Raw genomic sequence first — 127105 nt, 5'->3', positions numbered from 1 at the left:
AAACTTGCCCTGATTTTTTTGTTTTATAGCCAAGAGGAAGAGACATGTATACCTCTTCATCTAGATCCCTATGTAAAAAAACATTATTTACATCTAGTTTATGNAAATACCAATGTTTGGAAGNTGCTAAAGNAAGAACCAATCTTACTGTTGTGAGTTTGACAACAGGTGAAAAAGTCTCAAAGTAATAATCTAAGCCTTGTTGTTATGTGTAGCCTTTGGCTACTAACCTTGCCTTGTATCGTTTAGTACTCCCATCAGCATGCCTCTTTATTTTGTATACCCATTTACATATGATAGGTTGTTTTCCATAAGGTAGATCAGTCAAAACCCAAGTCAAATGGGTTTGAATATTAAGTTTTAGAATTGTGTGTAAATTAGTTTTAGAATTGTGTGTAAAACATCTTTAGCAAGTATCCTCAATTAGTTGGATAACTGTTTACCCATACATAAAAAGAATAATATTAGGGTTAAGTATGTTTTTGATCCCTTAACTTTTAGTGAAAATTGAAATTAGTCTATCTTCGAAACTTTGGACCAATATAGTCCTCAATCTTTAGTACAATGTAGATTTAGAAAAATTTAGTTAAAATGACTAAATTCATACATTTCTAAAATTAGGGAACTGAATTAGACCAATGTTTTGAAAATCGACTAATTCTAGTTTTCACTAAAAATTAAGGGACTAAAAACATATTTAATCCATAATATTATAATACATAAAAAAAATGTTTTAAATGTACATTCTATCTTATACCCAAACAAAAATTAATATTTGTAAACTTTAGAACATTTTATATTTTAATTTTTGTGGCATGTAGCATTATTTATTTCATGATTTTTAGGTCATGGAGAGGATGACACTTCCCTTACTATACTTAAAAAAATTATATCATAACTTTCCATTAGATTTTTACTTAGTAAGGAGTAATTAACTAACCAAATTCCTTCTTGAAATTTTCATTAAACATTGTATAAATTTAAAAAATAATAAAAGTATTTCAATTTAAATTAATGAAATTGTAAAAATATAAATACAATAATTAAAATGTTTATAAATATAATATTTTTTTTATCAATAACTACTAAAATTTAAAAACTTATAAAAATATCTTTTATAAAGATTACTATTTCCTAAATGTCATCCATATTATAATTATAATAATTACTTCAATAATCGTATTTATGATTAAAAATAAATTTTAAAATTATATAAATATGAAACTGAATATTGACTTTATTATAAATTTTATTTTTATACATTTAATTTGTATTTCATATGAACAAAGAAAAAAGTTAAAAATGTCTTATTTTAAAAGAAAATTTCCAAGTTCTTACGTGAGATTAAGCTACAAAATAATTGTAACTTTTTTCTTCCATAACAAAAACTTAATTACAGTTCCCAAAATGTTTTGAAAAAATAATATCTTACTTATGGTTAAAATGATATCAAAACACAATTAACACAAAAACAAATATATAATTTGTGCTTGTGTTCTTTAAGTAACACACATCATTACAAAAACAGAAGTTAAAAAATTATATAAATCACAAAAAACACCAAAAATTAACAAAATATTTTGTTTAGTTACTCTGAAACACTAAACAATTTCTCCAGCCAAAAATATCACTGCAAACAACATATTGTACTATATAATAAGGATAAAATTTTATAAGCCAAAAGATACCTACTAAACCATCTTGATCATATTACAAAATGTTAAGATATAAAGTTATTCATCTAAGTTAACAGGATAATGCTTCAACGTCCTCTAGCAACATAAGCAACTAAGGCAGCAGCAAAAATTGTAGTGGCAGAGGATAACACAGTCCAGATGTTCTTACTTTTGTGAGCATCCACCACAGACTTGTTCAATGAAACCACTTTCTGCTTCATTTCATCCAGCATCTCCTCTTTGCTTTCAAATGCCTTCTTTATTTTTTCCACTTCTTCAACAGCTATTTCTTCCATTTCTTCAACATTCTTACCATTTCGGATCACCTCCTCTTCAATATCCTTCTGTTGAGACACAAGTGTAGCCGTATGTTTCAACAGTGCAAGGGCCTTGTTCCAATTTTTGCACCAAACATCAATCTTAGCGCTCAAATCCTCAACTTCCTTTCTGGCTTCCAAAAGCTTACTCTGTAATGCCTCATTTTCCTTTCTCAAAACACTCATATTACCCTCCAGCTTCTTTCCATTCTCACTCAGCTTATCTCTATCACTTCTCATTTGTCCCAAATCAGCGTCTCTCTTCACAACAGTTTCCTGCAATTTTGCAGTTAGCAGCTCCAACTTCTCCACTTTCTTCTTCTCCTCCTCAAACTCTTTCTTCATGTTTTTCTTCTCAACTTCCACCTCTTCCACAGTACTTTTATAATTGTCAACTTCTGAAAGCAACTGAGAGTTTTCCTCTTCAAACTTCCTGTAAGACTGCTCCAATTCTTTGATTTTTACTCTCAGATCAACAATTTCACTTTCTAGATTAACCTTCACCTCCTCTGTTTCACCTTTGACTCTAATAGCTTCATCAATCTCATGCTGCTTATCCCCCAACTCATTGATAGCCACATTCAAACTCTTACGAACTCCAGCATTCTCCTCCGTCAACGTCTCAACAACCTTTTCTATCTTTTTCTTCTCCTTGATCAAGGAACTGATCTCCCTCGTCATCTCCTCCACCTTCTGCGTCGCAAGACCAAGTTTATCGTCCGCATTGTCAAGCCTGACACGCATGCACTCCTCTTGCATCTTCCAAGAGTCGTTGACTCGTATCAACTCCTCTTCAAGATCACCTATTTTCTGCTTCTGATTTTTGCTTATCTTCACAAACTCATCCTTCCCTATTCTCAACGCTTCAATCTCTTCCTTCAACGTTTCAACAGCATCAAACGATTCTCGAGAGCTCTTCAGCGCCGAATCTCGCTCCATTTTCAACTCCGAGATGTCTCTCTGTTTCTGCAACAACAGATTTTCACCTTCCAACCTAAGCTTCTCCGCTTCTTCTCGAAGCTTCCCCTCCCTCTTCACAAACTCATCCTTCCCTCTTCTCAACGCTTCAATCTCTTCCTTCAACGTTTCAACAGCCTCAAACGATTCTCGAGAGCTCTTCAGCGCCGAATCTCGCTCCATTTTCAACTCCGAGACGTCTCTCTGTTTCTGCAACAAAACATTTTCACCTTCCAACCTAAGCTTCTCCACTTCTTCTCGAAGCTTCCCCTCCCTCTTTAAACTCTCCTCAACCAGCTTCGTCTCGTTCTGGAACCGCAAATCGAGGCTTTTCCGTTCACGTTGGAGACGTTCAACCTCGCGATCCTTCTCTCCAAGGAGTGTGTCGAATAAGAGATTCATCCCCTTGACGTGGCTGTCCACGACAACCGAAGTGACTACCTTTTCTATGTGGAAGGCAGCGAGCATGTCGTTGTTGGAGACGGCAGAGTGGTGTAACTCCGACTGGAGGGAGTCAATCTGTTGGCGGCGCTCGGCGGTCTCCTTAAGAAGTTTGGCATTGAGGTTTCTGAGGCTCTGAATCTGTTGAAGATAGGAATCATCGGTTAGGGTAGGCATTGACATGGTTTGTGTTTCGTTTTGGGAGTGTTTGGATTCTTGAGAATTGGCAGAATGAGAGATTTTCTTTTTCGCCATATTGAGAGGTAGTAGAAGAAAAGGGGTTATCTAGGGTTTTTGTCTCGTTATCTTCTTACGGCAGAGGATGTGGTGTTAGGAAGGATATATATAGTGTGGTTTGAAACAATACCAGAGGTAGAGGGATAGGTCTCTGTTTGTCTGTTCGCTTTTCGAATTCAAATTTTGGGCCCAAACGCTTCTATCTCTTCGCTCCCCACACTTTTCTTTTAACAAAAAATTCAATCTATTATAAAAATAATAACTAATTTCTTTATTTGTATAAACAAAATATTGTAATGTAAAAAATCTTATATTATTTTTTTTTAAATACATGTCATTGAGAAGCAAACCTACTCCGTATTAATTAGCAACTAATCAAAGTTTTGGGATCGTAAACATTCATCGATTATTAATGTTAGGATAAATTTGAACTCTTAAAACCATTATATTAGATAAAGAAATTATTGTATTCATTGAATTTATATTAAAGATCTTTGAATATCATATAGAAAGGTCTTGATTGAGTCATGCTATATTTTAGAAATAAATATTACTCTTTCCATTTTTTAATCAATAAACATGATTAGCTTTAACACAATATTTATAATATTTGTAGTTTATCATTTTTATTTTTATATATACTACGGTGTATGTAAACTTATTAAAAGTAAGTGAATAGTAGATATATAAATAATAAAAGAGTAATTCATGAAAATTTTCAAAAGTTTAACGGTTAATAAATAAATAGAACTATATATAAGGTTTTAAAATATATTTAAAATCTCACTTATTGCAATAAATTTTTTTAATAATCAAACTTCTTTATATTGAGCTGGTCAACAGAAGAGTCTATGAGTTTCCAACTATCACCTTTAACAAATATTATTATTTCTCTTCCAACTTCTGAGTTATATATCTAAACTAATTTAGAATTTGGTTTATCTTAATCTGAATTTTAAACAATATACACATGTTTTTTTGCATACTTTAATTAATAAGAAATAAGAATAAAAATAATTGAGGTATAATAAGAAATATCAGAAAATTACTGACTAATACCAACGTAAGCACGTGGATAAGCACGTACTTTCAAGACACTTTTCACCATGTTTATCTATTGAATTGTTGTTATTATAAAAACCTTAATGTGATAAATAAAATAATTTTTTTTCTTGCAACGAACAATGTAATATTAATGGAGATAGTTGATACAAAATTATTAATCATCTAAAAATATGGAAAAATGGACTTTATATCAAAATTATAAAATTATGATTACTCCCTGTATTCATTTTTATTCATCTTGTAAGATTATTTGACATGAACTATAAAATACTATAATTATTTGTTTCTAATAAAACTGTAACATCCTGAATTTCTCTTTTATTTTTCTTTTTCCTTCTTTTAACAAATATCTTCTCTTTTTTTAAGGTTTTTTTATATCTGGTTTATTTTAAATCATACTTGATTGTAGATTGGGGTTTAAGGATCAATTTTAATTAATCAGATTTTTAAATTGATTAACTTCCTATTTACTTAGAGAGATTATTTGTTATTTATTTATTTATTTTATAATTTGTCATTAATTTTGGTGAAGAGTTGAAAAAATAGATTATCTTATCTTGTATAAACTCGTATTTAAATTTAATTTTCTCTATATTTTGCTTTAGTCCCTAGATTTTGAGTAAGTTTGTGTCTGAATTAGTATTCTTTTTACGATAAATAAAGAAACTATTTATGTTTTTAATAAATATTGAAATAAATGATATGGATGTAAAGGTGACTTGGTGACAAAGTTTTGGTTTCTATATGTTTTGTTTAAATTGATTATTTTAGTTTCGGGTTAATAAATGCTTATTTTAGAATATATATTTTTGAATTGAGTATTCTCATGTTGAGAATTCATTTGGTGAACTGTTATTTTACATTAATTAAGGGTATTGTGAACTAAAAATATAATGTTAATGTTGAATTGAGATGAGTGAAAGATATTGTTTGAGTAAATTTTGAATTGTTTGAAAACTATATATATATATATATATATTTGGTAAAGTGGATTTGAATAAACATTTGAAATATGTTTGCATTAGTGCATTAGTGCATGAGTTTAGTTTTCTTATATTTTCACTCAAATGAAAATAGAATAGAACACAAATCCAAAAACCTTAGTCTATTTTCACTTTGAGTTAGAATAGAGTTTAAAATCAACCTTGTTTTAAATCCAATTTTTGCTTTAGTGAAAAAAATCATCACTTAAGTAAGTTTATTTTTTCCTAAGTTAATTTTTTTTTCTCTGTTTATCTTTTTCTTTTTTCTTTTCATTGGTTTTTTTAATAAATAAAAAATAATATTAATTTGTTTGTTTAAGTTAATCATGTGGTATATGGAATTGATTATTGAGAATAATGAAACTTCTATGAATTTGTAGTTAAATATTTATGATAATATGTGAATTGTTTATTGATTTATGTATTAAGTATTGAAAATGATATCAATTTGTAGTTAAATAAATCTTCTTATTCTTAATAATCCAGTTATACAATATAAGATATTAAGTAATGACAAAATGAAGTATGATTATTGATTGTAATGAACCTACCATAATTGATTATTCTTGGGTTCACTTGTAAATTCAAGGATTATATTAGATATTAATATGTCCATATTTAATCTTCCAAAATGTATCATAGAATATTTTAATTGATAAATATCTTTGAGAATATATCCATGTGTGTGTGACCTATATTATTGGTTTAAGATGTTATTTGAATGAGATTGAATTGTTTTTATTTGTTAATTAAATGTCTCTTTTTATATATAATTTCTTATGATAAAAAATTTGTTTTAATAACTTATCCACTGTGACTTGCAATGATTTTATTATATACACGAGGAAGTATTAAAACAATCTTAATGAGAATAAATAATTTATTTTGGCTTATTTCTTTTAAATATTTTAATTTATGTATATTTGTTTTAGCTTTATAGGATGTATTTTTAAATATTATATATTTTATATAGATCCTCAACTAAATCATTTTAAATGTTTTGTTACATCTTATGTTGTGTGATGAGAATGAAAAATGGGAAGCAATTAGTCTCTTTATTCGAGGACAAAGAAACCTTCTAAAGAGAGAGAAAGGTTGAGTAAACTGTCCAAAACAGAATTTACAATTCATATATATAACCATCCCTTCTAACAATAATTCCTAATGAGAGATTCTAGAATTTGCTGACTCATTACTCCTAATGAATAAAATCATACTTATGACTCTTAATGTTAATTGCTTAAATGGGTTCTACAACAATACCCTACCCATGAAATTCAACCTTGTCCTCAAGGTTGTACAAGGATTTCAGCTCATCCCAAAATTTCCAAAAGGTGTGATCAACCGCAACTAGGGAAAGACCGACATGTGGCTTTAGACGGGAGCCCCAATGCCCAACAAGGCATTCAAATGAAACTGGGTAGGATCCGTGGTAATGGGTACTGCAAGATCTGGTGGTTTGGGTTCGATCATTGAAGCATGCAAAGGATAATCGCTCGAGTCATCATCCTCCTTAGCAACCAACAACATGTAGCGTGATGGACAACGATGGTTACGAGAAAATTTTTGGTCGCAATTGAAACACAAGCCACGCTCACGTCGATCAACCATTTCTGTCTCTATTAATTGTTTAAAGCGTGTGTGCAGAGGAGAAGCAGGTAGGAGAGGCGATAACTGTTGCGGAAGAATTAGAGGAACCAGAGGTGGAGTGGATGAAAGGGTCACCGGCGACAACAGTCTCTGAAGATCACTATACGGCTGAACTAAACGGGTCAGATCAAAGAACTTTTCCTCATGAAGACAAGCTAACCCAGAGGCTTGAGAAAGCGTTTGAAGCTGTTGTGAAAGCACCTCACAGCAGATTTCGAGTTTTAAATTAGAAATAAAACAACTCAAAAGAAATTGTGATTGCAACCCAACAATCCGATTAGCAAGAGTCTCGAACTCACTCAGATAAACAGCAACGAAGGAGGTTTGAGTTAACTTGAAAAGCTTACCTCGAGGATCATCGAGAGCGGTGGATGCGAAACGGGTCTCTAAAGCTTGCAGTAATTGTGGCCATGAATGAATTTGTCCATTGCGGTACATCGACTGAAACCACGCCAGAGCAGGACCGTCGAGGTAGAATGACACGACGGTTAAGGCAATGGGTTAATGTGTCTTTTAACTTTATATAGTGCTCTACTTTCTCATTTCTATCCAATGTGGGACTTAGACTCATACTTGCATTCCCAACAATCTCCCCCTCAAGGGTGAGTCCCTTCCACATTGGTACACTCCCCCTCCAGCGGAAGCATTCCCATCCAACCACAACCACGAGTAGCCCTTCGTACCGTCGTTCATCTTAACGGGACACGCTTACCTGGAACCCTTTGCCAGGAAGACTTTCGATATAAGGATCATTATACTCGTCTGAGCCGGTCACCAAGACTAACCATCGGCTCTGATACCACTGTTGATCTATCAAGGAGGAGGTTCACCGGGGAGATACAAACACCAATGAGATATGAGCCCAACCATATAAGGAATTAACACCACTCTCTACCCAAAACCTTAAGACAATGGGTTAATGTGTCTTTTAACTTTATATAGTGCTATACTTTCTCATTTCTATCCAATGTGGGACTTAGACTCACACTTGCATTCCCAACATGGGGAACATCCAGCTTGAGAAAATGTCGATGGGTAGTAGGTGAAGACAATGGGAGAGGAGAAGGAGGTGGAGAAGGGGGATGGTTTTCCAAGGCTGGGAGGCAGAGATTTAGGTCATCCATCTTGACGATGACAAGAGACATGTTATGGAGCATCTCATCCATTTTTTTTGACTGGGTCTTGCGAACGGATTCCGCCATGGTGGGAAGGAACGAGAGCACCAAATGATGAGAATGCAAAGAGTCTCTGTATTCGAGGACAGAGAAATCTCTTAAAGAGAGAGAAAGGCTGAGAAAATACTTTTTACTCACTGTCCAAAACAGAATTTATAATTCATATATATAACCATCCCTTCTAACAATAATTCCTAATGGGAGGTTCTAGAATTTGCTGACTCATTACTCCTAATGAATAAAAGCATACTTATAACTCTTAATGCTAATTGCTTGAATGGGTTCTACAACATTGTGACAAAAATAGTTGTGTAATTTATTATTTCTAACTGATGAAACGCACTAATAGTTAAGATTTAAATCTAACTCAATCTTACAAAATCGACTTATAAATAAAGTTTACACTTATTTATATATTATAAATTAGCGTTATTTATAGTCACATGAAATTTTTAACACGAATAAATTACTTAAAGATTAAAATACATGTTAATAATATAACTGACAAAATAACAAATAATGTGATATTAAACTTGACATAGGTAAGTAGAAACCCAAAAAGACGAAAACTAAATTTTTCTGAAGAAACTAAGAAATTACAACTGAATTTCATTAAAAGAGATGCTAATATAACACTGAGAACTGTTTATGAATAGGTTTTGTTAAAATGATTACTTAAGTGAATAGAATAACTTAAGTCAGAATGAGTTTGTGTTACTTTTACTCTAAATATTAAGGAACTAACACGAGCTAATATAATTAACAATTTAGCGTAAATAAATCAATATTCATAAATAAAAATGATTTTACAATTTACTTATAATTGCATTATGATACAACTTTTTAACTATCATATTATCCACTCTTACTGTTTTAGATACATGCATGCACACCTTATAGAAGATTGGGATATGAAGAAAAAATAAAACATAGAGAAAATTATTAAAATATAAACTTTATACCTACCTTAATCTTACAAAAATCAATTTATAAAATAAAATTTACATTTATTTATCTATTTTAAATTTTAAATTGATCTATAATTAACGTAGGACTTCTAATAATAACTTCAAAGACAATGAACCACCTGGAAACTAATAGTTAAAATAACTTTGCAAATAAGACAAAAACTTGTGATACCAATGTTTTGGATCTTTCCCATAACACCATTTTAATCTTTACAGATTCCTTACCAGAAGAACACTGCCAACTTCTGAACTACTATTATTTTCTTAAACTACAAAATTGAACTCGTTGATATGCTGTGGAAATGTGACTAAATACATGGAATAGTTCCATATCGTTTAGATAAGTGTGTGGCATAAAAAAAGTTTGATATTTATTAACAAATATGGTCTTCGGTGACTTAGGAGAAAAAAAAATGGCAAGCTACTCTGTCATTAGTGATTATTACAGCTATCTTAGCTTGGTTTTGGATCTTGTCTGTAAATGACGTGCTGACCAGGAGACATCTCACGTATCTGAAACAAGTTGACCTTCTAAGATACACCAATGTATTCAATGTACCTCATTTCAGACCAAACAACATTGAATAGTCCTAACTACAAATTTTCCTCCTCGCAACACATCAACACCAACCACCACCTTCCATTATTTTTTTCATTCCTTCTAAACAACCTCCGATAATGGAAAACACTGCAAAACTATTCCAACACTCAGTATCATTGTATTTAAAATATTCTTGATTCATTCTCATTGTTACTCTCAAATTACTCTAGGATTTCTCAGTTCTGCTTCTAAATTGGCATTTTTCATTGCTGACAAATTTGTGACTGTGGAAAAACATGCTTGCTATGTATAGATTCTAAAGGCAGGTGCATGGCCAGTGCTACTGGAACTTAAATGAATGTAGTTTTGCTATCTGTGTTTGAGGATTCAACGTTATGAGAACTTGTTTGCCCCTGCATTAGGATGTGCATATTATAGATGACATTTCGTTGGCAAAAATTTTGGACTAAATATAGGTCAACTCTTTTCAAATGATAAATTTCAAGACCATGATCCACTTGACAAAATCATACACAAAGTGAAAAATACAACATAGAAGTGGGTCTGTTTCGTTTGCAGATTAGACATGGTTGTTCTGAGTGTTATTTCCAAATTCCAATTGCAGCAAAACATCTCTGCCTGTGTCACACTACCCACAAACCTATCCACCAGCAGCCAAAATCTGTTGCTCCATCTACAATCACACAAGTCCAAAGATAAAAAATATAAATTTTAACTCTTCTCAGGATTTTATAGAAAGCACTATATGCCCTTACCCTGAGGAGAGTTTCAAGCTTGCTTTTCACCAAGGAGTACTCATGTGTCACTTGTTGCAAGTTTTTAAGACACCTGAACACCAAGATTTTAGTTCGTATTAGCATATGAAGATTTTAACACACACCGTATTAGTGAAGTGTATTTTGATATGGAAACCTTACCCTTCAACGTTTTGTTCCTCACAAGAGTTTCGGAAGGAAATGCAGACTCTGTGAACTCTCTGTGCTCCAATGCTGCATTTTTTAATAACTTAATCAAATTTAAGATACTTGTATAAACACCAACTAGTGAGATAAGACAAATGGAAGTGTATGATCCAGAAAAGACTGAGGGTCATAGGGTCATGCCACTATGCTACATGTTATTGGCAAAAACAAAACAACTGAGACTAAAAATGTTGTATTTCTAGTGACAGAAGGTGGATACAACTTCGACCAACTTAAGAAAACAAAGACAACATTACCAACATAGTTTGTTTTGAGGAAAATTGTACCTGGAGCTGCTACCCTTCAACTGGTGAACATGAGCATCCAACTTTTTAAAATCAATGCTAGGTTGGCCTCTGTTTGAGCCAAATGAATCAACATTATTGAAGAGTGGAGTTAGGAAAGAGGTTCCCAAAGAGACATGATTCCTTGGTCAAAAGATGTATAATAAAACAGGATATTTCAGTGCACTTACAGTGTTTTTGAGAGCTCGTTAAGAAGCCTCTCAGCGTCTTCAAAAAAGAGAGTGACCACTTCAACCACAAAATCTGGGTTACTTTCATCTTGAAGTTGCTGAAGCTGGTTAAATTGTTCATCTAAAAAACCCTTTTTGAAGAAAACCAGAAATAAAGAATTGAGAGATAACAAAGTAAACCAGAAATCAGATAACCCAATAAACATAACTCGTGAACCTTTCTTTTCATGGTATTTCAGTGTAATGTAAAGTGGCAATTGCATAGCATATACTGAGTTACCTCATGAAATAGAGAAGCAGTGTAATCAACGAGTTGCTTCTGCAGCTGAACTAGACCGTCCATTGTTAGTCTCAAGCTCTAACCACTCACTCAATATTTTAGGTACTCATTTCTTCTGCTGCCTAGTTTATATATATATATATATATATATATATATATATATATATATATATATATATATATATATATAGTGTGGTTTTTATTTTATACATGAGATGAGACAAGTATCATGTGTGTTTTATATAATAATAATATGCATATATTTTTAATGTGGTAACAGTTTTCAAAGGCAGTCACTTATAGTATTCCTGTTCATTGCTTCCCCCATGAACCTATCATTTATGGCCACCTTGACCTATAATAGTTTAAATTAAAAAGGATGAAGAGATCTAATCTAAAACTTACGCCACGTACCATCATGTTTCTTTCTTTTTCATTCGGTAATTATTGCTCCCTCTTTTTATTTTTTTAGCAGATTGGTAGATGTTACCTCCATCTTTATCTCTTCTTGCTGCATTATTATTATTTTCTCAAAAGCAAGGTTATCATTTTGAATTCCACCCCTTAACCCGAGGTGCTGACTTTGCTTATATTGAGATGATGCCATTTTTTTCTTTTCAAAGTCAAGACACCAACTTTCTTCTGACTTCACACTTACCTGTAAATTCTTGCTAAACTAAGCTTAAATTGGTAGTTTTTGAACTGCAAAAGCAATAAAACCAACCTAACCTAGCCTAACTTCCGGATCATTATATACCCAAAGAGGTATCATTTAATAAACTACTAAAAACGAACCAAACACAGCCCATAAGCTTTATTCTATGTTGGGTATATCATAAAAAGCAAAAATAGTATGATATATACATATACACAAACCATAACGTATTACTGCTTTTATTCACTACCAGAAAGAAAGAACTGCTTTGCAACACAAGCTTGGTGTCATGAAGAGATATTTTTAATGAAGTTTGTCTTTTCGAAAGGTGTTGTAGGTAACAACATATGAAGTTATGTGTCAGTTTAAGATTAATTTGGTATGGTATAGGATTGGAGTTGTGGCTATTTCACAGCACATCTTATGTTGTTATCTTCAGAGAGTCTAATCTATCGCTGTCCCTTCCAAGACTGTGAAGCATGGTAATAAGTGTGTGAAATCGCATAGAATAGAGATTCATTATTATGACATATCAAAAGTTGCTGCTGCTGCTGCTCTCCTATTTGTTGTACTTTCTCTTGTTGTCGATGTTTCATTGGTGATCCTTCTCATGAACAACCGCTATTAATTATTTCCAAAAGCGACAATTTACCATAGAATATGGCATCTCTGCCCCCACACTCTACATTTTTTTCTCTCAGATTATTTTTTAGTCATCACAGCTGTACTTATTACAAAATGTTAAAATATTATTTTATAAGCTTATATGATGTTTAGATTCAATTACACTTAAAATTTACTTTTTACATAATATTGAAGTTATTATTAAAATTTATTTTAATAAAATTTTTGTTTATTAAATATATTATTTTATTTGCTATTAGATTATTCATTTTATACATATGAAATATACAAATCTCAGCATAAAGAATATATCATGAAAGTTCCTTAATTAAATATAAGATAACTTTAAAATATATAATTCATAACTTAATTTTGTAAGATTAAGTTAAAAATTTAAAGGGTATTTTTTATATTTATTTTAACAGTCTCATTGTTTTTATCTTGCAAAAGTGATTTTAGTTTATGGAAGAGGTTTAAAAGTTGAATAGATTTTATTCAAAGAGATAAAGATGAGTTAAATAGTTTTGATAAAAAATATTTATTTTGACATGGATTGTTTTGTTTGGGGGAAAAATCATGGATATGACTCAAAGAGGTGGAGATTTATCTACAATTATGGTACATGAGAGCGAAAATTTTATAGCAAATATTAATATTCATGTAATATCTAATAGACAATAATATTATATGCCTAATGTATTTTGTTGGAAAAGTTATATTTTTATTATAATAGTTTCACATGATAACAATTTACCATCATAAAATATTATATCTATACATATTTCTTACTTTTCATGTATGTGACATGACACTCGAAATTTCATTTATCCGCCTATTCGGCTTAACATATTTGCATCTCCAAATACTCAATCGAATATTAAAATACTCAAAATTAATTATATTTTTGAAAACACTTTTGTTATAAAATAACTTAGATAAATCGATATACTGATTAATTACTTTTTAAAAAATTCCAACACGTAATTACATATGTTATGATATGGAGCTGATAAATTTATAAATAACATAACATACTCACTTTTTATCATTCAATGTATTATCGTATATAGTACTTTATAATATTTATAATTTTTAATGAATTGAGTGTAGCATTCAAAGGTTCTCTTACGCTTAAGTCAGTACACAGTCCAAGTTTAAACAATAATAAGTGTGCAGTAAATGTTAGAAGTGGGTTTTAGGTCTAACTCAATCCCACAAAACCGGCTTGTAAGGTGAGGTCTGCACCCCACTTATATATTATAAATTGGCCTTATCTTTAGTCGATGTGGGACTTCCAACACACCCCCCTCACGTCGAGGTATATACATCTCGAGCGTGAGACAAGATATTAATGGGTGGTCCGATAACGGCCCAATAGCAGGTGGAACAATATGCCATGGGTTTTGTGGGGTTGAATTAGGCCTAAAACCCACTTCTAACATTAAATACCTCGTATCTTTGACCTCTATTTATAATTTTTACCATAAACTTACGATTAATGGAATCTTAATCACAACCTTATACTGGTCCAATAATCTAATCACATCTTTCCTTAATTCTGTCCTAATCCGAAAATGATGGCTAACCGTCCTCAGCAAGATATTAAGTTATGTCCTTTTTAAGACATGTCCTATGTTATCCGGTCGATTGAGTACATACTACATTCATTTTTGTAAGAAGAATTTGTTTTTGTATATGAGATAAGTTTAGAAAGAGGAGTAAATATAGAGTTCATTTCGTAAACCCCAAATCACCTTTTTCTATTTTTGGTGTAAAGAGTATACACCAATAGAGATACCTAAACTAATAACTTACAAACATTAGTTTATGATATGTTTGGCCGATCAACCAAAGAAATAAAGTTAGGCCAGTCTCATCAATATTTTCTCACACTTTTCCTTTTACTTTTTAGCAAGTGAATATATTTTTATTGAAATGATTTTAGGATGGTTATAATAACAGGCAACAGAGAAAGAGAAGAAAGAGAAGAGGCACGCCTTTGTTCCTGAAAAAAAAATAAAAATTAAGAAAACATCAAATAAATGTATTTTTATTCTAAACGAAAAAGGTGTCGGCGAGTGGTGGATAGAAAATCACCAACTATAGACTGTTGCCATAATACATTATCGGAAATTATTCTCAATTTCACTTTATACATCACATTCCATTCTTTAATTAAGTGTTTCTCATGGTGTTTTTATTTTATTTTATTTTAATCTAAATACTCGAATTATTTAGTTATCAAAACAAATAGTCGAGTTTGATATCACAAATTATGTTTTATTGTCTGACAAATAAGTTAACACAAGGAATTAAAGTAAACTTTAACTAAAAATCTCATTACATTTAAGTTTTTAATTATTTTTTATAAAGTGTTTAACTTTTGTTATTTTTATTCCATGTAAAACTTGACTCATATTTATATTATTTTCAATAATTTTCATCTCTAATTTTTTATACTTGCTTTTGGTTTTATTGGTTATATTTAGTTATAATCTAAGTTTATGTAAAAAATGTTAGGTTTTATAGAAGAGAAATTAACATCACTGTCAACTTAAAACTTTAAGACGATAGGTTAATTGTTGTTTACTTTCTTACTTCTACTTAGGATAGAACTTAGATTCACATTTGGACCATCTTTCCTTCAACGGTGAGTTCTTTCCAAATTAGTACACTTCTCCTCTGGCAGAAACATTCTCAACTACGAGTACGTCTTCGTATCATCTATCTTAGTGAAACACGCTTATCTAGAACTTTTGCTAGAAAGACTTTCGATATAGAAACTGTACTCGTCTGAGTCTGTCACTAAGACGAACCTAACTTTAATACCATATGTGGGTTTATCAAGAGAGGGGATTCACTAAGAAGGTATAATACCAATGAAATGTAAGTCCAACCATACAAGGAATCGACACCACTCTTAACCAAAAATGTGTATAGTGAGTGGAAGCATAGAAAGGTTGATTACAGAGATGAGCAGGAAGTGGGGGGACACAAAGCAGCATATGCAGGTTGTAGCTTAGCTTAGCTTAGGTTGCTGATTTTATCTTCCACGATGAAATAGTCGATCGTTGGTTTGGTGTCATATCAGAAACTGTGTATATGGTAGTGAATAATTGGAGCTACAAAACTGAGATGTGAAGGGACCACCTTCTCTGTCTCTGAGCTTTTCGTATCCAATATTATTTCCTACATTTCATGCACTTCCCATCACTGCAACCCCCATAGAGTACAAACATGTAGGAATTTTAGGTATCCAAAGCCACCCATTCATTAAATAAAATGCTCAAAAAGTAAAATGACCAAGTTCAGAAATTCTAAATGCATTTTAAGTTCTTTAAGTAATGGATTTCTTTGCATTTTTTTCTTGAATGACTTGCATTTAAGTAATGGAAGCTGTTACTCATTTTGTCTGTTTTTCATAAAACATGGCATGAGTTATTCATATACATAGTGTTTTTTTTTTTTTTTTACCTTTTAACTGTGTTTTGGTTGATCTTAGAATGGAGGTTGAATAATTTGTTGAACACTGTCTCTGACAAACCATTTGATGCAGAAATATGTGTGGCTGGGATGCTGGATTCTTCACTTCTTCGGTCCCTCAAAGGCTTATCCATTCGTATTCATACCAACAACACCTCACACATTCTTACACCTATTATAATGGTGTTTTGAAAAGATGAAAATCAGTACAAGCACAGAATAGTTACATTTTTTTAGTAATTTCACCAAGACAGAAATGTATTATTGAACAGTATTTTCATAGAAAATGTTATGGTTCTAGAGTGAGAATTTGGAGAAAAAATGCTCTGGTTTTTAAAAGAAAGATATATGATAGGTGGTTCTTATTGATGGGTTCCACATTGTACGAGATTAACTTTCAGTTAGGATCTATTAAAGAAAAAAATTCCTATCCAAAACCAATAAAATTTGAATTCAATTTCTATTCAGATTAATTTTATTTAAAAATCTTAAGATAATAAATTTATGTTTTTTCATTTTGATATGATATTCAACATTATCATTTCTACACAAGATGAAACTTAAATTCATATTTCAATTTTCAACTGTTATTATAATATTCTTTTACTTTTTGAAAATATAAAGGAGGTTTATTATCGTTTAAGGATTCTGATTGCTGAGTAAACTTTAGTTAGTTGCATATAATATTTTGTTATAATTAATTGGAAGGTTGCAAAAGTTAAGAATGATTCTTACTATTAATTAAGTTTAGTAATAGAGGTTATTAATTATGTTTTGGTAATAGTTAGTTAGTAATTGATTTGATAGTAGATATGGTTGAAGGGTCAAGAAATGGCTTATAAATAGTTCATATACCATTCAAAGTATTTCACAACAACTTATAATATTAGAGTATATTTATTTAGAAAGACTTGTTGTCAACAAATTAATATTAGAGCTTGAGAGTCTTAGTGTTTGAGTATTTAAGAAAGAGTCACAGAGCTAAAGAGTACTTGAGAGCTAAAAAGTTTTAAGTGAGATGGTTAACCTTGGAAATAGTATGTTTATGTCCAAGTTAACAATTAACCGATCAAAGTGTGAGAATCTAGAAAAGTGTATTTTAGGAGTGATAGTGTTTTAAAATATCAAAACTGTATTATTTTAGTGATAAAGTGCTTTTTTATATAAATAGAAAACTCATAAAAGAGTCTCATTACTTAAAAATATTATATCTCTCTATAAACTATTCTTTAAGGACTATCTCCATTCTAAGTTTTCTCATAATATGTTCATACTTTTAAAGATTATAGACCCTATGATTTCTCCTTGTGGCGAGCTTGTCAAGATCAATTGATCAATTTCTTCTTTGGGGTAATTTAGTTTTCAATCCCTTTGTCATTGTCTTCTATGTTTCTGGTGGTTGCATGCGGGGTTTTTTTGCTCGCATGTTTCCTTGTATTGTGTTTCTTGAATATCTACTGAACAATGTCTTTATTGGCATAATCGAATAATTTTTTAGGTTGTGTTTAGGTGAAGAAAGAGGTCCCTTGCAAGTTACGAGACGTTTGACTTTGTGAGTTTTTGAGCAACTTTATCAAGATAAGGAAAGCTAGTCTTTAATTCTTTTGGAATGTTCTTGCTAAATTGATGAATACATGTTGGTGATTGCTTTCATGTTGGAAATGAACTTTATCTGTTTTGATGAATTGGATTCATGACGAGCATGATTGATTTGATTTGTATGGTTTGAATGTTTGATTTATGAATTTTGTCTTATTTGTGCTTGGGTTTGTATGACTAAGAGAACATAAAACCTGAGTAATTGAGCAAATTGGTACGAGTTTTCATTTTTAAAATTGTTTTGAATCAATACACTGAGAAAATAGTATCATTGGGTGTCACATACTTGCGAATGTTTTGACACTGAGCGGTAGCAGGACACCATTGGGTGCCATCTTTGCACCACAAGTATGGAGTAATTTAGTTTCAAGACGTTGAGTGCCAGAATGTGCCACTAAACACAACTTTTTGCTAGAAGAATGGCGTTGAGCGCCACTTTTTATGAAAGGTTTGGCTTTAAGTGCCATCTATGAGTTTGTTGGATCTGTTTTCTTCTTTGGCTGTTTGAGATAGATTTAAAATAGACTTTTATGATTATTTTGATGTTTGATTAAAGTGATAATATGGTTATGAACATGTATTATGATGATGTTGAAAGACTTTTAAGGAGAAATTCTTTGTGGTGATGATCTTAGTGTATAATTAACATATGATATGTCAATAAGGAGATATCTTGAACTCTAATAATCATTCATACTTAAATAAAATAAAATGAATTATGTGGTGAGAGTCGCAGGAGATCCTAGACACTAGACTATTTGGTCATAAGCACGAAGAGGACTAACTTTGTGAGTAATAGGATGATAACCCCTTTGTCTATAACTCTGCATAACATAAATACTACTACAAGTGCATGTCTACATTGAATCCTAATGTCAAAGACATGTATTTGGATAAGTGAGTCCGATGTCAATTGTTAGTGAATATACATGATTTATTGTATTTTATGCATGGTTAGTTTATAATTAATGTAATTTAGGATAATTGTTTTTCACATTAACTTACCTCGTTATTCTTTTGTGTTTATGGTGTTTTGTTTGTTTCTTTTGCGATGATCACTGTACAGTGTGAGGAGATGAGAAATTAGATAATAATATTCTTCTAGTAAAAGACAAAGATGATGATGCTGAGTAGTTTTATAGTTTCCCCATAAATTACTTTAAATAGAAATTCTTTCTTTTTCAAAAAATAAAAAAATAAACTCATATGATCCATAATTAATTTGTATATAATTTATTATTATAGCTATTATTTTAAATAATTATATTAATATTATATATATTTCTAGCTATTTTTTTTTGGTTTATCAATTTTATAATATTTATTTAATAATTTTATATTATTAAATGAGATGATAAGAATAAAGAACAAGTGTGAAATTGTTTCCCCTTTTAGAAAATCTGATCAAGATAAGATAATAAGTTAAAAATACCAAACTTTCAAGACTTGAAAATCTCATAAATTTTAATTATCGTTAACTTTGAAGCTTGTAAAATACATAAGAAATGACCATTTATTTATAGCCGAAAAATTGTTCAATAAATATTAAAATAAAGCAAAAAATAAAATAAAAGACGTATACTTTCTCTTTACATAAGATAAGGATGAAGGATATTTCAATTTTCTTCCTAATGAGGTGATTAGGTTGGAAAACTTAAATAACCACTTAGTCATGTAATGCATCTTACTCTTTTCATATTTCAATTTATGTCATCTTTTGTTGTTTCTACATTATTTGTAATAAGTGTATGAAATCTTTAAATGTTATATGAAGAGAAAGATAATACTAAAAATTAATTAATATTTTTTAACTTTTAAAAACAGTAAAGATAATATTTATAAAATAGAAATTAAATAACGTCTATATTTTTTATAGAGTGATTACTTTTTGATGAAAATCACATGTTATAAAGAAAAGACTAAATATTATACCATGTACGTCACCACTGTGCTTGCGTATGCTCTTTATTATAAAGAGAAGAATATAACAGTATATGGCGTTATGCTGAAGTGATACTTTTCAAGATGAAGAAACTATTTTGCAATGGACAAATGAATCTCTTGAATTAAGCAAAGACTGTGACGAAAAATATAAATAACCCAGCACAAACGAAACATAAGAGAGCAGGGTAAAACAATCAAACTATCTGCCCTCTCTCCCCCTTTTCTCTTTGGCCAGTTCGCTTTGCCTCCAAAGCAATGAACTATGAAGAAAAAAATATAATACACACGCACAGAACCCACCCAGAACCCACACAAATAATTTGTAGTTCTGAATTTCAATTACATCATTTACATGAAATTAGAAGGTGAGAAGAATCATTGGACTGGGAAGGAATATTGAAAGGGAAAAACAACAAATTCCTTGAATCAATGGTCAGTGCATTTAGGTTGTTGCAAGGAAATCACCTGCATTTGTCAATTAATTTCTCCTTTACAGGACCAATTTACAGTAGTTCAGAGGGAGGCAAGCATAAGATTAGTGATCGTCAACCTGTAACACAAACATTTTGTAGTTTTAAGAAAAATAAAAACCAAACCAAGAAGATGACTAAAGCATTCTCAATATCTAGTTTTCTTTTTATACACATCTTTTAAGTGCCACAAACACTACGTGCACAAACTGAGCAGCTATCGATAAGCTGAATATCATTGAAATCAAAATTAGCCTGCTTCAGATTCATACCTTCTTCAGAGAAGTCAAATACATCGCCAAGCATGTCATCATTATCACCATCTTCATCAGATTTTTCCCTGCCACAGGGACTGCTACAATCCACTTCTGTTATGACTTCTGTTGATTCATGACAATCAACTGATGCTTTACAATAACCTTCTTGAAAAAATTGATCGAAGTCTGGTGAGTCACGTATTGACTCCTCACAAATAACATTCATATTCAATTCACAGCCACTAGAACTTGAATTGAAACTGTCATTGGCTTTATCATGATTTGATGATTTAACCTTTGCAGTTATAGCATTGTCAAAACTTGAGGCACCTGTTGAAACATAACTTGCGTCAACAGTTTAGACTTTTCTGGCTTAAATGAGGTGATGCCAACTTAGCCACCTCTCTGTTCTTGAAATTAATCTTACTATTAGACAAGTTATTTGAAGAAAAAACTCTTGACAAGTCAGACAACTATTTAGTTCACTAAAAAATATAACAGAAGATTTCACGTTGTACTGTTTCTCTTACCAACAAACGTCTTGACAGCTTGACCAGGTACCGTCAATTTTGAATTGAAAATTGCAGCTTCTTCTGACAACTTCTCCTCATTTCCATGGGAATCAGACGAAGAGCTAGAGCACCGTCCCATAATAATACCTCTGGCAAAAATTGTGGATTTAGTTAGCATATGCATGGACGGTTGCACAGATGTTTGCAAATTTCAGACAAAAGTAAAATAAAGATGAAGAAACACTCTAAAATTAAATCCAAACAAATGTTGTAAAACAGTATTCCCTAAAACATCACTATAGAAAAATTCATATATAAACTATTTAAAAACAAAAGGAAAATGAATAGGAAAATTAACACAAATAGCAGCATGTACAAATATGAGATTTCAAACTCCCATGACTTTAAAACATCTCCACATAGAACTTTAAAATAAAAATAAGAAAAGTGATAGGTACCCATTAGGTTTATTAGTTGGTTAAATAAATAAGGTATGCGGCCAGAAAATAAGAGGGGAGGGAAGAGAGATCATCCTGTCATTTGTAAGAGCGTCAGGAGATGCAGACCACGGAGGTTCTGTAAGTCAGACAGTTTTCTTTATGTAATTCTGATTACGTTCTATCAAATAGTACGCGATCTCTGATCTTTGACTTTTGTCGGAATTGTTCATGAAAATGATGTCAATATTTGATGGGAGGGAAGCTTATTGGTGGTGGTACTGAAACTAGATCTGTAGCTTAGAACCATTGGAGCAAGTGAGGAGAAAATATTATGGCATGCTGCATTTGCATTGAAAGGATAAGCTGTACAATGGCTGTGTTTCTCAGCCAAGAAAATAATCAAGAACAACAAAAGAAGAAGAATTGAAGAAAGAAAAAGAGGCGGGGGTGAAGGGGAACACACTACCACAGCAAAAACCGCTTCAGTCATCGTAAAGAGTAAGTTACGCACGCTGATCAACGAATTTACACTGCAAGAACCGCTGCAGATTTTTTTATTAGAGGTAGACGAACCTTTGAATTGCAAGTACAAAAAGAGTGGCATATGAAACAGGGGTGGAAGGTCCAGATTGGAATTACAGAATCTGGGTCAATCTTTTGACTTATGAGCCAGGTCCAAAACACTAAAAAAAGGGTGGGTTTTAAAGAAGTGTTGCATTTGACTCTTCGGCTAGCAATGAGCCCAGTCCGGCTGGTAGAAGGACAAAAGCATGCTGTTGCACAGACCTATAACCCATGTTCATACTTTTGGGTACCATCACAAAGAGGAACCCATTCATTCAATCTTTCAGGGCCTATATCACCATCTGAGTTTGCTGTTAATGATGCAAAAAGAGGATTTTGGTTATGTTTAATGCAATGAGGCCCTGGTGGACTTTCAATTTTTTGCCACTACATTTTGTTCACCTTGAGGACAAGGTGGAACTTTAGAGGAGTATTGATTGAGGTTGGTAAGCTGGATGGATTGGATCAATTTTATTTTGGATTATAATAATCAGATAAAAGATTCATTAATGTAATTTAGACCATTAAAAATCTTGTTCATTTCTTAAAAATCAAATCCAATTCATTAATTAATTTTTTCATGGATGGATATTCCATCCATAAAATTAATATATTTTTATACAATTTTAAAAAATATTGTAAAACGAATTCAATAAATATATTTGAGAGCTTTTAAAAAAGTAAATTTGAGAAAGATATAATTATGAACAAATATTGGTTGGATTAATTTGTATTCAATTATTGATGAGGATCCATTGGATTTTGAAATAAAAAAAATGGATGAATCTGATCCAGTCCATTTTTTACATTTTTTAATGGATGGATTTACTTGTGGATGGATAATGGAGAAATAAATTATTTCCTCACCCCTAGCAATGATAGATACCCAGTAGCCAGTTAGCTTAGTTGGTTAACTAAATAAGGCATGTAGCCTATGAATAAGAGGGGGAGGGGGGAGAGAGATCATATTGTCATTAGTAAGAGGGTAATGGGTGAAGTAGATCCTAAAAGTTCTGAAAGTAAGACAGTTTTCTTGTTTAATTCTGATTCAGTATCTATCACAAAGCTCAGCAACAAAGAAGGAAAATGAAAGCAGAAACTCAGCAAGAAACTGCAAGCATGAAGGAAATGCATAGCAGCAGAGAGCAAAGCCAGGCGCTAATTGTAACTACAATTTAATCTTTGACAACTCATAGGAGACTAAAATATATTCATTAGTGCAGAAAATCTGAGAGCCTGATTTAAATTGAATGCATCTAGAATGGAACTTTTCTAAGTGGCAAATCTCCGTAAGACATAGTACCGAGTGGACCAACTACAATACGGCAGATAAGTAATTTTACCTGTCACCCCAAGTAGACTGAATTCTGTGGAAATGATCGAAGATGGGCAACAGATCTTTCTGTTTTATTTCAATCTCATTAGCTTGAATACTCTCTATTTCAATTTCCCCCCTAGTAATAAGCTCATACAAATCTGGCACTCCAGCAGCTTTCAAAGGACTCATCACAAAGAGAGAGACCTAAAAAATTGAGCAAGAAATAGTTTGTATGAAAGAAAAAATAATGTTGTGTTCAGCACAGAAATCAAATGATTACCTCGGACTCCTGCCAAATTGGTATCCGCCCAGAGCTTATATGTACCTCTGCATTTGAGAAATGACATTGTTTATTAAGTTTTATAGAATTATTGCTCCCGATTCTATTAACCTCATAATCTGAATTATCCAAAATCATTTCTTCAGCTTCCAGTCCACCGACAGTATTCCCCAATACACACACTTCTTTTTCTGGCCAATCATATCTCCTACAGACATCCCACCACTGAACAGGTTCAACCTTCACACGCAAATCTTCTTCTTGTATCTGTGCTAATGGAACTAGGGCTGTTCTTGAAGTAGTTTCACTTGAATCTGCCACCAATGGTGGTAGTAGTTTATATTGAATTAAATGACCAGAAGGGGTATAAACTAACAAGTGCTCCATAGCCTGAATTTTTGAGTATGCATTCTGTGAAACATGAGGAATGGAACTGTGAAAGACAGCAGAAACAGCACCAGATGGAATTGGAACTTTCCCTGCTGCAGAAGATGCCGCACTACTAACTGTATTGAGCCATCCGGCATTACTATTCTTTATTCTACTAACCACTGAAAGAACAACAGGAGGTGGGGGTGTCAGGCTCAATTGTTGCTGATTTACTGTGAAATGTGGAGTGAACCACCATGGTAGAGGAAAAACTGGCAAAAGAGCAGGCCCATCTGTGTCTTGATCGTGCATCTTAAGAACTGTCTCACCACCAAAAGGAGCAAGAACAAAAATATGACAAGTTCCCTTGGAGGAAATGATGGCAACCCAGTGACTGTTATGGCTAAAGCAAATATCTTGTATTACCTGTATAATTTGCACAATTAAGTAAAGCCCTTCTCAAGCAAATAAACATAAGGATTTACTTTTGATATTCTGCTATTTACACTCTCATCCAAACATATACTGCCAAATTAGTGAAGAATTTTGTACCTAAAAAATGTAACTCTTTCAATAATGTGTCAACACATCATTAGATGATAGTATAAAAAGCTTTATACTAACAGTTTATCAAATTTGGGCCCTAAACACAAAAGGCATTAAAGAAACAGTGAGAATATAAGCATACAGCAGATGTCATGCCACGGTGGAGCTTGTAAAGGTGCACATGTGAACAGCTCCAATCACTGCTTTGAGAACCTGGTCCACTTTTTGAGCAGGATGGCATAATTCGAAATATATTAATGTTGTTGCCATGAATTGAGGCTGTAACCAAAAGTGTCCCACTTGGGTCAAAACATAATGCAGATATTGGACTAGTATGAGCCCTAAATTGTGCCACAATAGCTCTAGAAACAAAGTCCTTGACAACAACCTGCAATGGATGAGAAATACTAGTCAACAAGTATATAGAATGGTTACTTTCCTGTTTCAGCTGACATAAAACAATGATTAAAAGAAGGGCGAAAAATGACAAAAGACTACCGCAAAATACTCAGGGCTATTAACTACCTTATAAAATTCTTCTTCTATGGCTAAGCTGAACCAATAGATGATCTCATGCAAATTGTAATACAGATGCCAATATTACTTTAAGAAAGAAAATATCTAGTCAGGGTCCAGAACGTTGCAAAATAAAATCACACTATAACGTGTTAAGTTGTCAGCAAATAGATTACTCACCATCCCGGCTGTATCTGTTTCTGTAGAATTTGATGCAAATCGACTAACTTTCCAACTTGAGCTTGACGATACAGGAGAGCTAGATCCATCAGGTATTAGATCTTGATAATATTTAGACAATGTTTTGTATCCCATATCACTAAGATTGATCAGCCCTGCCGCCAAATGCTTGCTAGATTCCATGGCATATCGAGCTACCAGGTTTCCACTGCTGGGTGATGTCGATGGGCTGCCAGCAGGAGGAGTAAGACTCTGAGGACTCAGGCGACCAGTGTTTGACAACAATGGGCTGTTTGAGGCATAAGCTAACCACCGAGGACCTACAGCCATAGGACCGTAGCCAACATTAACCCCAATCATTCCTTGTCCTCCCAACTGAGGTACGGGGTAAGTGAGAACACTGAATTTATTCTCAAGTGTAAGAGCGTCAAAACAATATATCTGCGAGCAACGTATAAATGAAGGAAACAAATTAGGCAGATTTTACCTATGGCAATAGCAAACTAGGTTGCTGTATTACGATGAAATTATAAATAGTATACATAATTGATCCATTAGGTGACAGGATAATCTATAATTAACCTGCAGAAGTTACAGTATGTCCAAGGAAATTGATAAGACCTGCCCATAATCTACCAATACAATAATATACTAAACTTCCTCAACAAAGTAACATGTATTTTTTCAGAACTAACAATGAAAGTGCTACAAACAAATTGAAAGTACTTAAGTCAAAAACCATACTTGCGTAGCTAGACCAACCGCCACCAGTCGAGGACTGCACCTAACCATGTATACAGTTGAACGAAATCTCAGAGCGTGAACGTAGGTATGGGACCTTAATGAGTAAAACCGAACTGCTGTAGCTGAGCTAACAATATTTTCCGCTTGAGCTTCGTTATGGCCATCTCTTACATTTAGCATTTTACCGGGGATCTTTGATTTATCACATGCAACAACCAACAGTAAAGGGTGGGATGCTCCAAATCCTTCACAACCTTCTGATTTTGCAGGAACAGGCTGCATCTGTAAAAAGGAAACTGGATCATCACGTCTAGACACAAGTTCCCTGACACTAGAGGCATCTTCCACGTCAAGAACTTGAAAGCCATTGGAATAACCAAGTAAGAGGACATGCTTGAAAGAAGACGGACTTAGTTCTAGCCTGTCAAAGCAAGCCCAAAGCACCTGTTCCACAAATAAAGAGGTAAATATTGCTGACTCCATCCATAAGTAATAAGTTTACAGCCGGAGAGCAATTGCGAAGTTCGCCACATGGCAGTGTTGATCAAACTACAATTCCATTACTACAATTGGGATCCGTAAATTACTCGACAGTGCCAGAACACAGCGAATGCTTATAATAATTAGCACATACATAATTCCTATTCTATATCCCAGTTTTACCCTATCCGCAATTACAAGGCCCGTTAGAAGTTGTTTAACTACTCCATTACCATCGAACAAACCAGTCTCAAATTAATCATGTTCAGCAATCATGAAAAAAAAAAAAACATCTCTTCAATTTTTTTGGAGTTAGAGAAATCGCTATTGTTAATCAGAATATTCAATGCCTCTTCGTACAAAAACAAAGGACAAAAAGAAAAGAAAAATACTGGAAATGGAATTGCATAGAGATAGCCATGTCGATTACGCTCTTAGCTTCATTCAATAATCCAGAATAAATGTAACACCAATGTTATAGACCAAACACATGAAATAGCAATAAACAGTTCATTCCTGAGATTGGAGACAGTGTCTCAACCAAAAAAGAGCATCTCTATAAAGACAACCCAGCATAGGCAAGTTTTTGCCGCACTAAATTTTCCTCAATGAACAAAGTTCAAAACGCAAGCATGTTTGACTTGTCAGTTTTCAACAGCATTCACAAATCGCAATTTCAGAAGACAACGCCAACTGACAAGTTTCGAAGAGTAGCACTCACGCAAAAATGCTACCTGGTCTCTACGGTCGTGTCCTTCGCCGGATAAGGAGGCAGCGACGGAGGCGCCGGCGGAACGTACGCCGGAGGACGCCGTCTTAATGCAAGACGATATAAACTTGAAGGAAGAAGGAACGAATCCATTGCTGCTCTTGCTGCCACCGTTGTCCTTGGTCTGATTCTTCATAATAAGGAGATAAACTATTTTCTACGGGCCACCGGTAAGTCACCGGGAATTCCGTCGACGAGAGTCGCGGAACGCAGGCGATCGAATATAGCATAAATTGAGAGGCGTCGGGATTCGCCGTGCGCGGCGGCGGAGAACTCCGGCGATACGTGTTAGTTGGTGGTTGAGGAAATTTGACCTTAACGAAGACGGTTCCTCTTCTCTCTCTCTCTCTCTCTCTCTCTCTCTCCCGTTTCGAGTTTAGACTCAGCGCTACTCCGCTTCTGCTTGGTGCTAATCTCAACTCTTATTTCACTATTGCCACTTCGCTCCCACGACATTTTCCAAAATCCCCCTTACGTCCCTTTCTTATGCTTTCAAACTTCAACTTCGCTCCAAATTACCATCCACCCCTGCGTCTCTTTTTTTCAACTCATAATAACAGTTATAAAATATTATTTATTATTATTATTATATTTATTTATTTATATTTACATTTATTTTGCCGAGGCAAATGAAGGGGTTTGGTTGGTGGATGGGAAGGACGGTTTGGTTGGTAATTGAATGCTTGGAAGCAAATTATTGGTGGATGAGTGTGAGGGGCAAATCGGACATTACCTTGCTGAACTCGTGTGTTTCGTGCGTGTAGTATTTTGATAGTATAAGATTGGGGGCGTTATCGAGTTACGAGCAAGTTTAGGGGAGAATTCCAATACGCAAGTATGTAGGGGTGCCTTGAGGAATTAAAATAGAATTATATAATATTCTTATGAAAAGAAAATTATATTTTTTGGTAGTTTTTTTGTGTAATTTTTATAAATGTATAATTTGTCGTAAAAAATAGAGTCCACACGGCATGTTGATTACCAAAGGGACAAGCGTGGGAATATCTTAAACTAGATGCGAACCTAATTAAATTAAATTTTATTTTCCTTCCAACATCAACTTGTTTACCAAGAAAGTGACAATAATAATTGAGTCGTAATTATAGGTAGAGTTAGAGTGGATGTAAATCCACCTCCGCAATTTTATTTCTTTAACCACTTTTATTTAGGGTTATGTGTAGAATTATAAATATGAACAACTCAACTTTTACACAAGTATTAATTTAAATCTTAACATTTATTATATAAAGATACACAAATAAGTGTAACAATTTATATTAGATATTGTATTAAAATACATACATGATATCTCTTAAATCAAAACTCAAAAATTTCTATCAGAATTAATTACTTGAACAATAATATATTAAAATTAGTCATTTTTTTCATTATTCATCATTTGAATAAATTTTTTGTTTAATAAGAAATACAAATATTAACATCTCATAACCAGGGCGGATCTTGTTAAAGGCTATATGATACAATGATCCTAAAAATTTTGTTAAATTAGATAAATTTTTAATTTGTTTTATAAAATATGTTATTTAATGTTAATAAATAATAAAACATACAATTAAGTATAATAAAAATAAAAAATTCATTAAGACATTTTCCTTTTTTTTCTCTATTTTTTTCTTGATTTATTTATTTCTTTTTTCATCTTTCACTCTTTCACATTTCTTTTCTGCAAAAAAATATTAAAAACATATTTATTATTTTTATTTTCATTTATAAAATGTCGTGTTTCATTTAGAAGAAAACAACACTGTCCCTTAATATTAAAATTTTGATTTCTTAATATTTTACTCATAAGTATACAAAGTATTCTGTATAGTAATTTTTTTTAATATAAAAAAATTATTATATTTTTTTATAATTCTATTTTAATTATGACTAGTTAAAGTTTTTATTAATAATTGAATCTCTTAATATTTAATTATATTATGATAGTTTATTTTTTAGTTTTTAAATTTTTCTTAAATAGGTATTCTTATAAGAGTTAAATTAAATAATAAATTCATTCTTTAAAAGTAAAAAGGAAGCGAACATAAAAATAATATATTTATTTATTTTTATCTACATAATGCTATTGATTTAATTTGGTTTAATAATTTCACGGTTTTAGAAGTTGCATATTTGTTTTTTTAATTTTTTGTTGTTGTATTATTATTTTTGAAAAATTGAAATAATCACGTGATACCTTTAACGGTGTTATTATAGATACTAACAACAAAGACTTGATTATCTTAATTTTTCAAAATAAAGAGTTAATTAAAATAAAATAATAATTAAGAATTCGATTTCAAAAAAAAAAAATGGACTTATGGAATTATTAAACTATATAAATTGTTCTTAAATACTCTCAAACTTAATGACCTTCTCCAAATAGCTATGAACTGAAATTACTCATTTTTCAATCTTATAAATAGTCTTTTTTAAAACCTTTGTAATATCTTGGTTTGGAATGTGCAACGAACATGTACCATTTCCCTCAAAGAAGTGAAAGCAACATTGAAACTCAAGTTAACACTTAAATACTGAACATCATCGTCATTTGACTCATTTGAGAACTTAGTGAGTAAATCATGTACAAAATGAGGAAAATTTAAAAAACATATAAAGTGAAATTGGTTAGGAAGAAAATTTTTAAAACAAGTAAATTATTTATAGACATTTGCAATGTTAACGGAAATGGTATGCTTCATTATGCAACCTTCATCCGTCTTAGATGCAACATCCTATGACACATGCAATTAAGTATCAAATTTTTTAAGAAAATGATACGTGAAAATAAATCATTACAAAGCATTACCAAGGAGTTTAAGTAATATAAGAATATAAAAAGACATAAGTCATATAGGAAGTTCTAACACATTCATATGAATTGAATATATTATTTCTTTGTCTTGTAATATCTATAATAAGAAAGGAGACATATGCACCGCAACCTTAATACCCTTTTAACTATGTACCAATTTTCCTTCTTTGGGATGATTTCATCACTAATGTAACAAAGGATACAACAGCCGTTGTTTTAAGGTTATGACAGTGATTCCAGAACTAAGATATATTCAGGTAAGGTAAAAAGACAAAATTTTTTGCTTCGATTAAAAATCTAAAACAAAAAAGATTACGATTTTGTTTCGGTTAAAAAAAATTGAAACAATAAACAAAAAATAAATGGGGTCTTTTGTCTTGGTTAAATCCTGAACTGAGACATTAAATCCTTTTCTACCTCGATTGGATTTAGAACTGAAACAATAGATCATTTTCTGCTTCGGTTGCATCCAGTACAGATGGACTCTTTTTTGTCTCAATTTTTATCACAACCATTGTCTAAAGTCTAATTTAAAAGAAAAATAAAAAACAACAATTATGTTTCTTCAACATTCCATATCACATATAAGTAGCATATATAATAATGAGTAATCTTTCGATTTTTTAGAAAGTGTCATTTTTTATTTTTCAATTTTTTTTTTCAAACTATGCAAATATATTTAAAATAGTTAAACTTTTGAATTTTGAGATGAAATTTTTTGTTAGGAGTTTTCATGATTTTTTAGTTCTTCTAACAAATTTTCAAGACATTTCGAGTTCGTTTTATCATACTTTCAATTTTACATATATCTGTATTTGATGCATATGGTGTACGAAGAAAAAACAATCAAATGAAAAGAAACGAAACTAAAGTTCAATTGTTTATAGAACGGAAGTCATAAACCTCTTTTAGATTTTTTTTTTTTTTAACCGAAGTATATATATGTATGTGATAATTACAAAAATGTTATTGCATCATGTTATGCTCTAATTACAACGAAACTTATGCCAAATACACAAATTAATATCCCTCTTTTTTACTGGTGGATGCACCGCAACCTTAATACCCTTACAACTATGTATCAATTTTCTTTCTTTGGAATGATTTCGTTGAAGAATGAATTAGCTTCTTATCTTTGAAAGAGATTGTCACGATGATTTTTTTCTATAACAAAATATTATATCATCTAGATAGAATAAATATACAAGATAATTGACACATCATTTAGTTAACGATGAAAATATACTCAATTCAAAAGTCTTAAAAATTTAGAAAACTCAATAAATCATAGAATTTTAATAAATATTCAATTGAAAGTTCTCAAATTTATTAAAAACTTAAAAATAATTAAGTTTTTAAATAATTATATATTTATATTTAATAAATATTCTTTAACATATATTTTTAATATGGTTAATACGCCATTATTAATGTTAAAAAAGAAAAAAATTGAATTTGAATTTAAGTTCTAAACTTATATTTAATCATTTTGATGTTACCTTAAAGGGACTGGATTACACTAAAGAAGTTTACCTCGAGAATTTTATACATCTATGAAGTCCTAGAAACTAACAATATCTTTAGTTCTCGAGACTCAATGCAATTTCTTGATGCCGCTTGAGATCTCTTAGAAATTTTGTTGAGTTGTATTCTTGCACATCCAAGAGCTCTTCTGAGTACGTTCTTTCCAAAAGCTTCCTTCCACTTGCTCGTGTAGATTTTATAACGCGTTGTTCCCCTCTTAATAGCGTCACAATCTGCATATCCATAAAAACTATATGATCAATTCTCCTTGTCCATTTCTTAATTTTCACACTGGTAAGGAAAATGATATTTTGACACTAATTTTTGACATCATTTTGACACTGCACACGTGTCAAAATGTGGTTGGACAATTTCAAATTGAAAAAAGTTGAGGTAAAGGTATATTTGGAAGAGAAAAACCAAATTTTTTTTTTTAATTTGAAATTGTCAAATCACATTTTGACACGTGTACAGTATCAAAATAGTGTTAAAAAATAAGATTAAAATATCATTTTTCCACTAATAAATCAAAGTGGTACTACTTGCCTGTCTCATTCTGGGACGTAAGATAGGACTCTGTTCAATACATAGCGATGCAGTTACAATTACACAACCCAACTGCCCTTTATCATAATCATCACCGAGTGAAGGATCAATAAGCTCCTTCGTCTGATTGCCAGAAATCAAAGGTTTTGCCTATATCACAACAAAGGATAACACGTTAAGGTCTTCCTCCTGTATGCATGCAGCTATACAATAAATAATTCAACAATGATATTTTGACAACTCTTTTTTAATAATTTTTTGACAATAGAACACATGTCATCATTTTATTGGTCTGTTTGAATTTATATTTAAAAAAATATTTAAAACAGACCAATCATAGACAATCACGTATGCATTGTCAAAAAAAGTTTAATTCAGTCAATAATACAGTGCTTTTATGAAAATATTTACCCATAGCACAATATTTTGCTGCAAATAATTCACCGCTGGGCGGCCGGTTATGATCTCCAAAAGCAGGACCCCAAATGAATAAACATCAGTTTTTTCATCTACTATTCCGTGCATGAAATATTCAGGAGCAAAATAACTGTCAAGTGATTAATCAGGGAAATTTATTAAATCATCATCAGAGCCTAAACTCTGATCACTTTTTTTTCACTGCTTCTTTTCATTTTCTCTTTCATTTTTCATAAAACTAAAAGCTATTTTGCTTTCAGCATTTTACAAAGCTTTAAAAACCATCGGTAACTTTTTTTATTTACATACCCAAATGTGCCTTCAAATTTTGATACATTATAGTGAGTCCACTGTTCAGGTAACCACTTTGCAAGCCCAAAATCACATATCTAGAAAACAATTAAATTATCAAGGAAGTGATATATCAAAAACAAACATATGCAACCTTAAAACTCTTGTTGATCAAGTTTAATAGTATAACATAAAATGTAACAAGTCATGAAAGATAACATTTAACAAACAGGACATGAAAACTCTGTTAAAATACTATCTTTGGCAAAATTTGAAAGAGAAAAAGATAATAAGGATAATTAGAAAACAATATCTTGCTGCTTATTTAGTGATAATACAACAAAGGAGACATGTTCATGAACAATAGAATATAAACTTAGTTTTTTTATGAGAGGATGCAAATTTACCACCTATATTACCGTAATAAGCCAATTTAAAAAAAAAATACAAAAAAAAATAACTCGTGCAACTCTTACAGGTTTTAAAAATATTATTAAGTTGTACATTTCCTAAATGACTTCAGCTTTGATATACATGAAAAGTTGAAGTCCTACACCCTCTAAACGATTTCTAATGTGTTTTAATTAATTGATTACAAGAATTGATAATCAAGTTAAAGTTATTTATATAAATAACTTCAAAGTTAAAGTCATATGAAAATAAATAATTTCAACTTTTTCAAATATGACACATTTAAAATTATTTAAAAGATACACGATATCTTCATATGAACTCATGTAAAAATTGTACATTTTTTCTATTTTCATAATTTTTAAAAAATCTGTCTATATATGAGACAAATTTCTCCATTCCTATAAAAAAAACCATAAACTTAACTTTGCCTATACATACATTGGAGAACAACATAAGATGATTATGACAGCAAAACGTAAGATAAAATTGATAAAACTAATGTCTAAGTTAATACTCCAAGTTTAAATGAAGTTTAGTGAAAACCTGTGGCTCAAAATTCTCCGTGACTAGAATATTCTCTGCCTTAATATCTCTGTGAATGATTCGTCTGTGACAACACTCATGCAGATAGAGGAGACCATCAGCTATTCCCAGAGCAATTTTATACCTTTTACTCCAATCTAGTTTGTTTTTATCTGAACCTGGAATACATAATGACAAAATAAACATGGAATACGTAGTAACAGCGTTCAGGTACGAGGATACTATAACCAAACTAGGTACAAACCATGAAGAAGAGATCCTAAACTTCCTAGTGTAGATAGTTCAAAGACAAGATGCATTTCTCCTTCTACACAACATCCAACTAGCTTGGCAGTATTAGGATGGTCAACGTGAGCAATTACGCCTAACTCAGATAGAAAGCCCGCAGTTTTTTCTTCTGTGGTTCCTTTATTCAATTTCTTCACAGCTATTAATTGTCCATCTTCGAGACACCCCTTGTAAACATCAGCAAAACCACCGCTTCCGATTATATTTTCTACATGTAAAAGAGCTGAAAAATGAGTATCAGAATCAAATTTTGACCTAATTATTAGGGTGAGGTTTCATTTCATACCACTGTGAAAATTTTTGGTCGCTTTTCTGAGGTCAGAAAGGCTAAAAGTGACCCAAGATGAGTTGAAGTTACATAGCTTGCTTAAAGCGTGATTTTCTCTAGTACTTCTGCTTTTCCATTTTGGTATCTTTGGAACACTGATATTGGAGAGGGTCCCTAGCCGCTTAAAAGATTTTTTCTTGAAAAGTTTGAAAAAATTGGTCCAGTTAGAGTGTGCCCTTGTGCTTGAACAACTTTTTTCCGGTTTAGCAAATATTCGAGAATCAAAGTCTTTCATGTATACTTCCAAGACTCCTCTTGGTGATGCCACATTCTCTTTCTCTTTCTCCAATTCTAAATGCCTCAAGTCTGGGAACATAAAAATGGAAATCATGAACATAAAGCAAAAGAAGCCTCGACTCTTCCCAATTGAGATGAAAGCTTAGGAATTGAAAAGAACCATGAGCAGAAGATGAGCAAGACAAATCTTTTTTTTCAGGTTTATGATTTAAAGCATCCCAAAGCGAAACCTTTTTCGATTTAGTCTCATTGTCTTTTTCCTGGTCCCTGTAAATGCATGAACAGAAAGTTATAAACAAAAATGGATATTGATTTTGCATGCTTTTAGGGCAACATGAATACCATAAACACTTTTCTAGCGCTTGCTTGGCCATGAAAGAGAAGAAAAGACAAAAGAGAACGATGGAACTTGATGGTTGAATAATTAAACGTGTTTTATTTGTTTGTATGCTTTAGAATGTGCAGTAATGGAGATGGATCAAATCCATAATGGAAGTCAGAAAAAGGATTAATTAGGTTAGATTGTGTTACATTAGACATTGATGAGATGAAAGCATGTTGTGTTGTGGCGATATGTGCTCTCAACCAATGACAAACGAGAACATTACAGACAGGGAAAGCCAAGTGAACGACTTAGGAGGAACGAAGGTTGGAGTAGAACCCACCATTAATTTTATTAGGGTTACTTTTTTTCGATTTATATCTACTTAATCCTAAAAATATAATTCATCAAGTGTGTTATTAGTGAATTTAAATTTAAAAATAGAGGATTGCACTGCCTCTTTCCTCAATAATAATAATAATAATAATAATAATAATAATAATAATAATAAGTTAATTACTATATCTTTTGGTTACACTTAAATTATTATCTTAAACATATGAGATTTACATTTTATTTTTATTATTGTTAAAGATCCTATTTGGTGTCAAAATATATGTCTATACGTATGAAAACAAGTGTATGAAAAATATGTTTTTAACAATTTTTTTACGACCGTTTCATGTGGTAGTTTGTGATTAATCCGTTTCAAATATATCGATTAATAAAATAATGACACATAATTTATTGTCAAAAAATTATTAAAAAAAAATTATTCACATATCATGATCCATTTGAAAATCATCATTCTCGTTTTCCTTAAAGAGATCTTCTTTAACCATGCTTGCTTATTTACTTTAAGTGACACTAAAAATAATTAAAATATATTTAAAATAAATAATTTGACAACCTTGGTGAGTAATAAAATAAATCACACAAAACATAACATTTATCACACTAAATGTTACAAACTTTTTTTTAGGTGTTCATGCTTTAACCAAGTCATTAGTCATGAAAAATAAAGTGAGGATGAGAATGTAGTTTGAATATGTGGAAGAAAACTAGCAATGTGCCATTGTGGGAGTGATCATAGGCCTATCTGAGTGGGACTCGGCACAATTTGCTAATTGTTAACTTTGTTCTTTCACTACAACTTGTGTTTTATATTGATATAACCATCTTTTATCATTTCTTCTTATTTTTTTTCTTTCCATTTTCTTCACCTTGTTGTTACCACAACCATATGTCTTTGGAGGGTGAGAATATTCATTCTCACCTTCCAATCTTGCTAACATTTTTGTTCTTTAAGATTCACAATCATAAAGCACAATAACAAAACACATAGGTACATTTTTTAGTACAAATAATCTTTATATATATATCCTGTGATATACACACAATGATGACTTTCCTTTTGTATGTTCCTATTCTTCTTTCAGTTTCTTTTTCTTTCCTTTTGCATGTGTTTAAAGAATACATTCACCTTTTATCATTATATCTTGCTGCCATCTTTAACACTATTTTGTATGCTTTGCATTATTCTTTATTTAAACATCTTGGACCAATAAAGGATATTGATAAAGATATCGAAAGTTTGATACCTTGTACAAAAGATAGTGATTTTCAAAGCATCGATATTGATGATGATGAAATAACTACTAAAGATGAAGATGGAGATTACTCTTGGAATAGGACAAAGCTGGTGGAGGATAGAGGAAACTTCCCTCCACCAATTTCATCGCTAAATGAGCTTGGACAACCTAGTTTCATTTTTGTACCAATAAGAAAAAATGGAAGGATGCAACTTAATAAAATAAGAATAAGAAGGCCGGAAATTCTCCATGCTACACGAGAAGATGGACGATTGAGGTTATTTCTCATTCCAGATCATAATGTAGAAGAAGATATAGAAGAAAAAAAGGAAGAGAAAGAAGAGGAGAAGGAGAAACAAGAACTAGTTGATGATGATGACGACGATGTAAACGAAAAAGAAGAAGAATTTATAGTAGAATCAATAAAGGAATATGAAGAGGATAAGGAAGAGGTTCAAGAGACATGCAGCTATGACCATAAGAATATTTGTGTTGAAGGATTGAAACTATCCAATGATAGTTTTATGAAATATTATGAAGTTCTTATTAATCATATTGAACGTCGTCATCATAATGCTCTTGGGAGTTATTACCGTTTACCTTTGTATGGACTTTGTACTGCATGAAATTAAGTTGAAGACTCTAAATAGATTCATGTTAGGCATCATTGGCATTACATGAAGTTAAGTTTTGGAGGCTCGCACATGGTATCTATACTTTTGTTTTATTGTATAGTCGTGATTGTATATTTTACTCATGTTTGTAATTACTAAATTTCTCATTACAAAACATCCATGATCGATGTTATACTGAAAATGTATATGAGCATAGTGAAATTATTTTCTTATCGGAGAAAACCGTGTTTATGTTGTTCACTTGAGTAGATTTGGGAGAGAGTAATTAAGAGAATTTGAAGGTAATTTTTTTTATTGTTTATTTGAATAGATTTAGAGTTAAATGAGAGTAGATTTGGAAGTAAAATTTGTGAAAATTAGTGTAGGATTTTATTTATGTGACAGATTAAAAAAATTTACTTCCAGATTCATTCTCACCTACCTCCAAATTTATTCAAATAAACAACAATGAAAAATTTATCATCAAATCTTCTCAATTACTCTCCTCCAAATCTACTCAAGTGAACAAGGCATTAGTGATTTTAGAAGAGAGATCCACTAGAAAAATTTGAAAAATTACATGATAATTAGTCACATTTTTACGTTGTAGTTTTTATTCATACGTACACTCCCGTAAAATCTAGTTTATTGTTTAGAAAAAACAACAAATTATGAAGCTGGTAGTCCTTCGTCCCTATTCTAAAATAATAAGAAATTGAAAAAAGAAAAATATATGTTGAAGTCTGATTCAAATTTATTTTTTGTTATAAATACTTTTAATGGTTTGATTTAAAAATATTTAGAAGTCTATTTCATTGTAAAATCTTTAAAAGACTAGTAAACTTATTATATGGAATAAGTTACTTATTTAAAAAATCTATTTTGTAGCAAGGTTATTAAACAACGTTGAATATTTTTTTTAATGATTCTATAAGGTTGACTATTTATGTAATGCACATTAATTACTAAAATTAAATAAATGAATTTAGCGTATTATGAATAATTTAATACTATGTTCCTAAAAAATATTATTTACATTTACATAGACTGATATTTAGGATGAAAATAATTTATACTATAAAGATTTAACATTCTTAACTAAATAAAATTTTATTAAAACTTAGGTTTAATCAAAATTATAAAAAAGTCTGTATGATTCGAAGATATAAGCCATCATGGGATAATCCAACTTATTTTCTATCTTTATTATAAACTAAGCTTATATTTAAGCTTAAAATATATTGTTGTAATATATAAATCAATCTTTTTACTTCTTTTTTTAATTATTACAGTTATCTTTAAACAAACACTTCCTACGAAGTTATTTTTATTTGGATAGAAAATTTCTACATTAAGGTATTAAGGTATGAAAATAAGTGTATAATATATAATTTTTGTAATTATTTTAATTAGATATGAAGACGATAATGTGTATGTATATTTGTCCATTCTCATTTCAATATATATTTTCGTCTTTATCTTTGTTTGTAAGGGGTTAAAATAACCGTAATTTAATAAATAACCTAAAAGAGTTAGTATTCAACTTTGTAATCTTTATATTTTTTCTTTCCTTACACACTTTTTTCCTTTTTTTAATTATTTTTTATTTATTCTGTATTCACAAAATTCACTTAAATCTTCATTTTTTTATAACAATTTTTATTACACATTTTTTTCTCTTTATGTAATTATCTTCAAATTGTGTATTATTAATTTTAGCTAATTAAATAGTTTTTACTTATTCGTGTGTATGGTCAAATACATATTTCAAATAATTTATTTTAATATAAGAAAATTTTTAGTATATATAATTATAAAATATGTATATAAACTCCAAAATTCGTATATAAAATAATATTATATAACGAATAAAATCCGTATATCAAATTTTGACACTTTGAGACTTTTGAATATCTTTAACATGAATTTAATAGAAAAGACCAAATTCACTTTATTTTAAAAAAAAAATATTAAAACTCAATTGAGTAAAAAAAATAGTGATAAAAATAAATTGTCTAAATATAAAGCCAAATTATTAACTTTAAAATTTATGTAAAGTTAATCAACATTTATTTTATATGTTAAATTTATATTGATTCACTTTTATTGAAATATTAAGAGAATATGTTAAATATATTTTTTCTCAAAGATATTGAAATTTGTATATATATTAAATTTTTTTAAATTTTAGTCTTAAACTTTAAAAATGAATGAATATGATATTTCTACCACAAATGTATTAATTTTTTATATATTAAATATGTTTTTGAATGACATTTTAGTTATTTGTATCATTTTCAAACATTTTAGTTTAAATGGTAGCTTGAAACATGTCTAATAATCCTAAAGAATTAACCTAATTAAGTTAAAAAAAACTTAGAAACCAAAATATATTAAAAGTTAAAAAAAATAAATTCAAATTTTACATGTAAATTTTGAGACAAAAACATACTTAAGCCTAAAAGAAATAATTATTCTTTTGTTTAAAAGTTATGTAATGTACTAAACTATTATTTTATTACACATTAGAGAAAATACACACTCGTGTTTATTGTGTTTATGTAAAAAAGTAAAATTTTAAAAGTAAAATATAATTATTTTGATAAAAAAATATTTTGAGAAATTTTTTTTATAACATTTTCTCTCCATATGACATTTTCTTCTTAATTTATTATTTATTTGTTATTATGGTTATATACTATAAACTTAATGAAAAATAACACGTTGTCAAAATGCTATCATTATCCAATTATTTTATATGAAATAAATAAAGAATTTTATTTGATGAATTATTCAATTAGGTTTACTAGAAAGATGGTACTACTATATATTTAATTAAATAATAAACTTATCTTTATTTAATAAAAATAAAATAAAAAAGTATAAAAAGTGTTATGACATAAATAATATTTACAGATATTATTAATAATACTTGTAATTTTTGTCGTAACAAAGAAAAGTTTTCTGAATTAAAAATGTTTGTTGTTTATACTTTTTAAATATCATTTTTATAAAATTAGGTAAACACCGTGTCCGCTGATATAGTGCGGTTGAAGTTTGAAAAGAGTACAACATTCAAAATAAGACAAGAAAAGTAATTAAAATTTTCAACAAAAAGCTACCAAAATTTATAGATTTACACGCTTACGCCATACAGCTGCAGGGCTTGACCATAGGAACTCTCCTAAAATCAAATTAATTTAATTATTATTAATATAAAATAAAGTCATTTTTATTATTCATAATAAATTATGATATTTACAAAAGTAGTAACAGTATTTGATTTTCAAAATTCGTTGCAGAAAGAAAGGGCGTGTCTGTCAAATTGTGAAGTATTTAGAACATTGTAAATTTGAAATTGAGGGAGAGAAGAAAAATATGAAGGGAGTGCTGCCGAAGAGAATAATTCTGATGAGGCATGGGGAGTCGCATGGGAACCGAGACACGGCGGCGTACACCACAACTCCCGACCACAGCATTCACTTAACCGCGCAGGGCGTGGCACAGGCGCGTCAAGCTGGCGTCCGCCTCCGCCGCGTGATTGGCGGGGACGGCTGCTCACCGGACTGGCGAGTGCAGTTCTACGTGTCACCGTACGCACGCACGCGATCCACGCTGCGCGAGGTAGGTCGGTGTTTCTCGAAGAAGAGGATAATTGGCGTGAGGGAAGAGTCGCGGATTCGGGAGCAGGACTTCGGGAACTTTCAGGTGGAAGAGAGGATGACGGTGATAAAAGAAGCACGAGAACGGTTCGGGAGGTTCTTCTATCGCTTCCCCGAGGGAGAGTCCGCCGCCGACGTTTTCGATCGCGTTTCAAGTAACCTAACTCTCTCTTCTTTACCATTGGTCTACAAAATGAACTTCTCATTATCCTTCATTTTTTATTTAATTTTATCGATAAATACTTTAGCAGTTGAAATTATCACAATTTTAACGAACTTTCACATCATAAAGAGAACTAATAATTCATAAGAGAAGAGCGATAATTAGACTCGTTTTACTTACTAATTGAGTTTTCATAATTTTCAATCCATGAAGATGCGTTTTAAAAAAATGCTTCTCTGACATATTTAACTAAAAAAAACACTCATCTATGTTAAAAATCTTAGTGAAAACTTTTGTTGAGAACTTCTGTTCTAAAATCTATATTTTCTTTATCCACCTTTGGAAGAAAGATCTTGCTTAAAAGACGCAGACTTAATTTAAGTATGATGAAATGAAACTAATACATGTCCTTCCAACATAAAGGTTTTTTAAAGATCGTTCATTAATTACTATTATAAGCAGTAATACCAATAATATTTTTTCTTGGATATCAAACTTTTACATGAGTAATATTTTTTCTCTATGAATTTGGATAATGAAATGGAATCAAATCGGTTCTCAAGCCACAAATGTTACCAGCTAGTTTGATTATTATATTGAGGTATCAAATGGTAAGGGGAATAAAGTGAAATGGATATAGGAGACGACGGTAAGGATCAGACAACAGAATAAATTTATATCTTTGCATATTTTGAAAATGATAAATATATTTTTAATAGTTGAAATTTAAAGTAAAATTGGAATTCCTCTTTTTGAAACTTTTGATATCTATTGTTCCAAACTTTAATAATAGACGAATATAATAATTTTAATACAAAAAAATATTAATAAAGTTAAACTGATTAAAAAAACTATATTTAAAAGACAAAATAAAATATATCAATGTTTCATATAAAAAAGAATTTCAATTTTATATTAAATGTTCATTTACTAAAAATATATTTAATCTTATTTTAATTTGACAAATGTGACCAATAATGTTTTAAAATTTAGCATATTTTATGACGTGAGATGTCGAAATTAAACAAAATTTTAAAAATAAGCTTCTGTTTTTTCTTTTTTTTTTCTTTTTTCTTTTAACTTAATTGCACATATCATTATCAAAGTTTAACGCTTTTCCATATTTTAATTTCTGAGTGTCAACTAGGCAAATTATATTACTAATTTTTTAAAATTAAGTATATTTTACTTCTTTTTGTCTGAGTTTTGTCGGTCATTATGACATTAAAATTTATCAGACATAAACTAAGAAGTCAAATGTCTTTAATTTTAAAATATTAGTGATAAAATTTATTAAATTGAAACTTGTATAAAAAAAAATTGAATGGTAAGATGTGCAATTAGAGTCAAACTAAAACAAATTTCGTTTTTGAATTTTTTGTTGTCTAGTATGAACTATTAGATAGTTCATGACTGTGTCAAGTAATCACTATGTTAAATATTTGTCAGAGTTCATAGGAAAGTAATTTTTTTTTTCTTTAATATTAAAACATAATGGTAAACGTGTCTGGATAACATTATTCCGTCTTGATTGTTTTACAGGTTTCTTTGAATCTCTGTGGAGGGACATAGACATGAACAGGCTTCGTCACGATCCTTCCAATGATTTGAACTTCGTAATTGTTTCTCACGGGCTGACATCGCGTATTTTCCTTATGAAGTGGTTCAAGTGGACGGTTGAGCAGTTTGAGGTCCTAAACAATTTTGGGAACTGCGAGTTCCGTGTTATGGAGCTAGGAAGTGGTGGTGAATACAGCTTAGCTGTTCATCATACAGAAGAAGAAATGCTGGAATGGGGACTCTCTCCTGAGATGATAGCTGACCAAAAATGGCGCGCCACGGCGTGCAGGGGTGACTGGAATGATCAGTGTCCCTGGTACCTTGGGGAGTTTTTTGATCATCTTACTGACTCTGATGATGATGATGATCCTGTGGAAAATGAAGGTGATCCTAATTCTTTAAGTGTGTGTACATAGTGTGCTTCCCATATTGGTTTATAGATTGATTTTTAGTTTTAAATTACATGAAAAGGGGTTCGATAGGATGAAAGGAAACTAGGAAAGTGATAGTTGACACTCATAGGTAGTCTTTTGATTGTAGCTCGACTACGCAACTTTATTCTGTTTGTAGGGCTTTGTATAATTGTATTAAAGCTTCTTTTGCTTCTTGTGGATTATTTGTCATGATGGCAAAGCCTGCGTTATCATTGTTTAGAAAACATTGCAATGTTTTAATCTGAGTTCAGTATGGTTTCTATGATGGATATGATGAACCTAGGCACGATAATTTTGTTCAGTATTGTTTATTAAATTTCTCTGATTCATTTTCAAAGGTGGTCTAGTATAGAACAAACAGATATTGCACATGACAAAGTTGGAGTATTTGCAAATATTATTGGTATCACAGTCTTGTGAGAAACTCAGATGAGAGGACAAGTGCATTTAATAAGATGAATAGTGGATTTCTTTCGAATTTAAGAAGCAGAAGAGGACTTAGAAATACTAATGTAAAGAATAAAAGAGAGCAAATCGTAGAATCATTATGGCCACCCATGGCATTCTAAACCACTAACATATTACACCCGAAACGTGAAATTAAGAACCGGAATATGATTTGTCAGTGAGATCAGAAGCCAATTTCAGAATAGGTCGCGGAGGAGGCATTGGTTCTTCTTCCTCATCCCGAGAACCTATTTTTTGGAAGGACTTACTCCAGATACTCTTAAACTTCTTAGGTGGCGGAATCTCTTCCACGTTCTCATTTATGCTTACGGTTTTCTTTATAGATCGCGTTGCTGCTAAAGTTGGCGTTGGCGATGTTAGTATCTCATTTTTTGCTTCCATCTTATTATCATCGTTCATGTATGAGTTATTCTTCTCTTCAGCTAGCTGTACATGAGAAGAAATAGAGTCACCTGCAAGACCTTCAGTTGGTGGAAGCTTCTTGCCATCATCAACTTCGGTTGGTGTCTCTGACTGAACCTCTTCTTTTGCTTTAGAATCAGAACCTCTTAGCGCAGTCGACCTTGAACTGTCACGTCTAGAACGCCCTAAAGTCACCTTCTTTGACGCTTGCCAAGTCAGAGCTTTTTTTAGGAAATGGTAGAGCCTGCAACAAATGCCCATAGGTTGAAATTGGAATTCTCTTTCGTCCATCTGCTAAAACTTACCAAGAGAAAAAAAAAAGTTATGAACAGGGTGGAAGAAGAGATTGAGTAAACCCACCGTCAACTAACAATATAAAAGTTTATATCAGGAAGTAGATATTGAAATATTATGAAGATATTCTTTGCTTTTCTTAGAAAGTTGCCATTGAATCTGAAAGTAGAAAGCAAGAATATAGGAAGGCATTGCTTGATACTGCATCTCGAAGGCATTGCTTGATACTGCATCTCCCCTGCTCTGATTATGTTTACTGCGATACGACCACACTTGAGCCATGTAATTGATTATTAATTATTATGCTTTAGTTACTCTTTCCAAATTATTAGCAGGGTTGTCGAATTAATACGGAGTTGACAATGTATTTGTCGTGATGAAATGTACAGGGTTGGAGAATAGAATCTCTTTTGCCCATTCTTCCACGTTTACTATTTCATTAATGTTTTACGTTGGCGGATTCCATTCCCACAAGGAAAGAAACTGATAAGGAGACACGAAGAAATAAAACATTTCCAAATGAATTTCATTCGAAAAACAAAATTTGCATAGGTTTACACCTATACTTTTATATTCATATTCAGAGGACAAGGCTCCAGAGACAAACAAATATAAGAATTCAGCTCAACAGTTACAAGATGCAACACGGGAACAGCTAACTATCAAATATTAGTCTTTTTATTCAACTAGATGACTATGAGGCTTTTGGTGTTATCCGTCCACATAGACGCCACCTTGCGCCAGGGTGAAACATAGACTTCTCAAATACCCATATATCACGGACAAGAACCTGGTAAAAATAGGAGCAAACTTGAGTGAGCAATTGATTTTGGAAGTCAAAAGGATAAGTTCCCTTCACTAAAGCAGTTTGTCATTTCCTAGAAAATGAATGAGTAATCAATCTACTACTATATAATTCATGCCACAGAAAATTGATTCCAAACTTCTAAAGAACATAAATGTGTTCATAGGACAGTTACTTTACATGTGTTCAGAGAAACAAATTTGAAATACAAAAATTGTTTTTAAAAACAATAATTAGCAAGCATCATTATTACCTCCTTGCTTTTATCTCCGGCTACCACAGATCCTTTCGAGTCATATGCTTCAAATTTCTGCAATTAATATAACATTTATTTAATGTTCTGAGTGGTTTAAGTTCCTATTACTCATGGTATAAGTTTTCAGGGATTGGACCAATTTTAATGTAAAGCATACCTGTTTAGCCAAAATCTCGAGAGTAAGCTGAATAAATGTTTTATCTAGGTCTTTCCGATCAACTCCAATCTGTAATTGAAAAGAAAGTCATCAATAGAAAAAATCATTATATTGAAAACCAAAATACTGAACTCAAAATACGTGCACTCGTGTGTGAGGAAGAGTGACAATACAATTCAGCATCACATATAATCTGCACTTCAGCATGAAGTTAGTAGATCAAAAGGGCGTGCTTGGTTGACTAGCACTTGTAGCTTTGTAATCATACTTCAAGCAGAATATATCAATTATATACAATTAAAATTTTGTTGAACTATTTCATCCCAGAATTTATACAGCGCAAACTAGTTTAAAAACTTCAAAACTAAGTTGTTTTTGTTCATCATGGTGCCTAAAAGATATAACTAGTAACTTTAGGGAAATCTCCAGAGAAACTTTACAAAGATACCAAGAAATAAACAGTGATTAACTTAAAAGTTTTCACTATTAAAATGGTCAGAACATCTCCAGCAATGCATCCTACCAAAGCTAATCATAGTTATACTATTACTTGATTCAATGGGACCAGATTTTGATCAGTGATGCTTCAGTGTTAGCAGGTTCACGCATCAGCTCTTTGATGTGATCTAATGCCAGTAAAGGCAGATGTTCTTTCTCTTGTTTCATATTTGTGCTATATTTTGAGTTCCACTGCCACATCATGACCAAAACTTGAAACACAATGCAGAAGAATACTAACCAGACGTGCCCGCAAAGTTCGAATCGTAACAACAGGCTCAACCATTTCCCAATATACCTTGCTCCATGCAGATTCTCTTTGTTTAATTTCATTCTTAAGTGCCTTGGACAAGAAAATGAAACACAAGATCTCAAAAATTAAACTATATTCCCTTTAGAAATTATTAATGCAAAAAATACACAAAATTGCATTATAGGTCATATTCACTAATAAAATCACATAAAAGAACTGAAGCATACAGAAAACATCTTCTCAGTAACTGCTTTCCGTAAAGATCTTCTATCACCATTAGCTATTAGAGTGTTTATCTGAAAAAAAAATGTATATATATAAAAAATATCAGCATTGGGCTAACAAGAAATCCCTACTGAAATCATAGAGGAAAAGAAAGTCAATACAACAACATATACTACAACCGATAGAAATAAACTACCAAGAGATAAGGATTACAAATTGTCCTAGCTGGTTAAAATTCAAAACATGAACAAAGACCAGATAAAATGTCTTTTGTACTTAATTTCTTCAAAATTGGTTCTCCTGAACACTATCTGAATTGGCTGTATCACTCCAAAACGGTCTCCCTTAAAATCTTTCCAACAATACACTCTCCTAATATATTAAATTATAGCTACCATGCGCTGACATTCAGTAACAGAAAGTGCGTGCTTCCAATTTTGGCATTCACAAGGTGTGGCATTTCCACAAAATAATTGTGAATTTGTTTCTTAAAAAAGGGCATCAAATGCCGTTAGGTATCTGCCTTACCAGGCACACAATCTGTTCAATTAAACAAGGATTTGAAATCATCATAAGTAACTCAACAACTAGCAGAGATTTCAAATTTAAAAAAGACTGCATGTTCAGAGCAGCATATTCATCATTCATAATTTTGAACAATTTAAACACTTGTATCAAATTAAATTAATTAACAATTGGTCCCTCTAGTTTTCAACAAATTGATATAAAGTAGACCTATATCATCTGACAATCTTGTAGATTTGGAACTGATCCACATCATCTCTATGGCAATAGAGAATTCAGAGATAGTGCAACACTAGCAAACATGAGCCCCATAAGAAAAGATTTGGGAATACAAGTCAGTTTTACAAGTGTGGCACAGTGGTACTATCTTTTCTGACAATATAAACAATGAAACACAAGGAGGACTGAATTTATTTATTTCAATTAGAAATTTCAAACATATGAACGATATTGTTAAAGTTGGAACTAGGGGGACCAAAAGTGTAATTAATGTGATATTTTTTCCATTTCTTAATTTGTTTTAGTTCCTTAATTTCTTTTAGTTCTACAGTAGGGCTGCCTGAACTAACAGGTAATTGGTAAAAGATCTTATCAAATGGTAGAATTAGTAGCAAGAGAAAGAAAAACACATTATTTGATTTATTTAGCAGACACCACCAGCTAAAGGAGAAAGACTTAGTGGGTTAGTTGTTGTTTGATCTTGTCACAATGAATTAGAAAAAAAAAAAAAAACTTAGTAAAGGGAACAGAACATACCTCCTTGTACATATTGACAGCCTCTTTGTAGAACTGGTTTTTTGAATATCCCTTTTTTCTTAACTTAGCAATAGCATAGGCACTTTTGAGCTGCAACAGAGTAAAAGACAAAGCTTGATTAAGGTTATTGATAAGCTCAATTAAAATAAAAGGGTCCAGGGTCAATATTTTCAGAGTGATTTTAATTTTCTTTTTCTTTTCCACTCTGTTATAAAAGAGAATATTTAGGAGAAAAAGGGAGGAATGAACTCAAAAAGGAAAATAATTCCTCCCTAAAAGACAGCAACAATCTGGTGCGATTCTCCAAGAATGGGTGTAAAGAAAAGAGAGAATGGATCAAAATAAAAGGGTCCAGGGACAATACTTTCAGAGTGATTTTAATTTTCATTTTCGTTTCCAATCTATTATAAAAGAGAATATTTAGGAGAAAAGGAGAAGAATGAAGAGAGGAAAATAATTCCCCCTTTAAAGAAAGCAACAATCTGCTGTGATTATCCAAGACTGGGTGTAAAGAAAAGAGAGAATGGAAAGAACAATTTGGATGAATGGTTACATTAATATAGTTTGGCCATATTCTCGAAATTTGGAGAAATAATGCAAACCAAACTTAAAATAATTTATATGCATAATCACCTCAAGAATTATGTCAAGTTTTGTTCTTCTCCAACCACTTATAGTGAACCATCTGATGATTCAGAGAAATTATACATAAGATCATGATAAATCATTATAATAGTTTATAAGGAAATGTAATGCTTATACACGGAAGGCATATCAAAATGGTAAAGAAAATAACAAGAAAAAGGCATAAACAATTCTAAATTTTAATATAAAAACATAAATAGCAATGCAAATTTCAAATTTATACACACATACACAACACTAGAGTCTGTGATGAAAAGCCATGTATAAACCATAGAGATTTGAAACCACTGAGATCTAACCTCTTCCAAAATGGGATTTTTTCACGAGGTTCATAAGGTTCATAGAGAAATCCAGGACTTGATAGGGATATTTGTTGACCCTGCATCAATGATATGATAGCAAAGCATCAAAATAATTACCTGATCAGTAAATTAATGCCTTGTTTGACATCTGTTTCTGTTTTTAATTTTTAAAACAGCTTTGAGTTTTGAAAAACTTGTCTGGCAGGACAACTTCTAAAGTTTTGAAAATTGGCGAGGTTTGAGCTCCATCAGTATCAATGGTTTAATTTTCATTGATATGCAAATAATACCATTGTATTTTTGTTAGTTAGAAAACTGCCGTTACTGAATGTACAATTTTACAGTTATGCCATCATGATTTTATGGAAACTGGTTTGGAAATCTTTTAGCTGTTTCTATATTTTAGTATTCAAAATTGATCTTGTAGGATAGTTTTAAAACATCTAGTAAGAAAACACTAAGCAGACATCTTTTTGATCTTTAAAAACTCAAACAGAAATCAAACAATCTCTAAGTGATCACTGTGAAAGTCTAAAAAATAGAATATTAGAAGTGATAGGATGTTCTAAATAATGAGACTCACTTATTTTATTAAAAAATTTCAAAGTATAAATAGAATTCCAGTTAAAGAGTTTCATTATATAGAAACATACCATCTTTCTAAAACTTGTTCTCTTAGAGCTCCTTCCCTTCTCTATAAACCTACTCATCCATTGTTCATCTATTTGAAGATCAAGGAGTGCGTAAGTGACTATTGAGGTGATATCTTCAAGTCTATCCAACAGTTCTTGTGAAAGAGTAAGTTAGTTTATGCTCTTTTCTCTAGTTTCACGTTTTCTAATGCATGTGATGTTGGCTCATTTGCATGTGTCGTTTGACACTTCCATTAGGTTCTTTGTTGCTCAGTGGTTCTACCAACATACTTTGATTATTATTCCATGTTTTGTAAGAGCAGATACAGTTCCTTGAGCTGACGGAGCTGTTTTAGGTTACATAGAGTCGTTTCAGTTTCTAATAGGTAAGGGAAGCTAAATACATTGCTTCTAAAGTTTTAGTAACTTGATAATCTGATTTGGTATGTTGGAATTGTATGGAACCATGGTTGAAATTTGTCTTGAGTTCTACGATAGTGTAATGTGTGACACGTTGAATTGATAGTTTGGTACGATGAATTCTTGTTATAGATAGCTTGCTGACTATAACTGGTTTTTGATGAGCTGAGAATGATAGGATTTCTTTTTTTGATTGGTCATTTTGGTGTTGAACTTTGGTTTAGTAATAGGTTGAATGCTGGTTGGAAATTGGTCTAAAATTGACAATTTGACAGGTGAAATTCAGTGAGAATCATTTATTGAATGAGCTTGATGTTAGAAGTTTGAATTTGTGCCATTTAGGACTTGGTTAGCTTTGCGTATTGCAGGAAATTGGTCATTTGGTATGCTGTTTGGGTTTTTGGTTGTTATTGGTTTGATCTAATGGACTAAGTTGCTGACCAATTGAGCAAATTGGTATTCAATATGATGTTTAAACATGTTTTCGAGTCAATCATAGTGTCAAGAATACTAATTTGGTCATTTGGATGGGTCTTGAGTGCAATCAAATCAAGAATCAAAGTTTCTGGTTTCTAGTGTGATGTTGAGCGGCCTTGTGTGGCGCTAAACGATCCCATGTGGCGTTGAGCTCTGCAAAGCCAGAGAGTCTCTGGGCTCCAGGGCGTTAAGCACTGCAAAATCAGAGGGCTCCTGTGTTATGTGGCATTGAGCGGTGCTTTTGGACACTGAGCGCCTCTTCATCCTTGCAGGTCTAGACTCTTTTTCTCCTTATGCTAGGCGAGAGGTTGGTTTGCTGGGCAAGAGGTCTTGCTCATTAGGTGTCAGTTCTGGGCGTTGGGCAGTCCCTATTTCTTGTCATTTAATGTTTTCTATGTTTTTTAGATTCTTGTTTGATTTGAAGTGGTTTATATAGATTTAATGTCTACTTATGTGGAATTATGGATATTTTATGGTTTGTAAATATGGTTATATGTATGGTTAAAGAATGTTGTGAAAGGAATTCCAAGGGAAAGTTTTTGTGGTTGTTTTATGTAGTGTATGTATTGATATAGGGATTTCGTATTGGAGGTTATCCTGACATTCCAATAACCACCCAATCTCAAGTAGAAAATGGTAGGTTATGTCGTGAGGAGTAGTCAGAGGTTCTAGTCTATGGTTTCCTTGGCCATATGTGGTTGATGGATTATTGGGTGGGCAAGTTGTTTCACCATTACAAGTGTAGAACTCGCCAAAATTCGACATCAATACATTTATCTGGATAGTCAACTCTAGAATGTATGTTGATATGCTTAGGATTGTTTCATTTATCTGTGTTAATGTGTTTGGAATGTATGTTTCAATTATATGTATGCTCTTTGGTAAATTAACTTACTCTTCTATTTGTGTCTAGTGGTAAATGAGAGAGGGATAGCGACAAGTCAATTGAAAACACGTCAAAATCAATGGTTCCATAACTAAGACTGAGTCCCAAAAGATAAAGGAAACATTCATACAAAAAATAACACCCCATAAATTTTATCGATTGTATATCTTGGATAAAACACATGTAGCATATACTATGTACCATGAAGAATAGCATAAAACACTTGAGCATCATAAAACAAAGTAAAGAAACGTAAGAGAGATACCACTTGCCGAGCTTGTGCTGGGGCTTTGGCCTGAGTAGTTATCATCCTCTTATCGTTCATGAAAACGGACAACTCAGTCGCCTAAGAGAAACATAAAAATGACAAAAAGCTTCAATCCCAAAAGTCACGGTCCTAATAAATTAAAATGTTCAAGACTATTTACCATTGAAGATCGCAGTGTCAAAGATTTTACACCAGCAAAGGGAAAGCCATCTTGGCCCTTTAATAAATGAGGATAGAAGCTCCTGAAATTACCCTCAGAACCTGATCAGGCAAAAACTAACTTGAATGGTAAACAAGTAGATATTAAAGTCCAGTTCCTAATCCTTCACATACATCTCTCCTATAAAATCCCTTTCGCATAGAAATGAAGCAACAAAAGAAATTTAAAGTAGATTACCGTTTGATATGGCAGAGGAATAAGTCTTGCAGCTAACGAGTCTGAAAATTCAAACACACCAAATTGATAGTAAGGAAATGCAAATTGCGCCATGACTTTCATTTCAAGGTGAGAACAACCATTTGAGTTGATAAAGAAGATGCATTTTATCAGATCCCGATGAAAGCAGTGTTTTTACTCACAGATACGACGAAGATTCTCCAATTTGAGATGACCGATAAAGTGTGCGAACTAAGTGTAAGCGTTTGAACGGCGTCGTCATCTTCAACATAACATTAATGTTACAATTACAACTTTGATAACAGACGAACGGAGGATGCAAGATTCACCACCACAGGTCTCTGGTTTTTCAAGGGTTTAAGCCTTCTTTCATTGGAAAAAGTAGCAGCTTAGAATTTAGGGAATTTCCTTTTTCACCCCATAAGTTGCTTCTGCACCCTATAAAATTTAAAACCGTGTTTTAATTACTTTTTTACTTTTGATTTTCAACAATCCTAGATTTTTCTAGTTTGGATTTTTTTTATTAGTGTAATATTAAAAAAAAGTTATTACTCTTGAATTGTAAAATTCAAATTCGAATAGTTATTAATCTAAAATATAATTTTTATATATATATATATATATATATATATATATATATATATATATATATATATATATATATATATATATATTACATAGGGTATTTTCATAAATGTACACATTCCATAGAGAGAGGTGGGAGGTGTAGAAGGAAAAAGTCTAGAATTTACTTAGAAGAGCATTTGATTGGAAAGCTTTTTTATTCCTACACCCCCATGATTACTACCTCCACCCCATACCAACAACAAAATCTGCAACTGCTTCAAACTACACCTTCGTTTTCAATTGCCATTGTACTCTTTGAGAGGTGAAAGAGAAGGAGAAATTTGTTCTAGAAAGTATTATATATGTTGTGGAAAATTTGTTCCAAAAGTCTTTTCCAGAAATGTTGTTCTAGAACGCATCTCATATGTTCATTCATATGTTTCAAAAGTTTGATCTGGAAAGTTAATTTTGAAAAACTCATTTTGAAAAGCTTGTTTTCGAAAGCATTTCATGTGTTTTTGGAAAAAGGTGTTTTAAAAATCCTATTTTGAAAATCTTGTTGCAAAAATTTTAAAATGCTGTTTGAGAAGATTTTTGCAACCAGTAATCTAAAAGTCACCTTTAGAAGAATAAAATAGACACTATATTTTTAGTTTATTTTGTTGACAAAAAAAGTTAAATTAACTTAAACTAAAACAATTTTTAATCATGTGTTCGAATTAATTTCAACTTTTTATTTTTTACAAAATATCACTGCATACTTGTTAAAAGAAAAAAAAAAACACTATATATTTTACCAAGAATTAATAAATCATATTAAGATTTTTAGGTTTTAAACGTTGGAGTTTGATTTTGCTGATCATTTTCCTAATCATACCAAATAAGAAACATTAAATACATTATCATGTTAAACACTTAAAATCACTACTAAAAAAGTGGGTCGAGTGACTTGTATAATTTCAGTACAACAAATTTCTTGAATTCTTAAATAAAGCATTTTGAATAACATTTTTAGAAGAAAGTAATTTTTTTATCATCCAAAATTGTTCACTTGAAAGCTTTAACACAACATTACAAATATATCTTTAAGCCACGTGAGAAATCTAAGCAAATTATTTATTGTCTGCTGTTACGTAAAGCTAATTTGTGTCCTCTAACATTAGCACAAAAACAATACATATTGGTTTCTTTTCAAAAGAATCTAATAACAAGATCAAGAATCCTGTTTCTGCTATAGATTTGGCACATTATTGCTCACGGGTAGCCCAAACAAAGAATAATAAAAGTATGAATCTGTTCACTGCATGTAACACATACCGAGAACATGTGGGATTTGTTAATGCTAATGCATCTGTCTTTTCACTCTCGTTGGATTGCATGGAAACAGTTGTCATTGATATGTGTAAAGGTTCACGGGAAGCATTCTAATACAAGATAAACCATCTCTTTAACTTATGGAACAGTCTTTGAATAATGCAATAAGTCTGATTTTTTTGAAAAGCATAGAGTCTAGCTATAGTTGGTATTCTGTCTGTGTTATTGGTATTTGGCATGCATAAAATGAGAGTTGCCATGGATTCTAAGAAAGTTGTTGCTTTTCAAGTTGTTACATTTTGCTTGTGTTTGGCTGCTGCAAATTCGGTTGATTTCAGTTATCCTGCAGTTTTCAACTTTGGTGATTCAAACTCAGACACAGGTGAACTTGCTGCAGCTATGGGATTTTTAGTTTCCCCGCCTAATGGACAGAAGTACTTCAAAACCCCATCTGGGAGGTTCTGTGATGGACGTCTCATTGTGGACTTTCTGAGTAAGTTTCTAATCTTTCATGAAATTGTCATACACGTACTCTTACTAGTATGAAAGACAGATAACAATGATATCTTAGGTTCTAAAAAATCTCTTACTAATCGAAGTATTTTGTATATAAATTTATGTTCATCTTTTGTCTAACAGGTCTAATGAATTTGGATTTTCTGTTGGGTTTTTCTATGTGTTATTTTGCGGTGTTGCCTTCAAAATACGCTGATGGATACTGATTCTGATGGTTTAAGAGATATTGAAAAGAAATTGAATATATCAACATCAGTGTATTTTTAATGCTTATTAGAGGACGGTACCAAAAATCTAATAGAGAATCTGGACTCCCATCATCTAATGTTACAAATGTGAGGTAACTAAGCATATGAAACTCTGAGGCTTGAATATCATCCATGCAATTGTGAACATATAGCCAAGTGAGCAGCACCATATGTATCATTTGCATTGACATGATAGTTCCATGTGTTGCTGTTGGTTGTGCATTGCAGTGGATGCGATGAAATTGTCATTCTTGAATCCCTACATGGATTCTGTGGGGTTGCCAAATTTTCAGCGAGGATGCAACTTTGCAGCAGCAGGTTCAACCATCCTTCCAGCCAATGCAGCATCCATCAGCCCGTTCAGCTTTGGGGTTCAGGTATATCAGTTTCTGAGATTCAGAGCTCTGTCTCTTCAATTGCTTCAAGGTATTTGATAAAATAACGAACTATGTTCTTACTACTTTGTTTTCAAAATCTAGTTTGCTGTTTATCCGTTCATTTGAAGGAAAGAGATCTCAATAATGTTTCAGGAAAAAAATTTGATCAGTACGTCCCTGCTGTAGACTCCTTCGAGAAGGGGTTATACATGTTTGACATAGGCCAGAACGACCTTGCTGGTGCGTTGTATTCAAAAACATTGGACCAAATACTCGCCTCAATTCAAGCAATTTTATTAGAATTTGAAAGTGGAATAAAGGTTGATAGCATAACATTATTTTCTCCTAAAAGTTTCATTTTATTACTTCCATAAAAATAGTTATACTGAACTTCACAATCTCTCTGTGATGTATGAGCCAGAAACTGTATGAAAACGGGGCAAGGAATTTCTGGATACATAACACGGGTCCACTCGGATGCTTGCCTCAGGTTGTTGCCAAATTTGGCACTAATCCATCAACGCTTGATGAACTAGGATGTGTTAGTTCACCCAACCAAGCTGCCAAAGCCTTTAATATACAGCTTCAAGCCTTTTGCAGTAAATTGAAAGGACAGTATCCAGATGCAAATGTAACACATGTTGATATTTTTACCATAAAATCAAATCTCATCGCAAACTATTCTAAATATGGTGAGTGTAATTTCAGAAATTTATATTTGCTTCATCTCAGTTCCAATTACTATTGATTTCACCATTTTTTTGGGGTAATGGTTATTTATTCCCAGTAGTTATAGATGTTAACTTTTGCAAATTTTGAATACAACTGAGCCACTAACATGAATTATGATTCTTTGTTGAGTTTTTTGTATCGTCCCTCTACCGAGTCTTCAAAATACACTGATGAACACTGAGTTTGATATTTTAAAATATATTAAACTTTTTTTTAGTATACCAATATCAAGATATTTTGAAGGTTCAGTAGAGAAACAATAAAAAAAACTCAATAAAGAATCTAAACTCGACTAACACTTACATTACATGACAGTTGATGGGAATCCACTGCATCACAATTCTGATTTCTTATTACATTCAAAATCGTTATAATTCTAGAATTGTGTCTAAGTATGATGAATATAGGGATCAAGATAGGCCAATATAGCATTATTTCCTTTCTAACACATGAGTACTTTTGGGCCAAACACTACTAAATTTCTGTGAATATATGTTTCAAGGGTTTAAACAATCCATTATGGCATGCTGTGGATATGGAGGTCCACCATTCAACTTTGACAGCAGAGTTTCTTGTGGACTAACAAAGATCTTGAATGGGACTGAAATAACAGCAAAAAGTTGCAACGACAGCAGTGTGTACGTAAGCTGGGACGGAACTCACTACACTGAGGCAGCAAATCAACATGTGGCATCACAAATTCTCACTGGAAACTACTCCACTCCTTTTTAGGGAGGCTAAATGCCCTTCCTTCTCTAGCTCAAGTTCTAAACCCTCATCTGTTTATTGTTTTAACAATTTCATTCTTATGGTACTGTTGTAGTGAAACAAACATTCAGGATCAAATAATCAAATAAAATGACTTCAAGAACTGGAACTCCTTCTACCTGACTTTAAGAACCCAACTGGATAATAACACAGTCAAATGCATATACTTTGGAATTGAATTTACAAGAAAAAACTCTCATCTTATTCTTCAGCCTTCCCACACTCAATTGTAAGATGAGCATGGTTACAACTGCATATTATGCATCTGAATTTAAAGAGTAAGAATTTGAAAGACATATCTAGTTATATTATTTTATTTTTTGGATACATAAGCATAATATTGTGCCATTGGAACAACGAATGCAATGACCAACAAACCTCCAACAACCAGAGTGAATTGTCCACGCTTTTCTTCTGTCTCTTCCTTGGTCTTGAAGTTAGACTCACGTTTGTTGTCTTTAAATGAAGGCCCACCAGGATCTGGAAGGCCATCAATGGCAGCAACTAGACGTTTAGCTGTGCTATAAATAGCTTCATTGTACTTCTCATCCGTAGCCAAAACTGCATACATAAACCACACATAGGTAGTTTTGTACCCCTCCAGAAAATCAAAATGATTATTGTTGTTCCTTAACCACTGTAAATGGTTAAACATATCCTTAGTCTTATACATGTCATGACTTCTCAGTCTCGTCCCTAGAAAAAAAGTAATTAAATTGGTCTTTAACATGTAAACATAACCGATATGGTTCATGCCACTGCTAACCCCTTACACATTATTAATTTGTGTGTCCTTGATACATGTGATCTATTCTTAATTTGGTTGACATACACGTAACATGTAAGAAGCTCACAGTAAAAGGCAATGAAAAACAAGAGAGTAATAGTGAAGTATCTCTGTATTGCATTGTGGATATAGTAGTATATGGTTTTCTTACATTAGGGAGTGAAGGCAAGCACAAATGTCAGTGAAGCAGAAGACAGAGAAAGAGAAGATTAGAAATTTCCTCGAAGGGCCACAGAGAACAGATTCTCAAAATATTCTCCTCTTTCTTCCCTTCTCTCTAATCCTTATATAGTGACTTCATTCACCAGATGAATTCCTTCAACTTTTGACTGACCCTCCTCTCACGCTCACTTTTTTCTGTTAGCCTTGTTGTGTATTCTGCACAACGATTTTCCCAAGTTCCTTACTAATCCATTCATCATTTCCATGTGACTATTTGTCCTCAAGGTTGAAGTTAGGATAATCTCTGCTAACAACAGTGGTATCTTCCCAAGTATCCTGATTTGCATCCAAACCATCTGATGATAATATGTTGATCACCTCTTATAATAGTTTGAGAATCTAGAATTTTACTTGTTTAAACCATAGGGCCGAACTCATTGGTGAGTAAAGGAAGTGACAGATATGACTTTTGATGATCATCTTTGCATCTCTTCAGTAAGGTCTGATGGAAGACTAGATGAATTTTTGCAGAAGCAGGCAAGAGTAACTCATATGCTACTATACTAATTTTCTGGATTATGGGAAAATGACCAAAATATCTGAGTCCTAGTTTCGACCAAAGCTAATCACCTTCCTCAAACTACAATGGAATACACTTTTTATCAACAAAATTTCTTCATTTGACGTTGAGCCTTAGGCAAATGAAATTTTAGAAGGCTAAATCTCATTGTTGCAACAAGTCTTGTAGGGAGGGTGGATTATTGTAGTTCAATTGGTTCTAGGTAATGGTTCGGGATCTATGCTACAAACAACTCAAAAAGGTAGTCATGCCAATGCTATATTGGAAGGAACTACTTTACCAAAATTCTGCGCAAGGATGCAGCTTACTCCATTCCCTTGGATTATTCACTATGAAGCATCTCAGGTACATCTCTAGACACCTTTGGAGGCCTCTAATTGTCCATCACTTCGAGGGTGAAATGTTGGGCCCATGGCAAGGGTAGTGCTACTCAGTCAAAAGTTGCTAGTGAAGACTCAGTCACAATCGGATGATATTGATTTTCAGAGGCAATGCAACTTCACAATGTGTTTCATGAATACTTTAGTAACTTGATTGCTAGTTTAATTGGTTGGAGTTTGTGAAAATGAGCATATTTAGACAGTTGGTCTATAACTACCAAAAGAACTGTAAGACCACCAGATGGAGGTAAACCAACAACAACATCATTGGCTAAGTCTTCCTAAATTTGGGCAGGAATGGGAAGATGTTGCAACAGACCAGTAGGTAGCACGTTATTCTTTTTAACTTGTTGGCATAGGAGACATTGCTGCACGTGGTTCTTAATGTCCCAATATATGCCTTAAAAAAATTGGGCCACAATTCTAGCCACAGTGTGCAATTCCGGCATGTCCTCCAATGGGAGAGTTGTGGAATTCTTGGAGAACTTGTTGAATCAAGGTTTTGAAAAATCTGGAACTACTAGAACTTGCACCATTGTGATGGCCTCCTTTAATTGCTAAAACGTTGTTGTACCCTGAGAGTTCCACCAAAAACATCCTTTTTTAGCAAATTAGTGAGGGGTGTAGCTATGGATGCACAACTTGTAATAAATCTCCAATAGTATCCAGTTAAACCCAAAACGCCCCGTAGTTTCTTCAATGTAGATGGAATCTGCCAGTTCAACACTGCTTGCACTTTGGACTGATCCGTTGCCATTCCACTTCCCAAAACTGCTTGACCAAGACAGTCTACATCAACTAATCCAAATTGAAATTACAGGTGTGAATTTGTCATTACAGGTATAACAACCCTTTGTCCTTCCTCGACTGCATTTCGGATGGTGACATTTTTGACATTGTTAGGCATCTAAGAGTTGAGTGAATGTTTTTTAGTATAGGGTAGGTAAAGGGGAGGGCGGTTGTTTGTTTTCTGGTTTGTTTAGGTTTCAGGTATAAATGGAATGGCAATATGGTTTCTGTTAGCCTTGCTTTCCTTACCCTCTGTCACTTGTATTCCGCATAATGGTTTTCCCAGGTTTCCTTTCTATCCAATTCATCATCTCCATGTGATTCCTTGTACAGTGACTTTTCTAACCTCGTAACACATTTTTAATCACATATACGAGACCAAATTAAGAATGCGCTATATCAAATTAAGAACGTGTTATGTTTACAAGAACCAAACTAAGTGCTTAAAGGGATCAAATTAAGAATTTTCGACACATGTAATAACAAAATTGTGTTTAAACTTATTAGTGTTAATTTCATATACTGGATGATTTCTAATTGTTTGATACTATAGAAATCTTTGTGCATGACAATTAAATTCCAGTAAATAATTTTGCAAACTTGTAAATACCTGGAAGATTCTCTGAGACAGTGGCATCAAGGATGTTTTCTCCCACAGCTTGGACAAAAGCTGGACCACCAGTGACTGCTCCTTCTTTCTGACTGGTGATAAGAACCACAATACCCTTGTTGTTGCCTTCTTCTACAGAGGGATACCAACGCTCAAGGACTTGATCAGCATACTCAAATGCATCAGCTTTGCTCTGCAATTAGCCACATTCATAAATAAAAACATTTCATTTAACATTTTGTTTCATGCTCCATTCAGTTGCATGGCAGAGAACATAAACAAAGTTGCACAACAAACCAAATGCTTCTAAACAGAACATCATGCGGAAATATGAAAGACAGTTTAATTATTTAATCACATAATTGTGTAACTAACCGTGAGTTTTCTAACAGTGATAAAATTGATGTGGAAGTTCTTCCTTGACTCCAAATCAGACAATAACCGCTTCAAATCAGACCTAGTCACCCTACTAAGAACTCCTGCATCATCAACAACATAAGACTCTTGGGGTGGACCCTCGTTAAGCACATCAAACTCAGATGCCAGAGCATTGCCACTGAACAAAACTGGGCTAAAGTTGAGGGCCAAGGAGATAGCCAAAGCTGCTAGGCCCTGTTGAGCATGAGACAACCAGGTTGTGCATGAAGGTTTAGGAGATGAAGTTTGATTCTTTCTGAGACTGGAAACAATGGGTTTGGAGCAAAAGAGAGAATTTGACTTGGGTTGAGGAGAGGGAGCCAAGAGGATTCTTGAGGGTGAAGGTTTGATGTTGAGGAGTGGAGAGAGAGAGTGAGGAGGAAAAATGGCTCCCATGATGAGGATCAGCAAGGATTCAATTGCAGAAGGCTCCTTCTCTTCCACATCATTCCTTGTCCTCTGATTTGGTTCAGATTTCGGGTGGTCTCGATTGGTTGGCAGTGTTTGAAAGTGGATAACGTCTATTAGCCATGTGGATCTTTTGGTCCACAGAACTAAAAGTTTTCATTTTTCCCCAAGCTAACCTGCATTTGTAAATAACTAAATAAGCCTATCTTAATTTTATATATATTATTTTCCCTAATTCATAAATAAAGTTTACTACACTAAATAAATTAACGTGGGTTTGTTCTGATTAACTAGCTATTTTTAGCTCTCAATTTTTAGCATTTGTTCCCTATAATGTCTTCTTGAAACAGTGTTTAAGCTTAAACCGTAATTTTTGTCTGATCATGATTGTTCCTCTGTGAGGATAATGTTCTAAAAACGAAGCTACATATTACAATGAATCATGTGCCCCTGAATTGGGTAAACTTCAAAAAAATCAATTTATTTTGGCTGAAACTAATGATACCTCTGTCTCCATGCACTTTCTTTCATGGCCGTTCTTTTATCCAATCTCTGCATCACCAACAACACCAAACCCTTCTTCTCTTTCACCTCAAAACCCATAATTTGTGAGGTCAAGAATCTCACCTCCAAACGGAACCTTATCCTTCAAACATCTCTCGTCAGCATTGGTATTGGCCTAATTCCTCGAGTCTCAGTTGCGCAATCGTCACCTCAAGCGTTGCCGTCGAAATCGCTTCTTTCTGGCATTGAAAATACGTCATCTTGGTTTCAGTTCTACGGTGATGGGTTTTCCATACGAGTCCCGCCAGAGTTTACGGATATCATGGAACCTGAGGTGCACTCTTAACTACTTTTCTCTCTCAATTTTGATTACAATCACTGAATTACTGAAAAGCAAATTAATTATTTATTAGCAATATTTTTTCCTTGTTTAACTTAGTACATTGTAATATAGAAATCTACAATTGAAAAATGAGTGTGAAATGTGTAAATAGAAACTTGAAGGTGTCTACAGCTTTTAGTAATGAGGGGTTTGCTCAACTAAGCTGAATCCAGTTTTCAGTTAGTTGGAATTTGATGTAATAGTTAGTTAAGTCATTTTTATGGTTGAATTAGTTAGTCTTATTAGTTGAATTGAAATTGTACAACTATATATAGCTGATTGATCAGCGTAATGCACCACACAGTAATATTCATTTTGAGAACTTGCATTTTAGCAACAATTTCATTGAAGGTTTTGAAACTTTGTGAAACTTAGTTGAGTGAGATAATATTGCATTTACTTGTAGGATTTCAATGCTGGAGGGTCTCTTTATGGGGACAAGGCAAAAGCAAAAACATTTTCAGCACGGTTTGCATCATCCGATGGGTAATTTTATATCGAATTCCCAGCAATTCCACATTTTCTTGCAATGCACTTGCGTATTTTTAGAATGAACGGGAGCATGTTTTCTGCGATTGTAACAGATCTGAGATCCTAAGTGTTGTTACTCGTCCAACCAATCAACTTAAAATCACATTCTTGCAGGTAATCAGGCTGTCAATGACATTTATTATACACATGCACTCTTCTCCCCCAAATTATATCAGTAGGGCATAAAATTCACCATGGTTGAGTAATTGGTAAAAGATAAGCGAGCCATTTGCTATTTGTACATCAGAAACCCATGTCTAAGTCAACGTGATGAGTCTGCTCCAGCTTGGCCTTTAGATTCTGTATTGGTTTGGTTCCTTTCTAGTTCAATGTTGAGTTAGCATTGAGCTCTTTCTTATTTGAAATTTTTCCTTTTATGAGCTTGCACTAGAGCTTGGAAATTTTTGCTACTCGTGATAATCTCATAAAGGATGGAGAAACTGGTTTAGTCCATATAATTCATAATCATTTTACTTCGTCATGATTTCACTATCAGAACATATGAATAAGTCACTGTAACTGAAATTATATCTAGTCCTGTTTGCTAATCTTTGTGAGAACCCTCAAGGAAGTTACGTATTCTTCTCTGATTAGAGCAGGCTCGGAATTTATCTGATTTAGGGTCCCTGAAGGAAGCAGCAAAAATATTTGTTCCAGGTACAACTTGTTTAAACGCCTTCATGTTTCTGTAGGTTCAGAAAAGAAGTTAATTTTGTCAAGGTTGTTATCTTTATGTCGTTGATTGTTATATGCAACATTTAGTTTTTCAAATTATATGACATGCTTCGTTGGTCTTTCCGGTTACTTATAGTTCTTGGTATTAGTATTTCATTCTTCCCATGATGTGCATGCAGGAGGGTCCAAACTTTACTCTGCAAGATCAATAAAAATAAAGGAAGATGAGGGTTTTACGTAAGTTCATTTTCAACTGACTGAAACTATATGGACCAAAACTTTTCTCCTTTTCAGGACAACATACAAAAAATAGTCATTTTCTTTATATTTCTTTCTAAATAAAAAACAGAGTTTGTCTTAAGAACAGAATGGCTGAAAGTAAATAGCATTCATATCCTTTCCCCCAATATTTGATTGAATACTCAAAATGCTAATGTAGAAAATGTAGTAAAAATGTTGACAAAAACTCAAACCGCAATTTCTTGAGGCGTGTAAATCACTATCCTTAAGGACTTATCTGCTATGTATTGCGCAAGTCCCCCATGATACAACAAGAATTTGTCGAGGATCAGAGAACTAGCAAGAAACTCTGATAGAATTTATATCCAGGATAATTTTTAGAAGAGAAAGAGAAAATGAAACTAAGAAGAGAGGAGAATGAGTGAACTTGGTGTGTTTTGGAATGAGAGGAGAGTTCTCTGTTTATAGAGCTAGGAAAGAATAAAAGAAATTAAAATCAATCAATGATTTTAACGTTGCAAAATTTTTTAATGTTGGCATACTAAACGTTTCTTTTTCAATAATCTAACATTATTATAACAGAAAATTCTGGGTGTGAATTAATTTTTTAAGCATTGCTATTTCATTTGGAACTAAGAATGACAAAAAAAGCCAAGGCCGGCCAAAAAAATTAGACTGAGACAACATTTTCAATCTAGAAGCCAGAACCAACTGGACCTGCCAACAGTTTCCAATCCAACAAACTAGCCTAGCAACCCAACTTCATTATACTAACACAACCCATTTTTTATTTTGTCATTGTCTTAAAGAATCCCTGTTATTTTGTGTTTTGTCTCTCTGTAATGTGGCTTCAACCACTGTTTTGTCTCTTTCCAAGTTTTTAAATTCCCTCTATTTCTGGCAACCTGGCATCAGCCCTGTATCATCTGTTTTAAACCGTTTTCATGTAAAAAATAAATTTTTTTATTCCGTTTTCATGTGATATTAGATTTTAGATGATAGAAAACAAAAAGACAGACGGGCTAGCTAGACAGCTCGGTGGACTAAGTTGTAAATTTCAATTCGTTTTCAATTGATAGGTCAGCTGCTTGGCCTAGTCCGTTTTTGGCATGCCAATATCGGATCTCTTGGCCCTTTTTACCACCCTATATTGAACTAACCTTATTAATGTGTCTGTATAATATTTAGTCTTTGTATTGCATCAAATTCCAATACATTATTGGCTTTTACAATTTCCAGGACTTACTATTTCTATGAATTTGGTAAAGATGACCAGCACGTAGCTATGATGACAGGTGTCAGCAATGGAAAGGTTTGTTGCTTCATCCATTTACTGATATAATTAGCCTAGTGGCGGAAGCAAGAAAGACCCTGGACCATGGGGATCGTTTTCTTAATAAATAATAATTATTAATATCATGAAATATACTAATGTGCATATGTTTATATCAATATATTAGTATGTTTATCACTTGACAGTAAGATCAATAAGAAATTTAAAAAGTGTAAAAAGTAAAAAATTAATATATTTAATTATAAATTTAGAACATTAAGAGGATGAAACTGTCCACCCTCAATTCAGTGTAGGTTCGCCTCTCTCCACATCCCAGTATACTGATATTCAATGGTAGGAATAAATCACTGCCAATTGGTCATCAACTTCTGCTAGTTATGCCAATACCAGTAGAGGAAAATCTTTTTTTTTTTTTTTCTGTGGTGATACACATCAATCACTTTATATTTCTCCAACATAAATTACAGAAAAATAAGATACCTGGTCCTTATTATATTCTGTAGGCTTTTATTGCTGGAGCAACTGCACCACAGTCGAAGTGGGACAGCGATGGTGTAAAGCTTCGTTCTGCTGCAATATCATTAAAAATTTTGTAGCCATGTACTGATTTTTTTTTAGCTGGGTATGTCACTCATAATTTCAACACTTAAGTGTTATGGTTTTTAATATTTTAATCTAGTGTAACATTATATGCTATTTTAAGTCACAACTGGTGATGTAGGCCATTCATTTGATAAATGTCTAATCATTCTATTCTATGGGTTCAATGACTTGTCAAACAAATCTTTCTAGCTTCTATTCCATAATAATGTTTATCTTTTTTTTCACTTTCTGATTTGAAGCAGTTCTCTGTTTGTCGCCTGCATGACTGAATAAACCTTAACATCTTGAGCGCTTTCAGCTGCCCGTCAAAGCTGAAAAGAAGTTAATCATTGGACATTAAATTAACATTCTTTTTTAATGTTTTAAAGCAATTGCTTGTACTGATTACTGAACTTTTTATCTAATATGATGGGAAAGACCCATTATTCTAGTTATTGAGGTTTGGAATAGATGAATTGGAATTGGATTGGTGTTACAAGGAGAACCAGGGACAAAATCCAAAATTTAAAAGGTTGTATTATTGTTCCGTTAAAATGATTGGAAGTAACTTGGATTCAATAATGACGTCTGAAAGTATGATTGGAAGGTATAGGAAATGGGATAAACTTCTGAGACAGACGATTTTATTCCATTTAGCATAATAACAAGATTTAGAAAACACAAATGCGACTCAAGACAAATATGATGCGGACAAAAAATATTGATTTGTGTTTGGGAATGATATTTTAAAAATGAGATTAGAAGAACTGATTTTTTAGCCTCTTTACCAGCAAATTTCATTTCACTCGAATGACTTCTTCTTCTTCTTTTTCTGTAAGAAAAATGTCTAAAATAGCGTGTTTGAGTCCTAGAGGTTCAATGAATTCTATCCAAAATCAATCACAGGACTCATTGTGCAGATGAAAAAAGGTTATCAAAATTGCTTTTAATTGTTCTGTTCTGATAATGGACTCAAAAGAACAATCTGCACGGAATACATGCTAATTTATGACCTCCACTTTGCCTCACATGGCATAATTAGGGAAAAGGACTAGCTTACCAAATAACATGTGTGATACTATAAACTTGAAATGAGAAAAGGAAATGCAAACAGCAAGTCAGTCTAGTGCCTGAATGTTAGGTTTCTTTCAATGTACAGAAATGGTTAAAAAAAGAGAAAATTATGACTTGCAGTTTGTTGTCACTTCTCAACGTTATCTAATATGTGCTACACTCCACGCTGTGACAAAACTCTCAAACTAGTTTGATATTGCCGGTGTATAGAACCAAACCACGCGGATCAAATTTATATATAACTCACTTCAGTAATCATCACCACTACCACTGTCAGAAAAGACAACAAACTTATTAAGTACTTAGCCTGAATACTCGCAATGGCTTTGTTACTGCCACCGCTTCATCTTACAACTTCCTATCTCAGCACAAGCACCATTGTGGCTCTCTGTGTATTCTTCACCCTCCTAGGCACTTGTGTCATCATTGGCCATCTTCTGGAAGAGAATCGGTGGGCTAATGAATCCATCATTGCCCTCCTTCTGGTATACAACACTACAACTCAACTCATTCTTCTACTCTCCACGTACGTACATGCAATATTGTGCTTCTAGAGTTTCTATATTAATATACTATATGGTACATTTTGCTTGGCTTGCTTAAAAAACTTGCAGGGTTTGTGTGCTGGGACGGTGGTGTTGTTTGTCACTAACTTTAAAAGTGCCAAGATTTTAATATTCAGTGAAGACTTGTTCTTTCTCTACTTGCTTCCCCCTATCATTTTCAATGCCGGGTAAGTATGCTTAAAAGTTATTGTGATGATTGATTCTAAAATCATGATCGTCTTATAACAAGCACAGGAGATTTTGTACTGCATTGTACACTTAGACGATCTAGTAATAGTGTTAAGACGGAATGGTGGTCTAGTAGTCTTTAAGTGCATCTATGAACATGAGAGTGTTTGGTAATTGGATGCGTCTGAAGACGTGCGTATGATAGACATGTCTAGTAGCCTTCCACCTAGATCCTCTACTCTTTTTTATATGATGATATAATGCGTCTAACGTCTCAATCGTTGTAAAAATCTTCAGTTACACTCAAAATCTATATATAGATGTTTACAACTCTACGAATAAGGTTCCGTCTCAAAATTTGTTTGATCTAATGTTTCTATCATCTCTTTTTCTTCTTGTTTTCTTTGTTGTTGTCGTTAAACTGACAATTGTCACTTTTCTCTATCTATCTACTATTTCTATATCAACTATTTTACTCATTACTTATTTGATTTTTTGTATAATTTCAAATGGCATGTTAGTTTCCAAGTCAAGAAGAAACAGTTCTTCAAGAATTTCACCATTATACTGCTCTTTGGAGTCATTGGAACAGTTATTTCGTTCTGTCTTATATCTGTCGGTAAGATCTCCTTTATCTGGTAACCTTTCAGTTTCAAATCGTTTAATTTCAGACGCACTGAGCCTTAGGTTGAATACCAATGAAGAACAGTTGCATTGCTTTCATTGTCAACTACACAATCTATGTGGAAAGAACATATTAAAGACTCTATAATTTCTTCTGCAACTTCTCTAGGTGCCCTTATGCTCATTCAATGGATTGGAATAGTTAACCTTGGCATAAAAGATTACCTAGGTGAGAAATAGTTTTTGGTTTAGAACAATCTCACACACTATCCCTTAATCTAATCAGCACTCGTCCTTCTATTCTGATGACTGTTCGTGCACCATGCATATGAAGCCATCGGTGCCATACTGTCAGCAACGGACTCAGTTTGTACATTGCAGGTACACTTTAACATAGGTGGAGATACAATCAATATAAAAGAAAATAGTTTATTCTGTAGAAGGTTTTTACTGTTATTTAATCACAAGTAAACATTAAATTAAGTGTCTTTCACTATAACTACATTGGAAATCATACATACCCTGATTTTTCATTCGAAATTAAAATCTTCATATATCATCATTTAAATGCCTTCCTTTTTCCATTCTTGTGTTGAAGGTTCTCAATCAAGATGAAACACCCTTGCTTTACAGCATTGTATTTGGGGAGGGAGTGGTAAATGATGCCACGTCTATTGTGCTTTTCAATTCGGTCCAATCCCTTGACTTCAGCAGCTCCAATTCTATGACAGCCTTGAAATTGTTGGGGACCTTCCTTTACCTCTTCAGCACTAGTACTGCCCTTGGCATAGCAGTAAGTTTAACTTTAAAAGACTCTTTAGAGAAGACTTTCAGGGAGGCAAAATTATACCATAGTGAGAAATTCTGTATGTTAATGTAAGACAGCGTATTAGTGCTTCCTATGGTTATATTTTCTCTTTCTGTAATAACCTGTTTCATTAATAACCAGTCTGAAGAAATATTTGCCTCATGAAAGCATTACATGGACATGATTCAACTGCCCCTTTTGTGAGCAAACAAAATTAGATATACAATTACTTAGGAAAATTGAAGTTTCACCTCAGTAATACATAGTTATTCTGCTAGGAGAGTAACACCAACAATACCTAAAAAAAATGGCATTCAACTTTCGTCCAATTTTAAATTACTAATCGTTGAAAGTGGTGAAGCAGATTTATTCTGACTTGCTGTAGATGATGACTTTTTCAGGTTGGCCTTTTAAGTGCTTATATTATGAAAAACCTCTACCTGGGAAGGTGTGATTTCCTTCCCTCTAGTTTACTAATCTTTCAAATAGCTTCCGTTGGCTTAAAAGTTTGTAATTTACAATTAGAACCCAATTACAAACTTTTATAATAACCCAATTACTAAAGTTTTGAATTATGTTAATCTGTTCTAAAACTTAATGAAACTATAGAATGGTATAATAGATTAACAAATATGACTTGTACTATGTTTGACCGATGGTTTTGTGCAATCTGTCTTATATAGTGCCTTTCATTTGCAGGCATTCTACTGATCGTGAACTTGCACTTATGATGTTGTTGGCATATTTGTCATATATGATCGCTGAGGTACAAAACCACCATCTACAAAATGCATATTTTATTTTGTTTACTTTCACTTCAATCTTTAGGTTAAAATATATCTTCAATCCTTATATATGGTACTTAATTTGATCCTTGCATAACTAAATTAAATCCATGTGCCCAAAAGTTATGAAAAAGATTATAACAAAAAAAGATCAAACATTTATACATACTGAGAGTAATTTGAAAACTTTTTCATCAATATTGAATTGAAAATGATGGCCATACCAAAAGTATATGCAGTTTTATCCAATCCTCATTAATTTGTTACCACTTACCAGCGATAAATACAGTATCAAGAACAATATGTGTTATTCAAATACTTAACATAGTTTTTCCAAGTTGCAACCGGGCAATATTCCTTAGGAAAGTGGCTGAAGAAAATGACATTATAACAGACAAGGTAAAAACAGTGGAACAATTACTATCAACAGAGGTTTTTTGTACATGAGTGTTATAAATTTTCTGCAGAATGGCAAAAAATATTCATTAGTAGTGTATCATAAATGCAGTTATTTCACTTTAGAAATTCAAGATGTATATGTACATATGTGTGGCTTCTGCAGCTTTTGAGTCTCAGTGGGATATTGACTATTTTCTTCTGTGGCATTGTTATGTCACACTACACTTGGCACAATGTTACATTAAGCTCAAGGACAACAACCAAGTAAGGACATGATCTCTTAACTCTTTTTAAAAGGAAAAGATTAATATACGTTAATGTTTGTCAACCCTGAGAAATGCAATAACAATCACGTAGTTATGAGATTTACGAAAACCATATCATTCTACTACAATATTATTTTTCTCCTCTCTTCCTTGAGTGTTATTGAGCTATCTAAACTCTGTTTTGATGCTTCTTTTTCAAACAAAGATGACCATGGAATCAGGCAAAATAAATAAATTTTAACTAAACAAGTGAAACAATTTAGAATCCTAATTTGAAAAATACTTTCACTGTTTCAGGCACGCCTTTGCAACCCTCTCATTCATTGCAGAAACTTTTATATTTATATGTGTTGGCATGGATGCTCTAGACATTGACAAATGGAAAAGCAGTAAAGGCAGGTAACTAGAAAAGTCTTCGTGTTGCACTTTAGCCAGGATCTTCAGCACCACTGATGCAACCATATTTTTTCATCAAGGAAAACATAATATTCTACTTTAATCATTGTCATTTTCTTAACACATTACCATGTTGTTGGAGCAGTGCAGGAATTTCAGTTGCTGTGAGTTCTACTTTGTTTGCATTAGTGTTGATTGGAAGAGCAGCTTTTGTGTTCCCTATTGCATACATTAAAAATCGTATCAATACAAGAGAGAATACCAGAATAGAATTTCGTTCACAGGTGATAATTGTGGACTTATAATTCGACAACATTGACTTTTCAGTTGACCAAACTGAATTTTTGATAAACTATTCAAAATGCCAGTTTATCATATGGTGGGCTGGTCTGATGAGAGGTGCAGTGACTATTGCCCTATCTTATAACCAGGCAAGTGCATGATATAAGATTTTATGTGTTTCTATGTTAGTCAATGCAAATTTTGGTTTCAGTCTTTCATTATTTTAGTTTTAATTCTCATAAGTTTTAAAAATAGTTTTTATAATAACATGCTGTTCATCAAGACATGGCTCATGCTATTTCAAAGTAGTAACTTTACATATCTAGTTGCAGTTATGTTATTGCTAAATAATTATGCAGATCATTTCAAAAGAAAATAATATATGCAATGATCAAAATTTAAAAAAAAAAATGACTAAATCATCCGTGATGCTTTGAAATGTAGTTTGCAGAAGCCAAGAGTACATCATCAACTCAAGACTCTGCATTAATGATCACTTCTTCTATAATCGTGGTCTTGTTCAGCACTGTGGTGGGTTTCATATAGATATAAACAGTCTTAATTTAATATCACTCAATTACTTTATTGTGAGTTTTATTACTCATTTTTTCGTGTATTTTACTATCATAATTTGCAGTCTTTATACATTTTTCTGATCAGTTAAATATATAACTGCTGGCTGACGCCCCCAAAAAAAGGTTCAAAATGACATTGTTTTAATACAGTTTTCATTAAACAACATTATTTTGTTTCTAACTTTTGCAGAATGACATTATTTACTTGTTTTAAATTTTTTTAGGAACACACCAACCAGTTATTACACATTAATATATGGTAAACAATTATAGAATATGATGATGATGGTAAAATTCACGAAATGATTACAATTGTATAGTAAAATATGCAATTATGTCAGATAAATGATATGACATGCATCAAGATCAAATAAAGTACTAATGTGGTTGCTTTCACTTCAAACAAACAAAAATTGTAAACAGGTATTTGGCTCCATTACTAAGCCACTGATAGAGGCTGTGCAATCAAGGCATCCAAAACCAACCAGTTTTGATTCCACTGATAACGTAGAAGATTTGAGATTCCTATTGCTTGAAAACAATGGTCCCATTAACCAAAGCAACAATCTGCAAATTCAAAGGCAAAGTAGGATATGTATGCTATTAAACCATCCAAGCAAAACTGTTCACTACTTTTGGAGGAAATTTGATGACAAGTTTATGAGACCTGTGTTTGGTGGAAGGGGATTTGTGCCTTTTGTTCCTGAGGTAGCAGCAGAGATTTTTTGAAACACAAAATTTAGCTGCTTCTCTTCACTTTTTTCCTTCAATAATGTGTGATCAAGAGATGTATCATATATATTATCATGTAAGATTTTTGTTGTGGTGATTTTTTGAAAAACAAAAAGTAATAAAGTTCTCAAAAAAGTTTGAATATAAAATTTTATGTAAACATCTAGGTCCTTCCTCACTCCATTTGTGCTCAATGATTTCTTAAGTTGCGTTAAGCGACTTCCTGTTGCTAATATTTTTTTATGTATGTAGTGATTATGATATGATTATATAACACCAACTGCACAAGATTGTATTTACCTTGCTTTTTACTGTTAAACTTTGAGATGTTCCAAGCGTGAATAAAGTTCGTTTCTTTGTCTTTAATCCTTTGATGTTCACATGGATATAAAATTTACCAGCGCAGACTCTGTTCAGTGATGTGAACAGATTGACAAGGGACATTGACAGGCGTTGACATCAGTCACTACTTTTTTAATCGACTAATCGTAACTATGGAACCCCTCAAATAAAGAATCATCGGAAATAAACTGATAGGATGATATTATACAAGTTTTAGCTCAGCAATCATGTTTGAACCTTAAAAATGTCTTGAGGAAGGATTTAGTTTCACCCATTTCAGTATACATTTTAGTATGTAAGTTAACTTCTTTTATTGAAACCAATTTTAAGAGATGGGGGCGGAGGAATAGTTTCTCACGAGGTTCCCCACCATGGCTAATGATGTTGTTACACCTGAAAAGTAAAAGTGACAAGATTCATCTACTGTAGAGAGCCCTCTTACATAATGCTTGTAAACCGATTTAGCAGTATTGGGCGTTGGCCAATGTCTAATGTTCTCAGTCTCAGTAATTTATTCTTTTCTAGAATGTTGTTTCTGAGGTAGGGCTCTCCAGCCAATATCCCGACGGTAGAAGCCTCCAGGCCAATTAACATTCTCAACAGCTCGATAAGCTCGATCACATGCCTCTTCAAGATCATTACCCTTGGCAGTGACCCCAAGAACACGTCCCCCAGTTGCAATAAACCTTCCTTCAGAGTCAAATGCGGTTCCTGCATGAAATATCTTGATACCTGGAGCAACAGCCTCAGCTTCTTCAAGGTTTTCAATCACTGTTCCCTTCTGGTATGATCCAGGATATCCCTTACTTGCCATTACCACAACCATGGCAGACCCAGGAGACCACTTCAGTGATACCCCATTCAACTCTCCTCTGCATGCTGCAAGCAGAACTTGTACCAAATCAGACTCCAACCGAACCATTAAGACCTGTTCAAAATTTCAGAAGGAAAAATTACGAACACTATCCGTTAGCATAGCTTCCATGTTATTAACATAAAACAGTGCAAATGTAATTATATGTTGTTAACATAGGGTTGTACAGTTTGTATTTGAAAATAAACTAATGATTGTGCGTGTGGGCATGTGCTTGCGTTAAAAAGATCTATGATATCAATAAACTAGAAAGATGACTAAAAAAGCTTTGGAAGGGTTGGTCACCATTTTGCAATTTGTAAGCAAATATAGTGACCTCCCAAAACACGGACAATCATAGAAAGATATTTAGTCATCACAATCCCTTGACTCATTTATCAAATTAAAACTTCGACAAAAGGATTATAAAGAAAAAATGCAAGTCTTTTGAATTAAAAACTGCATATATCTAACTAAGACATGAGCTTAATTCCTCAAGCAGTCATTTTCAGTAATGCCTTCTGATTTCTAGACTGTTGTATTTCAAGGGTTAACTACTTACATCAGAAAGTAAATTCATTCTAGTAAGCATCTTATACTTAACTGACCTGGCACTCTGGATCACCAAATCTCACATTATACTCAATTAACTTAGGCATGCCAGACTTCTTCTCAATCATAAGCCCAGCATACAAAACCCCAACAAACTTGGAACCTTCCGCCGACATTCCTTTTACTGTTGGGATGATAATAGAGTCCATTACAATAGATTGAAGTTCCTTGGTTAATATAGGAGCTGGGGAATATGCACCCATACCACCAGTATTTGGCCCTGTGTCACCATCACCAACTCGCTTATGATCCTGAGCAGACTCTAGTGGAATTGCATTTTCTCCATCAACCAATGCAAAAAAAGATGCTTCCTCTCCTTCTAGAAATTCTTCAACAATGACACGACAACCTGCAGAACCAAAATCACCCTGCACCAGCATTGAATCAACAGCTTCATATGCCTCTTCCAATGTCATGGCAACAGTAACTCCTTTTCCAGCAGCCAGTCCATCTGCTTTAATAACAATCGGTGCTCCTTGTTCTTGAATATATTGCTTTGCAGCAGAAGGATCGGTAAATGTTTTATACTGCACTAGTAAACCCCAATTAGTAAAAACTAACAAAAAACATTCTTCAGAGTGAAATTTACATAAATAGGATCAATGGAAAATGGAGGCACGCACATGATGACTTCACTAATATCATAAAAATGAATTCTTAATATATTCTCACTTGAGTAATAGAACAATCAAGAGCCAAATGGGCAACATTCATATTTAATATCAAGGAAACCCTGACAGGTTATAATATCCAGAAACCAACACGATATAGTTTTGACTAATCTGCTTACTAATTAGTAATTAGTAACAGAATATACGAAGAAGCTCCTAATAAGATACAATACACGGAAGCATGCACAAATATCATTCCAGCAGAACTAGAAATAAGTATTTATCTGGTTGATGAGATTCAAAATAAGAGAGACGACCTTGGCAGTTGGAATATCGTACTTGTCACACAAATTCTTCATGAAATTCTTAGAACCTTCCAAAGCTGCAGCCTCAGCAGATGGACCAAAAGTTGGGATTCCGACTTTAACTAACTTATTTGTAAGACCTGCAACAAGTGGAGCCTCAGGTCCCACAACAACAAGTCCCACTCCCCTTTTCTGGCAAAATGAGATCACTGATGCTCCATCAGAAATATCAAGGTCTGAGATGCAAGTAGCATTTCCTGAGCTAGCAATCCCAGCATTGCCTGGGGCACAAAGTACTGTATCACAGGATGGTGATCGTTGCAAGGCATAGCAAAGTGCGTGTTCACGTCCTCCTCCACCAATAACCAGAACAGTCACTCTTTCTTTGAAGGAGGCACAAGGAAATTTGAAAGTAAGCAGAAAAATATCAGTAAATATAATAAAGTGAATAAAGACTGATATATAAGACACTGAATCTTCTTGACTCTGAAACTTTAACAGAAACAAAAGATTAAATCAGTTACAATTGTCAAGAAACTATCAGCCACATGCATGCGGTTGTACACATTATATTATGCGCACAACATTAATATCATTGGAAATCCACATCATGTCAAAAAGTGAAAAACAAAAGTCACCAATGGAAAATTATCCCTCATTGACCTGTTCAATAAAGACATTAGTTCCTATTGTCAGGCGGCAGTTTACCAATTACCCGAAACCTTTATTACATTAATATACCAAGTGTTTACACCTCACTGGAGAAAATAATTGTGGATTCAAGACTTTAAATGTGGTAAACGTATGCTAGAATAACCTATACTTGGATGTTAATGAGAATTTCAATCGGTATTAACCAAGAAAGGGCCAACCTCGACAACTTTGAAATTTACTTCATAATACAAAGTCTCTTCGAAGATTTTCAGAACCACAGAGAAAACTACAGGTTACGTTAATGTGACCATTGAACAATGCCGGTATTAGGGAAGGACAAAGTCCCTAAAAACCATAATGAAAATATATAATATTGCAATACAGAGACAGGAACGTGTAGATAGAATAACGGCAGTGCTTACGAGAATTGTTCTCTGTGCCAATGCCAATTGAAGGCGATGGTTGGGAATTCTGAGCAGCACATTTGAAAACACTATGGAATGAACGTGAGGGTGCATGCTGGACAAAACTACGATTAGTGGAGCTCAAACCCAAGGTCTCGAAAAAGAGAGAAGAAAACTTTTGGAAAGTTGTGTGGTGTCCGAAACCAAGTGACTTAGAAACTGCATTCTTATTCCATCCATGAAGATTCAAAGAAACTGCAACATTGAAGGTGGCGCAAGACATTCTACTCCCTGTTACAAAATTATCCAGCTTTAGTGAAAAAGGTATAAAAGTGTAATCTTTCCAAGAGAAAGAAAAAAGAAAGAGGAAAGAAAATATATGCTTAAAACTTCAAAAGCAGCTCTTTAAACTGAAATAAAACCCATTGAGTTAATTTATCAAACAGGTCGCGTACTTGGAGAAGAAAGATGAAGTGTTGGCAAAGCCAGAGGGAACAATAAAGGAAAAAGCGGATTGATGCACCGAAAATGGTTTTAAAAGTACATATGCAGTGGCACAACGCAAGGTTAGAGATTACCGATGTTGAAGTGAGAGTTAGAAAGTAATGAAATGAATTTTACCTACGAATCACACGATCCTCCTCTCGCACACAACCAACCTCGTTCCAATGTTTCTCCGACAAAAACTATGAGCGCCGTCTTGTGTTTTTTTCCCCTTACCGCTTCCAAAAATTACTGGTAGTATTATTAATGTAAAAAATGATAAAGGTAACTATCACCACCTATTAGATAAATTCAAACACTTTCTCTCTCTATCTCTCTCTTTCCACAATTTAATATAAAACCAATTAGAAATTTTAAAAGTATTCAAACCAAATATAAAAGTAAAAACTAATGTGGTCACCAGTTACATTTAATTTGTGCTAAAAAGTTAATGTTTGAGTACAACAATTTTCAATCATGATTAGATTCAATCTTCTAAAATTGGGCTAAAATCAATCTTCTAAAATTAGGCTAAAATCAATCATGATTAGATTCAATCTGATATGAAAGACCGGAATTCAAATCAAAATATTATTTCACGATTGAAAGATTATATACAACAAGTCATGAGATATAGTGAAAGGGGAAGTTTTATATTACCTTCTGATTCGGTCTAAGAGAGCATATTTCTTTATGTTTATGTATATGGATGGGATTAAGAGACTAACTTTTCCGTCTAAAACCCAAGTTAGCCATATGTTTAAAAAGTTTTGGTTCATAATTGAATATTCAGTTAATTATTTATTATAATTGAGTATTTTGAATTTAGTCAAATGTATTGGACTTTGACCTTATATTTATAAGTTATCTTAAACTAGTACAGATCCAATGAGATAAAAACTAACTTACTTTTATATTTGGTTAGTTACTAGTTTATTAATATCTTTAGTGAGATATCTTTAATTAATATCTTTTAATCATTATACTATTATTTTATATCTGCTAGACTATTGGGCCAATAATAACTTAAACGTTGGCCCAATTATAGCCCAATTTCAATAAAATTAGTTAACCTAATTGATCATTGTTGTTGTAGCGGATGGACCGAACCGTCCTGAGTGTTAACCATTCCATCTATACTATATACCATACATTTTATGTAGTTTTCAATTTTCAAGTTCAAGTCAAAGTTCTTTCTTCATATTATATGTAACTTGGTCAAACTAGGATAGAACCTATAGAAAGTAATCCAATATTAAAGTCATGATAATACTCTCAATTAATGTGTAATAAATATAACCAATCATCTAAATATCACAAACATTTATTTATAAATTTTGAAATGATTTTCTAATCAATACTACTCTAATTACAACACCAAAAATAATTATAAAAAAATCTAAGATTAATATAATTATTCTTAACGTTAATTTAACTTTTATTCTGACCATCCAATTTATTTACTAACTCATATAAAATCGTAAATTGATTGATCATCCGGTTCTTTGACCAATCGAACGGCAACTTCATAATAAAAAGTTATGAAAATTTATAGATAAAAATATTATTTTAGCATATCATAAATTAGTTAATACGGAATACATATTTTCTGATATGGATTAAACAACAATGATGGACTTAAGAAATATCCTAAAAAAAATACATTAGGAAAATATATTATATATATTCATTTAAGATGGAATAGAAATGTAGAAGAAATTTAACATTCAAACTAGTTTATAAATTCATGTCTTATTTAATAATTTATTTAATTAACTTATAAATTAGTTTGATTTTTTTCTAAAAATATTTTGTAAGATATTTCAATAACTTATTGTATAAACTCCTACTTTATAAGTTATTAGTAACTAAAAGAATATTAATATTTATTGCAATTATTGTGTTGTATTTAGTATTTGTTGATTACAAATTAAGGTATTATATATAATGTTATTTATAGTTCAAATAAAACAATTTATTAAAATCAAAGAAGTACGTAAAACTTTTAAAAAATAAATATAACTATTGATAAGTTTAATAAAATTTTAATTATTTTAAAAAGATATAAACTTATAGTTATATAACAAGATATTTTAAAAAAATATAAGTTATTTATAAAAATTATATATCTCGTTCTTTTATGTTTTTTCAAATTATTTTATGAATTGATTTTATATGGCTTGTGTGTCGAATGTCTTTCTACTCCTTGCTATTTATAGAATTTATAAGAATCTAATCAATTAATTTATCTCTTAATGATCATTAATACAAACATTAGTCACTTAACAGTAGCACATTAATTACATTTAACTCAACGGTTGTCGGACTAGACCATCATACATGAGATGCTTTCAGACACGTCAATTATTTGATTATTATTTCCATTCAACTTGTCACCGTACCGATTGATCAGCTATAAGTCCATAATAACAAATTCTATAAAGAACTTGTAATTCAATAAATTAATATAAGCTAAACTTCTGTCATTAATTATTAACTACGTTATCCTGTAAAACATATTTTAATTATAAAAAGAAATCATAATTCTTCAAGTCGATCTTAAATTTAAGCATTTTTAATTAGGTCTTCATTAATTTTTTTAGTCTATTAAATATTTAAAAGTTTATATTTTTCAATTGAATTTTTATATCGTTTAATTTTTGTTGTTGTTAATTAAATAAATTGGATCTTAAAATTATCTTATAAGTAGTGAATAGTAATGGTCTTCATTATTTACGAAATCATTTTTCTTATCATATGTTGTTAATGAAAGTAATAGAAGTAAGTAGTTTTTTTTTTATATTAACAATAATATTATTTTTATATTAATTACACAATTTCATTTATTACAACACTTTGAGATAAGTAAGTAAAATGATGATATCTCGTTTAATAGAAAAAGAAAAAGAAAAATTAAATTAAAAAAATATAAAATATTAAAAGCTCAATAAATAACCAAAATTCAATAAAAACTAAATTAAAAATATCTAAATTTAGAAGACTCAAAAACTTAATTAAACCTAAAAAGACTAATAAAACTCTTTAAGTGAAAAAGTAATAGAAGATATATGGTGTCAATCAATTTTTGAATGAAATGTATTTAAAATTTAAATTTTAAAATTAAGTTAATAATAAAACTATATAAACAAATGGTGGTCAAAATCATCCAAAAATATTTTATTGTTGAAGAAATGACGCTAAGAAATTTGAATTTGATGTGAACTAATATTGTATTAATAAAAGGTCTAATTATTCAGATATTTGAAGCATTACTTATATCACACATAGAATTTTGAAAGATGAGCTGCAAAGGATAACTTATTTCCTGGTTTTGAGAATGGTTGCAGAATTTGAAAAAGCCATTGAACAATGTCTCGTGCAGAGCAACATTAGGGTATATTCTCTATTACTAGTGTCTTCTTTTCATCCAATTATTAGTCTCTTCTTTCTATACCATTTTCTTTCTTTTTTTTCCTTTCTTGGACTCACTATTATGCCTTCTTTGCTTTCTTTATAATTTTTCATCAAAAAAAGAAACGAAGAAAAAATCTTATCTAACGTTCTTTATTAAATTCAACTGCACAAATTCAAAATTTTATTCTCTTTTTATGTGCATATTTCTTGGAACTGCAATACTACCAAAACTCTTGCTTCAACCTCTTCCTTTTGTTAACAAACAAAACTTGAAATCAGAAGAGAGTGTGTGAGAGGGCATAGGAATCTTTGAATGCCACAATCCCCAACAATGCCAAAACAAAGGTCTTTGGAATTTTCTTAAATACAACAAGGACCTTCAACAAAAACTAACAAAATATTTAAATTCAAAACATTATCATGTTAGATGCCAATAAAATTGATATATACTTAATATAAATTATTTTATATCTCAGTATAACATGTGGTTATATATGTGTTATACCATAAGATACTCTAATTATATGTGTATTTGTATGAACACCAACAAACTCGATCTGTCATCAAGTAAATTGGTCGGTTGTAAGTTAATACATTAATTTTAATATTGACCAACTTAAAGTTAAAGTGTGATTATTTGTAATTAGATAGTTAATAAGTTAATATTAATTAAAAATTCATTATAAAACCTATAAATAGATTATGGTAACAAGATAGGTGATTTTGTATTTACTGCACTGTTAATTTTTAATTGTCCGTGAAACTGACTTTGACATGAAAATATCTTCTATAAGTATGTTCTAATGAATTTAAATGATCAATTTGACACAACAAGACTTTAGAACAACATTCGCAACTTAAATGACTTTCCACAACCTGAAATAATATAACATAAAATAGTAAAATTTTGTATTACAAATAAAATAATTAAAAAAAATAAAAAAATATATATATATTTATCTTATTCATTCACATATTCACTTGTTATTGTTAATATTATTATTCTCTTTTGTTTAATTAGCCAAAAAACTAGATTTTGAATTTTTGTTATATTATAAATTAAATTAAAGTACACTATAGAATAAGGTGTACATAGATCAAATTATATTTAAAGTATTCATCTTAATGTAATATTGGGGTATTATATATATATTCTGAGATGTTCGATCTTGTCATTAAAAAAATGTTAAGCTTAAAGTTATTATTTTAAAATAATTTGAAAAGAATACTAGAAACAAAAAGGTGAGGTACATAATTCATTTCAAAGGACATTTTAAACTAATAAAAAAAAACATATTTTCATGATGTTGGAGTATTGGTCAATTTTTAGAAAATAAAAAATAGGGTGATCTTTCTTATTATTCTTATGAAATTATTAAGTTCCTCTAGAGAACAAAAATATAAACTTTAAAGAAAGAAGTAAACTTAGTTATTGAAAAGAAAAGAAATTACCAATATAAACTGCATGATAATTATATGTTTGCTTGAACGACGAAGGAGATTGTGCGATTTTGCTGGATCGTGGTGGCTTGAGAACACTCACGATGGTTGTTTGAACGTTTGCTGGCTTAGTGGTATTTGAACAACGACGAAGGAGGTTGTGCGATTTTGGATTTCTTTGTTGATTGATTTTTTTACTTGTAGTGGTAGATGGTTTTACAGTGGTGAAATTGTTGTGGCGGTTCGGAAGATGGCGAAAATCATGACTATGAATCTGGGTTCTTTCTAGTTGTTGAAGGGCGAATAATGAGTTTTTATGTTGTGCAACGGTGACATTGAGACGGGACTAAATGATGAATGCGCAAAGAATGTGGCATTGATGGTGGCGGTGCAACAAATGTGTTATTGACATTCTCACAGTAGTTTCACGATTGCGGTGTAACAAGGCGATGACGGCGAGACTGAAAGCCTGAGAATAAATCTATTGGTCTATGGTTAATTTACCTATCACGAACTGCAATTACTTCTAATAAATACCGACATGTGACACTCGATTCCAATAAAGAATACGTTTATAAGAGGATAGTAGGTAAATTTCAATTTGGAAAGCATAATTCTCAATTTGGAAAACATGTGCTATCAATATCCAGTTGATATTTGATTAACTATTCATTTTACAACTGTAGATAATAGAGACAAAAAGTTTTCTACTCATTTTTAATTATTATAAATATATTAAAATCTAATCCTCGTCCTTCAAAATAATTCTTCCAATCTTGAGATAACTAAACATTTGAAAATAACAAGTACTATTTTGACATTTAATCATTTTAGTTAAATGATTATTGAGATGACATCTGACATAGCATATTCGTACAAACAACTAGCAATTAATGATAAAATCATTTTAAATTTTAAATTTTGTATAAGAAATTACAAACAAATAAATTAACGAAGTCATAATTTAACCATAGACGAACAGTTCAATAAATTATAAATTCTAGCGGCTGATTAAATGGAAAATTTATTGAAATGGGATAATTTACTCTCGTAATTATATTAAGAAGCAACTTTAAAAAAAAAATGTTGTGTTTCAAAAAAATACTTTTAATACAAAAACGTCGTATTTCAAAACATAACTTTCTTTTTTATTAACAAATAACCAAACTCATTGTTTTTTAAACACAACTTCACACTTACTAATTTTTATTTGTCAATAATGAAGTCCTACTTTCCTATACGAATTGTATTCAATTTTTTTTTCACAACTTTTTTAAATATTAAATATAATATTTAAAACAAATTACATATGCGCCTAATTTGAATTCATGTACTTTAAACTTTAATTTATTTTTGCATTAAACATATATATTAGTATATAAAAACATATATAAGAAGTTATCTATTTATTTATAAATTAAATATACGTAAAGAATCTAAATTATTATATGGTAGTCTAGATGCTTCATTACTTTCATTCATAATTTACATCATGACAACCTATGCTTTTATATTTGGAATATTAATCGGACTTATTTGAAATTGATAATCAATTTCATATATGCCACAGTAGTTGTACTTTTTTTTTTACTGTTGTTATCATTAAATAATAAAGTCAAACAATGTTTGAATGTGTATAAGAAGATCAATATGTCTTATTTGTAACACAATGAAATCAAAATTAATAGCCGTTGTAATTTATGGACAGATGAATAAATGAGCTTAATTATAAATGGTAAAAAAAAAAGAAACAAGTCTCTTTAATAATTTTTTTTTGATAATTTTTTGAGAACACATACATGACAGTTTGTGATTGGTTCGTTTCAAATATTTTTCTAGAATAAATTCAAACGGACTAATAAAACAATGACACGTGTCCTGTTGTAAAAAAGTTGTTAAAAAAGAGTTGTTAAAATATATTATAAAAAAGCTACGATAACATAAGAAGAAAGAGAAAAAAATAATATCCACAATCCTATTTGTCATCATTCATTAAATTTAATAGTAAGAGTCATTCTTCCTCAATCTATTTGGAGATCTTTTAGTACTTTGGACCTCAAATTCACATGTTTTTCAATTGTACTTTTGTTTTTCTTCAAGCAAGATTTCTATATAATAGTTATAATTTGAAACAAAACACTTATTTTTTATTTCTTTTAAATGTATATATTTAACGCATTCCCTCTAATTTACCCAAAAATAATAACAACTTGGCAAATTCCATCACCATAATGATGATGAATTTGTTTTTAAAACTAGGCCTATATCTAGTAGCTAGATAAATTATTAGATTAATACATACAATAAAGGTAGCTTCCATTGAAGAGGAACAAGATCCATAGGGCAAATGAAGGACATGAAGATAAAAGTCAATGTAAAAATATGATAGTTATTTCAATGTGTTGTCATGTACTCTAAATTACTATGCTAATATATTTAATCATTAATGATTTTGTTTGGTTAATTAAATGAATTAAATGTTGAGTTTTATTATCTCACTTGCTAATCTTAACTTATTTAATAAATGCTTCACCTCTTTCCTTTGGTTATCCATTATTTTTAAAAGAAAAAAATTGTATCTATTTATTTGTCTGTTTGAAACTTTAATATAATATTAATTAGTATCTTCACCATGGACATTTTGGTTTTTGTTTTTTTTTTTAAATACAAGTATTATATTTACAAATAAATATTAGTTGAGTTAAATAAGATCATTGGAGTATATTTTTGAAGTATTTAACATATTTGCATATCGCACGTACTACAAATTAAAAAAGTTATTGATACGAAATTAAAAATAAATTTAGTCTTAATGAAATTATTAATTAAGTTTGTTTTATATTTATAAGCTCCCTTAAATAAAAGGAAATGGAGGTTGTACTACGAAATATATAAAATAATTAATAAATGGTATGTTTCCTCCTTACTTTTTTAATGGAGGTTGTAAGGAATGGAGTTAATAAAATAAAATAAAAAATACACTTGAATAGAAATGAAATTTTTTATTTAAAAAACACGAAAAATAGATAAAAATATTTCATCAACCTAACACAAAATTGGGTCATACTAGTGTAGAAAGGGCTTTAGAAATCTGTTATTTTTTACTTTTAAAGTCACATCCCGAACCGACGTCTATACGAGTTTCATTAATGGGACGTTGGATTCTATAGGTCTGACGTAGTTATAGACGTTGGTTCAATGACATGACCAACGTCTATAAAGACGTTGGACATGGCACTACTCGACGTCTAAGGGCATTATAAAGACGTTGGACATGGCACTACCTGACGTCTAAGGGCATTATAAAGATGTTAGATGTGGAACTAACTGACGTCTAAGGGCACTATAGATGTCGAACATGACATTAACCGACGTTTACGAAGTGTTTATTGTATTTTAGTGTAGTTCTGCTCGTGTCTTTGTGTAACATAGTAGCACCTCCTTCATTTGCTAGTTTTTTCGTAATAAAAAATTGCATCTTTTGCATCTCTTATGGCATTTCAGCCCAAAAACAAACCTGGGTCGTTTCCTAAGTCCATTTCGACCGCCAAAGAAAAAGAATACGATGGGTGTCACTGTATTCTTTTTCTTTGACGGTGGGAATGGAACCAGACAAGGACCCAGGTTCAGTTTCAGGTTGAAATGTCATTAGAGACCCAAAAAAACTCAAGCTTTTCTTATGAGGAAACTAGCAAAGAGAGAATACATCAAAGATTACTTTAATCGGAGTAAAAGCAAGTTTAAACGGTTCAAAAGAGATCAAACGCACATGAAAATGCAATGCAGCGGAGAGAAAATGTGAAGGAAGCCAATGAAGTGTGCGAAACTGCTGGTTCGCAATCACTGATTTAACAAGAAATGAGACGTCAATTGCCCAGAAAACAAACGTCTATAATGGAATATACGTCGAGGACCTCACTAATATGACGTCCATTATATTTAAAAAATAATATTCGTGGTATATATAGACGTCGAATGCAGTGGGGCCCGACGTCTATAATCAAATATAGATGTCGGGGTGGCATGATCAGACGTCTAGATGGCGGAAATAAATGATTTTTCACATACCTGTCAAACATATAGACGTCAGTTGGTCGGGGCACTGACATCTATAATCGAATATAGATGTCAGGTGACTAGATCAGTCTAGATGGCGGAAAAAAAAAAAAAAAAAACTTTTCACCTACCTGTCAGACTATAGACGTCAGTTCAGAAGGGCACTGACTGCTACATGGCGGAAATAAATGACTTTTCACCTACTTGTCAGACATATAGATATCCGTTACTAGGGGCCCTGACGTTTATAATATTATAGACGTCCCCCCCCCCCCCCCCCTAACTAATGTCTATAGGTCTGACTTATTTACGAAATTGTCACCGATCAATAATTTACATCGCGTACTCCTGTAACTGATATATAATGAATGACGTTAAAAGCCAATTATGCACTAGTGTCAAGCATAATCATTTTTACACATTGAAAATTTTTTAAATTAGTCCTTAATCTTAAAATAAAATATATCAACTTAAAAACTAAATTGACTGCTTAGAGAATGTTTACTTATATTTTATTAACTTAATATCCGTGTATTTATATATATATATATATATATATATATATATATATATATATATATATATATATATATATATATATTTCTAATGTGTTTTCTTTGCAACAATAATTACCTGTGGTGTGGCGTGGAAAGGCTGCAAAAGTTAGTGGACTAACAGAGAAGGATTTATACTTGTTGAGGACTTTTCTTTGTACAAGAAATTAGGAGTTGCAGAATTCACTTTTCTGTAACTTTCTCAGCAAGATGGCAACTTTTGGCTACCTTTGGTGGTTGGTGGCACTGATAGTTCAAAAGGAACACATTCAAAACGCTTACTGGTAAGATAGTTGAAGTAAATGTGGAAATCCTTTTACAAAGTTGGAAAGTATTCCATGAATCTATGTCATTACTGTTTTGGATTTGACCCAAATGAAAATATTTTCACTCAAATAGGGAACAGAACAAGGTTTTAAAATTGAGAAAATATGAGAAAATGAGATCACGGTTGTTGAATGGCCTCTGCTTAAAAAGTCACACAGTTCACTACTCCAGCAATCAATCATGATGATAACTCAAACCTCCAATGCATACAAAAAGTGCATCGATGAAGGGAAAAACTTTTTCACCCAGACAATTTACTCTATTTCCTCTCAAATCATTCAACAAGTTAACCGCAAAAAAGGACTTTGGTTTTTGGCACTATAGTTAATTTTACATCTGTAGCTTTATTCTTTTCATTCCATCACACACACCCCAAACCAACCTTCATTTTTTTTATCTTTTATTTCACCTTGGGATTCGGCATCGAACATAGTACAGCCTCATGGGGCCATTATTTTGCCTTCAATGTGCTAATCATTTGCATTTTTTTCTAAGTTATCAAATAATTATACACAGAATGGGACTAAGAATCCGTGATATAATACATACACGTACACTCAGACACATGCATCATGGATTCAGTATTCCCATCTTGATGATGATGATGATAATGATCATAAAAGATGGACCCTTTATTTATTGTTCTGCGTGCAACACAATGCACAGAGAAAGGTAAGCCCTTTTCAAGCTGTGCTCCGCAGCCTTCCCCTGCAATGCAACTCTACTTAGTACTTACTTGGTACAGACTACGGTGTAGGTGGGTCTCCTTCGACAGTTACAACCTTTTGCTACAAATTCGGAACAGAAAATAATGCAAACTCTCATTACTATCTCCATTTTTACACAAAACATAAAGTGATGGAGTTTAAGCCTCTGATGACATTTAGAGGGAACAGATTTATTGAATTATGACAGCCAAATAAAAGAAAGCAAAATGGAGTATTGATTATATGTGACAATTGCCAAAAATCTTTGGCTCTCATTTTCATTCAATTTTATTTTGAGATGCTCCGAATTTCAGCTTGACAATTTGGCTTTGGCTTATAGTTGAGGTAGACAAGACCCACCAATTTCTAAGCAAAGTGGGCAAAATTGACCAAGCACTAGAATATGTCTCAAGAACAATATACCACAGAGCCTCCTCCACCCCTACCTCAGAGAAAAAGAGAAGAAAGAGAAAGAGAGAGATCAAAAGTAAGTTCGTGAGCTACAAAGACATACACAAGAAGGAATAAACCAAAAACCTTCCTCCAAGGAGTCCACATCAGTAGATTAAAAAAGGGTGAAGTGAATAGAAGTTGCAATAATTAGGTACATCTTGAAAGAGAAAAATAGCAAGAGATAATGATCCACCATGAAGTAAGGTTAAAAACCAAGTGGAGCAAGCCAAATTTGATGCTCATCGTCTCATCTTAATTCAACACTGCCTCTTGTTGAATCCTATCCAGTGTCTGGTACACAGCTTCAGCAATATCATCCACGGATCCCAACTTGCAATCATCTTCTACCTGCAAAAACACAAAACACATTTCACTTTGCAGAAGAAAACAATTAAACTAAAAGTATCTCAAGTTTAAGGCACCAACAAAGACAAACCTTAACACTTAGAGAGTAGAGTACAACTTCACCAGTGGTGGTAACATTTAGGTGCAAGATTGTAAGGCGCATAGTATGCAAACCAGAGACCAGCTTCAAGAGTTGTTTGGGGCGCTTCTTGGATCTTATTTTGAGATTTGCATGGCTTTCAACCATGGTCACTTCTATGTCAGCAATGCCAGACTTAACTTCACCCACGTCTTCACCTACGGTTGCAGAATTATCAGACCCACCACCACCACCACTTGTTGAATACTGCGGAAAGGCGAAGAACTCAGAAAAGGGCATGTTCGTTGCACCACCAGCATCAGATTTCCCCTCACCTTCTTTCTGAGCACCAAGAAAATGCAGCCTCTGCTCAAGCTCCTTGACAAAGTTAATAGCACCTCCAATTATAGAAGCTTGATCACCCTTCAATGGCCAACCAGACCAAACAAACAAACAAACAAAAGAAACAAAATTTTTAATTTCGAAGGAAGCAAGTAAAGAAACAAACAGATAAGAACAAAAGGAAGAGAAGCGAAGTACCCTTTGGATATAAGAGTCCGGCATGAGAGAGCGAAGAACAGAAAGATACTCATTCATCTGTTTTCTTCTATTGCGCTCGACAGCAATGTGAGTCATTCTTTGGTTCTCAATTTCTTCCTTGTTCTTTCTGCTTTTGGCTCTGCGCCTCTTGGGACGAGTGGTTAAGGTATCGAAGCTATGAGTGGTGTTAATGGGGTGTGTGGTTTCTTGAAGATCATTCAAGTGGGGTAAGATAGAGGATGAAGAGCTGGTCCAATCTCCTCCATAAGGGTAATTGTCTGGTTGGCTGTTATTATTATCGAGAAAAGTAGAGATAGAACCTTGTTCTTCTTCTTTATCGATGTTGATGTTGATGTGTTCATAGTCCCCCCAGTTAGGTGAAGTAGCAGACAAGAAAGTGCAGTTGTAGAAGTCCTTCACACCAAATGGGTCTTGTGATTGTGGAAAGACCACTGCTTCCAGTGCCATGGCTCTCTCTCTCTCTCTCTCTCCCTCTGGCAAACACATAACAAACAACCTTAATACCTTCAAGAGGAAGACGATGAAGGCAAAACAACACCAGTCTTCTGTTGGGTCCTCTTTGCAACCAGTATTTGCCTTATAAAGCCCCCCAAAAATGCTCACTGCTTTGCACGTGAAATACAATTAATTCAATGTTAAATACAGTAACTTTTATTTCACAATATTCAATTTTCTTTTTTCATCTCATACATCAAACAAATAAGACACTCTTTTTTTTTTAATCAGTTTATTCATTCTGTATAATATACTTTTATACTTGTGTTAAAGTTGGATTAATTTAAGATGAAATCTTTATGTTATGTTTGTACATGAACAAAAAAAAAATCACAAATTTTCTGCATGGAAAGTTCAGTATTGTTATTATAAAAATTTACAATGAATGATGATTTAAAATTGTTTAACAAACATTTCTTTTAAATAGTGTTTTTCTTATAAATATAATGAATAATTAATACATACAGAATCATCGCAAAAGAATTTATTGTTTGTGTTAGATATATTAAGGTTAAGAAAAGGAAAAACTAATTTCTTAAAATGTGAAGATTCGTTATAGTATTTTTGATCATTTCTTCGGTGTGACGACCTCCGTCTATCATTCAATAACAACAAACAAAAAACTCCAAACAAAATTGAATTTGCTTTAGTCACTTTATTTGGAGTGTTACATCTTAAAAAATGTTGAAACTTTTGGGATTACACTGACAGAGACATAAATTATGCTTCTTTTTACTTCTAATTAGTGAATAAGTAAGAAATGACAAGTAGACACAGATTAAGAAATAAAATACATAAATTTAAAAGATGGGATAATTTACCTTATAATTTTTTTAAAAAAATAAGACAATTAACTTATTTTTTTACATATTAAGATAAATTATCATGAGTCTTCACAATTTTTTTTTTGGTTAAATATGTTTTTAGTCCCTATACTTTGGGGCGATTTTGGTTTTAGTCCCTCTTCCAAACTAAGGTACAATTTAGTCCTTCAACTTTAGAAAACTCTGGTTTTAGTCCTTTTTACCAATTTTTTTTAACTTTATTTGTTGTTTCAAACGTGTTTCTCAGTTAACATTGAAGCAAAAATGTGTCAAAGAGTGTAAACAATCCAAATGCTATAATGAAATGTGCTTGAAACAACAAATAAAGTTAAAAAAATTTGGTAAAAAGAACTAAAACCAGAATTTTCTAAAGTTGAAGGACTAAATTGTACCTTAGGGACTAAAACCAAAATCGTCCCAAAGTATAGAGACTAAAAACATATTTAACCTTTTTTTTTTATAAAATTACGAAAAAAAAATGAAATTATCATGATTTATAACTACTTCCAATTTGAACAAAAGTCATTATAAATTATTTAAGAAAAAAATCATTACAACTAAAGGCGTTAAGTCATAATAATTTTGGTTTACTATAAATAAAAAATCATAACAACTTTGGTTCACTGTAAATAAAAAATCATTACTAATTCTAATGATCTTAGTTTAAATTAAAACTCATCATAAATTTTGACGACTTAATGTAAAAAAGAAAAAAAAAAACCATCATAAATTATGATAATTTCAATTTTCAGAATTTTATGAAAAATTCATCAACATTCGTAACGACTATAACCTTAAATATTTTAAAAGAAAAGGTCAACTACTATATTCATGTAAATTACATAGAAACTACTTAACTTTTAAAAATTTACTAATAAAATAAAACACAGTTTTGTTTTGACTGAAAATGAAACATTTACTTCCATATTATTTCAAAGATCATTAAAGTATAAAAAAGTTGAAAAGAGAATGCAAAAATTGAATTGTCTGAATAATTAAAATAAATTAGTTAATTAGGTAAAAAGAGATGATAAAGGAAGGGATTGTGGTGGCAATGGTAATGGTAGGTGTGTATACGAAGTGAAGTTGTAATAAGGAAGATGGTTAACGTCAAAGAAAATAAAATAAAGATAATGATACTTTGATAACATTTTAATACTATTTACGTATCATTATGTGATTGATTCATATTGATGTTTATGATTATTGATTGTAAAGTAATTTTAAACCGTATTGATACGTAGATGATCTTAAAATGTTATCAAATAATTATAATCCATAAAATAAAACAAGGGAGCCACCAGTTCTACAACAATTGCGGTAATGTCTGTATTTGTATGAAAATGATATGTCGAACAACATAATGAGTTAAGTTCCCCTATACACGGAAAAATGTTGGGATTAATCATTGGCCTCATATTCTGCTTGTAGCCACTTCCATTTCAGTATATCCTTCTTTTTTTATTTTCTTAAATAATTCTTTCCAATTTTTTTAATTAAAATCTTTTTTTTTTCACATAATATATTATAACTAATCACAGATGTTGATTTAATTTTGTATTAAAAATTTATTCCAATTAAGTATACAAATTTCTGTGTTGTGATTGTCTAGTGCCCACGACATATATAAAAAATGAATTAGTGATGAAAATTTAAAATTTTAATATCTATTGATTAGTTTATTAGAAACGATATTTTTTTATTCATAAATTGATCGTCACTGTTTTTTTTAACACTTAGTGTTACTCATAAGTGGGTCCCCATGCTATGCTTAATATATATAAACATTCAATGTATCTCCAATTTGTATAGTAAACTGTGAGTAAATACTTATATCCATTTATAAATAGTTACTAAATTCCTACAAGCTTTGCATAATATAAATAAATTTCAATAAGAAATACTATTGGTTAAGAAATTAAAAATCTAATTATATTACACAGTGCCAAGAAATGGGCACTGACTCTTCAAGCCATGCCTCGAAAGGACTATAGGAAGATATATATTAAACTTTACCAGAATAACACCATTAAAGAAATTAATTATATATTAATTAATACAGGCAACGTTCCGAAATTGATTAAAACATAGCTCCAATGTATTAATTTTTCTTGTTAATTTTTCATTTCATGTAAAAAAAAATATTTTTTATGTGAACATAAAAATTCTCTTTTGCTCAAACTTGTCGATTACATTTACTTTAGAGACATTTCAAGCACTTTTTGAGAAAACAAAAGGTTGTTTTAATAATAATCGTATTTAAGATGTCAATAGAAACCAGATAAAAGGTTTTTCATTTTTTTTAAAAGTTTTTTTCAATAACTAATATCCGTCAACTTTTACCTTCCAACTTCATGCATATAACTTTTTATGACTTTACGTGTAAAAAATTATCTTTTATTGTACTCAAAGGAAATTATCTTAAATTCGTTTTTCAGTAATTAATTTAAGCAAAAAGAAAAAAAGAATCATTATTCATATGAATTTTGCTAACATTACCAAACACATCTCACTAGAACAAAAATAGAATAGTAGCATGTGAATGAAGAATATGTTAAGCTGTTCCATTATCACTGTCCTTTGTTTCACGCTGACAGGGAAAAAAGTGACATTTATATTTTCTCACAAGAAACACTGAAAAATGTTCAGCTTCCAAATCCTTATTAGATGCATGAGAGACCATGATGTACATCAATGAACACAAGCACATGGACTTTCTCCAACACTGTGATTTGTGAGAGGAAACAGCAATCTTCAATACATAAAGAGAAATTGGCACTGTCATTGATTTGGGAATAACGCGGTCAGAAGTAAGATCAACGAAGAAGAAAAAAAAACAGAAGATTTAAAGGAGAAAAAGATACGTATGGTCTATTTTACTGATAGATTTAATCAAAACATAGAGTATCTAAGGCTTAAGAATTTTACTCAGAGAGAGAGAGAGAGAGTGCAGTACATTTCCATGGTCAGAATTTTGCAGAGAGACCATGTGCTTCAAAGCAAGCACAAAGCTTCCAAAGAATTCTAAAATAGGGAAAGGAAACCTAACTTTGAGCTTTTCTTTATTTGGTCGAATACATCCGTAACCTATGAGGCTACAACTGTTTAATCTAAGTTGAATTATGTAACACATAAACATGGTCGACAGATAGTGATGATGGTGCCGTCGAAGGAGCCGTTTGGTTTCTTTTGGTTACACAATGTTCGGATTCAACGTGCATGCAAACTTTCTCACCCAAATTGCTGACAAGAACTTAGAATCCAAACTCACCAATGGAGGAATTAGTATATTTCCAAGCTAAAAAAAAAAAAAAAAGCTTTTCCCCAAAACCAGTTAATTAATGCAGAGCATTGATATTGTTTAATCAGCAGCACTGTTAATATTGGCCAACCTACAGAACCATTAAAAGAAATGTTAGACCCAACTGGCACTATCGCTTGAACGATTCAAAAGTATTGTTACATAATAGATATATATACGTTGAAAATGAAGAGTGCTAATTAACAATTAAACCAATATGTTTATTTTGTCTGATACGTACAATAACGATCACTATATATATATATATATATTATAAGCATGTTGTCAGTTGTGACCACTAATAGGTCGATCATGTGGTTAAGATGCTTCTAACAGAGGGAACTGTGGGTCTGATCTTCTTTTGTGATTAATTTGAGTGGGGGCCTCTCTAATTTGGTGTGGATTTAACAATTGTTATTTTAGATTTTAATTAATAGGCATTAGTAGACAGTACAGTACGTTTATGGCTTGTTGTGGTTGTTTTCATGCATAAAAACAACAACAGGAGCATATGTATGTAATGTATACATTAATGTGACTGCTGCTGCATGTGTGAGGTGGAACAGTGAAGACGTATCATCACAAATATAAGAAAATAAAAAAACAAGACATGTCGAAATATCGACTTTACTTTTGACTAGCGATCGAGGTTATCCACATATATACACCAGTGCAGTGGGTAGATGCAAAGAACCATTTTTTAAAATTCATTTTCAGATTACACTCTCTCTCTCTCTCTCTCTCACCACAAAATATACATTAAACAACCAATGATAATTCAAATTATATATATGCACTGAATTATTTTTAATTAAAACGTGAATTAGAAGAAACTGATAATCATTTTTGGGAGAGTCTGATATAGGTCTCCCTACGTAGCAGCTTTTTTTAATGTGTATGTGAGTACATACAGTAATAAATAATGAATATAGAATCTGTGGGGTTATATAATTTAGTCCTTATATCACGTTTTCATTTAATTCGAGTAAAACATCTGAATAAATTAATTAGTGGATTAGTCTAGCTAGTTTGAATTAATTAGTTCTTTTGTTTTCTCTGTACACAAAGCTATACTTGTCGTTTTGTACATGGTGATGATAAATCCGTGCTCCAAACAAAACAAAGTGAATATAGACAATAAAATGGCATTGCTGGCGTCGTAAGTCATGACTTGTATATCAAAATTATTTTTTAATATATATATTGTCATTTGATGCCTTCAAAACCTCACTTCAATGTTATTATATATTATGCATGAAAATGGATGTTAATTAATTAACTCCAAAGCTCAAATCATCAACTACATATCAATATTATTATCAGCGCAGAATTAAAGTAAATGCAACCCATATATATAGGCATCATATTAATCTAAATTAGTTGGTTACATGCTACCCTGCTAGGGCAAAAAAGAATCTTGCATATATATATATATATATATGTATGTATGAATAATTAGCTGTATAAAGCAAGTACCGTCCATTAGAAATTGAAGCCAGAGATCAAAGAAAACGAGATATTGATTAGGTAAATCCACATTATTAATTAAAAGTGGATGTGGTTAGGGCTATGAAAGATTATTTAGGGATTAGGCCGGTTTGATCCAGAAGCCGGAGACTTAATCTCACAGGTCAATTCCTTTGAAATAAGGTATGGAAGCATTAATGGTGCTGATTTATACACATATATCAACTTCATTGGACATGTATATATAAATATAATGTTATATATTGGAGACAAATTAAAGTGAGATATGAAGCAAGGTAAAGCAATTAGGTTTAGCATATTTTGTGATGCATGGTATTGGGCAGATACAACGCATACATAATATATATGTGTGTGAGCTGAAGTCTTGGTTTGGTTAAGTCTAGGGTTCAAGTTGGATAAGTTTTGAGCAAATGCATGCATGCCGCGTTGACGAGGGAGTGGGTAAGATTATCAGAGTTGTTTCAAATCTTGCTCTCACCTTTGCTTCATGATCACAGAGATATATAGGGTTAATTGAAGACTAATTCAGAATGAAGGAAAGATTGGTCGAATCTTGGTGAAAAATTTGTCCCTAATGAGGTTTAATTTCAAGGATTCAGATTTTGTTGTTGCCGAAGAAGGACGAAACACACATGCCTGCTGGTCTACACTGCTCTTGTCCCTAATCAATGACATCCTATATATGTATTAAAATTACATGCATGGTCATCTACAAATTAACTAATCACATATTTAATCATAACCACTTATATATTAATCTTTTGGCTTATAGAAAAAACACACACCACTGCTCCTTTCTCCTAATGTATAACAGCTCATCCTTATGTCATTGCTTATGAGAGAAACAGCATATTATATATATAATGTTTTTATCTCTGTATATAAATACATGTTAAGCTAACAACAAAAACTGCCCGTATTCTATTCGAGATCCACAGTTCAAGCCTTTTAAGTCAATTATTTAAACCAAACGGACCCTTGTTCCAAGATTTTAGGATGCTGTCAGTACTTGTTGTCTTTGTGCAATTGGGTATATATAAGTGTAAGATCATGGATTTCACCAATTGCAGATAAAATGATGTTGGTTGNTTAATTAGAATGTGGAAGAAAGTGATGAGTGAAAAAGGAATACATAATTTGGGAAAAGTGTTTGTAGAGATTTGTTTTGGAGAACACATCCACGGGTATTCTGTTGTTGAACGTGAATATAGCTAAAGAGGAGNAGAAATTANCTNAGAAATTGGAGAAGNGTGAATAAGTTACTCGAACGTTTTTGTCTTGTAGCTGGCTGTCAATATTGATGCATAGAATAAAGTGCAGAGAGGGTTCAAAATGACAAGTAATTGAGAGAAAAGTCGTTGCTTTATTCTCCTCACTTGAGGAACTATAGCTAGATACTGTGTCTGTGTGATTGTTTTATGTCTGGAAGCAAAAAATTGATGACCCCTTTTAATCCTTTTTGATGAGCCTTGTGGTGGGGTCCTCATAATCAATGCTATATTCCCTCATATCCAACTCACCTCTTTCCATATACACATTAATGTGCAGACACAAGAGCAGTGAGTAAATTCATCCAAAAAGAAATTTGATATGGATTCAAGCTTCCAATGAACCAAAACCACGTTGGTCAATTTAAGAAGCCAGTTCAGCATGGAAATCAATCGCAAAAGGTAGACACTTTCTTCCCCAAACGTATATCCTAACAATCCTAAGAAAAAAGAAAAGAAAAGGGTTTTACAGTCTCTAATTCTTGGACCGCCCACAATCCCTACCTACCTTCTTTACGTCTCCATCCCAAATACCTTTGAATAATTATTGTGATTCTTTATAGTGAAAAGTTCATCCACATCCAATCAAATTCTTCTCAAGGCTTTTAGTGTCTCCAGGTGATAGGAAGTTTTCTCCAGTTTTCCAAAACATCATTATGCATAGTGGAATTGTCAATTTGTGTTATATGGACGACTATAATTAACCTCTCCCACTGTAACCACACGTGCTACCTAGCAAAAACATGGTTGGTATCCTTGTTGCTTTTCACTACCGCACCTAACATTATAAATTGTGTTATATATATATAAATATATCTACTGTGCAACAACAAATTATGATCATTAATGAACTCTCCCACTATGTTTCTCTCTACCACCTTCATTTTTTAGGACTCAATTAATACATCTATATATATATATGTGGCATGCATGCATGCATATGATGATTGGGTTTGTTGGAGAGAATAAAGAGGAGGTGAAGAACAGGGTCCTAGAATGCATGCATGCTTAAGGTTTTGGAAGCAGACATAGATGTATATAGATATATATAAGGTAGAGGTAGTAGTGTTTGGCCCCCATGCAGACCAAACATATCTTAACCTGATTTGTTATTGCTCTGGGCTGTTTGATTGGACATAAAGGAATTTGTCATTATGAATTAGAATAGCACATGATGTAGGCATCTGGACCATACATTTCCCCAGTTGTGATGCTACTGCATCACTATACAGTTCCCTCATGTCATGGATGGAGCAGGGCAGGGACAAGAATCAAAACAACGGCTAGAGAGAAGAAAACCACCTTAGCCAAAGTGGAAAGCGGTTTCGACCTTGGATCTGGTTTCTGGAAACAAACAACACAAACAAACACCTTCACTACCCTTCTCTTTGAGTTTGACATTGACATTGATAAGGATGTTTCCCAAACAATTTATTTAGATTTGCTGAATTATGTCACAAACTACAAACGCTACTACCACTGCTAATACCTCAACACTGTCTATACCTATATCATCGTCATCGTATTTTATCAAATCTTAGATATCTTAAAACAAATACTGCATCTCCAATTTAATTATATATAGTACAAGATGATTCTTTTGTAAGTATTCAGAGTTTTATCAAAGAAAGTTCTGACCATCTATGTGTATAATTTTCTTTTACGCAAATATGATTGTTTTCAGTAAAACTAGGCTGAGTTGCTGATGTGTGTTTTTTACCCTGCAGGTATGCAGATGAATTAAAAAATTAGAGGTTAATCCAAGCATGGTGTTAAACTTTTTGACCAGAAAGAGTCATAGCAAACCTTAAAAAAATTAGTAAAGAAAGTGAGAACGGATGAAGTACACTGTAGTGGACCAAATTCACATGCTCATAATTTTAGATTAGGGCGTAAAAATAAAATAAGAAAATGAAATATATTGAAAGTATCTTGTTAGAAAAAACTTTAGGAATAATTTGATAGATAAAATAAAATAAAAGATAAACAATAATTTCATAAGTTAAATATTTAAAAATTAAATATGTATGAATATTTAAATAATTTGTTCCCTCTCTCATTTAAAACATTTCTCTAATGGGATTCTAAGATTTTTTTTTTTTTGAAATAGAGATATAAGAGATAATGGGATTATAAGATTTTGTTTTAAAATAAAGATATAAGAGATATGTTATACGGAGTAATTTGTTATTTTATTTTAATCATATACTTGTATATATATGTAAAGAAAAATGTAACAAAATGTTTAATATTAGTCTATATTTCTTAAATTTAAATAATTAAATATATTTTTATCTTTGTATATAAGATATTTCTAAAATTGAGATGTTTTCTAAAAATTAATTTAAATAAAAAAGATATTAAGTATATATTTTTAATATTTTTCCTTGTCTTAATATTCTTTTGTTTAAATTTTAAATTACAAAATTTGATTATTCTTCTTTTGATGTTTGATTTTTTTTTTCTTTTATTTGTTTGTAGATTGTGTTTTTTTTCCTTGGAATCATATCTTTATTCAATGTGACATTTTTTTATTCTATTTCTTCTTCTATTAACAATGTCTTCTTTATTTATTATATGGCATTCCATGGTAGTACCATTAAAACTTTAATAAATATTAAAATATGAACCTTCATGTACTTTCTAAATGCATTAAACTTCTTTGAGGATATATAAATTCTTTTGATTTTGATTCTTCTTTTATATCTTTATATGTAGTCAATTCTTCTTTTGTCAAATTCAAAGTAAATTTTTTGTTTTCACATGAACTCTCAATACTTATAGGTTGTCGGTATCTTTAATCACACAAAGTTTAAATTCAAATAAACCTTATAACCTTTGTCTAAGGGTTGAACAACACTTAGAAAATTGTGAGTAATATCATAAATATATAATTAAGACATCAAAAATTAATTTAATAAGTGAAATTTTAATTGTAATTATTTTTGTACCTTTTACAATATGTTGTTCTCCATTCTCAATTCATATTTTAGAAATATCAATCTGATTTATATACTAGTAATCAGTGACCACTATATAGTATCCTCCAATTATTCAAATCTTTGTTCAAATTATATAAATTCTCTACGAGAGTGTGACGGCTGATCAAATGGAATAGAATAAGAATTATTGGTATGTAACTTTGTTTTGAGTGATAAAACTATTTAGAGAGAATGAAATAAGACCTATTAGTACACAATCCTCCCTTGAACGATAAGATTATTAGAAAAATACAGAAAAGCTATCAATAAAAGTTTCAACTTATCTACATGAAGAAACCTAGATGCTAGATTTCATTTAAAAAAAATTACATTCTGACTTTATAACCTAAGTGTTAAAATTGATTTCCATTAATAAACTTTTGAATCATCGGTGCAATGTTTTGATTCAAAAGCTCTCATTCTTTGGAAATATTCTCTATTGGCTTCACATTACATGTTATAAACTCATGTAATACCTTACAATATAAGTGATCTTTTATTATGGGTTTCAATACAAGTAGTCCTCACGAGTCAACTCAATATATGTAGAAATGGAAAGGTTTCCTTCCATCAATGTAACTTTAAACAAGATTATGAGATAAAAAAAGATAATAACAAAAAAAGTATAACACTATTCTTTTAATATAGAAAACCTACTCAAAGTGGAAACAAAAAATCATACATTGGTAAGAGTTTCACTATGAAAGTATAATTATAAAAGAATATCTCTCAGAAAGATAGAGCAACACTTCTCTTTAGTGAGGTACAATAATCTCATTAAGAATGGTGGAATATCTCTTTCCTCTCAATTGGTTCTCAAATCACTACTACTTCTCAATTTATGAGTTGTTTTCTTAGTTTTTCGACACCAATATTTATAAACAAAATTAAAAAATTATTGAAGATATTAAAAAGAATTAATATAGGGAGTTGATTATCTAAATTAAACTCTTGATTTTATTAGTTTAGTTCACGATGAAGTTCGAAGATGAGAGAAGAAACCCGATGGTGACCACGAAGAACGTAAGAGAATAGTCAGATTCTATGGAGTTAATTCGAGAAATGCAACGACAAATACAAGAGATGCAGAAGAGACATGATGCTGAGATAACGGCTTTAAGAGCCGAAGTTTGGCCAGACGAAGGGAGCAGTCCGTCAAACAACGGTATCCTCTCGCCCCTACGAGGGAAAATAGCCAGGTGGAAGAATCAAGTAGGACCAGGCAAGAGGCAAGTTGGCTCATTCGCCGGTAGCCTATGTTAGGTCGTCAAACACCATGGGCAAGTTACAAGAGAGGGCGGTTGAATTTATGTGCATAGAGGAAATGCGTGCTTTCCGAGATAGTAGAACGAGGTAACAACTTCATCAGCTGGCAAGGAGCATAGAGATGGTAAGAAACCATTTGATCTTGGAGACAAAGGAGGTGGCCTGAAGGCAAAAGATCTCCCTAGGGTGCCTAAATTCAATCAATATACACCTTTCAACGCTCCGAGAGCCAGAATTCTAGAAGAAGCGTTAAGCGCTGACCTCCTACCCCTACTGAAAAGGAAGTCAACACTGATAACGGTAATTCTTACCATTATCTATGGTGCAATTTTCTTGCCAAATTAACACTCTCGAAGCTTGAAACACGTTTAACCCTATCTTTAATCTAACCTTGTGAATAAATTCAGTTTAGGTAACACACATCAGTTTTCATCACTAATTCCTCAAATTTTGTAGGAACTTTGTGTCTTTTTCAAGGACATTCAAACAATCAAGAGTGAAGAACCAAGGAAGAGCTAAAAAGGGGAAGTTTTGTTGAAGTTACTCTGCAAAAGTGGCGCCCAGGCGCCCCTTAAGGTCGTCCAACGCCCTTTGGCTCGCTGTTTTCAACTTAATCTCCACGCCCAGGCGCCCCTGGGAGACGCCCAGGCGCCCCTGGGAGGCGCCCAACGCCAATTGATTCGTTGTTTTGTGTTTAATTATGGTGCCCGGGCACCTCAAAGAAGGGTGTTGGGCGCGACTTTTGCTGACTTGGCACCCTACACCTATAAAAGGCTCACATTCTTCGAGGATGATATCTTCTTAGCGGTTGAAGCTCAGAAACACCATTTTGGACCTCTGGGACCTGGTTTCAAGCTGTGGGAACTCTCCTTTCCTCCTCCTTGGATCTCCTTCTACTCTATTTTCTTCCATTGTAAGTTCAAGCTCTCCATGACTATGGAGAGCTAAGTTCTTTTCATTGGGGAATGATGTAAACTTTACAACCCACTTGTAAATGCACTTGGTTTAAATGAAAATATGTTTCTTTCTTTACTTGCTAGTGTTTATTTCTTTGCTTAAAACTTTTTATGACTTGATCAACCATGGCATGATGTTAGGGTTTGCTTAATATTGGAAAATATTGTGTGAACCTTGAAATGGACTAAACACCTAAAGGAAATAGTGTCTAGGGATAGAGTTAGGACCTTTGGTTATCTTAAACGTCTTTTCTTAATGTAGGTGAACTTGTTAGGTTGCCAAGGGGTTGAGATTTAATAAGTGAACCTAGGTTTTCTGGGTTTAAGTAACTTAGCAAGTTGACAAAAACAAGTTAATGAAGAAGAGTGGTTTAGTGCATTTGCATAAGGGTGTATTAGTTGAAATCATTCTCCAACATATCCATTCCATATCATCTTAAATCATTTCATTTTCTAGTGTTTTAATCCCAAGAAGGTCACTTTACCATTTATGCATCATGTTTACTTTCCTTGAACAACTTCACACTAAAGGAAACTATTCTTTATCTTAAATTAGTTAGTAATTATACGATAGTGAAGTATTAACTGAGTCTCTTGGGAAATGATCTAGTCTTACCGATTTACTATTTGAATGATTTGGTACGTTTGCCAAAGAGTTAACAAACACCAAAAAAAAATACCAACAGAAAGAAACAATGTCAGTACCACCAAAATCTTTAGTATACAACCGAGGAGTGTAACGTTTCGGAGCAAAATAGAAGAATTGATTTGGATAGATCATCTTCAAATATACATTAAAGAGGAGTGGATGGAGAGAAGTCCTCCTCAAAGAGGTAATCCGATGGACCCCTCAACAACACGTCTATCAATATAACAATGGATGTTGAAGTTGAAATGCTTTTTGTAAGTAACCCATACAGACCGAACGGTTTAAAGGTATTTATAAACTATTAATTTGATTATCAAAACTTAAGAGTGTGCATAAGTTGAGTCAGAAAACTGACCCCATAAACTGAAACTGGAACGAATGTTACAATATATATCACATTTTTTATTTGAAGTTTTCGTTGACAGCATTACTCAAATACGACGATAATTAAATAAGATAATTTTATATTATACATAAAAACAAAAACAAGTGTGAAAAGAAGGTTTGTGTTCCTCTATTAGATACAGATTATAGTGTGGTATAAATACAAAAGTTTGACACGCGTCTATTAATTAATGTTACTAAAGTAATTAGTGGTTTGATTTATATTTATATTTATATCAACAAGGACAACAATAATTGAAAGATTGTGAGGAGCATACATAAAAACAAAATGGTAACGGCTGCAAGTTTCAGTTTTTATTTAAATATTCTGTTAATGTGTGTTAGCATTTTTTAATTGAATTAAAAAAAAATTATCTCAAACTTTAACCAATTTGAAAGTTATAATATTTTTTATTTTAAATTAAATTTAGAATAAAATTTAAATATACAGTAATTTGAGACAGAAAGTGTCGGCGACACTCAAGAATAAGCAGGTGCGACAAGGACACCTGTCGGAACTCGCTTCCAATAATGTTATCCGAAGTTTAATTCATCATCAATTGAAACTTATTTAAAATATAAAAATTTTGTGAACTTTATTTCTTTTATTAATAAATGTCACTCATAATTTATAAATTTTAATATGTATTAGTTGTAACTAATTATATATTTGAGTCTATCTTAAAACTAGGATTGTCAAAATGGGTAACCCGACTCAATCCGATCTGACTTACTACGGATTGGTCACTTAGTGAGTCAACTCAACCCAGCTCATTTATTAGGGAGCCAGAAAAATCTGAACCTAACTTGACCCACCACGGGTTGGTGGGTAAACGAGTTAGCTCATTAACCCATTTAATTAGTTTTTTTTTTTAAATAAAAAAATTACAAACTTTCTATATTCAAATTTAAACAAATTTCACTCCCAAAAAATGATGTTAAACTCAAGAGAATACAAAATAATAATAATAAGTACAATATAATCCAAATGTCATCAAAAAACAAACACAAAAAACCTGCTCCTTGAAGAATTTTAGTGAAGAAGTGAGAGTGAGAGCACCGTAAATTATATCAAATTTCGTGAGAGTGATTTGTGAGAGTAAAGATTACTTTTTTGGTAAACATAGTGAGAGTATTTTATTTTTTAGGGTTTCATAAATAAAATAATAAATTAAAAAAGTAAAATTAGGTAGGTGGGTTGGCGGGTCAACTCGACCCACCACGGGATTCAACCCGCATGAACCGGATTTAAATGAACCGGGTTGAAATCTGACCCGCATAAATTAAATTTTTTCAAATCCAATCCAACCTAACCAGTGATAAACCAGGTTGACTACTCATTTTCACTGCTCTACTTAAAACTAAAACGGCATTTGTACTACATAGTAATCATTAAAATAATTAACTAACTGTCTTTTATTAGTTTTTTATTTTATTTTAATGCTAGTTGTTGTTGTTGTTTTCATTATTCAATCATAGTACTTTTCTTAACATATAACATATCGATTATAATTTAATTACGTTAATGTTAATATTTAAAAGTAACTTTTTACATATTGTATATAACTTAAGTATGATTTTATTACTGTAAAAATATACGAGTATTTATATTTTTTTCTTTCTAATAAAAGAAAATATCCCTCAAAATTATGATTTTATTTTTAGTTTAAGTATCAGATCACAGAGATGTTATAATTAAAACCTTAAATACAAAATTTGAGTATTGTAAGAAAATCTTGGTCGAACATTTTGACATGGCATAGAGAGATCTGGAATTTAACATCTTGAGTGTAGAGAATAAAAGAATATTTTTTAAAAATTTTAATTTAATTATTTTTTTTAAGTTGTAAAAACTAAAAGGATTTAAAAGATAAGACGTTAAATTTTAAAAATAAAAAACTATTTTTAAATCTTGATATAATAATTAAATTAATTTTTTAAATTGTAAAGAATTGAGATGTGGATTAAAAATATAGAAATGTGAATTAATGTTTTAATACTTTGTATTGAAGCAAACACACTAAAATATTTTTAAAGTAATGAAATAAAGTACAATTTATTAAAATAAAATAAGGCTTAAGGAAAATATTTTACGACATTCTTGATGAAAAATATTGTCTAAAATCTAAAATGATATCCTATCCTATTATGTTACAAACTAGTATCCACTAGTGCAAAAACGTTGTTTAACGTCACCCATCAGACGTCGGTTTCGTGATAAACCGACGTCTATTATTGTACGGTGGCATTATGTAAATATATTGGTAAACTAGACGTCTGTTTCGATGTTAGGCAACGTCTATGACATGATAGACGTCGCACCTGCCTCAAACCGACGTCAAATTGCCTGAGGTATGTGATAAGACAGACAATTCGACCTCGTTTAGAAAAGGGTACCGACATTCCAGTCTCTGAAAGGAAATCAAACGTCAAACGGTTCAACTTCAGACGAGGAATAGACGTCGGATCCCCTGAACAAGCGACGTTGACTAGGGCTACAATTAATGTTGTTCACCAAATTCCCAAGCGCTTAGACGTCACGTAGTCAAAAGGCGACGTCTAAGGCCTATCTGGAAGACGGGAAGACAAAAATCCTTCAATTTAGACGTCGGTTTGGAACGTAATCGACGTCTACGTTCCTGTAATTGATTATTTTCACAAAATTCGACGATTTTAGACGTCGACTAGGAGGGGCACCGACGTGAATTACCCTGACAGGAAATCAAGCGTCAATCTTTTCAGCTTCTTTATGAAGAATGGACGTCGGATCCCGATCAAACACTGACGTCTATAGACATCGGCTTCTGGCGCAACCGACGCCCAATTTCATTTTAAATAAACCGCAGACCCTTCTAACCACTCAGTTTCTGATCACGTCTTCATCTCTTCTCCTTTTTCTCTGGTTCTCCTCTTCTTTTATTCCCTTGCGCACCTCTACTTTTTATCTCTTTTGGCATTGCATTGTATTTTGTCATAACGTCATTGTCTTCGTCCTCTCCTTTTTCTCTCTTCACCCCAGGTGCGTGGTTTTTCTTATGCTTACCGTTTAAACTTTCTTTAGTTTTTTTTATCGATTATCTTGTCGTTCAACTGATTAAATTTTTTTTTGTGTTGTGTTTTAGTGCAGTTTTGATCCACTCTTTCGGTAACATAGTGCAACATTCTCCCTTTGCTAGTTTACTCACTAAAAGAGTGGCGATCTTTTGAGTTTTCTAGTTCTTCCGACCCAAAATGGAACTTGGGTCCTCGACACCGTAATTTTTTTCTGTTGCGGTTGAATAATTGGAAGTAGCCATGGACCCAGGTTCGCTTTTGGGTTGAAAACACTAGAAGATTCAAAAGACGCAAGCTTTTTTTGTGGGGAAACTAGCGAGAGGAGAGTGTTGCACAATGCTACCGAAAGTCTGGATCAAAATTGCACTAAAACACAAAGTCGTTGTTAGACGTCGGTTAAATTCATGCCCGACGTCTATAACAACATAGATGTCGGTTAGTATCATTTTAAACCTCTTTATATATTCAAGTTGACGTCGGTTTAATCATAGGTGGACGTCTATATAGAGTAATTCGACGTTGGTGTGAGTATAAGCAGACGTCTATATAGATGTCGGTGGATATCGTTAACTGACGTTTATATGGACGTCGGTTCTGACAAATTTTGACGTCCCATAGACGTCACCCGTTTAGACGTCGGTTGTGAGAGTGACATTAAAAGCCCAAATTAACCGACATTAAACAGCGTTTTTCCACTAGTGATCCTTAATTTAAAAAGAAATTAAAATAATTACCATTTATTTATCTAATGAAATTAAGAAAAAAAAATCGTAAACACTAAATTTAAAAAAAAAAAATAAGAGACAGAAAGTATAAATACTAAAACAAATAACTGTTTTATAAAAAAACAATATTTTAAATTTTAAAGAAATTATAAATAAGGATTTAAAAATTAAAAATATATGCTGAACATATTAAAATTATATTTGAAATTTTTTTAATCTCTTACAAAAATATCAGTGAAAGCTATTTTTTACTTAAATTAAAATATACATACATAAAAATTTCCTAAGCAATTTAAAACTTATCTAAAATATGTTCGTTGAAATGTATTAAAATATCTATTGATAACATTTTAAATATTTCTATAAAAAAAAAAAAAAGTTACGTGTAAGAAAGAAGAAGACATAGCCAGGGTCATAAGCCAAACAGTCTGAAAGGTGGGAACCCACAGAAATTAGATTTGCCATATTCATCTTCTTTATTTCATTACTTTCATTTCTAAACCCAAACATTTATTATCTTCTAAAAAGCGTTTTCTAAAAAAGTGCTTTTAACAGATACAGATATTTTTATTATTCTTTAAAACATCAATTTATTTTAGTAAGATATAACTATGAATTGTAAAATATCTAAATGTTGAATATAACAGTATTTTCTGAATTTGAAATCAAATTCATTATTAAATTCTAATAATTTCACAATCAAAGAACAAACATAGCCAAATTGCATCAATAATTTTGTTCATCCATATCTTGCAGTACACATAATGATAACTTGTACTACATATAATGACACAATCAAATTATTAGAACTTATTCTTCTTCCTTTTTCTATATTTTATCCAAATGAAAACATGAAAAACTTCTCTTTATCTAGAATTTAAATTTAATTCAATTTTATAAAAACAATTTGATAAGATATGAAATTAATATATATTATAACTCAATTATATTTTTATATATCATGAAATAAAGTTATTAGAGGCTGATTTTTTTTAATCAACTCAATTCAATTTATTTCTCAATTAAAAAGATAAAAACATTGTTTTTAACTCTTTTTACAATATACTTTTTATTATGTGAATTTTTTTAACTAGATTCTTAATTATTTGATTAATCATTAAAAAAACATCATATTAATATACTATAATAACCACAACATGTTTTAATAAATTAATATATATTACCTAATATTTATAAATGATAATTTCAAATATTATGTCAATATGCATTACCAAACACAAATATTAAATAATTATAAACAATATCTAAAAAACAAGTTAATTAACACATGTTCAGAGAAGAATGGAAATATTAGGTTTTATATATATATATATAAAACTATTTTTAGAATACATCAAGTTGTTTGATGTATTTTTAATGGATTGGGTCTAATTTCGTAACCAAAATTTATAATGATTTTTAGTCTAACTTCAAATTAATGGTGAACTAAGTTGGTTTATAGGGTTTGGCCATTTTAATTAGTTTAAAGCATGATTTCAAATGTATTCTTTTAAGTTGACTATATTGTTAGTAAACAACACTTCATAATAAGTAATATGATAAATCTAAGCTTTTTTAATAAAAGGGATTAATTTGTTATTAAAATTATAAATTTAATTTTTTTTAATTACTAATTAAGGTCAAATCATGTTATCTAAACATGATTTTATTTTGTAGAAATCATCATTTTCATAACCAACTTTGTATTATGGAGGTAAAGTCATCAAAGCAAATGACGACTTTCATGTAAATTAAAATTTGAATCGAAATTGTCATAATGACTTTAATATAATTGATTTTGAGTTAAAATTGTTATTGTTTCTGACAGTTCTAGTATAATTGTTTTTTAATTGAAGTCCTCATCTTTGATTCGGTATAATTGATTTCACCATAAGAAAAAACTACTTTAATTTAAAATCAATTATACTGAAATTGTCTCAAACAATGACTACTTTAATTCAAATTCAATTATAACGAAGTTATTACAAATGATGACAATTTCAATTAAAACTTTAATTTATATTTATATTGAAGTTGTCATTTTCTTTTAACAACTTGAATTCCAAAATGGTACAACTTGACCTTAATTAATAACTTTTTTTTAAAGGAATCTGATATTGATAATTTTGAAAATAAATTAACCCAATTTAATTAAAATACCTAAATCTAATTAATACAAGATAAATTTTTATTAAGAGAAATAAATATACACACACCATATATATATATATATATATATATGTGTGTGTGTGTGTGTATAATAAAAAAAGTATTTCATTTCATTTCCTTTTCTTTATTGGATTGATTTTGTTTGTGAAATGATAATATTGAGGTATTGTACCCATAAAAATATTCATGTATATTAGAAAAAAATTCAAAAACAAATTCCATTTTAAAATAAAATAAAATTTGATCTATTAAGTTCAAAACAGAAATTTAAATATATATTTTTTTTTGTGTTTAAAATATAACTGAATAAAATTAAAAGTTTTCAAGACGTTTTCCCTTCAAGAATCCCAAACTGACCATCTTTAGTTTATAAGTATCTAAAAAAAATCCTTAAAAATATATTATTAATTAAATTTTTTAATTAAGAGATCACAAGAGTAGTTATGTATGTTTTATGAGTTACAACTCCTATCATATTGACCCTACCAACTCATGTAAGTGATGAGTATTAGTTTAAAAAAACTCGTTAAATTTTAATACAGATTTTATCCCAAATATTAGGGATGTCAAATATCTGTATCATCCTTCTTCAAGAATAACTATTTAACCTACTATTGAGAAAAATTCAAAATTCACATGAACTATATATAAATATAAGTCATCCTAAGTCACTTTTATAAAATTCATTAAACCTTAATTACTTTGAAGTATGATCTTAATTTAAAAATAATTTTATTAAATAAATACATAAGCAATGTCGTTAAATGTTCAATTATGACTTACATTTTAGTGACCTAAATTTATGTTTATTTTCAATATTATGTTTAAGTAATTTAATAATAGATTTTGATTTTATTTACTATTTGATTTTTAAATTAAGAAAAAAACATATGATTATAAAACAGTGATAATTATGATAAAAATATTATTTAGTTGTTTAGTTTTATATTTATTTTTATGGACAACACAATATTTGATTGAACGCGGGTTATTATATTGAAAATCAAATTGTTTTTTTCGTAGTTTTTAGTTAAGTGAGTAGTTTCAGTGCTATATTTAAATAATTTAACTGTTATATTTAAATAATTGAATTCCTACTGATACATTTAAATCTGAAAAAAAAAAGTGCTGCATTTAGTTTTATTTTATTCCAATAAAATAAAATTGAAATTATGGGCCTAAGCCCTATCTAGTGATCAATCATGAGTTTTACTAATGGACTAGAGCGTTTTCACTTTTCAGGCTTCTGATATACGCAAGTTTCTTTTTGCACCTCCATATCTTTTTTTCTCCATACCTATGGAATTTTTTTTCATTTTTTTTAATTGTACAATCTAGGAATTATTTTTAAATTTTAGATTGTATAATCTAAAAGTAAAAATGAATTTTGAAATATGTAATTTAAAATTATTATTTTCTTAAAAAATGTTTAAATTGCATAATCCAAAAGTTATTTTTTATTCTTAGATTACACAATAAAAAAAATTATGTAGGAGAGCAGGAAGAAAGTCACGGAGGTGCAAGAAGAAACTTCCTGATAAACTCATTTAAATAAGGTCCATCTGATACAATCATGTAGATAAAAAAAATGGTCCATGTGGTTTTGTTACATTTAGAAACTTTTGAAAGACAGAAAAATCAAGAAGCAAAATAAGATTCATGGCATCTTTCACAGAAAAGAAAAATACTAAATTTAAATTAGTAAATTTTTATTTTATAGTTAAAAGTGACATAAAAAAAGAGTTTGAAAAAAAAAACCTCTAAGGTCCGTATTATGACTTCTTGGGTGAATGACACAATATAACAGGGTAATTTCAAAAGGGGTATAGTATGCTTTTATATCATACACAATAAATAATTAATTCCATATTTAATATTTTATTATAATTACATGTCTGTGATGGTTTTGTTATAGTCGTGTTAGAATATTAATATTTTTGTTATAATTGCATGATTTTTCAAAATCAATTTTCTAATATATATATTTTTTTTAAATAACAGAATCTGAATAGAAAATTATATTTAATTTTTTTTACGAATTTTATATTCTATTTCCTTTTTAAAATATAAAAGGTATACAAAAGTAACTAAAATATTAAAGGCACACATAAAATTGAATATTTTTTAATAAATTATAGCATTGCTATAGCTGTAGTCATTGTTACTGCTGTGAGTAGCTTTTGAACTTTTTGCTTTTCGTTAATGATGAGAAAAATAAAAAAGAAAAAGAAAATGACAAGAAAAATATATTCACCTAAGTGAAGTTAACGTAGTTTCTATCAATTTAACAGTTGGGACTTTATTCATATTATTTTTATAATTTTGAGAATTAATATCTTCACTTTTAAATCTGAGTACCACAACAGAAATTTCTAGTTTGAACGTGATTTTACTAAAACAAAATTTTACTTATCGAATCATGAAGTAGAAGGAGAAGACTATTTTTTTTATTTTTAGTTTTTACAATTTATTATATACTTAATTCAGAGGTTAAATAGGTTAGATAAAAGTGGATTGATTTCTAATCTAGTCAACCACTCTTTATTATTTTTTTCATAACTTTTGTATTATAATAATTTTTTATTTTTAGTTATATTGTTTAACGATTTAATATTTATATTAAATTGTTCTTATTATATAAGTTGATACTTTAGTTTATCTTTATAATAATATGTGGTAAAATAGGTAAACATTCTTGTTACAATGTTATATATAGATGAATGAAGTCAATCTATTTTGATTGTAATAAATATATAAAATAAGCTAGAAGAACAAAATATTTTGAAGTTATTCAATTCAAATAAATCTATTATTTCTTATCACATTGAATGTGTTATATTATATTAATTTAGTGTAATTTAAAGAACAACTTAAATATAGAGATTTTAATTTGATGATTATTAGAATATAAATATATTAAAGTGATAGAGATTATTTTAGAGTTATTAAAATTAATCTTTCCGTTATCACTTTAAAAGGATATTTTGGTATTTTATTATAATTGGAAAAAATTTCATAAATGACATACAATTTTACTTTTGCTAAGGGGATTATAGTCTTGAAAAGACAGAGAAACAATGAGTTTGATAGAGTGAGACTTTTTATCTGAATAATTTTTATATCATCAAGAAGTCATTAGAGAGAAGTAAGAGAAGGTAAAATATTAATTAAGAGAACTTTGCATTGGATACAAGTAAATTTCTTTTTCTTCATAATTATGTGAATGAGAATTTGTAAGTATCATAAAATTCAAGATCCTGTATGATTTCAGAAATTAAAATATAAAATTGATTAGATTTGATATCAAAGTCAGGTTTCTCAATTTTATTATTCTCCTTGATGGTGTTTTTACTTAATTATAGAAACCCTAATTTGAAATTATGGAATTTAAGATTTCTAATGCTGAGGGTAAAATTTAATGATTGATTTATATTTTATTGTATTATGCTATTAATTGCATTTAATTGACATTGAATGAAAATCAAATCCTCTATCGTCTGAGTTGAAAATGGAAGTTACAATTGTAATTTTTGTTTATTTGATTTGGATACATGAGTTATGTTTTATTTTAATGTACAATGAATGATGCATGTGAATTTAAATGTTTTCACTTTTACAAAAATAGACATTTGTTCCATCTTGCCAAATAATTTTTTTAAAATTAAAAAAATACATCTCACAATCTTTGTCGCATGTTCCTTAGCCAAGCATGTTGCTTTTGCTTCATGAAGGAAAGGGTTTATTAATTCCAATTTGAAAAGTACATCCATTGACATAAATGATATAATGTTTTGTGTTATGAAATGTATGTTATTACGTGAATCAAGCTTCTCAACAATGGTATCTAAAATTTAATGATATCGTAAGTTGACATGGTTTTGTAAAGAACATCATTGGCCGATGTGTATACATAAAGATCATGGGAACAAGTTTGAAATTTTGGTTTTAAGTGTTAACGACATTGTTCTTGCTGTTAATAATATTGATATGTTACATGATGTGAAGAAGTTTCTCTATGGAAACTTTGAAATGAAAGATATGAATGATACATCTTATGTGATAGGAATATAAATATTTCTTTGTAGATCACAATGATTGTTAAGTGTTAGAGAGATTCAGAATGAAAATATATGCTTTCCTGGAGTAGTTCCAATTCAGAAAGGGGACAAGTTTAGTCAAATTTATTGTCCTAAGAATGATTTGGAATGAAAGGACATGGAGCCCATTGCTTATGCGTCATGTGGTTGGAAGTTTGATGTATGCTCAAACTTGTACTCGACCAGATATCAATTTTGCTATTGTAATGTTAGGTCGATATCAAAGTAATCCTGGAATGAATCACTAGAAAGCTGCAAAGAAAGTTCTTAGGTACTTACAAGGTACCAAAAGCTACATGCTCACCTACAAAATGTCATATCATCTTGAAGTGATTGGCTACTCGGACTCAGACTATGCTAAATATGAAGATTCAAGAAAATCCACATTTAGGTATATTTATCTATTGGCTAGAGGAGCAATTTCTTGGAAAAGTGCAAAAACAATCAGTTATTGCTACTTCCACCATGGAGGCCGAATTCGTGGCATGCTTTGAGGCCAACTGTTCATGCATTGTGGTTGTGGAACTTTGTATTGAAACTTGGTATTATTGACAGTATTGTTAGGCCAATAAGGATTTATTGTGATAATTCCGCAACCGTCTTCTACTCTAAAAATGACAAGTACTCTAAGGGTGAAAAACACATAGATTTGAAGTATTTGTCAGTCAAAGAAGAAGTGCAAAAACATAGAGTATTGATTGAGCATATTGGTATTGATTTTATGATTGCATATCTATTAACGGAAGGAATACCGCCCAAAAACTTTTATTGGCCATGTCGAAAGTATGGACATTATGAATAAGTTAATATTAACATGGTGATATTATCTATCTATATGTATATGTATAATTATATGTTTGTCCTGAGATGACACTTGTGAATTCAATTAAAGTTATGTTTCTCTTTATTTATGTTATCCACATTAAGTTATATACATGTATTATTGATTGTGGTAACATGTTATGTTTCTTTTAGAGACATGAAAGTTATAAAATTGATTAATATATTGAGTTGGTTTGATTTTGTGATATAAGAAAAGAATCTTGTCATTCATGACTTTTGATAGTCACGACCCGATCATTCCAATTCATATAAGGATGATGACTTGATAATTCTAATAAATGGTGCACACTTAAAGTTTAGTGTTAGATCTTCAAGTCACCACATGAACCAAGTGGGAAAATGTTAAATTATATTAACTTAATATTTGGTTCATATAATTTAAAGAACAACATTAATGTATTAAAGTTATAGAAATTATTTTAGAGTTATTAAAATTAATCCCTCTTTTTTCACTTCAAAAGAAAATTTTGGTATTTATTAAAGTTGGAAAAAATATAATAAAAGATGGACAATTTTAATTCTATGAAATGGTAACGTTCTTGAAAATATAAAGAAAAGGGTTACCTTCTTGAAAAGATAGAGAAACAATGACTTTGACAAAAAGTAACGTCTTATCTGAATAATTTTTATACCATCAAAGAAGCTATTAAAGAAAAGTAAGAGAATGAAATACATTGATTAAGAGAATTTGGCAATGGACCCAAATAATTTTTTTTTTTCTTCATAATTATATGTATGAGAATTTGTAAAAACCATAAAATTCAAGATCTTGTATAATTCTAGAAATTGAAATATAAAATTGCTTACGGAATCAGGTTATAAATTTTATGGTCTACCAAAAACTGAGTCAAGTTGAGCTTTAATATTTTTAAGTTAAGCTTTAATCATTTTTATCTTAACTTCTCATAAGTCTACCTTTGACACCCCTATTTATCACATTCTTCTTCCATGTAATTTTAAAAAAAAATATGTGTTTTAACAAATGAAGACAAATATGCCAAGTACTAGTTATAGTATACCTGTAAGTTTCATCCTAAATATCAATATTTTTTTTATGGTGAGAAAATAGGTGATTCTAAATTATACACAAAGAATAATTACTTACAAACATCATTTTTTTGTTCATTTTATTTGAAATCTCCACATGATCGAGAAGCATACGAAATATTGTGACTCTAGAGCTATCAAAATAAGTTACAATCCGCGGATCAACTTGGTTCACCACAAGTTCAGGCCGGATCGAGTTTGAAAAAAATGTATTTTTTTTTTTGCGGATCAATTTTCAATCCGGCTCATTGAAATCCGACTTATCCGGGTTGAACCCGTGACGAGCTGGATTGGCTCACCAATCCACATAATTTTATTTTATTAATTTATTATCTTATGAAACCCTAAAAAATAATTTCCTCACTCACTAAGAAATATTATTTTGTATTTTTTTTCATTTTGAATTGTCTTGAGTTTAACATCATTTTGGGAGTGAAATTTATTTAGATTTGAATTACAAAAAGGTTTGTAATTTTTTTATTTAAAAAATTGTAATTAAGTGAACTAATGAGTCAATCCTTTTAACCCACCAACCCTTGGTGAGTCGAACCGGGTTCAAAGTTTTGGATGTTGCTCCTTCTACCACCCTAAGTGTTCCTGCACCTCCTCACTATTTTTATTTATTCCAAAAATATTTTACACCTCCCTACTATTTTCTTTTATTCCAAAAATACCCTACACCTCCCCACTATCCTCAACAATCTTTCTCTTTCTCTCTCTATATTAATGGAGCATTCACATGCTTTAGATTTGAATTTGTGATATATTGCAAAATATAAAATTCAGAGAAAACTTCAATATTAGTGCTTCTACCACTTCCATTTTATATTAGTAGTAAATAATAATATATTATTATTATTATATATTAACTTTATAATGACAAAAAAACTAAATAAATTCCAAATCTTTAACAAATAACTTTTCTTTTATATTTTAAGTATTTAATAATATTTTTATATTATTTATCTAATAAATTAAATATTTTATTCAAGTTATTTGAGTCGAACATGTCTGTAAGTTAAAACGTGATATAATGTTAAAAATTATAAATATTAAATGTAAAAACAAAAATAAACACATATATAAACATTTTTCTATAAATTTAAAACAAAATTTTACCATTTATTAAATAATTTGAAGAAAAAAATATATTGAACAACAAAAATAAGATTAAATCAAACTTATTTAAGGGAATATATCAGAAGTTTAAATCTCAACTATGTAAATGCTACATTAATGAGCCATGTAAATTCTCCATTAATGCAGAGAGAGAAAGAGAAAAATTGTTAAGAATAATGGAGCAGTGTAGGGTATTTTTGGAATAGAAGAAATAGTGCAGAGATTTAAAATATTTTTGAAATAAATAAAAATAGTAGGGAGGTGGAGGAACACTTGGGGAGGTAAAGGGAACAAACACCCTAAGTTTTTTTGGCTTACTAATAAATGAGTCGGATTGAATTAACTCATTACCAATTCATGATAGACCGAGTCGGATCGGACCAGATAGTCCGTTTTTAAACTATGTGACCCACAAAATTTATCTTTATATTTTAACTTCAAGGAAAACAAACCAGGATGCCTAAACTATAGTTTATCTTCTTTTTCCCTCACCCACATCAGCTAAGATGCTACACATTATTCAAAATATCTTATATATTGTTAATAATCTTGCACATGCATTTTCCTTAATGAAAAGATGATAGCCTTTTTATATTTTATTTATAAACTGCCAATCAATCAATATATTTAAAGTGGATCTGTATTCTTAATTATAATCAGGAAAACATATTTTCATATACCTAAAAGGACAAGAAAATAATATTAAAGGATTTATAACATTAACAATTTAGTGGTGTTGTCGAGAGACACGTGTTAAATCAAATTGTGAACCAAACCTAACGTTAGGAATGCATATTATTCACTACGTTATATAAGTCTACATTTCATGACTTAAATGTATCAAGTAATACAAAAAAAACATTTTGGTTATGGATAGGAGTGTTTTCTTGTCGTTCTTATGTGTAATATGATCTCACCCATTTAAGCCACCTACCATAGATAAGTAATGGTGTATGATAAAAAGGAGAATGTTCTTTTAATATACTTCTTTTAATAATTTTTTTATATTTATTTATATAATAATTTATAATTGATTCGTTTTAAAATATATAGACGAATAAAATAGTAATACATAGTTTATTATCAAAAAATTATTAAAAAAAAGTTGTTAATATATCATAATTCTAATAAGAAAGAACCAATTTATTAGCATTTACAGTGATTTTTTTTTCTTGGTCGGATTCAAACTTTCTCAATTTAAATCCCTAGAGTGTCAGCATCAATAGCAAATACATCTCTAATTAATTTGTTGTCGATGTTAGTTAATGACAAAAATCTCTAATGAATTTGTCGATGTTAGTTAATGACAAACAAAAAGAACAATTAATGGTTTGGTTTTGATGAAGAAAAGTGTGCTGCACTTGATGGTGTCTTTCTTATATTTATCTTCGTATCTATAAAATAAAAACAAGTAAAACTTTTGCGTAATTATTGATGGTTTTTACATTTTAAAAATGAATAAACTTATCTGACTTTTTTTATTGATTTATTTTTATGTTTTATTGAACAAAAATATAATTATTGCAGTAAAAAAAAAAACTAGAAAATCACTTAAACAGTACCCCCTCAGTTTATAGTGTCTTGTAATTTTTAAAGTCTTAAACTCTTATTTATAATTTATTAATTTTCTCAAGGTTTAAAATTAGACATTGAAAATTAATAATCCTTAATCTTGTTGTTTTCCTTTAATGGACTGTTTCCTTTCATTATTATATTAATTTAATGGTATTTTAATATAATAATTTTTACAAAGCTTTCCATATACAGTTCATATGCAGTCTTTAATTATTATTTAATAGTAAATAAAATCATGTTTAATTGTAAATGATAGTAGAAAGATACTTTTCTGATTTTCGTCTAAATTAATTACTGATCTTTTGACCAATACAATATCTAATGATACACCCAATCATATATATATACACTAGTGCAAAAATGCTTTTTAACGTCGGTTAATTTGGATTTTTAACGTCACTTTCACATCCAACGTTTATACGGGTGATGTCTATGGGACGTCGCAATTCCTCAGAACCGACGTCCATATAAACGTCAGTTAACGATATCCACCGACGTCTATATAGACGTTTGCTTATACTCACACCGACGTCTAATTACTCTATATAGACGTCCACCTATGATTAAACCGACGTCAACATGAATATATAAAGAGGTTTAAAATGACACTAACCGACTTCTATGTTGTTATAGACGTCGGACATGGCTTTAACCGACGTCTAACAACAATTTTGTGTTTTAGTGCAGTTTTGATCCAGGCTTTCCGTAGCATTGTGTAACACTCTCCTCTCACTAGTTTCCCCACAAAAAAAGCTTGCGTCTTTTGAATCTTCTAGTGCTTTCAACCCAAAACCAAACCTGGGTCCATGGCTACTTCCCATTATTCAACCGCAACAACAAAAAAATTACAGTGTCGAGAAGTAGACAAGGACCCAAGTTCCATTTTGGGTCGGAAGAACTAGAAAACTCAAAAGATCGCCACTCTTCTTGTGAGGAAACCAACAAAGGGAGAATGTTGCACTATGTTACCCAAAGAGAGGATCAAAACTGCACTAAAACACAACACAAAGAAAGCAAATTTTAATCAGTTGAATGACAAGATAAGCGATAAAAAACTAAAGAAAGTTTAAACGATAAGCATAAAAAAAAACCACGCACCTGGGATGCAAGAGAGAAAAAGGAGAGGACGAAGACAATGACGTTATGAGAAACGACAATGCAATGCCGCAAGAGATAAAAAGTAGAGGTGCGCAAGCGAGTAAAAGAAGAGGAGAAACAGAGAAAAATGAGAAGAGATGAAGACGCGATTAGAAACTGAATGGCGAGAAGAGTCCGCGGTCTATTTAAAATGAAATGGGGCGTCGGTTGCTCCAGAAACCGACGTCTAGGAAGCTGAAAAGATTGACGTTTTGGTTTCCTTTCAGGGTAGTTCACGTCGGTGCCCCTCACAGCCGACGTCTAAAACCCTCGAATTTGGTGAAAATAGGGAACGTAGACGTCGATGCCCCTCAGAACTGACGTCTACATTGAAGAATTTTTGTCTTCCCGCCTTCCAGACAGGCCTTAGACGTCGGCGTTTGACTACGTGACGTCTAATTGCCTGGGGCATTAGGTGAACAGCATTAATTGTAGCCCAATCGACGTTGCTTTTACACGGGATCCGACGTCTATTCGACGTCTAAAGCTGAACCGGTTGACGTTTGATTTCCTGTCAGTGACGTAGACGTCAGTGCCCTTGCTAGCCGACGTCTAAGCTCCTGGGAATTTGATGGGCATCATTAATTGCAACCTAGTAGACGTCGATCCCCTGAAACACCGACGTTAATAGACTGTCTTATCACATACCTCAAGCAATTGGACGTCAGTTTGCGGCAGGTGCGACGTCTATGATGTCATAGACGTTGCTTGACATCGAAACTGACGTCTAGTTTTCCAATTTATTTACAATAATGCCACCGTACAATAATAAACGTCGGATTTTCACGAAACTGGCGTCTAAGGAGTGATATTAAACAGCGTTTTTGCACTAGTGATAAGCGAACATACTCTTAATAGGGTAATCATATGGTTTTTCTAGTTTCTCTAAAGTATAATGAAAAGAAAATAGTTTATGTTTTGGGAGTCCTAGCTTGATATTTTCGTAATAATTATTTATATACGTGTATATGCAGTTTGTAGTTATCTAAAAAATACTAGGAAAAAAGTTTTGCTAAGATTTTATATAAAAGTTAAAATTAAACATGTAATTTTATTATGAAATAATTTTGCTAAAACAATAACATTTTTTCAATAAAGAGATTGCTTTATAGCCGAGATAAAAAAGAAAAAATAGTTTAACACGGATAAAAGTTCAATTATTTATCAAATTTTGATAAGATCAGTCAACTTTAACTTTTTTTTCTTTAAAAATGAAGACTAACTATGAGTGAAATGAAAGTACAGCTGTCAAAATGGATCACAATTCGCGAGTTAACCTGACTCGTTATGGGTTTGAGTCGGGTTGGGTTTGAAAAAATTGTATTTTTTTTATGTGAGTCAGATTTCAATTTGGCTCATTTAAATCTAACTCATGCGAGTTGAACTCGTGGTGGGCCGGGTTGGCCCACCAACCACCTACCTAAATTTATTTTATTAAAATTTAATTTTAATTTTATAAAAAAATATTACTTTTTTTTGCTTGAAAAAATTATTTAGGTTCTCTATTTTAAAAAATAATTAAACACTCATGTTGGAAGTGAATTTTGGAAGTAAAATTTGTTTAAGTTTGAATTATAAAAACTTTGTAATTTTTTTTATTTAAAAAAATTGTAATTAAGTGAACCAGTGAGCCAACTCGTTTATCCACCAACCTATGGTGGATCGAGCAGGGTTCGAATTTTTCTGACTCGCTAATAAACGAATTGGATTGAGTTGGCTCACTAAATGACCAACTCGTGATGGACTGAGTCGGATCGAGTCGGATTACCCGTTTTGACAACTCTCGATGAAAGTAATTAATATAAAGGATTGAGAAGTTTGATGAATCCTAAAAAAATAGTTGTTTTTTATGATATTTAAAGCAGTTGAGTGGTAGTATGTTTTGATGTATTAAAAGCAGAGGATAAGGTTTGAAAGGAAGAGTTAGGTGTCCCAAGTTACAACAGTTTATTAGCCACCAAAGTCCAATCTACGTTTCTAGAATTTGACCAGTGTGTGGCTTAACTTCCAAAATCAAATTCATTGCACGACCAAGAAAATCGATAAATAAATAAATAAAATCTAAGTCAAACGAAGAGAGAGAGAGAGAGAATACACAAGTCTACACGATGAAATCATGTTTTTCTAGAAAGGAATCAAAATATCAAATTTCATTTCATATTATTCACTATTCACTATTAGGACATTAATAATGTTATCCTCATCGCCTTTTCTGGCAAGCTAACTCTTACTTAGCTGTGTCTTTCATGTAATAAGCAACCTTATATATTTATCTCGAATCGTTCTTCACATTATTTATCTTGCCATGTGTGACAAGAGACAAAAATCATCTTTCTTTTATTTATCTGTTCTCATTTTTCTTTATTTTTTTTATTCATATTCATTGTCGTCCTCAATGTATCTATACATATTAATTACTATAGGATGATCGATCACTTAAGATATCGAGAAAATCAATTAAATATCTAATTAAATAATTAATAATTAAGTTTAAAAATATTGAATCGTGATTAAATTGATCCTAATAAAAAATTCATCACAAAAATTATAAATATAGATTACAAATGTAATTGTTAAGACATTAATATATTTTTATTATAACATTGATTGTTTGAATCGATGGAAAATTAGTTGACTTATTATTAGATCACCTTTAGCAGGTGTTTTCAATCAGTTGGCTAACATGTTTTTCGTTCACTGCTGGAATCATGAAGAGTTCTTTTATTTCACAACTAGAAAATGTTTGTATTTAACAAGTATGATATCCGGACACGTATATTAAAATATTCATAAATCAAACAATGTTGTATGATACTGATTTTTTCTTATTTGAAAGAAGAAACTTGGGTTTATTTTTTTCTTTTACCAACTAATTGTGGAGTGATTCACAACCATCCGATCAAATTTGAAGCTTAATTTGCTACTGTATGAGTATAAGTATTAGACTAACTTCATCATGCAACTTTGTCTTTAAAAAGAAAAAAAAATTTAATAACTTTTTTTGACAATTTTTCACAATGCATATGTGATGCTTTTTTATTGATCTGTTTCAAATATTTTTAAAAAAATAAATTTAAGTAGATTAATATAATAATGATACATGTCTTATTATCAAAATTTGTTAAGAAAATTGTTAAAATATTAAGATATCTATGAAGATAATTAGAATATTCATACACGAATTTGCAGACATTTTTCGCTTTAGACGTATTGAAATATTTATTTATTTATTTATTTCTATTATAGTTACTAATATTTGTTTCTATATTTATATTTATGTATCTGATTTTGTAGCAAAAGTTTCGTTTCCAATTCTATCCTCGTAAAATATTATTTTAGTGTCGTCGGATAGAATTCTACGAAATGGATCTTCTACGTATCTCAGTTGTAATGCTATAACATTCTGTACATATGATAATAAATACATCATATGTTAAATTTATATAAAAGTCATCTGAGCTGTAGTAAAATTTAATAAATATATTTAACATTATTAATACGAAACAAAACAAATATTTACTATAACTTATATCCATTAATATTAATTATAATATTGTTTCGTATGTATTTATTGATATTGTGTTAGAGTATGATATTTATGAATATGGATTTAAAATTTATGAATATATAATAAATAAACAACATTTTTTAACTTGTATTTCTAACAAATGTTAATATTATTATACATTTATTACAATTGTTAAGACTATATATTATATTATATTTAATTCAAATAAACACATCATTAGTTATATTTATTAATTTTAATATTATTCCGTGTAATATTAATATTGTCCATTTAATATTAAATATATGTGTAAAAAGACATGACGGCGTAAATGTTTCATAATTATAATTTGTTTTTTCTGTGTATATTGTTATAAAAGCCAAGCACTCTGATATTGATACTACGAAACATGATAGACAAATGATTTTTACATAATTTTTTTTTGAGGTTCTCATTAATTAGTTATATTTTCCTTCGTAACATTTGGTTTAGTTTGAAATTGATCGATCCAAATATATAATTGAAAGTGAGAAAATAGCCAATCACAAGTACAAGAAAACAAACAGTTTCACAAAATTCGAAATGAGAGAAATTCTTTCAGTTTTTCTCACTTTCCCCTTTACTCTTTACGACAAAATTCTCAGAAATGCCACAATTTTTTTTTTCTTTTTTGCATGGCCAGGGACGTGCTTCTTCATGCAAAAAGAAAATAATATTATTTTTCAGTTTTAATTAATTAGCTAAATATGCATTTACATGAGGAACTCCTTGTGATTAGATAGTTTGAGTGACGCTATGGTTTAGTTTTTATAAATTGAAAACAATTAAATACACAACCAGCGAAAGAAAGAATAAAAAACACTCTTTCGTTCTTTTTTGTTTAACGTTGTTGAATATAGTACAATAATTATAATTAATACATCATTTAGGAAAAATAATTAATGTATTTTTATTCTTTTTAAAACTGGTAACCTTTTTTTGTTGGTGTCTACGCGTATTATTAACATTAGAAAATCGCGACAAAGCTATATATTTGAGATTCTTCACTCAATACATATTCTGAAGTAATTGATATTAGTGGAGGTACGTGGTGAAGAGTTGAACAGATGCTAAATTAAAAATAAAAATAAAAATAATAAAAAAATACATTACTTTTCCTTGAATAGGAAGAAACGTAATAGATTATGTAATGAGTGAGAAAAAAAGAGAGAGACGCGTGTTTAAGATGGAATTATAAAGTTGACTAAATAAAAGGAAAAAGTAATTTTTTATAAAAGAAAAAAGAAAAAAAAAAGCAGTTAGAAAATGATATGATTTAGTTTGGAAGTTTCTGGGGTGATTACAGAAATTATATGTTACTGTGGTACACCGTCTCTGACCAAAATCTGACGTAACTTGAACCAAGACTTCGTAACCTATGAACCTTCTCTTCCCTTTCATCACTCTCGATGACAGATCATTTATAAGCGCTTCCTCTTTTCCTTATTCACTTTATAAAATCTCATACCCTTTATCTCTCTCTAAAGTTTCATCTTCCTCTACAGTGAGCCAAATGAAGAACTCAAATGGCTCTAGAGAAAATGGAGGAATTTACGTTTTTCTCCTCCTCATCCTCTTCATCGTTCCTCTCGCGGCTGCGCAATCTACGAACAATAACCAAAACGAATCGTATTACAACCGCTTCAGCCCTTCCATGGCCATCATAATCGTCATCCTCATCGCTGCGGTCTTCCTCATGGGCTTCTTCTCCATCTACATCCGCCACTGCGCCGACTCCCCCTCCGCAAGCATCCGCAACCTCACCGGGGCCACCTCCCGCCCGCGCCGTGGCCTCGACCAGGCGGTCATCGACACTTTCCCCACGCTGGAGTACTCCGTGGTGAAGATCCACAAGCTTGGAAAGGGGACGCTGGAGTGCGCGGTGTGCTTAAACGAGTTCGAGGACACCGAAACGCTGCGTTTGATCCCCAAGTGTGATCACGCGTTTCACCCGGAGTGCATCGACGAGTGGCTCTCCTCCCACACTACCTGCCCCGTTTGCCGCGCTAACCTCGTCCCCGAGCCCGGGGACTCCGTCAGAGGAATTCCAGTTCTTAATGCTCCTAACGACATCGAGGCCCAATCCGAAGCCCAACCCGAGGCCCACAACAACGCCGTCGAGCCTCTTCCCGAACAACAGCAAGAGCCTAAGCTTCCGATTTCCTCCGAACCCCCTCAGGTGCTCAGCCTAAACCAGACGCTGAACCGGAACCGCACCAGAGGCTCCCGGTCGGGCCGCCCCCGCCGGTTCCCCCGCTCTCACTCGACCGGTCATTCGCTGGTCCAACCCGGCGAGGATACTGAGAGGTACACCTTGAGGCTTCCCGAGGAAGTTAGAAAACAGATACTTCTCAACCCGGAACTGCATCGAGCGAGAAGCTTGGTTATGTTGCCCAGGGAAGGTAGTTCGCGGCGTGGATATCGAACCGGCGAGGGAAGTAGCAGAGGGAGGTCTTCAAGGCGGTTGGACCGGGGGTTTAAGTCCGACCGCTGGGTTTTCACTATGGCGCCGCCTTTCTTAGTGAGGGCCTCTTCCGTTAGGTCTCCAAGGGTGGCCAATAACGGCGGCGCAGGAACATCTGCTGCTGCGCCCTTTCCGCCGCCGGCTGCTGTGGATTCTGTTTAACTCCTCCTTTGTTCAATAGTTTATTGAATTAATCGATTTTTTTTCTGCCACGATTTATTTTTTGGCCTGAAATTGGGAAGGCGTGTATAATATTTGGCACACTTGTTTTGCGTTGAAGAAAATTAGCTGGATTCGTGAATGGTGATAATTTCGTAAGCCATAATCTTTGGTCACCAATTCAGATAAAAAAGGGGAATGCCCAGAAAGTAGAAAGCATTGGGAGCGATGAGAACAAAAAGCTAGACTTTTGTTCGGAGGCGCCGGAGATCCGCCGGGAAAATGGCATGCACAATACGTGTACAGATTATCCATGAACCTTGTTATTTAGTTTTCTTATTTTGGTGATTCTTGTATTGAGTTTGGGTAACTGGTAGGAAGAGAAAAAGTGGAAACAAAAACCTGACGAGACGAAGATCGGAAAGGGGATTCAACAGAACAGCTACCACAACGAAGGAGGAAGAACATGCATGTCAGAAAAACGAAATTATTCTCACCAACCTGGAAAAGAACCTGTCATAAATAAGACACAGAAAAAAAAGAAGAATGTATTTGATTAATATTTTTTGTCATTCTAAGTTAAAAAGTAAAGTATATTTTTTTATAATCGCTTATGTGATGATTAATAACATTTTAAGAAATATGTATTATCTTAAAAAGACAGGGAATATAGGACAGGGATTCTTTTATAAGAAAATTAGTACTTTGACCTTTTAAACGCACCCAAACATTTTTAGAATCACCAACTTTTGTTTTCATTAAGATGTAAAAAATAAATATTATATTTTAAATAATGAAGATAAGTATGATTCAACATAAACTTAATAATTTTAATAAGAAATGTTAATTTAGGCATAAGTATTATGTAATTTTAAAACTCACATAAAATACTTTTTTAATATTTAATTTATTTAATTACTATTTAATTTTATATTATATTTTAAATTTTATCATTATTATATGAAAGTTGTTAAGACATATTGAAAAAGTCCACTAAAGTCTTCAGTTTATAATTTTTTTAATTTAAATTTCAAATGCAAATTTTATTATTACATTTTTAACTAAGTTCTTTTATTTCAAATTTCAAATGCAAACTTGGTTACCATACATTTTAAATTTTAAATTTCTCATTTACAGTATGAATCCGAATTTTAGAAAAAGAAAATTGAAATTGAATTATTTTTTAACTTATATAAAGACATAGAAAATATAACATTTAGAAAACTAATTTAATATTAAAATATTTTAATATAAATAATTTTGTTATGAATGAATATTTTAAAACATGTAATCATTTTAGAAATAAATTTGTTAGTTTTCTCACTTCTTTCTAAGAATTTTTCCTTTGAGTTTGTTTGATTGACGAATGAATATAGTAAGACTAATCGTTATAACGAGCTCTTCAATTTAGATTAACCAATTTATCCATTTGTGTAAGGTGAGCTTTAGACTTTTTTTCTTGGTTTTTTATGTTATTTATTTCATGTGAGTCTTCATTTACTTGTTACGTTTTTAGTCATTTATATAAATATTTTCTTATTAGTGATTTTAATGGTGTGTTTTTAATCATGTTTTTGTGTTCTTAGATGTAAATAGAACATACTGTGAGCTCTATTTAGTTTTATTTTGAGCAAGTTTGTCTATCTCTCAACACTACAAAAATTATAGATGAATTTTATCAACAAATTTTAAAATTTTAATTACCGATGGATTTACCGATCAATTTATTATCAATGGACTTTTTCATCAAAACTTTGTCGATAATACATATTTTATTTACCAATAAATTCTTTTGTAGGTAAATTCGCCACTAATATATATTTTATATTATCAATTGTGTATTATTGTTGATTTGATAATGTTTTGTTCTTGATACTGTCATTTACGTGTTGTAGTTTTGTTGTGCGTACACAATGCTTTGTTTCACTACAATCTTAGTTTAGGAAGTATTACTACTAAAAAAAAGAAAAAGAGCAACCTCGATGCTCTAAATAACTACCAAACATGTCACAATGCACGACGAAAAAGGAAACAAATCCATAACTTTAAAAGGAACTCCGATGAAAGCGTCGTTAATGGCATGGTAGTCACCTGACCAAGACAATCAAAACTGTGTGATCGTCGGTTGAAACTTAATCTCTGATAGTGGCAACGATAGACAACGGCGCCGCCGGCAGTGGCAGATGCAGTGGTAGATGCACCAAAAACTTTTTCATAAATAAAATCAAGATTTCATAAATAAAAATTAAATATTATATACAATATATCAATACATAATGAATTAAAAAATTATAAATGATACATGAATTTATTATTAAAAATTCTGTCAAACTTTAACTTTTTTAGATTTTTACATTATGTTATTAATCAATTTCATGCTTGTTTAAGTATGTATAGAAATTTAATATAAAATGAAGTAAAGGCTTAAAGTTTTTATTTAATATTTATTTCTACAAAATAGATGACTTTTTTAGTTAAATTGATAAGTCAACACATTTCATCATGAGTTTAACTTATAGGAGTGGCTCCATGAGAGGAAGAGATACAATAATTTGACTCATTGTAAGAAAAAAAAGTTTCATTTCCAGTTTAATTATGTCCAAAATTATTGTAGACAAGAATAATTTATACGTTTTGAAGACTCTAATCAAGTTAATTTAAGTTCAAGATTTATTTAAATTTAATGAATTATAAAGTTAATTTGGCTAACTTGCTTAATATATTAATGTTATTTATTCTTTTACATAAGTATTGTTAATTTTCCATAAAATGGTTGAATTGATTAAAGTCGAAAAGAAATAAATTAAACAAAACGATTAAATTTGGTTTAGTTCAAACTTGAAGTAAAAATAAATAAAATCAATTTAATTGTTTTAACTTAGATTTAATACAACGAAGTTGAGCATGCCAAAATTGAGAAAATGTTTTTTTAAAACATATTAAAGCCTTTTGTAATCGTAAAGTTACCAAATAAAAAGGCATACAAATGAATTGTATCATTGTAATTTAATAATATTAGGGAAAAAGCTTTTACGTTGCTGAATAATAAAAAATATTTTTTTACACAATTTGTGGTTGAAGGAGAATATAAAAAAAGTGTATATGTTTCATTTATTGTATTTAATTATAATGGTGACATTTTGTGAGATTAAAAGAAATAATAAAAACTACAAGAATAATAAATTCTGAAAAGAATATTTTTTTATTATTATTAAAATTGTGACAATTTTTCTAATTTTAAAGTTTGACATACTTTGACTCGGTCAATTAATTAGAGTTTTGTGGCAGCGAGAATTATAGGCAAGATGGAAAATGACCTAAATTAGAATAATGGTTTATTTGACTTTAAATTACCCCAAAAACACAATCCTTGACGTTTGCAATTAAATATCTAATTACCATTCAATACTTTTCATATGACATTTCATCACTTCAAATATTAAAATCACTTAAACCCTTTAATAAAAATCACATCAAAAGACTCCAAAACATAAATAAATATCTTCAAGAAAATCTCTAAAAAATATACATATCATTCATAATTTAAAAGAAAATAAATTAATGACAAGTAAAACTAATATAGTATATTATCAGTATATTATTATTTTCCGTATATTGACATTTATAAAAATTGTATCTTTAAAAACTCTTTTTAATAATTTTTTTACGATGTGACCATTTGTTATTGATCCATTTTAAATATATAAACTAATAAAATAGTAATAAATAATTTATTGTTAAAATATTATTAAAAAAATTGTTAAAATATTATCGTTCTACAAAATATATTGCTGACTTGAGATAGTTTTTCTTCTACATCCAAGACTAAAGATATATATACCGATTGACATATTTTCAACTTTTTATTAAAAGATATTTTATATATATATATATATATATAT

At 31.3% G+C, this 127105-nt stretch overlaps 12 protein-coding genes across 16 annotated transcripts; 4 read left to right on the top strand and 8 right to left on the bottom strand.

Moving 5' to 3' along the window:
• Window positions 1-1647: 1647 nt before the first annotated feature.
• On the bottom strand, window positions 1648-3728 carry LOC106769825 (myosin-13). Its single transcript, XM_014655597.2, has one exon. The coding sequence runs from the start codon at window positions 3644-3646 to the stop codon at window positions 1763-1765; it is 1884 nt and encodes a 627-aa protein (XP_014511083.1). The 5' UTR covers window positions 3647-3728; the 3' UTR covers window positions 1648-1762.
• Window positions 3729-10469: 6741 nt separating this feature from the next.
• On the bottom strand, window positions 10470-11864 carry LOC106771462 (histidine-containing phosphotransfer protein 1). The gene is made up of 6 exons (XM_014657448.2): window positions 11749-11864; window positions 11469-11599; window positions 11281-11349; window positions 10949-11020; window positions 10787-10859; window positions 10470-10704 (listed from the first exon to the last, which is right to left on the bottom strand). The coding sequence occupies exons 1-6, from the start codon at window positions 11809-11811 to the stop codon at window positions 10672-10674; spliced, it is 441 nt and encodes a 146-aa protein (XP_014512934.1). The 5' UTR covers window positions 11812-11864; the 3' UTR covers window positions 10470-10671.
• Window positions 11865-20146: 8282 nt separating this feature from the next.
• LOC106772147 (autophagy-related protein 18h) lies at window positions 20147-27983 on the bottom strand. Its single transcript, XM_014658341.2, has 9 exons — window positions 27464-27983; window positions 26250-26693; window positions 25506-25946; window positions 24952-25197; window positions 23895-24689; window positions 23640-23818; window positions 21311-21441; window positions 20796-21110; window positions 20147-20603 (listed from the first exon to the last, which is right to left on the bottom strand). Exons 1-9 carry the CDS (start codon window positions 27632-27634, stop codon window positions 20599-20601), a joined length of 2727 nt encoding a protein of 908 aa, XP_014513827.1. The 5' UTR covers window positions 27635-27983; the 3' UTR covers window positions 20147-20598.
• A 3913-nt stretch (window positions 27984-31896) lies between these two features.
• Window positions 31897-36068, bottom strand: LOC106770540 (receptor-like cytosolic serine/threonine-protein kinase RBK2). The gene is made up of 9 exons (XM_014656344.1): window positions 36007-36068; window positions 35065-35171; window positions 34626-34973; window positions 34296-34547; window positions 34052-34209; window positions 33113-33192; window positions 32798-32933; window positions 32387-32536; window positions 31897-32073 (listed from the first exon to the last, which is right to left on the bottom strand). The coding sequence occupies exons 1-9, from the start codon at window positions 36066-36068 to the stop codon at window positions 31897-31899; spliced, it is 1470 nt and encodes a 489-aa protein (XP_014511830.1).
• Window positions 36069-40709: 4641 nt separating this feature from the next.
• LOC106772057 (phosphoglycerate mutase-like protein AT74) lies at window positions 40710-56423 on the top strand. 3 transcript variants are annotated; one of them, XM_014658205.2, is made up of 7 exons: window positions 40710-41249; window positions 42800-43201; window positions 54148-54291; window positions 54791-54988; window positions 55093-55259; window positions 55361-55631; window positions 56174-56423. In XM_014658205.2, the coding sequence occupies exons 1-7, from the start codon at window positions 40811-40813 to the stop codon at window positions 56401-56403; spliced, it is 1851 nt and encodes a 616-aa protein (XP_014513691.2). In that variant the 5' UTR covers window positions 40710-40810; the 3' UTR covers window positions 56404-56423. The 3 variants fall into 3 exon arrangements, with proteins under 3 accessions (XP_014513691.2, XP_022640922.1, XP_014514579.2); XM_022785201.1 differs by lacking the exons at window positions 54148-54291; window positions 54791-54988; window positions 55093-55259; window positions 55361-55631; window positions 56174-56423 and adding an exon at window positions 44805-44930 and having other exon boundaries at window positions 40713-41249; XM_014659093.2 differs by lacking the exons at window positions 54148-54291; window positions 54791-54988; window positions 55093-55259; window positions 55361-55631; window positions 56174-56423 and adding an exon at window positions 49569-51497 and having other exon boundaries at window positions 40714-41249.
• Window positions 44921-52324, bottom strand: LOC106772589. The gene is made up of 12 exons (XM_014659092.2): window positions 52100-52324; window positions 51918-51958; window positions 51681-51781; window positions 51518-51598; window positions 48835-48914; window positions 48524-48575; window positions 47891-47980; window positions 46612-46680; window positions 46373-46474; window positions 45634-45702; window positions 45474-45530; window positions 44921-45205 (listed from the first exon to the last, which is right to left on the bottom strand). The coding sequence occupies exons 1-12, from the start codon at window positions 52186-52188 to the stop codon at window positions 45110-45112; spliced, it is 927 nt and encodes a 308-aa protein (XP_014514578.1). The 5' UTR covers window positions 52189-52324; the 3' UTR covers window positions 44921-45109.
• A 158-nt stretch (window positions 56424-56581) lies between the features above and the next one.
• Window positions 56582-60683, bottom strand: LOC106772058 (UPF0603 protein At1g54780, chloroplastic). The gene is made up of 3 exons (XM_014658206.2): window positions 60123-60683; window positions 59748-59940; window positions 56582-57000 (listed from the first exon to the last, which is right to left on the bottom strand). Exons 1-3 carry the CDS (start codon window positions 60558-60560, stop codon window positions 56753-56755), a joined length of 879 nt encoding a protein of 292 aa, XP_014513692.1. The 5' UTR covers window positions 60561-60683; the 3' UTR covers window positions 56582-56752.
• Window positions 60684-60883: 200 nt separating this feature from the next.
• LOC106769884 lies at window positions 60884-64965 on the top strand. Its single transcript, XM_014655674.2, has 7 exons — window positions 60884-61410; window positions 61865-61944; window positions 62043-62103; window positions 62589-62646; window positions 62844-62901; window positions 64144-64216; window positions 64702-64965. Exons 1-7 carry the CDS (start codon window positions 61102-61104, stop codon window positions 64792-64794), a joined length of 732 nt encoding a protein of 243 aa, XP_014511160.1. The 5' UTR covers window positions 60884-61101; the 3' UTR covers window positions 64795-64965.
• Window positions 64966-65025: 60 nt separating this feature from the next.
• LOC106770818 (sodium/hydrogen exchanger 1) lies at window positions 65026-71890 on the top strand. Its single transcript, XM_014656630.2, has 14 exons — window positions 65026-66339; window positions 66469-66587; window positions 67110-67207; window positions 67382-67441; window positions 67547-67593; window positions 67811-68005; window positions 68422-68468; window positions 68720-68786; window positions 69368-69468; window positions 69768-69869; window positions 70012-70150; window positions 70235-70297; window positions 70593-70679; window positions 71147-71890. The coding sequence occupies exons 1-14, from the start codon at window positions 66175-66177 to the stop codon at window positions 71450-71452; spliced, it is 1596 nt and encodes a 531-aa protein (XP_014512116.1). The 5' UTR covers window positions 65026-66174; the 3' UTR covers window positions 71453-71890.
• Window positions 71891-72083: 193 nt separating this feature from the next.
• LOC106769810 (phosphoribosylamine--glycine ligase) lies at window positions 72084-75991 on the bottom strand. 2 transcript variants are annotated; one of them, XM_014655579.2, is made up of 5 exons: window positions 75858-75991; window positions 75255-75527; window positions 74191-74561; window positions 73259-73789; window positions 72084-72725 (listed from the first exon to the last, which is right to left on the bottom strand). In XM_014655579.2, the coding sequence occupies exons 2-5, from the start codon at window positions 75517-75519 to the stop codon at window positions 72309-72311; spliced, it is 1584 nt and encodes a 527-aa protein (XP_014511065.2). In that variant the 5' UTR covers window positions 75520-75527; window positions 75858-75991; the 3' UTR covers window positions 72084-72308. The 2 variants fall into 2 exon arrangements, with proteins under 2 accessions (XP_014511065.2, XP_022640923.1); XM_022785202.1 differs by lacking the exon at window positions 75858-75991 and adding an exon at window positions 75692-75823.
• Window positions 75992-85980: 9989 nt separating this feature from the next.
• On the bottom strand, window positions 85981-88233 carry LOC106770805 (transcription factor bHLH94). Of its 2 annotated transcripts, XR_001376421.2 has the most exons (4): window positions 87635-88233; window positions 87107-87517; window positions 86864-87018; window positions 85981-86659 (listed from the first exon to the last, which is right to left on the bottom strand). XR_001376421.2 is itself a non-coding variant. In XM_014656614.2 (3 exons), exons 1-3 carry the CDS (start codon window positions 88139-88141, stop codon window positions 86923-86925), a joined length of 1014 nt encoding a protein of 337 aa, XP_014512100.1. In that variant the 5' UTR covers window positions 88142-88233; the 3' UTR covers window positions 85981-86922. The 2 variants fall into 2 exon arrangements, 1 of the variants encoding a protein (XP_014512100.1); XM_014656614.2 differs by having other exon boundaries at window positions 85981-87018.
• A 33726-nt stretch (window positions 88234-121959) lies between these two features.
• On the top strand, window positions 121960-123921 carry LOC106769937 (E3 ubiquitin-protein ligase ATL6). Its single transcript, XM_014655749.2, has one exon. It carries the CDS (start codon window positions 122094-122096, stop codon window positions 123204-123206), a length of 1113 nt encoding a protein of 370 aa, XP_014511235.1. The 5' UTR covers window positions 121960-122093; the 3' UTR covers window positions 123207-123921.
• Window positions 123922-127105: the final 3184 nt, after the last annotated feature.

Source organism: Vigna radiata, chromosome 8 (genome assembly GCF_000741045.1).
Source record: "Vigna radiata var. radiata cultivar VC1973A chromosome 8, Vradiata_ver6, whole genome shotgun sequence".
NCBI classification, from domain to species: Eukaryota; Viridiplantae; Streptophyta; class Magnoliopsida; order Fabales; family Fabaceae; genus Vigna; species Vigna radiata.
This window is presented reverse-complemented; position numbering and strand designations above follow the sequence as displayed.

Coding starts and splice junctions, on each gene's coding strand:
- LOC106772147 (XM_014658341.2), bottom strand. CDS start 27,634: ATGAAGAATCAGACCAAGGACAACGGTGGCAGCAAGAGCAGCAATGGA. Junction 24,690..24,951: donor ACCGTGGCATGACATCTGCT/GTATGCTTATAT, acceptor CAAATTATACAG/GTAATACAAGATATTTGCTT. Junction 23,819..23,894: donor CAATTTGGCAGGAGTCCGAG/GTAATCATTTGA, acceptor TCAATTTTTTAG/GTCTCTCTCTTTGTGATGAG.
- LOC106769937 (XM_014655749.2), top strand. CDS start 122,094: ATGAAGAACTCAAATGGCTCTAGAGAAAATGGAGGAATTTACGTTTTT.
- LOC106772058 (XM_014658206.2), bottom strand. CDS start 60,560: ATGGGAGCCATTTTTCCTCCTCACTCTCTCTCTCCACTCCTCAACATC. Junction 59,941..60,122: donor TCACTGTTAGAAAACTCACG/GTTAGTTACACA, acceptor GGCTAATTGCAG/AGCAAAGCTGATGCATTTGA. Junction 57,001..59,747: donor TGTCTCAGAGAATCTTCCAG/GTATTTACAAGT, acceptor TTATGTATGCAG/TTTTGGCTACGGATGAGAAG.
- LOC106769810 (XM_014655579.2), bottom strand. CDS start 75,519: ATGTCTTGCGCCACCTTCAATGTTGCAGTTTCTTTGAATCTTCATGGA. Junction 74,562..75,254: donor TGGCACAGAGAACAATTCTC/GTAAGCACTGCC, acceptor CCTCCTTCAAAG/AAAGAGTGACTGTTCTGGTT. Junction 72,726..73,258: donor TTGGTGATCCAGAGTGCCAG/GTCAGTTAAGTA, acceptor AATTTTGAACAG/GTCTTAATGGTTCGGTTGGA.
- LOC106772057 (XM_014658205.2), top strand. CDS start 40,811: ATGAAGGGAGTGCTGCCGAAGAGAATAATTCTGATGAGGCATGGGGAG. Junction 55,260..55,360: donor AATTTGAAAGTGGAATAAAG/GTTGATAGCATA, acceptor TGTATGAGCCAG/AAACTGTATGAAAACGGGGC. Junction 55,632..56,173: donor CGCAAACTATTCTAAATATG/GTGAGTGTAATT, acceptor ATATGTTTCAAG/GGTTTAAACAATCCATTATG.
- LOC106770805 (XM_014656614.2), bottom strand. CDS start 88,141: ATGTGTTTGCCAGAGGGAGAGAGAGAGAGAGAGAGAGCCATGGCACTG. Junction 87,518..87,634: donor CGGACTCTTATATCCAAAGG/GTACTTCGCTTC, acceptor TGGCCATTGAAG/GGTGATCAAGCTTCTATAAT. Junction 87,019..87,106: donor TCTACTCTCTAAGTGTTAAG/GTTTGTCTTTGT, acceptor GTGTTTTTGCAG/GTAGAAGATGATTGCAAGTT.
- LOC106770540 (XM_014656344.1), bottom strand. CDS start 36,068: ATGGTTAAAGAAGATCTCTTTAAGGAAAACGAGAATGATGATTTTCAA. Junction 35,172..36,006: donor TTTCAAATGGATCATGATAT/GTGAATAATTTT, acceptor ATGCATTTACAG/GGACCAGGAAAAAGACAATG. Junction 34,210..34,295: donor TTTAGGATCTCTTCTTCATG/GTTTGTACCTAG, acceptor TATGTATTCCAG/GTTCAGATAAAAACAAACTA.
- LOC106770818 (XM_014656630.2), top strand. CDS start 66,175: ATGGCTTTGTTACTGCCACCGCTTCATCTTACAACTTCCTATCTCAGC. Junction 68,787..69,367: donor TGTCATATATGATCGCTGAG/GTACAAAACCAC, acceptor TGGCTTCTGCAG/CTTTTGAGTCTCAGTGGGAT. Junction 70,298..70,592: donor TTGCCCTATCTTATAACCAG/GCAAGTGCATGA, acceptor TTTGAAATGTAG/TTTGCAGAAGCCAAGAGTAC.
- LOC106769825 (XM_014655597.2), bottom strand. CDS start 3,646: ATGGCGAAAAAGAAAATCTCTCATTCTGCCAATTCTCAAGAATCCAAA.
- LOC106772589 (XM_014659092.2), bottom strand. CDS start 52,188: ATGTTGAAGATGACGACGCCGTTCAAACGCTTACACTTAGTTCGCACA. Junction 46,681..47,890: donor CTGTCAATATGTACAAGGAG/GTATGTTCTGTT, acceptor TTTTTTTTTCAG/ATAAACACTCTAATAGCTAA. Junction 45,531..45,633: donor TCGAGATTTTGGCTAAACAG/GTATGCTTTACA, acceptor TATTAATTGCAG/AAATTTGAAGCATATGACTC.
- LOC106771462 (XM_014657448.2), bottom strand. CDS start 11,811: ATGGACGGTCTAGTTCAGCTGCAGAAGCAACTCGTTGATTACACTGCT. Junction 11,021..11,280: donor TTGAAGGGTAGCAGCTCCAG/GTACAATTTTCC, acceptor TAAAAAATGCAG/CATTGGAGCACAGAGAGTTC. Junction 10,705..10,786: donor AGCTTGAAACTCTCCTCAGG/GTAAGGGCATAT, acceptor GTGTGATTGTAG/ATGGAGCAACAGATTTTGGC.
- LOC106769884 (XM_014655674.2), top strand. CDS start 61,102: ATGGCCGTTCTTTTATCCAATCTCTGCATCACCAACAACACCAAACCC. Junction 61,945..62,042: donor CGGTTTGCATCATCCGATGG/GTAATTTTATAT, acceptor CGATTGTAACAG/ATCTGAGATCCTAAGTGTTG. Junction 62,647..62,843: donor AGCAAAAATATTTGTTCCAG/GTACAACTTGTT, acceptor ATGTGCATGCAG/GAGGGTCCAAACTTTACTCT.